The sequence below is a fragment of the Peromyscus maniculatus genome, chromosome 18 (assembly GCF_049852395.1).
Source record: "Peromyscus maniculatus bairdii isolate BWxNUB_F1_BW_parent chromosome 18, HU_Pman_BW_mat_3.1, whole genome shotgun sequence".
Lineage (NCBI taxonomy): Eukaryota > Metazoa > Chordata > Mammalia > Rodentia > Cricetidae > Peromyscus > Peromyscus maniculatus.
This window is the reverse complement of record NC_134869.1, coordinates 10,417,987-10,562,165: the sequence shown is the minus strand read 5'-3', so window position 1 is coordinate 10,562,165 and position 144,179 is coordinate 10,417,987. Positions and strand designations below refer to the sequence as shown.

At 39.9% G+C, this 144,179-nt stretch overlaps 2 protein-coding genes and 1 non-coding gene across 4 annotated transcripts; 2 read left to right on the top strand and 1 right to left on the bottom strand.

Moving 5' to 3' along the window:
* Window positions 1–33,271: 33,271 nt before the first annotated feature.
* On the top strand, window positions 33,272–71,808 carry LOC143269390 (uncharacterized). Its single transcript, XM_076554501.1, has 4 exons — window positions 33,272–33,366; window positions 64,410–64,536; window positions 64,740–64,797; window positions 65,931–71,808. The coding sequence occupies exons 1-4, from the start codon at window positions 33,364–33,366 to the stop codon at window positions 66,721–66,723; spliced, it is 981 nt and encodes a 326-aa protein (XP_076410616.1). The 5' UTR covers window positions 33,272–33,363; the 3' UTR covers window positions 66,724–71,808.
* LOC143269443 (U6 spliceosomal RNA) lies at window positions 57,560–57,666 on the top strand. The gene has a single exon (XR_013045866.1). It is a non-coding gene; the product is annotated as a U6 spliceosomal RNA (small nuclear RNA).
* A 2,360-nt stretch (window positions 71,809–74,168) lies between the features above and the next one.
* LOC143269396 (disks large homolog 5-like) lies at window positions 74,169–91,811 on the bottom strand. Of its 2 annotated transcripts, XR_013045791.1 has the most exons (5): window positions 91,628–91,811; window positions 82,438–82,600; window positions 79,603–79,786; window positions 74,918–75,061; window positions 74,169–74,801 (listed from the first exon to the last, which is right to left on the bottom strand). XR_013045791.1 is itself a non-coding variant. In XM_076554511.1 (4 exons), exons 1-4 carry the CDS (start codon window positions 91,758–91,760, stop codon window positions 74,688–74,690), a joined length of 594 nt encoding a protein of 197 aa, XP_076410626.1. In that variant the 5' UTR covers window positions 91,761–91,811; the 3' UTR covers window positions 74,169–74,687. The 2 variants fall into 2 exon arrangements, 1 of the variants encoding a protein (XP_076410626.1); XM_076554511.1 differs by lacking the exon at window positions 74,918–75,061.
* Window positions 91,812–144,179: the final 52,368 nt, after the last annotated feature.

The following is a 144,179-nucleotide window of genomic DNA, read 5'->3' as shown; positions in this document are numbered from 1 at the left end:
CCTGTTGAGACTTTAGGCACAAGTGAGATGTTGGTGTCAAAGGCTTTGTTCTTGTCTTTCACACTTGGAAGCCTGACTAGGGGTGGCATAGACCAGAGAATGAGACCTGTTCAAAGACAGTGCTTTGCTCACTCAATGGCTGGGCATCAATACTATGTGCTTTTATATTTAATTAATTTGATAATGATTAAGTGAAGTCAAAATGTTGCTATTAATGTACATTTAAAGTACCTGACTCTTTCAATTGTAAATTAGAATATTTACTTAATATTATGTGAAAATATGCACATTTAAAGATTACTTCTTAAGCACAGGATATTCTATGTAATGACAATTCTGGATGAAAGCAATCTTGAAAAAATTATCACATGTCTGAGCAATTTTTGGTTTTTTTCTTCTAGCTTAGGAAGACTTGTGCTGTGAAAGTTTGCACTAGGTAAGTGAATATGCTTTTCTTTTGGTAATCTCTGTTTTGTTGTGGAGTCCCTAACAAGGAACTAAGATGGGTAGAAACAAATGATAAGACTCTCCTCTTTTTAAAAAAAAGTACTCTCCTCTCAAAAACATCTTCTATTAGCCCCACCATAATGTGTTTTATTATGCCTTCTCAGTATATCTTGGAGGTTTGTTAATTTCAAAGTAAGAAGCCTCCATAATCTCATAGGGATTGGCACTATTAGGGGGTGTGACTTTGTTGGAGGGAGTGTGGCCTTGTTGGAGGATTATGTTACAGTGGGGGAGGGTTGAGATCTCTTATGCTCATGCCATGCCTAGTGTCTCAGAGCACTTTTTGCTGCCTGTGGATCAAGATGTAGCTTCATCTCCACATTTTTCTCCTTCTCCAGCACCATGTCTGCCTGCATGCCTCCTTGTCCTGCCATGATCATAATGAACTAAACCTCTGAAACTGTAAGCCACCTGATTAAATGTTTTCCTTTGTAATTGTTGCTATGGTCATGGTGTCCCTTCACAGCAATGAAACCCTAACTAAGACAGTAGGTATCCAACATAATCACAGAGAACAATGGACTCAGGAAAGAATTCTACTTCTGGACGACCCTTTGAGCATGGACTTTGGTATAAACCAGCTCTGATGCAGAATACCTTGTAAGGGTTTGTACATTTAGGTGTATTTGTTACAAATGCTTTTAGACCTGTATCATCTTTATAGACACCACTGTAGAGCAAGCCAAGGACAATCATTTCACCATGCTAAGTAGAAATCTGGGACAGCCATGTGTCATGCAGTGGGTAAGAGCTGATCTGTTGTTCTACACTGAGTAGCAGCGTGCAGTCAGAAATACCTTTCTCTTTTTTTTTTCAAGGGATCTTATTGTCAGTTTATTTACTTATTGGCACTTTGGTCTTCTGAGCCCTTGAGAGAACCGCCCATCAAGTTCTGCTTATTGTAATATGAATCTTTTTTTTAAATTGTATTTATTTTATTTTACAATACCATTCAGTTCTACATATCAGCCACGGGACCCCTCTTCTCCCCCCTCCCACCCCTTACCCTTACCCCCAGCCCAACCCCCATTCCCACCTCCTCCAGGGCAAATCCTCTCCCGAGGACTGTGATCAACCTGGTAGACTCAGTCCAGGCAGGTCCAGTCCCTTCCTCCCAGCCTGAGCCAAGTGTCCCTGCATAAGCTCCAGGTTTCAAACAGCCAACTCATGCAATGAAAACAGGACTTGGTCACACTGTCTAGTTGCCTCCCAAACTGATCAAGCCTATTCAGAGGGCCTGATCCAGCTGGGGGCCCCTCAGCCTTTGGTTCATAGTTCATGTGTTTCCATTCATTTGGCTATTTTTTCAATAATTGAGTAAAACCAAAATTTATTATAAGGCACAGTCGTCCTAGGGACCTCCTTGCTATATATATATATGTATATATATATATATATATATATATATACATATATATATATAGCCTTCATAGTTCTATGGGTTGTGGTCTGATTGTTATTTATTTTATATCTAGAATCCACTTATGAGTGAGCACATACCATGACTGTCTTTCTGGGTTTGGGTTACCTCACTCAGGATGATTTTTTTCTAGTTCCATCCATTTGCCTGCAAATTTCATGCTTTCATTGTTTTTCTCTGCTGAGTAGTACTCCATTGTGTATATGTACCACATTTTTTTCATCCATTCTTCCGTTGATGGGCATCTAGGTTGTTTCCAGGTTCTGGCTATTACAAATAGTGCTGCTATGAACATAGCTGAGCATGTATCTTTATGGTATGAATCAGCATTCCTTGGGTATATGCCCAAGAGTGGGATGGCTGGGTCTTGAGGTAGTTCGATTCCTAATTTTCTGAGAAACCACCATACTGATTTCCACAGTGGTTGTACAAGTTTACATTCCCACCAACAGTGGAGGAGTGTTCCCTTTGCTCCACATCCTCTCCAACATTGACTGTCATTGGTGTTTTTGATCGTAGCCATTCTGACAGGTGTAAGGTCGTTTTGATATGCATTTCTCTGATGATTAAGGATGTTGAGCATTTCTTTAAATGTCTTTCAGCCATTTGTATTTCTTGTTTTGTGAATTCTCTGTTTAGCTCTTTAGCCCATTTTTTTAATTGGACTGCTCAGTATTTTGATTCTTGAGTTCTTTATATACTGTAGAGATCAATCCTCTGTCAGATGTGGGGTTGGTGAAGATCTTTTCCCATCCTGTTGGCTGTCTTTTTGTCTTATTGACTGTGTCTTTTGCCCTGCAAAAGCTTCTCAGTTTCGAGAGGTCCCATTTATTAATTGTTGTGCTCAGGGTCTGTGCTGTTGGTGTTTTATTTAGGAAATGGTCTCCGGTGCCAATGCATTCAAGAGTGCTTCCCACTTTCTTTTCTATTAAGTTTAGTGTACCTGGATTTATGTTCAGGTCTTTGATCCACTTGGACTTGAGTTTTGTGCATGGTGACAGATAAGGATCTATTTGTAATCTTTTACATATTGAGATCGAGTTATGCCAGCACTATTTGTTGAAGATACTTTCTTTTGTCCATTGTATAGTTTTGGCTCCTTCCTCAAAAACCAGGTGTTCATATGTGCATGGGTTAATGTCAGGGTCTTCAATTCGATTCCATTAGTCCGTGTGTCGGTTTTTATACCAGTACCAAGCTGTTTTTATTACTACAGCTCTATAGTAGAGTTTGAGGTCAGGGATGGTGATGCCTCCAAAGGTTGCTTTATCGTATAGGATTCTTTTAGCTATCCTGGGTCTTTTGTTTTTCCACATGAAGTTGAGTATTTTTCTTTCCAAGTCTGTGAAGAATTGTGTTGGGATTTTGATGGGGATCGATTGAATCTGTAGATTGCTTTTGGTAAGATTGCCATTTTTCTATGTTAATCCTGCCTATCCATGAGCATGGGAGATCCTTCCATTTTCTGATATCTTCTTCAATTTCTTTCTTTAGAGATTTAAAGTTCTTGTCAAAAAGGTCCTTCACTTGTTTAGTTAGTGTTATTCCAAGGTATTTTATATTATTTGTGGTTATTGTAAAGGGTGATGTTTCTCTGACTTCTTTCTCAGCCCTTTTATCATTTGTGTATAGGAGGGCTACTGATTTTTTTGAGTTGATCTTGTATCCTGCTACTTTACTGAAGGAGTTTATCAGCTGTAGGAGTTCCCTGGTAGAGTTTTTGGGGTCACTTATGTATACTATCATATCATCTGCAAATAGTGAAAGTTTGACTTCTTCCTTGCCAATTTGTATCCCTTTGATCTCCTTTTGCTGTCTTATTGCTCTAGCTAGAATTTCTAGTACTATATTGAATAAATATGGGGAGAGTGGACAGCCTTGTCTTGTTCTTGAATTTAGTGGTATCGCTTTGAGTTTCTCTCCGTTTATTTGATGTTTGCTGTTGGCTTGTTATAAATTGCTTTTATTATGTTTAGAAATGTTCCTTGTATTCCTGATCTTTCTAAGACCTTTATTATGAAGGGGTGTTGGATTTTGTCAAAGGCTTTTTCAGCATCCAAGGAGATGATTATGTGGTTTTTTTCTTTCAGTTTGTTTATATGGTGTATTACATTGACTGATTTTCGTATGTTGAACCATCCTTGCATCCCTGGGATGAATCCTACTTGGTCGTGATGGATAATTGTTTTGATGTATTCTTGGATTCGGTTTGCCAATATTTTGTTGAGTATTTTTGCTTCAATGTTCATGAGAGAGATTGGTCTGAAGTTCTCTTTCTTTGTTGCATCTTTGTGTGGTTTGGGTATCAGGGCAATTGTAGCCTCATAAAAAGAGTTTTGTAGTGTTCCTTCTGTTTCTATTGTGTGGAACACTTTGAAGAGTATGGTATTAGTTCTTCTTTGAAAGTCTGGTAGAATTCTGCACTGAAACAATCTGGTCCTGGGCTTTTTTTTGGTTGGGAGAATTTTCATGACTGTTTCTATTTCGTTAGGGGTTATTGGTCTATTTAAATGGTTTATCTGGTCTTGATTTAATTTTGGTATGTGGTATTTATCCAGAAAATTGTCCATTTCTTCCTGGTTTTTCATTTTTGTGGAGTACAGGTTTTTGAAGTATGATTTGATGATTCTCTGGATTTCCTCGTTGTCTGTTGTTATGTCTCCCTTTTCATTTCTGATTTTGTTAATTTGGGTGCTCTCTCTTTGCCTTTTGGCTAATTTGGCTAGGAGTTTGTCTATCTTGTTGATTTTTTCAAAGAACCAACTCCTTGTTTCATTGATTTTTTGTATTGTTCTCTTGTTTTCTATTTCGTTGATTTCAGCCCTCAATTTGATTATTTCCTGGTGTCTATTTCTCCTGGGTGAGTTTGTTTCTTTTTGTTCTAGAGCTTCCAGTTGTGCTGTTAATTCATTGGTATGGGATTGCTCCATCTTCTTTATGTGTGCATTTAGAGCTATGAATTTTCCTCTTAGCACTGCTTTCATAGTGTCCCATAAGCTTGGGTATGTTGTACTTTCATTTTCATTGAATTCTGGGAAATCTTTAATTTCTTTCTTTATTTCTTCCTTGACCCATTGATGTTTCAGGTGGGAATTATTCAGTTTCCATGAGTTTGTGGGTTTTCTATAATTTTTGTTATTGTTGAGGTCTAACTTTAAGGCATGGTGGTCTGATAAGATACAGGAGGTTATTCCATTTTTTTTGTATCTGTTGAGATTTGTTTTGTGGCCAAGCATGTGGTCAATTTGTGAGAAGGTTCCATGGGGTGCTGAGAAGAAGGTATATTCCTTTGTGTTAGGATGGAATAATCTGTAATTATCTATTAAGTCCATTTGAGTCATAACATCTGTTAGGTCCTTTATTTGTTTGTTATGTTCAGTCTGGTAGATCTGTCTTTTGGTGAGAGTGGTGTGTTAAAATCTCCCACTACTAATGGGTGGGGTTTGATGTGCGTTTTAAACTTTAGTAGTGTTTCTTTTATGAATGTGGGTGCTTTTGTATTTGGAGCATAAATGTTTAGAATCGAGACTTCATCTTGGTGGATTTTTCCCGTGATAAATATGTAATGGCCATCCTGATCTCTTTTGATTGATTTTAGTTTGAAGTCTATTTTTTAGATATTAGGATAGCTACACCAGCTTGTTTCTTAGGTCCATTTGCTTGGAAAGCCTTTTCCCAGCCCTTTACTCGGAGGTAGTGTCTGTCTTTGAAGTTAAGATGTGTTTCTTGTATGCAGCAGATGGATGGGTCCTGTTTTCTTATCCATTCTGTTAGCCTGTGTCTTTTTATAGGTGAGTTAAAACCATTGATATTGATGGATATTAATGACCAGTGATTGTTAATTCCTGTTATTTTTTGTGGTTGTGTTGTGTTGTCCTTCTTTGGTGTATGTTGCTGTGGGATTATCTATTGCTTGATTTATCATGGATGTATTTAGCTTCTTTGGGTTGGATTTTCCCTTCTAATGCTTTCTGTAGGGCTGGGTTTGTGGACAGGTATTGATTAAATCTGATCTTATCCTGGAATATTTTCTTTACTCCGCCTTTGGTGATTGAGAGTTTTGCTGGGTATAATAGTCTGGGTTGGCATCTGTGGTCTCTTAGTGTCATGCGCATAAGATTTGTCCATGATCTTCTAGCTTTCATAGTCTCCATTGAGAAGTCTGGTGTTATTCTTATGGGTTTGCCTTTATATGTTACTTGGTCTTTTTCCTTTGCGGCTCTTAATATTTTTTATTTGTTCTGTGTGTTTAGTGTTTTGATTACTATGTGGCGAGGGGAGTTTTTTTTTTTTTTTTTTTAAATTTGGATCCAGCCTATTCAGTGTTCTGTAAGCTTCTTGTATCTTCATAGGTATTTTTTTCTTTAGGTTAGGAAAGTTTTCTTCTATGATTTTGTTGAATATATTTTCTGTGCCTTTGAGTTGGTATTCTTCTCCTTCTTCTATCCGTATTATTCTTAGGTTTGGTCTTTTCATGGTGTCCCAAATTTCTTGGACGTTTTGTGTTACGACTTTTTTGTCTTTAGTGTTTTCTTTGACTGACGAATCTATTTTCTATATTGTGTCTTCAGTGTCAGAGATTCTCTGTTCCATCTCTTGCAATCAGTTGGTTATGCTTGTTTCTCTAGTTCCTGTTCGTTTAGTCAGGATTTCTATTTCCAGCATTCCCTCTGCATGTGCTTTCTTTATTGTCTCAAATTCATTTTTCAGATCTTGGAATGTTTCTTTCATCTGTTTAATTGCTTTTTCTTGGCTTTCTTTGATTTCTTCCTATTTTTTGTTCGTTTTTTCTTCCATTTCTTTAAGGGAGTTTTTTATTTCCTCTTTAATGGAGTTTTTCATTACCTCTTTAAGGGAATTTTTTATTTCCTCTTTAAGGGAATGTTTTATTTCTTCTTTAAGGGCCTCTATCATCTTCTTAAAGTCGTTTTTAGGGTTGATTTCTTCTGTTTCTTCTGTCTTGGTATGTGCAGGTCTTGCAGGTGTAGAATCACTAGGTTCTGATTTTGCCATATAGGTCTTTATGTTGTTGCCTGTATTTTTGCACTGGCGTCTACTCATCTCTTCCTCTACTTGGTGCAGGTGGTGTCTGTGTCTGAGAGTGCCTCCCTTGTTCTAATTTTTAGTCTTGGTTCAGTAGCAGTTCTTGTTAAATTGGTGCTATTGGGCTGTTTCTTCAGGGGCAGCTAATCTCAGTCGGTGAAGTATATACTTATGATTCTGTTGATCTGGTTTGGTGACTGGGCAGCGCCTTCTTCTGTGTTCTGAGGTCACGTTTTGTTCATTTGTCAACTCCTCAGCTGATCTTGTTTCTTCACACTTCAAACATTAGGGATCTGAATACTCTCCCGGGTGGATTTCAGCTGAACGGGGTAGTCTCACCAACACCTCCAAGTTGTTGGGTTTTGCAGGATCAGCTGCTGGGCCCTGGGTTGTCCTCAGACGGAGCGTTCAGATTCGTTCTGGTTCCATCCCACAGAGATAGCTTCTTCCCCAGGTGTTGGCATTAGAGGCGTCCCTACCTCTGCTTGTCGCTGCTGCTGGGCTCCTCTACCTCTGTGGGCTGTCGCCGGGCCTGTATGTCAATACCTTTCTCTTGTGTTCTGCCTTTTTTCCTCCTATTACTTCAGATATGACCTTTCACCCATTGAACTAGAACTTTCCCAACACATGCAGTCAGCCCACCCAAGCCATCTCCTTCCCATGCTACTCACCCTAGTTACCTCCATGTCTTCAAAGCCTAGTGTAATAAATGTTTCCTAAGTCTACACAGAAACATAAACTAGTCCATGCAGGAATTAACAACTCGACTTCTAGGCAACTAGAAGATGTTTTAGATAGAGACAGTAGTGGCCGCTACCATCATGGAGAATGATACCTCATGACTTATATATATTGAAGACTGCATTATTCAAGTGAGAAAAAAAAATTAAAAAATAAAATTAATATTAAAGTATTGAAATGATATACAGTTATAGAAAAAAGTGTTGAAGGAAGTTTTGATATTCATTTCTAGATACTGAAAGCAAAGATTATTTCTCATGTTTCTGTTTTTTGAAAGTTACATTTTACATATTTTCTAGTAAGGCAAAACAGTGTCTCTGTTGTGAATTAAAAAGTTATGCCTTTCAAACAAACATAACAGGTACTCAGAGTTGAAGGTACAAAACAGCTAACACAGCAAGGTGGCCACTCGCAAAGTCCTGCTGCCTCCTTGGCTGGTGTCTGGGAGTTGAGATTTCAGTTTATCTTTATATTTATATACACAAGTATATGCAATTAGATATGGTTGTACATATTATGTATACCATATAGATATTTATAAAAACATGCACATAACTATACCCATAGTTCTGCATACAACATGCATACCATACACATGCGTACCAATACCACAAAGGTTGTTTGTTTCTTTTTACTTTTTGTTATGCCAAATTATTATACATCTAATTAATTTAATGAATATTTCTATGTGTCTGCATATGGGTGTGCGTGGGTGTGTATGGATGTGCATGCAAAGTTGTAGACAAATACATGATTCTAAATGTATGAATGTGGGCATATATATGTGAGTATAGTGTGTGAAAAAGCATGTGTGTATTGTGGCACAACAATGATGGTGCCCTGATCCTTTATGATGGGCTAATGGCACTATTACTTTTGGGTGGGGCATGCTTGATCATGCTGCATTCTGTGCATGGAAATTCCATGCTTCTAGAATTCTGATGTTGTCTAAGATGTTGATAACAATGTGTAGATGTTTCAGGATCTTTCTTAGATGGATATCTACAATCTATGTCACATGTTAAGCCCTTCAGATAACATTTGACACCAAGTAGATGTAAGATTTCAGTTTCTCCTTCCTCCTCTACTGTACTTTCAGATTATAGTAAATCATCACCATCAAGTAAAACTAAAAACACTTACTGGCTATCCAGAACTAGGTGAAGACCAGGAAATTGTGGGTTCTCAGGATACAATGATGTTGACTGGAAGACTTCCAGATGGGGCATTCCTACTGTAACTGTTACCAGAGGCATCCACGCTGAGACAGCAAAGAGGCATCCCTGCTGGGCAACCATGTAAGTTCTCTTCTTCCGGATTTGGCTGCTACAGACAGGAAAAGCATTTCAAGATCTGTGATTAGATAGCTGGTTTTATTGAAGCTACCCTCCCTAAATCCTGTTTGGCTTTGAAGATAGCATAATGCTTACACAGCATCTAGAGATAACAGGAAGAAATTCCCAAGAGATTTTCTTTTATAACTGAGATTTTATTGGTTGAGGACCAGTAGAAAAACATGTTAATTCAATTTTGTTTTCTTTCTTTTTGCATGCCACAATTCTTAAGTGTAGGTTTCCATCCTCATAAGATAGAGGAATTGAACACTGTGATACCTTGACTAACTTTTGAGATCTCTAAGATGCCTACTTCCCACTACCCTTAAAAATTATATTAGGGCAAGAAAAAAGCATGTATGGTAATAAATAAATAAATAAATAAATAAATAAATAAATAAATAAATAAAAAGGAAACCCAGCACTAAGGAGACTGTGTTAGAAGTATTGCACGAAATCTGAGACCAGCCTTGAGAGATAAACTGTCAGGGAAGGAGAGAGGCATGAAGGCAAAGGACAATGGTAGATTGGGAAGGGTTTTCTCAAAGTGGGTTATGTCCATTGTTTTCTACTACTAATCTCCACTCACATTTGTTAGAAAAGGTGACAACAGCTGAGACAGAGTCAGCACCTGTTCCAGGACTCCACTTTCCAAAATGGGACAGCATGAACAGCTGTGACACTGCTACCCAGTGAGTGACAGCCTCAGAAGTCATCAACTACCATGATGAGAGGAGGCAGGGAAAGCCTCATGGCTTTCTGCTTTCTGGTCAGTACCACTCAAGTTGTGTTTAATGTTGGTGAAGGGACAGACTAGAGGGCAAATTAAAAAACAGCTGTTTTCCCCAAGCTCCAGGTACTGCAGATGGCACAATACCAGCCTCATGATCAGAGAATCTTGAAGATAAACTGAGGATCAGAAATGATAGACCAGGGGCTGGAGAGATGGCTCAGAGGTTAAGAACACTGCTTGTTCTTCCAAAGGTCCTGAGTTCAATTCCCAGCAACCACATGGTGGCTCACAACCATCTGTAGTGAGATCTGGTGCCCTCTTCTGGCCTGCAGGGGTGTGTGCAGATAGAACACTGTATACATAATAAATAAATAAATCTTTAAAAAAAAAAGAAAGAAATGATAGACCAGTATTTGAACTGTGTACATATGGCCTGAGTCTGCCCCATTAACAGTTTAAGGAAAGGGTGAAGTGTTGTATAACAATTTTCCTTATTATGACATGATATTCTTTTCTTTTATAGTTGAGATTATAATCACATTATTTTCTCTTCTCATTCATCCTTCTAAACCTTCCCTATAGTCTTCCTTGCCCTCTTTCTAATTTATGACCTGCCTTTTCATTAATTGCTGTTATAAGCTTATACATGTATGTGTGTGTGTGTGTGTGTGTGTGTGTGTGTGTGTGTATGCATGTAGTTATATATTCCTAAATGTAAACAAATCATTCTGTATAGCTAGAATATATGTTTTCAGGACTTATCATTTAATATTGAGTATCCAACTGGTGTGCTCTTCCCTGGGTAGGGCTATTTCCTTAAGTCTCAGAAAGTTCTATGGAGGTTCATAATACCCAGCAATTAAACTATGGCTGGGAAAGCTGAAACTTACAGGATTAACAAGGTCCTTCCATTCCCAAGGTTAAATAGGTGGTAACTAAGGAGAACTGAAGAAATGAGACCCTCTGTCTCATTCAGCTGCAAACAAGTCATGCAGACACATTCAGAATTCTAGTCTTCATGAGTCACCCATTCTAATGTGAGACTTTGTGATGCCACACATTACAGATATTCATATTCTTATAATTAATTCCATACCTATTCTCCTGTATTAACCTCAATAAACTCATTAATTTGAGGGAATAGGAATTACACAGTCTCCCCTGGGAGGCAGACAGATAAAGGGGAAATGATAAGTAATACAAAAAGCCAACTTCTGGCTTCCTTTTTATTTTCCATACTGAGACAAAGGCTTAGTAAGCTTTGTCTTCCACCTGCAGGCTGCCTCTTCCAGCTGTCTGGTTCAGGACAGATAGGTATGTTCACAGTCAGTCCCGAACATGGTCACCTGATGCTGTAGGTGAGCACATTCTTGTGAGTGAGCAATGGCTTTTGTCATGTCCAAAAGACAGCATGTCACAGCATTTCCCCTCATGCTCAGACAAGACACTCAGGGCCCATTTCCATGATGTTTCCTATTTCTAACAGAAGTGGTTAATCTACAGATTCCATTTAGCAATGAGCATTCATGGTCACTTCAACATTCTAATGTTATGAGGCTGTGCATTCACTGATGCCTGCTACCAAAAGAAGGACCTCTGACCAAGACTGAGAGCTGAAGAGATCTAGATGTAGAAACAGAAATATTTACAAAGCAGTTGCTATTACACAAAGTAACAATAGTAGCATCATCTTAAAGGTTATGACCTGTGAAGCCAGTGACTTTTGACCAGGTACACAGTACTAGGTATTAATTCCTTCCTATAGTGCAGGCCTCACAAGATCAGAAGGAAGTTAATTAAACAGTGACTCCCATGTCACTATTGCACCAGTGATTTTCTCATATTCTGTAGGCCACTACTTCAATTATATTTGCTTATGCTGAAATAAAAAGTCATAATTTCATAAGATCCTATTTGTGGATTTTTGGTCTCATTTACTATAGGATGAGAGTCCTACTCAGAAATCCCTTCCCTGTTCTTGGAAGTGAGAGTATTTTCTCTACTGTGACCTTTGACAATTTCAGGGTATCAGGTCTCATTTTGACTTCTATGATGCCTTTAGTGCAGAGCTTGGGTATGGTAGAAGATAATGAGCAGAGTTTTATTTTCTGCATGCTGAAAACAATTTTTCATAATGACCACATCTGAGACAGTATCTCAAATGCCAACATATATGTGAGATACAAATATGTGTGCAAAGTTATACTAGGTACTCACAAGTGCATTCTGCTTACCAAATGGACCACTTTGAGGGAACCAGCCATGCAGTAATATGAGGTCCAGCTCTGACCACTCAGAGTAAGAAAGGCATGGCAATCACTTGAATTATAATAACTTTGCAGCAGGACTTATAGCCTGGCTCAAACACTACAGATTATGTGCTCATTTTCTTGGGTCCCCAGACCCTTTCTCACACTAGTAAAATAAAAACAACGTAAACACAGAAGAGGACAAATGATGCCTTGGTGATGAATAATATTTAGATTGCCCCATAATTCCAGCTTTAAGTGTCTTTTTAATGATTAAAATTTTCACCAAATCTAATTGTTTAATGCTGCATAGGAAGTGTAAAAAGAGCATATATGCTATGTTTATTGTAAAATAAAACATCCTGGGTACTGTGGATGCTATAATGATGGTTATGAATGAAAATATAACATAGACATACCAGCTGTGTCACTCATGGGTATGCCTACTTCTAAAAGTGAACTCACTATTCTGATCATGTATATGTGTGTATGTGAGTTTGTGTGTAATTTTTATAATTGTGCTACCTACAACACAGATGATTTATGGAATGAACTTAGATGACCACCAATACACTAATGGATAAAGAAAGCATGAAACACATAAATAATCCAAGATAATTCAATAAAGAAAAACTATAGAAAAAATTAATTATATAATTCTCAAGAAAATTGCTGCAACTATGTATCATCAAACTTAAGAAATAGACAATTCTCCAAAATACAAATATCCCATATCTTCTCTCATAAATGGAATCTACAAAAAATATCAAAGTAGGAGGAAAATTTTTGAGGAAGCGTGAGGGCACATATTTTAGATGGAGGGAGTATAACAGGGTAGTGAGGGGATGTATATGAGCAAATTAGTGACTTTGTATAATTAATATGTACAGAATAATAAGATTAATTTCAAAAGTAAAAAAACAGAAAAAGAATTACTTATATGCATAAGGGCTTATAGATTTTAATAAAACTAAACATAATGACTACATTTTTACTATCTTCTAAACTTCTCTTAAAATGTTTGCATGATGGGGCTAGAGTTGGCCTCACAGAAAAACACACACTGTACTCTTTCAAAGAACCTGAGTTCAGTTTCCATCACCCATCGCAGTGATTCATAATCAAACACCAATATCTCTAGTTCCAGGAAATCTGGAGCCTGTCCTTATCTCTGTGGGAACTGCTCTCCTGTGCACATACCTCCCCCTATAAACTCATATGTGGAATTTTAAAAGTGTTCTCTCCAAATTTCCTTATTGAGTTTTCTGGAACCAGAGAGGCAGAGAGGGTTGCATGGATGCTGTACATGACGTCAGTTCATTCTCACACTCTCAGTTGTAAGAATAAAGGAGTGTAATTAATAAATTATGAGTACTATAAGGTCATTCTGGAACCCAGAATCACAAAAGATTAACACCAGTATATAAAATAATTAGACCACATAAGAAATCTGAGTTGTATAAAGTTGATGCAAATAAATCTGCATAAAGTTTAAACATGATAAGGGCTTTCTTAGCATTTCATTAGTTTTAGTCACTGAAAGTTACAGTGTGCCTAAATTCCATTACCATATTGTCATTCATCATGTATATTTAATTAAGAAGGATTACAAAAGCTTTGAAGTCCACCATAACAAAAGACAGAAATTTTGGCATGAATAATCTGTAAACTATAAACTATTATTTGGTCTGGCTGACACAACACACAATGGATGAGCTCCAGAGGTCTAGCAGCTTCTGACATAAGTCACCAAGGAAGGAGCTCTGAGTTTAGTAGCCCATGGGCCTCCAGTGCCTAAAAAAAGCTATTAATTTTTTAAAAAGATGTCTAAATAACAAGATAGGTGAGGGGATAAATAGAATAAAAACCCAAAAGCAGACACAGAAAGACATTCTGGACAGAACCTGTGAAGTTAAAACTATCAAGATAGAAGACTCAAACTAACCATGTAATAGCATTAAACATAAAGGTCTAGATGAGAGAGAAATTGCCAGACTAGATAAACAACCACAAAAGATTTCACTCTATGATGAATAGAAAACAAATGTATGGGCAGAGTATCAGAGTAAGGAGGCAGGAAAAGGCAGAGTTCTTTAAAATGTCCTAGTACCCATGTTACCACCAAAGTAAACTGCTGAACAATAACTTTTACTAGGTAAAGTATCTATTATGAATAACACAAATATTATAATATACATGTGTGTGGTGAAAAGGGATCAATTTTCCAGGCAGACAGAACACTCCACTTGAAAAGTATTTAACTACGAATCCCCCAACCTGGATGAGAAAGTGGATGGAAACTGACAAATCCACAATTAAAGTTGGTGATGGGAGTTGACAGAACAAAAGGAGGGAAAGTCCAACAGCTTCAATCGCAAATGTTCGTGGTGTAACGAGATGTTGGTCAGGTTTAAGGCCCCTGGCTTCAGTACACCATCAATGCTAGACCTGCATGAGACACAGCAGCTCCTAATGCCACTAAGATGATGGAGAGATGATGGACAGGTGGGAAAGATAGAGGTCGGGGAGTGAAGTGCTTTACTTTTTCTTCTTTTTAATTATTGTTTATTTTGTCTCATTTATATTCCCCATTTCTTTCCTTTGTGGGGGGACTCTAAAAGAGTGAGGGGCAGATATGGAGGCACTGGAAGATGGGTGGGATTGGGGTACATGGTATAAAATTCCCAAAGAATCAATAAAAAAAGAAAAAATGCATAGGTTAAAAAAAATCAAATTTCACTTTCTACCATTTGTTAACATGAACCAAACAATAAGAATTCAAATGAATGAGGTTTTTGACTTTTAAAAAATATGAACATATGGAGTAATTCAGTGCAATTTTGACATAGGAACAAAAGTTCCTATATAACAAGGGTTAAAGATGATGCATTTGGAACAGAAAATTCCATTTTACTCTTGATATATCCACAGGATAAGATTGGGTAATAAGAAAAAATTAAAATTATAATTAAGTTCTTGTACTATAAAAAGAGAAAATAAGAAAGAAGCAGACAAGGAGAACATGAACACTGCTGTCAATCAATTTCACCTAACAGACATTTACAGAACACCTCCTCAAATGACAGCTTAAGACAACATTTCCAGAACACACAAGTCACTTTTCAACATACTCCGTGTTACAAGATACTAAACAGGTTTAAATAAACATAAAAGAGCCGATATAAAGTGATGTGTGCAATGTGACTACAGGGAAATTAAAATATAAGTTAATAGCAGAAGAGTATCTTATAATCCCCAATAAATGAAAATTAAACATTTCATTCTTAAAATAATCAATAGATTAAAAGAGAAAGTCATAGTGAGAGTAAAAGTATCGAAGTGGAAATAAAAGATAACAAAATTTATGGAATAAAGCTAAACCATAATTAGAAAAAAACTAAAACATTAAATGATTTTATATGAATGTGAATACATTTGGATTTTGCGTGTATGTTCTACAATAAGATCTCACTCGGCAGCATAGCCCAGTGTGCCAGAGCTCTGTGTGGAGCCCAGTCTGTTCTCAAACTAATGGAATCTGGCTTCCCAAGGGCTTGGATTATAGGTATGAAATACTTAACTCCTGACTTATGTAATTTGTAATCTGTGACATAAATTTTATATAAATACTAAAAAGAAAGTGAATAAGAAGCCCGTAATCAATTTTTAAAATTCAGTAAATTGAAAATAAATATGACAAGAAGTAAGAGAAAGACACCTATCTATATAACACTGATAAATCTCTAGGCACACTAGCGACGAAAAATGAAAGAATACTAAAGTTACTCACATAAGGAATGAGAAAAGGGATATTGCAGATCCCACAGGCACTAAGATACAGTAAAGAAATACAGAAAAGTTTAATCCTATAACAATTTGGATGAAAGCCTATAATCATTCTTTCAGAACTGCATCCTGCCATCCTGGATCTTCACAGCAGGCATCGCGGCCTCAGGAGAACTGGGCTGTGAGGAGTCTCCAGGCTCTGAGAAGACTGCCCCAGCCCTCACTAGACCTGGCCTAAGAGGAGACTGCTGCCAAAAAGGCCTTTGCCTTCACCTCAGCCTCACCAGAACCGGGGCTGTGAGGAAGTCCAGACTCTGAGATGGCGGTCTCCCACCCGTGTGATCCACCCCTCAGAGACCCTGAGCCTGACTACGCTGGCCTGGGAACAGAATAAACTCCACAGACCTCCTCCACAAAGCCTCAGCAGCTCCTCAGCAGTCAAGTCTGAGCATGCTCAATGTAGCAGGCCGGAAGAACATGGTGGAATGGGGGAGGTTTAGAGTCTCTGTCCGGATGTTCATTGGGCCAGAGTGCTTCAGGGGCGGGCTTAAGCCTCACATGCCATTTATGATTGGATGTGTTGCATGTGGCTCTATTTGGAGGCTGGCCTTTTCTGGTGGGATGTGGCTTTGGTGGGAATGGTCTGCAGTGTCTCAAGGGGGACAAAGGTTGTGGAGCCTCTCAACACTAGGGGTCTGCACATCGCAGGCTTCCAGCTCAGCACAGGACAAATGGGTGCTCAGGCCTCCATGGTCTGCTCATAAGTTACAGAGAGAGGCCTTGTGGCCAGAGCTGCACACATACCATCCCATAGTTCTTGTTCTGTCTCACCTTGCCTCATCTTATCTGACCTAGCCTCACATGCTCTTACCTGGAGCAGAAAACCCATTTGGCCATCCGGGAGGCCACCAGATAGCGCTGCTTTATTGGAAAGAGGAGAAAATTAAAATGACAACCAGAGAGTCGCTTTCTCAAAATCTCACAGCTGCTTGTGTGTGACAGGAACCCTAGTCAAGTCAATTCCACAGATGGCTAGATTAGAGTTGACTTCTATTCTGCAGAACTGGCTGTGTTTAGTCCCCGTGAGGAAGTGGTATCTAACAATGTTGACATTGTATCAGGTCATCAGCTTGGCGTTCCTGTGACTCAGCATGGACAGGGAGCTTGCATCAGTTGGACTGCGCTCTTATCATTCACCTCTCCAAGTGATTTGGTAAATATTCGGCATGTCAAATGACTTAGTGGCTCATGGCTGAGAAATGTCAAAAGCATACGTTTGAGTGATTTCATGATCTTTAAGATAAGAGCTGTCATGCAGAAGGGAAAGGAGGAAAACAGTTTGTGTCCAAGGAAACAGATTTTGTTTTAGTGTCACTGTGGGGCTTCTCAAGTTGTGCCTCCTCTGTCTTCCATCAGGGTCCCTTTGGGGAATGCAAGAGTTGTTGAATCAGTTGGCAAGATAGAGAAATATTTTGGGTCTGGGGATAATGTTGAAAGGAGGCAGAAATTTCCACCTTCATCAAAGTATCTCATCCAGAGCTTTGTTCTTGCCAACTTCCACTCAATATCATTAGAACCGTATGAAAGACACAAGTGCAAGGTTTGAGACAGGAAACTGGAAAATAGACCTATGTTACATTTTGAGCTCTGCAGATGCTTCCAGAGAGAGCAACCTGGCAGTAGCTATATAAACTCCAATTTCATATGCCTTATACAAGCAAATATATAGATCTCACCTCCCAGTTTGAGAAATACATTTTATCGGGGAATAGTGGTGCATGTTTCTAAACCTAGCAACTTGGGAAGGTGAGGCAGGAGGATCATGAATCTGAGACTGGCCCTAGAGAGTGCCCTTCAGCTTTAAAAAATATAAAATTATTATATTCAACATAAATGGTCTTTTTCTATTTGTTAATAAAATAAGTATGCATACATTAAAGAGACTTTATTGTTTTCTTATTTCTATTTATAATTTAATCCAATATTGAATGAGATACTATTATCAGTCAAATGTTATGAATCCATATTATCAAAGATAAGTTATGAGACACTAAAACAATTATTCTCCAAAGAAATTTGCTAGCCAGTCTATTTCTGAGTTCATAATATTACATTCCAAATTCATTAGAACACCAGGTATTGAGTTTTTTTTCTGCTGGATGTCTTGTAGCTTGGTTTGATTGCCTATTTGTAATGGCATTTATTTTTTCAGGATTGGAATTAATAGACACTATTAACATAATGTGCTAGATGTATGTACACAGTTTCTTTATTGCTGCAAGCCACAAAAATATACAAAGTAGGATTTCACCTGATTATGACAAAGTTAACACCTGCAAGAAGCCAAAGGCCTTCAGAGGTCAAGCTTAGGCTCAGGAAACCTTGGTGATATTTGGCTTTTGATTATCAGTTGTTTTCTGCTATGAGTTTCTTGTGTGCTATTGCAGATTTTCTATAATTTGTGGACACCATTTCCCCTCTACTAAAGGAATAGTTAGATAACCTTCTGTGCTGACAGCTATGCACAGCCAGAACCCTAGCTCAAGCCTCCCTGTAATTATCGTAATTGGCAGCATCTGGCCAGGTCCATCCCCAGATGGAGGAAAGTAGCTTATCAGAGATACCTCTGTATTCTCTAAGAACAGACTTAAGTGTCCAGACTACCTGTTTGAGAAAACCTGGTGGATGTGCCAATTAAGCTTAACTACCTCCTTTCCCATATCTTACCTATCTCCCTTTTACTATCACCAGAGGCATCTAGCTGTACACAGGTTGCCTAGTGACCGAGCACACTTTCCCTTACCCTCCAGAAAAACACGGCAGTTAACTTGAATAGATAAGAACCACAGGAAAAAAGAAGACAGTTTTATTTTCTCCCATTGACCTAGCAACTTATAGAGTCTTAACACTTTCCACCAATCACGTTTAAGACTATAGTGGAGCACATAAAATTTCTCTTCTTAGATACTACCCGAATTTAGCCTTTAGTTAATTCATTTCCCCATTAGTCACTTCCCTTTTGGGTTGCAAATGATAACTAAGTACTACTGCCTCTCTATGTGATTCTTATCACCCCTCCATTTGACCCTGGAAGCCTGGCTTTGCTCTGGTAAGGGATTACTGCTTGTAAGTGTATATTTACTGGGACTTCCAGGGCACAGGGGGATGGAGAAGAGAAAAGAGAATGGAAGAACTAGATGGGTAAGAGCTTGAGAGGAACAAACTAAGATGGGGAAGAACTAGATTGAAGGGCTAGAAGACAGCACTAGATGAACAAGATGGAAGAGCCAGATGGAAAAGAACAAGATGAGGAAAAACAGATGAAAGAAGAGGAGATGGGAGAGGAGATGGTATGGGAAAGAACCAGATAGATGAGAACCTAGAAGGGGTAGAACTAAGATGAAGGAATTAAGATAGAACCTAGAGTGTATGGCAGATAAATGTAGAGAGAAATCAGGCAAGAAAGGAGCTAAAATGAGAGCAGAGTATAAGCTGTGTAGAGAGAGAACTGACACAGAATAATAAAGTGTATGGACTAAGGAGTTTCATGTACATAGATTCATTTCTCTTAATCAAAGATTAATTATCAGCTGATTGTAGATTCTTCCCAAACCCTGGGAGGGGACTATCGAGGGGCTGAACCCCCATAGTCCCTGATACTTTATATGAGAGTTTTAAAGGATTTGGATTTGGATTTTTAGGATATTGGAATATAGGACATTTAAAAGAGGATTGTATTATACTGTGAACTAAATATGAGGCTTGAGGGACAAAAGATTATATTGTATTTACAATTTAATTTGAATGTCAGATTCTGAATATATTCTTTTTTCTTACTTTTTTTTTGTTTCCTTGCTGTGATGTGTGTATGTTTATGTCTGCATAAGCATATGGATTTTAAGGTGGCCAGTGAGCAATGGTGGAATGTGAAGATTGGTTTTAATGTCAATTTGCCACAAATTAGAATTGCCTCAGTAGGGAACCAAACTAAAAACTTGTCCTGATTGCCTTAATTTATGTGGAAAGAACCCACCCCATAAGTGTGGGTGAAACCTTCTGTTAGCAGCCTAGATTAAAAAGGGCAGAGTAGGATGCAGGCTGTTAACCTTGTGCCTGCCTGGCCGTTCCTCTTGCCCATGAATTGATTTAACCTGCTGCTGCTGCAGAGGATTGCTCTGCTGATACCAGAAACCTCTTTGCAGTATCTCTCCATTGACTAGAGACTATCACCTCTCCAGGAAACTTCTAAAGTTCTAGTACCACATTCAGACTGCTCAGGTAGCCAGATTCATGCTCTGAGCAACCACTGGGTTGTGGGTCTCTCCAATGTGAGACAGCCACTGTGGGACTACTCTATCTGCTGAGGTGCCCAGCCTCAACTTACCAGAATCTCAGGCTTTCAGATAACTATTGTTACTATTCTAACATAACCTGATTTGATACATTCTTTTAAAGGAGTAAGCTATGCTCGATAGTCATATTCAGAATCCAGAAAACATCTAACATTACTAAACCCTTCAGGAGACTGCAAACTGGTTTCATAATGAAAACAATCTGTATTTTCAGATGTGAACTGCTGTTTTCAACTGCTTCTTTCCCAGAAACAGTTTGGAGCACGGTACTTCACAGAAAGATAAAGCTGTTAAAACCAATCCTTTCATCAACAAATACTTAGTGAGAGCATAGTATATTTTTAAGGTTTGTAAATTTTACATATCTTATGGGTGATGGGAGAGTAGGAGAGTTCAGAAACTATACGGAAGAATAATGATTCTAGGCACAAATATAAATCTAGCACAATAGCAATATTGGCTTTAATTAGGAACTTTTTTCATTCTACATACCAATCAAAGATCCTCCTCTTCCCTTCTCCTTCCCCTCCCAACCCTAGAAATATTCTTATCTACATGTATGTACTTGTATAAAACACAGTTTGAGTGGACAGGACCTACATGAGTGGCACTGCCTCTTTCTTTGTGGATAGATTTCCACAACCTATCAAATGAAAGGGCCAGTGAAAGGCATGGCTTACTTCTTTTTGAGTGTGTGCTTCCCACTGAATTGCCCCATAGGCTCATTCATTTGACTGCTTTTCTCTTAGGAGGTGGTCTCTTTAGGAAAGAATTAGAAGTTTTGCCTTCATAAAGGACGTTGTTCAACTTGGATGAGTTTTGAGCTATGAAGGACTCATTTCAGGCATGAGTAAGCAACACAAATGTAAAGGCATAGAACTTAGGCCTGTTTCAGCATCTCTGCCTTTAACAGCTAGAGTGCATGTACAGAATGTTGGAACATTCCTCCTGTGTCACAGGGAGTAAAGATGATACCTGAAGAGAAACTTCAGTTTCTACATTAATTCTGATTAAATTTTCACATTTCTCTGTAAATTTCCTCAGAGCTGTTCCTAGTGCTAAAGAGAAGACAGTGAAGTCTAAGTGATGAAGGCAAGTGTGACTCTGCTCAGCCAGGGCAAGAAAATCAGCCTCAGCCCCTATGGGAAAGATTGGTAGCAGGTGTCAGCACAACTGAAGGGGAGTGCAGGTTGACAAGGAGGTGAGTAGCTAACAAAGAGAAACGATGGAATAGATTCTTTAAATCTAGTCAAAAAACAGAAAAGTAAAGAGAACAAAAGACTCTTGGTAGGATAATTCCCCACCACCTTTTGACTGACAAATTCCATTTGGAAGTTTGTATCACATTTAAATACTTCATCTTACTATATGATACAGTATGTCTTTTATAGCAATTCTACTTTAAACGTTAATTTCTTCAGGGCATACATTCCTTCCTGTTTCTTTGTGCTTCTTTCTTTGATTTTTATATAATGAGCAATTGATTCCTGGGCAGAAGGGTCATATAACATGTCTCCTTTCTAACTGATTGAAATGACCCAATTACATTTAAGTAGGAAGTGAGTATCCATGTTTGAGTGTAATATAAAAATATACATTATCTATTAATTGAGAGAATTTATCTAGAACATCTAAAATGGTGAGAGAACTGTGAACAGTGGAGAAACACATATAGGTGACATGTGTTCAAAAGTGTTTACTTTCACAGCCACTTGAGAAAAAGAAAAAGAAAGTCATGTCAAAACTAAGGGGGAAATTAAACATTCGGAGCTACTGCAAATGAAGCATTTCTGTAACAACAGTCAACACATCTCATCTCCATTTATATGTTTACCTGAGACTATGTCATCTCTCTTTCCCTTATATGTGGATCCTCTCAGGAAACTTTATTTTATAATTTCATCTTCCTGATAATATTTCAGATTCCAAAACACCAACAACCCCCTATGGTTGCTACCGCACACAGAGACTGGATGCCAAGGATCACAAACTGCATTCCCTGTTGTATAGCAGAACCAAGATAAAGAGCACTATTGGCTCTCAGAGGCAGAACAAACTGAAGGTTCTCTTCTCATGCATTCAGACCAGCATCATGAAGGACTTTAGTGTAGATATGGGTATGTGATTGAATTAACCTGCTACACCCAGCAGAGCCAGCTGGGTATTTCAAATGGAGGTTCACTACAGGGGTTATTCAGAAGCCTTAAGGACCCTTAATGACCCTCACATTCTCTTTCTCTTTGGTGGTTGACTAAAACAACATAGATGCTTCCATGGAGAATGACAAATTCTGTGGAGTAGATGCAGATGAAAGTATTTCAACAGAGAGAAAAACCTAGGTGTTTGGGGCCAAGAAGCATGAGGGCAAGCCATGCCTCTCTAAGGTCTTCAGTGATTTTTTCCCCATGGTCTCCCATGACCTAGTTTATTATAATTACTTAAGTAGTATAATTAATATTATTTTTTTCTTTTAGTTTTTAGAGACAGGGTTTTTCTGTGTGATCAACTTGGCTGTCCTGGAACTCACTGTATACAACATAGTGTTCTCAAACTCACAGAGGGTGTACCACAAGGTCTTAGATGAAAATTGCAGAAAAGACACTATGGAATTAGATTGCTTTGGAGCCTATGATATCTGTTAATCTTGATGTTTGAACTCAAAGATATCTGTACCTGTGAAACCTCAGTAAAAAACCCCCACTCTATGCCCTACAAAGAGAAGCTTAAATCAGGATTCCTAAGCGTGGATAAGAACTTAGATCCCTTTCACGTTCCCAGGTGGTGAGATCAGCTACAGGGACTTAAAAACACAGAGTCAGGATATTTGGCCAACTTGTAGGGGCTAATTGGCCATAAATTTCCCAAACTTTTCAAACCCCGGAGACAGCTCGGAAAACTCCTAACACGGTTGCTGAACAAACAAAAGATAAAGATAACATGAAAGACTGAAAAAAGGAAACTGATACTAACCAAGGAGAGGGAGGTGGGTTGTGGGGAATGAATTACGTGGTCTGTGCCTTTAAGAACTAGCCTCACAAAGAAAGGGCAAGCTCCTCCAGGCCTCACTGCTATGAGTGAGTGCATTGGAATGAGCTTCCCTGCCACAGCTTGTAAACTTAAACAGAATAAACCTTGCTTTTGCATTCTGGTATGCTTGTCCTCCGTGGTCTCTCTTGGGGTCACGATCTGGGCACAACATACCATGTAACAATTCTCACAGATAGAAAAGACAGAGAACACAAAAACAGAAAACTTCAAGGAAAAGTCACCTATCAGCACTGTGGTCACTGCTCTTAATTGGATGGCTCTGCTGAGCTATTTTCAGCTCAGAACAAGGCTGCTTTTGCTTTGTGGAGGCTGGCTCTGAAGAAGACCACGACTCCTTCCATTCAGGACAAAAAGGAATTCATTCTAACTATCTCTGTCTGCTGTCTGTCTCGGGACTTTGAAACTACTGAAAAGAAATTTATTTTTATTTTATGTTTTTAACATTTTTTTTTTTTTTTTAGTTTTTCAAAACAAGGTTTCTCTGTGTAGCTTTGTGCCTGTCCTGGAACTCACTCTGTAGCCTGGGCTGGCCTCGAACTCACAGAGATCTGCCTGGCTCTGCCTCCCAAGTGCTGGGATTAAAGGTGTACACCACCACCACCTGGCTTTTAACTGTAGTTATGCGAAAGTTTTGCCTACATGTGTCTGTGAACAGTATCTACAGAGTCCAGAAAAAAAAAAACAAAAAAAAAAACCAGGAGATGCCCAGGATTGGAGTTACAGCAAATGGTTAGCTACCATGTGGGTTCTGGGAATAGAACTTTGGTCTTCTGTAACAACCCCCAATACCACTAATTGCTGAACCATCTCTCTAGCCCCACTTTTTATTTAAAATATATTGCTATACATTTTATTTAAAAGATATTACACCACTTTCCTCTCTTTTCTCTTCATTCCATCACTTCTCAAATATTTCCATTCCAACTTCTTCCTTGTAAACTAAGTATGAATCAGTATGCTGATATATATAAAGACAATCTACTAAGTCCCCTTTTTGGAGATTTTATGTACATGGGTACAGGGATGAAAGCATTAAGGAATTATACATTAGTGACACAGAAAAAGGCTCAAAGTTGTGTCTCATAGATCACGATTAAAAATGTATTTCAAGTTAAAGGTCTGGTAGATGTCCATGAATTGACAATCTGGGTTCTTTTCATTTTGAGCAGCAAACAGTGTGGTGGAGTAGTCTCTTTTCTGTTAAGTGGATAAAATAACCTGACCCAAAGTAACTGAGGGAAATTATTCATTTGACTCATAATTTTACAATACATCCCTATCAAACAAAATGTTTCCATCCATGTTCCCCAGAGTCTCATGTTAATCATAACATAAACAACTTTCAAATTCTTAAATCCCATAGCCTTTAAAAATTCCAACATTTAAAAAGTCTACAGTCTCTTAAATGTATATTCTATGAAAAAAATAAGTAACATCCCACTGTTTTCAAAAAGGGAAGAACAGGACCATAGCAAATAATCAATCACATTTAAGGAAAACAAATCAGGAAGCAATACTTCTTTCCATTTTGAACAGTTTCCTGTATCACATTGTGTAAATTCTGAGCCTGTTAATGATATTCTGGGATCTCATGGACTAGGGAAGCTCCGTGTTTTAGACTTTGCCATCCTTAGTACACACAACTTTCTTACAGTGCCAATACTATTCCACACTGGCAACTCTCCTTATTTATCCTACGGTTCTAGAATCTACCACAGCTTCGGGTCTCTGCTGTAAGCAGTGTCCTCTCAGGCCCTTTCTGCAGGTGTTTTGAATCTCTGACATGGTCATCAGCTCTCCATGAGCCCCTCAATCTTGGATTGGCAGTCAAGAAACCAAGGCAGAAAAATCTCAGCAAAATTCCAAATATCTGGGCTCTAGCCAGATAGCAAGCAAGGGTAGTTTCTATTCCTTCAACCTATTGTATGTTAATTCTCCTATTAACCTGATCACCTTGTATCCACAGTCAGGAGTCAGAGAATGGTAAATGTTGGTTCTTATTACATAATCCAGTAACAAGTCAATGGGATGAAATGGTGCTATCACTCCTGGAAGGGACAAAAGATTTCTCATCTCAATGAATAGTTGTGCCATAAACCCTCTCCAAGGACTGAGGAATCTGTATGCAGACATCCATGGCTAGGCCCCTGGTGGAGCGCTGGGAGTCTATTTAGTGAGAAAGAGGAGGGTTTATATGAGCGAGAATTGTTGAAACCAAGGTTGGATAAAGCACAGGGACAAATAACCAAATGAATGGAAACACATGAACTATGAACCAAAGGCTGAGGGGCCCCCAACTTGATCAGGCCCTCTGAATAGGTGAGACAGTCGATTGGCTTGATCTGTGTGGGAGGCATCTAGGAGTTGTACCAGGTCCTGGACTCATTGCATGAGTTTGCTGTTTGAAACCTGGGACTTATGCAGGGACGCTTGGCTCAATCTGGGAGGAGGGGACTGGACCTGCCTGGACTGAGTCTATCAGGTCGATCCCAGTCCTCGGGGGAGACCTTGATCTGGAGGAGGTCGGAATGGGGGGTGGGCTGGGGGGAATGGTAGGGGGGCAGGAAGGGAGAGAACAAGGGAATCTGTGGCTATTATGTAGAACTGAATAGTATTGTAAAATAAATAAAAATAAAAAAATAAAGCAATTCTCAATTATATTGTGTGAGTTAAGCCTGAGCTACAGGACATGTTGACCTGAATCAACGGTTCACAACCTTCCTAATGCTGTGACTCTTTACTACAGTTTCTCATGATGTTGTGACACCCCAACTATAACATTGTTTTCACTCTTACTACTTAACTATATTTTTGTTTCTGTTATGAATTATAATATACATATCTGCACCTTCTTAGGCCAGTCTTGTGATAGGGTCATTTGATCCTCCAAAGGGAACCATGTCCTCCCAAACTGAAAAGCACTGCTATAAACTTATATAAATAAATATATAAACAAATAGCAGTTAAGAACAAAAAGGAATAAAATTCCTATACTGGGAAACATAGAAAAAATAGAAAAAGCTTTCAATAATGCATTAAAAGAACCTGAATGTTAATAAATGATACCAATATTTGATGTTTTAAAATGATAAAAATAATTGAAATTATATGTAGCTATACTGACTTTGAAATGGATACAGGACCTCCATGGTAGAGTGAATACCATTAATAAGAGACTGTATGACTTTGTCCCATGTAAAATATTAGCCAGTATAAGCTAACACATGGAGTTACAGCCAGTGGTTGGTATCTCAAACCGCTCAGCTGACTTCTCTGTATCAACCAGGATTGCACATATCTGCACAGGAGAGTTTGCTAATTGGAAACTGAATACTTAGTACTTCGAGCTATCCTTCCTAAACTGTACACCAGCCAATAGTGTCTGTCTTCATTCACATGGAAGGAATTAATACATGCAGAGAAATTACAGAGAAAGTCACTCACCATGCCCCATCAGTCCTTCTTTCTAATGGAGACCCCTACAGCTCATTAGCTTTAACTGCAGTCTGTGATCAAGATATTGCCTGGTCTAGTGCCCCCTGCAGTGTACACAGTGGCCCTGCCCCCTGTCTACAGGATCTGCTCCCATCTGCAGGCCCCTCCCCCTGGCTGCAAGCCCTGCCCTCTGTCTGCAGGCCCAACCCTACCAGGCTGAGGAGAGAGAAGGAAGGACACAGGTGGCCCCACCCCTTCCTGTAGGCCCTGTTCTCCCAGGTAGAAGGGAAAGATGGAAGGTCACAGGTGACCTCACCCCCTGTCTATTGGCCCTGCCCCTGCCTGCAGGCCAAGGGCACTCTTCCTCCTCCTTTGGTCTGCAGGAAGAAGCCATGCTCCACACACAAATCCTTTCCCTGTTGTGTAGTAGACAGTCCAATATGTGACTCAAACTGGTAATTTTAGAACTCTGTGGTGGTACAGATATGTAATCCAAAAATTTAGCGTGATTAGTCAGGGATAATAAAGGGAATGCTCTCTGGGGCTACAGACAGGGTTTAAGTCCACCTCAACATAGAAGTCCTTTACTCAAAACTGCTTTTCAAAAAGACTGGAGATGCCCCTGTTCTAGAATTAATATACCTCCATGGCATACCAGGACATAAAGTTGGTTGTGACCCTGTAATGGTCTCTTGAGCAGCATAGAAGAAGCCAGTTTTTTAATGGAAGGATGGGCCTTTCTACTGGTTTGTAAATCAGGGTTGTCTCCCATGTTATGGAATGTAGCTGGTTGTAGCTGGAGTTTTCCTGGTCCTGCCTGGCGTAAGGTCAGGACAAACAAGTAAACACACAGAGAATTGTATTGCTTACAAAATGTATGGCCGTGGCAGGCTTCTTGTTATCTAGTTCTTCTATCTTAAATTAACCCATTTCTTTTTTTTTTTTTTTTTTTTTTGGTTTTTCGAGACAGGGTTTCTCTGTATAGCTTTGCGCCTTTCCTGGAGCTCACTTGGTAGCCCAGGCTGGCCTCGAACTCACAGAGATCCGCCTGGCTCTGCCTCCCGAGTGCTGGGATTAAAGGCGTGTGCCACCACCGCCCGGCAAATTAACCCATTTCTATTAGTCTATACTTTTCACTTGGCTTGAGGCTTACCAGCACCTTACATCTCACATCTTATGGCGGCGGCTGGCAGCATCTCTCTGCCTCCGCCTTCCACTTCCCAGAATTCTCTTCTCTGCTTGTCCTGCCTATACATCCTGCCTGGCTACTGGCCAATCAGCATTTTATTTATACAAAGTGATATCCATAGATAGCACTTTCTGTGTTTTTTTTTAAAAGGAAGGTTTTGAATTTCACATAGTACAATTACAGATAACAAAACAATAATTATCAAGCAAGAATTACAGTTACAATATCTAGTCTGTTTATAATAACTAGTCTATTTGTATTTGGCAAAATTTAGAAGATATCTTATCTATATTATATTTGTGAGTTCAAGGATTTATATCTAACTTTTCTCTTCTCATAACTAATTAAATTATAACTATCTAGTCTTCAACTCCATCAAAGACCTCAGAAGGATATAAAATTACCTGAGAAATGGGAGAAGGATGCAAGCAACTTTCAAGAAGCTTACAGGGTAGACAGAGATAGCTGGCAGCCTGGACAGTCACCCAAAGTTCCCCTGTAAAGTTGGGGCATCTGTCTTCAGCCCACAGGCCTAGAGTCTCTCAGCCACTTCTCTTTGTGTCCTGTAAAATGTCTGGCAGTTTCCTCTGTGAAGCAGGAACCTGAAGGACTATTTTGCCAAGCAAAGTTCAGTGGTCACCTTCCTATGGGTCCTGCATGTCCAGTCAATCAAGCTGTCCAGGTACAACAGTTTCTTTCCCAAATGGCTATTTTTGCCAAGGTGGAGATAAACTCCATATAGAGTGTCTTTGATGCCCATCCTCCTCTCTGAAGTAAATTGGTGCTGCCAGGAGCCGACATGTCTCATTGTCCAGAAAGTCTAAATTTTTAAAAACATTTTAAATGCCATATTCTGAAGGTCTTTGAAATATTTGAAGACTATCTATCTATCTGAAATATATCTATGTATACCTAGAAAACTTAACATGACTATAAGTTTGACTATCAAAGAAGATTAATTATTAATCTATTTCTTAATTATCCATTACAGTTTTAAATGAGCTGTACAAACATACCTTAAACAAGAGTAAAAATATACACACAGTATAACAATATTAACTTTAAATTTGTATAAATAAACTAAAATTCATAGCACTGTAAATCATTTTTAACAAGTTGTTGCTCTTTAAAAGGAGGTTCAACAAGCTAACTTTTTATCCTATCATATCTATATCCTATATATGTGAATCAGCTGGTTAACCCTGGGGAACAAACATTTATATCTTATCATACTAATTTCTAACTGGCATGGTGAGTATATTACTTATCTTTTGGGTATTTGTGATGCAGCCCTCTCTTACCTAAATTCTACTTTGTGAATTAATGTCTCCTAAGGAGTGTAAAGACCTTGTACCATGAATTCTGTTACCATTGATTCTACTCTTCTACATCACAGTTTAACATTGGAGTGCAACTCTACAAAGAAAATACTGTATACAAGCTGCTAGAAGTAATTCCAGTTGGATCCTAAACTTAATGTTAAATGTTCAAAGTGTAGAACTTCTGGAAGATAAGGGAGGGACCAGGCCTCTTTGAGTTTGGCAAATCTGTGTTCCATAGAAACAACACAAGCGTGGTGGTGCCAGTACTTCACAGTGATATCACCGAGGACATTTCAAAGCACAGTCCCACTCCCAATGCTCTGCAGCAGCAGACTGAAGTTATTCAGAAGCTGCCAGCCAGCCCCAAGACTTGCAAAGACTATGCAGGACCATGCAGGACCACAAAGATCCACTCTGGAGCATGCAGGATGAGTGGGATCATGCTGTACAATGCAGAATCATGCAGGAACATGTGGCACTCTGCATCTGACCACTTGCTTCCACCCAGCAAGGGGATGACCCACCACACTGTCTCCCATGACTCAACAGCATGCCCCTCACTCACCATATCTTGCTTTTCCAGCTCAGCCATGCCCTCTGCTCAGCTCCCTGCAGCAACACTCCAGGACAGCAAACAAAACTACTGGAGTCAGATTCTCTCAAAGACAGTTCTGAAGCTGGCAGATGGAAGGACCCTGCACACCTTCTGACTAGCAGGGCACCTGGAGGCCTGATTGGCTAGTGAGACCTGAGTGACAAGAGCACCCCATATGGTTAAACTGTGCTTAAAGACACAGCACAATGATTCCTGATCCTACTTTCCATTGCAGACCCAGAACTTTTCTGAACCAGCAGAGATTTGCATTTCAATAGCATGTGCCCCTGGTTCTAATAACAGACCATGTGATCTTCCTGATCTCCATAGGCACTTCCCCTTCATCCTCCTGGACACAATGTGGCTAGCATGTACAGCCCACTATACTATGTGGGACTGAGTGAGTCCCTGTCACACAGGTAGAATGGTGCCCAGTATATTAACAACTAAAGAGAGATTTAAAGACACACAAGGAGAGTGTTTGTTAAGGGACTTAACACTGACATCAGGTGAACTGAAGGTACTTTTCACCTGGTTGTCACAGGGACTTCAGACAACCAGCAAAGAAAAGCAGAAGACAGATCACAACCCAGATAATAGGTTCATTGCTTTAGGAATATTATTCCTAAAATTCAGAGCAAAGTGTTGGCAAATGAATAATAATAAAGAGTAGTCTTCATGGATAGCTAAATATTTAGAGAATAATGGAGATAGGAAGAATGTGTTTATGGACACTATTCTTAGTCAGCACATATTATTCAAGGTTCTTTACATTATCAGAACTGGTAGAATGAATCTCTCCCTGTAGGAAGAAAGTGGAAGTATTAGAATATTGTACAAGCTGTGCCCATCTTTAATCTGGAGTGCTCTTAACTAGTAAGAGTTTTTTATTCTTGATCATGTTTCCTGTCCTAGGCAGCCTAGTCAGGGCCATAAACCTGGTGCTGATTAAAAAGTAGAATTTTCTTCCATTTGAGAGAATAGGGCAGAGATGAGCTCCCTAATTATTTGTCCAATACAACATGACCAGCCCATTATCTATATAGGTACAACCAACAAAACTGGATGCAACAGGTTGTGTTCATGTATTTCAGCATACTTATTCACCCATAATTGAAAAGGAAGAATTTAGAAGGGATTTGGGAAGGGATGGAATGAAGAGATAAAAGGGATGTAATATCTTTTAGTTAACAATTTAGGAAAATAAACTTTAAATAAAAAGAGGGCCTGGAGAGATGGCTCAGCAATTAAGAGCACAGGGTGTTGTTACAGAGGACCTATGCTCCATTTCTTGGACCCACGTGGTAGCTAACCCTTTTCTGTAACTCCAGTTCCAGGCATCTCTTGCCTTCTTCTGACCTCTGTAAGCACTGTGCAATGATGCATGCATGGGAAACACTCACATAATTTAATTTTTTTTAATGTGAGAAAAAGGGAAGAATGAAATTTTCTACAGTGATGTCACAGCCCTGAGACAGCAGCCAGGGCTAGTTAAAAGGATATCCCTATGTTCTTGCATAGAAGGAACTTTTCACTTCCACTGAGTCAGCCTGTTAAGAGGCAAAAGCTGCTTCATTCTGAGGTTAATATAGTTCATGGTAACCACTCATCTAAGAGCAGAGTGTACAGTGATGTAAAATGTCTTTTCCTTGAAGTCCTCTGTATTTTTGTTCTCTCTCTTTTCCATCTGTGGCAATGGCATTGGTACAGTTATCCTTTAGACTGAACATCAAGATTGACAGGTTGCATAGTTTCCAAAGCAATATTTTTTTCCACTGTGTCATTTATTATTTTTCAGCTAAGACCTTGTGGTACAAGATGAACCTGCCAAGGGATTTCTTTCCATCAATTTTATCATTTACATAAGTTTCTGCATGACATTGCACCAAGAATATCCCTAAATATCTCTGCTTTTACATTCTGATTATGATCAGAAGTGATTTTCTTTACTCGCCTATTTAGGAATAGGGAGAATTTTACATGAACATGTTCAGACTTCCTAAGTAAAATCCACATACTTCCTTTGTTTAGGAAAAGCATGCTTTCCTGCCTCCTGCATATAAGAAATTTTTCTCATTTCTTCTTTGTTGTCTGTTGTGATGGCTATTCTCGGTAGTCAAACTGACTACTTCTGGAATTAACTAAAACTCAAAGAGTTGATACACCTGTGAGAAATTTTTTTTAATGTTTTGAAATTAATGACCCATCTTTAATTAGGATCATTTGAGGTGAAATCCATAATTAGCTGCTTGGTGTTTGTGTATACTTTTAACTCAAGCACTCAGGAGGCAGAAACAGTTGGACTTTCCTGAGTTTGCTGCTCTCCTGGTCTACAGAATGAGTTCCAGGGCCACACAGATAAACCATGTCTTGAAAACACACACACAAAAATCAAAGGTTAAGATCCACCTTTAATCTGGATTGTACCTCTGCAGGCAGCCTACATATATAAAGTATATTGAAGGAGGAAGCTCTGTCTCTCTCTTTGCCTCCTTGCCCTAGCACCAAGTTCATTCCTTTACTAGCATTAGAGCCTACTTCCTTGGTATTTTGGTGTATAGTTAAGACCAGCTAAAATATTTAGCCTCATGAACTGAACAAGTACTGTACTCTTCAAATTTCCATTGGTAGGCAGCCATTGTTAGATTACCTGGAGCACAGCTTGTAAGACATTCTATGAAATCAACTTTCTACATACATGAAGAGATTCATTTTCCCAGTCCTGATCATGTAGAGAACCTTGAATAATACAGTTGCATTTTTTTTTCACCTGCCCACTGAGTGAGATGTTCTGGTTAACAATGGTGTTCATAACCACATTCTTCCTAGCTCCATTATTCTCTAAGTATTCAACTTTCCATGAAGACGACTCTTTATTATTATTTAATTTGCCTACAGTTTGTTCTGAATTTCAGAAATTAAACTCCTGAAGCAATAGAGCCCTCATTCAGTTTTCTGATGGGAGAAAGATCTATTATAATGTTTGTGGTCTAGCTCCTGCTTTTCTTTCCTGATTGTCTGAAGTCCCTGTGAAAAGCAGGTAAAAAGTCCATTCAATTCACCTGACCTCAGTGTGAAGCCACCTAACAAAAAATCTCTTTTTGTGTGCTTAAATATCTCTTTAGTTGTTAATATTCTGGGCATTCTTCTACCTGTGTGACAAGGAATCACTCCACCCTACATAGTTATAGTGCGCTGTACAAGGTAGCTAGCCACATTGTGTCCAGGAAGAGGAAGGAGAAGTGCCTATGGAGTGGTACAGGAAGCTAGCAGGATCTGCTTTTAGAGCCAGGGACAGGTGCTATTGAAATGTAAATCTCTCCCAGTTCTGAAAAGGTCTTTGTCTGAGGTGGAAGGCAAGGTAGCAACCATTGTGCTGTGTCTTTAAGCACAGTGTAACCCTGTAGGAGGTGCTCTTGTCACTCAGCCTCACTAGCCAATCAGGCCCTCCAGGCAACCAGTCAGTCAGAAGAGGTGCAGGGTCCTTCCTGTCACAAGCTTCAGGCTTGGTTTTGAAGAGGAGCTGGGGCCAGTAGTTTTGTGTGCTGTGCTGTGTGTGCTCCTGCAGGAAGCTGAGCAGAGAGGTTGGGCAATCTGGAAAACCACAACATGGTGAGTGAAGGGCTGCTGTCCCCAGACTGGGAGGAGTGGTGATTTCAGTCATGGGAGCCAGTTTGGTGGGTCCTACCCTGACTGGGTGGGAGCCAGTGTCCGGATGTAGAGTTCCACATGTTCTTGCATGGTACTTCATGGTCCAGCGTGGTTCTGCTCGTCCTGCCTGCTCCAGTGTGTTTCTGTGGTCCTGCGCTCTCTTTGCAATTCCTGGGCTGGCTGGCAGCCTGTGTCACTTCACTCTCTAGGCTGCTTGTGTCCAGATCATTGGCAGCGGGACTGAGCTTTGAAAGAACCTTGTTGACATCACTGTGCAATGCCGGCACCCTTAGTGCATAAGCATTTTCGCTATGGAGCACAAATTTGCTGAACTCAGAAAGACCTGGTCCTGTATCTAATATATGTTCCAGAAGTACTGCACTTTGAACTTTTAACATTTAGGCTTGGGATCCATCTGGAGTTATTTCTGTGGACCTTGTAAACAGTATCTCATGTGCAAAGTAGCACTCCTCTGCCATACTGTGGTGGAGAAAAGTAGAAGTGACAGTATTAAAATTGATAGTATAAGGGCTTACCAATTCTTAAGAGACATTAATTTACAAAGTAGAATTTAGGAAAGGAAGGGCTGCGTCACAAATATCCCAAAGATAAGTATATGCTAACCATGCCAGTTAGAGGTTAGTATGATAAGATGTAAATATTTGTTTTGCAAGGTTAACCAGCTACATTTCCATAACAAAGGTGACAATCCTGATTTACAACAAGCAGAAAGGCCCATCCTATCATTAAAATACCAGCCTCTAAATGCTGCTCAAGGAACCATCACAGGGTCAGAACCAACATTAAGTAATGGTGTGCCATGAAGTTATACTAATTCTAGAATTGGGGCATCTCAAGTCTTTTTGAAATTTGTTTTTGAGTCAAGAACTTCTATGTTGATTGAGGTGGACTTGAACACTATCTGTAATCCCACAGGGTATTGCACTTGTTATCCTCCTGATTAACCACCCTAAATTCCTGGATGACACATCTGTAGCATCGCAGAGTTCTAAAATTACCGGTTTGAGTCGCATAGTGGACTGTGCATTGCAGAACAGGGAAAGGATTTGTGTGTGGAACATGGCTTCTCCCTTCAGACCAAAAGAGGAGGAACAGTCTACTGTGTACACTGTAGGGGGAAACACACAACTATGTCATGATTGATATAGAGTGTTCAGACAAGGACTGTTTATCTGTCATTTCTTATGGAATTTAGATGAAATTTAGAGCCAGACTATGGTTCTGTTGGTCCATATGCTGACTGTGGAAGTTGTCCTTGTCCTCTGAGCTTCTCTGTGGATGGATTTCCTTGGGAGGGGAAATCTCTGCAGCCCTGGCATTGGAGAATATGATGCTGTGGCATCATTGTTCAGTGTGCACACACAGGCAAGCTTTTGGTGTGCAGTGAGAAGACAGATTGGAAAACTGAAGGTCTGGTTTCTAGAAGTTCTGAACATTGCACTCCTCTTTCACGTTTATCTTATAAATGCTACAAATAATTTAGAAACTGGTAGAATGATGGTGGTGTGGATCATCTTTGAGCAATACATGATTAGACTCTCCTGCCTATCTGCTACCACCAGCTGAAATGGTGTTTTCTAGTGAAATTTCATCCCAGGACACAAAAGGACTTTCTGAGCTGCAGAGGTTTATCAGGTGTGCATGGTGCTGGGTGGGTGGATAGGGCAGAATCAACATCTTGTGTCATAATCCATGTGACAGTAAGCATTCGAAATGGCTAAGACATCTTTGTTTCATGATTTGGGAGCTGATTGGTGGCCCAAAAGAAAGCCTGCTATATGCCCTCAAATACTCTGTCTCAAAATGATTGTTTCACTTTTCTTTTCTTTTTTTTTTTTTTTTTTTTTTTTTCTTCCGAGACAGGGTTTCTCTGTGTAGCTTTGCGCCTTTTTCCTGGAACTCACTTGGTAGCCCAGGCTGGCCTCGAACTCACAGAGATCCGCCTGGCTCTGCCTCCCGAGTGCCACCACCGCCCGGCTCACTTTTCTCATTTATATATCTATGCCCAGAAATAAATAGGAGCTGCTGAGTCCATGGTATTTCTTCTATTTATTTGATTTCAGTGCAGGCCACTTCATTTTGGATAACTCACAATTTTCCCTCTCAGTAGTCCTTAGTTTCCTATACCACTTTTCCTAAGGAGAGGGTCTCTCACTAGATCCTTCCCCTGAACCTTGTAAGTTAGTATGTGTACTGGCCATATTTTCTCCTTCACCTGAGATCTTCTTGCAGGGCTCAGGGTCATTCTACCTTGCCAGCTGTGACTCTGGGTTCCCGGCTTCTGTATGATTCCAGCTCTGGAGGTCCAATTCTTCTCTTCCAGGTCCCTGTGGGTACAGTGGATGGACTGCCCTGTTGTCTTCACTGTTCCTGATCTTAAAGCAGCTCTCCAATTTAGCTGCCAAGCTCTCCCTATTCTGACACTTTTCCCCAAACTGAGGTCCTCACAGAATTCCAAGGTCCTCTTAGTCAGGCTAAAAATGTCTGGAAGGGTATTTCCAAGGAGGGAGAATGTCTTTGATCTTGTTGTGTGGGTGTGTCTGTGAAGTTCTTGCCTGGGGGTGCATCTGGAGAGTGCTGTGTTTGTGAGGAGAGGACTGGAGGAATTTCTGTTGAGTTTGCCTCAGGGAGAGGGTGTGTTTAGTAGGTGATTTGCAGGCTTCGCCCAGGGAGGCAGGTAGGTGGGACTGCCAAAGCTCACAGGCCCTGTGCACTTGTCTTGCCTATCTCTAATACCTGTGGAGCTGGAGGAGCTGTTCCTGGAGTCACCTGGTGTGATCATTTGTAGCCCAGGAACTAGTTCCTGGAAACTCCCAGGACCTGGATCTAGCTGGACAAGGAGTCATTTTAGTCTAATGATTTAACCAGATACTTGGAAGTCATAGTGCTGCTGTTGTAGTTGTTACGAGTAAGTAGCAGGATGCTGGGAACAGTGCAGGGAAGACCTTGCTATGGTCATATACATGGGAACCTGATACAGGGAAAGTGAGACAACAATCTACCTACCCCTTTTAAGGACTTTCTTGCCACCAGGTTGCCTTCTGATTCCTTAGTCTTTGTGCCACTTTCCAGATCCTTTGAGTCCAGATGCCTTCCTTATTCATCCTGGTGCCCAGCTGCTTTACCGAGCATTCTATGGGTGCCCCAATGCCTTTTGAGACTTCAGATACTGCTAGAGTCTTGAATGTTTCTGAGACAGCATGGGTGATCCTCATAGGTAAGCTCCTTGTTAAAACTGGAAGTGTTATAAGGCAAACAAAGTCATAACTGTTGTTTTGAGGCATTTGTTATTTTGTATTTAAAAATCGTGTTATATTTTCTAATATCAGAATTTTGGAGCTTATTGAAATTATAAATTACTGCTTTTCCTATAGATTTTGAATGTTCTGTAGTGTGTTATGTTCATGTGATTTATAAAATCCATTAGCTCCAATATTTCTCCATTTGGTTTCTGTCTGGGTGACCTGTCCATTGTTGAGGGTGGGGTATTGAAATCTACCCCTACCAAACACTGTGTGAGAGTCAGTGTGTCATTTAACCTGTAGAGGTATTTCTTTTACAAAAGTGTGTGACCTTGTGTTTGGGGCATAGATATTAATAATTGAAATGTCATATTGGAGTTTTCCTTTGATGACTAAGGAGTATTCTTCCCCATTACTTTTGATTAATTTTTGTTTGAAGTCTATTTTGGTAGATAATAAAACAGCTACACAAGTTTGCTTTTTAGTTTCAGTTGCTTTAAATATGTTTTTCCCAGCATTCACCTTTTGGTAATCTCTATCCTTGATATTGATGTGTTTCTTGTATGCAGTGGAAGGATGGATATTTTTTCTGAATCCATACTGTTAATTTGTGTCTTCATTGGGGAATTGAGGCCATTGATATTGAGAGATATTAGGAATAATGATTATTAATACCTGTTATTTTGTTGTTATTGGTGGTGATGATGGTATGTGTATGAGAGTATGTTAGTTTGTGTTTGTGTGTGTGTGTGTGTGTGTGTGTGTGTGTGTGTGTGTGTGTTTCTCTTCTTTTGGTTTTGCTGATGTTATATTATTCATTTATTGTGTTTTCATGTTTGTAGTTAGCTTCCTTGGATTGGATTTTTTCTTCTAGTACCTTATGGAGGACTGGATTTGTACATAGATATTGTATAAATTGTATCTTATTTTCTCCATTTATAGTGATGAAAATTTTCTGAATGTAATAATCTGGGATGGCATCTGTGGTTTCTTAGAGCCTGTGTCACATGTGCCCAAGCCCTTATGGCTTTTAGAATCTCCATTGAGAAGTGAGGTATAATTCTCATAGGTCTGCCTTCAAATGTTACTTGGTCTTTCCCCTTTGCAGCTTTTACTATTCTTTCCTTGTTTTGTATAGTTACTCATTTGGTTATTGTGTGACAAGGGGACTTTCTTTATTCTGTATGTTTACTGATTTGGTTATTATGTGACAAGGGGACTTTCTTTTCTGACCCAATTTCATTGGTGTTTTTGCATGCTTCTTTGTACCTTTATCAGCACCTACATTAACTAAGGAAAATTTGTTATATGATTTTATTGAAAATATTTTCTGGATATTTGAGCTTTTTTTTCTTTTTCTTTATTCTATTTTGTCATTCATAGGTTTGGTCTTTGCATAATGTCCAAGAATTCCTGGTTGTTTTGCATCAAGAATTTTTTTTTATTTTTTATTTTTATTTCTCCTTATAGAGTGTTCTACAAAAATTGAATGATTTGAATTCTTAACCAGGAAGTGAATTTCTTTTTTAACATTTTAATTAAAACTTCATTACAACGAACTTAAAAAAAAAATCTGTCACCAAAACTGACCAGACCTAAAATGTCTCTTTTTTTTTTCTATTTTTCTTTATTAAGAAATTTTCTACTCACTCCACATACTATCTACAGATCTCCCCTCCTCCCTCCTCCCATCCTCCAGCCCTCTTTCCCAAGCCACCCCACATCCCCACATCCCCCAAATTGAGGTCTCCCATAGGGAGTCAGCAGAGCCCAGCACACTGAGTCTAGGCAGGTCCAAGCACCTTCCCACTGCACCAAGGCTGTGCAAAGTGTCACACCACAGGCAACGGATTCCAGAAGCCTGCCCATGCACCAGGGACAGATCCCAACCCCCCCTGTCTGGGTGCCCCCCAAACAGTTCCAGCCAAACAATCATCTTCCATATCCAGAGGGCCTCTTCCAGTCTCATGGGGGCTCCACAGCCACCAGTCCACAGTTCATGGGCTTCCACTAGTGTGATGGGTTATCTCTGCACATCCTCCCATTATGATCTCGATGTGCCTCACCTGCAGTATCTCTCCTCTTTCTCATCAATTGGATTCCTGGAGCTCAGCCTGGTGCCTGGCCATGGATCTCTGTATCTGCCTCCATCAGTCACTAGACCAAGGGTTATGATGCCAGCTAGGTTATTTGCTAGGTTGGTCACCAGAGTAGACTGGTCCAGGTACCTCTGGACCACTGCCAGCAGACCAAGGCAGGGTCAACCCTGTGGATTCCTGAGAGCCTCCCAAGCATCCATCTCTTCCTATTTCTATGATGTATCATGTATCATGGTATCTTCCTCCCTGCCCTCCCACTCTATCCCTGTTCCAGCTTGACCCTCCCATTTCCCTATATTCTTATCCCCCACTCCTCACCCTCTGCCACCCCCTCCACCCAGTCCACTCATGTAGATTTCATCCACTTCTCCTTCAAAGGGCCATCCATGTGTCCCTCCTAGGGTCTTTCCCTGTTAGCTAGCCTCTCTGGAGCTGTGGGTTGCAGTCGGGCCATCCCTTACTTCACATTTAGTATCCACTTATAAGTGAGTACATACTATGTTTATCCTTCTGAGTCTGGGTTACCTCACTCAAGACGATATTTTCTAGTTCCATCCATTTCCTGCAAATTTCATGATATCATTTTTTTAATGCTGATTAGTACTCCATTGTGTATATGTGCCATATTTTCTTTACCCATTCTTCAGTTGAGAGGCATCTAGGTTGTTTTTAGGTTCTTGCTATTATGAATAATGCTGATATGAACATAGTTGGGCATGTGTCCTTGTGGTAAGATTGAGCATTCCTTGGGCATATGCCCAGAATGGTATAACTGGGTCTTGAGGAAGACTTATTCCCAATTTTCTGAGAAACTACCATACTGATTTCCAGAGTGGCTGTACAGGTTTGCATTCCCACCAACAATGGGAGAATGTTCCACTTTCTCCACATCCTCTCCAACATAAGCTGTCTTCAGTGGTTTTGATCTTAGCCATTCTGACAGTGTAAGATGGTATCTCTGAGTTGTTTTGATTTGCATTTCCCTGATGACTAAGGATGTTGAGCAATTTCTTTTTTATTTATTTATTTTATTTTACAATACCATTCAGTTCTACATATCAGCCATGGGTTCCCCTATTCTCCCCCCTCCCATCTCCTTTCCTTATCCCCAGCCCACCCCCCATTCCCACCTCCTTCAGGGCAAATCCTCCCCCAAGGACTGTGATCAACCTGGTAGACTCAGTCCAGGCAGGTCCAGTCCCTTCCTCCCAGGCTGAGCCAAGTGTCCCTGCATAAGCTCGAGGTTTCAAACAGCCAACTCATGCAGTGAGCACAGGACTTGGTCCCACTGCCTAGTTGCCTCCCAAACTGATCAAGCCAATCAACTGTCACACCTATTCAGAGGGCCTGATCCAGCTGGGGGGGCCCCTCAGCCTTTGGTTCATAGTTCATGTGTGTGGGGCGTTTACCCACCACCCCCACAGCTTCCCAGAGTTTTCTTGAGTGGATCAGCAGGAAATATTAGATAGAAGGATTTACAGCGGAGAATGTTGCAGAGATAAACAGATAGAAAATAAAGGATAGCCTCGAGATGGCCTGGAACCTATTCCAACGGGCCCCGACTGTCTCTGGCCCAGGGTTTTTATAGAGACGCCAAGGGGTGGAGCAAAAGACCTCCTCCCCCAGCACAGCCAAGTGCAGACCATCTCAAACACCTGCACTCAGGCCGGTGGTCCTGATCATCCTCTATTCGGACCTGCTGGGCAAAGCCATGAGGAACCCAAGAATGGGCTCCCACAGGTCCCCCCTTCTTAATATAAATAAAAAATAACTATTAATGGCTTACAGCAATCTCCATAGCTGTTACACCTCCCAGTATGGGAGTAGAGGATGATATAGATGGCATTTCTCTTTTGAATTAGGTCCAAGGTGACCACAGCAGTCTTAGCTGCCTCAAGCCCTTTCTCAACCAAAAACTCTTAAGCGACTACAAACTTAAAGAATCCCTTAGCTTCATCATTACCATTAACAGGTTAACATAAATATTGCTATACATAGTTACAATTCTCTCAATCTTACAACTCAAAGCAAACTCTTTTTTTTTTTTTACACCATTCAGTTCCACATAATAGCCACAGATTCCCCTGTTCTCCCCCTCTCGCCCCCCTCCCCTTTTCCCCAGCCCACCCCCCATTCCCAGACGGAGCCAAGCGTCCCAGGATTCAAACAGCTGACTCATGCAACGAGCCCAGGACCCGGCACCACTGCACAGCTGCCTCCCAAACAGATCAAGCCAATCGACTGTCTCACCCATTCAGAGGGCCTGACCCAGTTGGGGGCCCCTCAACCTTTGGTTCATAGTTCATGTGCTTCCATTCATTTGGTTATTTGTCCCTGTACTTTATCCAACCTTGGCTTCAACAATTCTCGCTCATATAAACCCTCCTCTTTCTCACTAATTAGACTCCCAGTGCTCCACCAGGGGCCCAGCCGTGGATGTCTGCATCCAGATTCCTCAGTCCTTGGATGGGGTTTATGGCACAACTATCAGGGTGTTTGGCCATCCCATCACCAGAGTAGGTCAGTTCCTGCCATCTCTCAACCATTGCCAGCAGTCTTTTGCGGGGGTATCTTTGTGGTTCTCCATGGGCCTCCCTAGCTCTCTGCTTCCTCCCCTTCTCATGTGGTCTTCATTTACCATGGTCTCCTATTCCTTGTTCTCCCTCTCTTTTCTTGATCCAGCTAGGATCTCCCACTCTCTTTCCCTCGACCGTCTCCCTTCATTGCTCCCACTCATGACCAGGCTGTTCATGTTGATCTCATCCATTTCTCCGTGTCTTTTTTGGGGTCCCATTTTCCAGGTAGCCTCACTGGTGATGTGAGTAGCAGTCCAGTCATCCTTGTTCCACATCTAGCATCTTCCTATGAGTGAGTACATACCATATTTGTCTTTCTGAGTCTGGGTTGCCTCACTCAGGATGATTTTTTCTAGATCCATCCATTTGCCTGCAAACCACATGATGTCATTGTTTTTCTCTGCTGAGTAGTATTCCATTGTGTATATGTGCCACAATTTATTTATCCATTCTTCAGTTGAAAGGCATCTAGGTTGTTTCCAGGTTTTGGCTATTACAAACAATGCTGATATGAACATAGTTGATCAAGTGCTCTTGTGGTATGATTGAGCATTTCTTGGGTATATGCCCAGGAGTGGTATAGCTGGATCTTGGGGGAGATTGATTCCCAATTTTCTAAGAAAGCGCCATATTGATTTCCAAAGTGGTTGTACAAGCTTGCATTCCCACCAGCAGTGGAGGAGAGTTCCCCTAGTTCCACATCCTCTCCAGCATAAAGTGTCTTCAGTGTTTTTGATCTTGGCCACTCTGACAGGCGTAAGGTATTGGCATAAAAACCGACATGTGGACCAATGGAATCGAATTGAAGACCCTGACATTAACCTGCTGTGGGATGTTCTGTATGTCCTGTGGGAGCCCTTCTTGGGTTCTTTGTGGCATTATCCAGCAGGTCCGCATAGAGGATGATTAGGACCATGGGCCTGAGTGCAGGTGTCTGAGATGGTCTGCACTTGGCTGTGCTGGGGGATGGTCTGTATGTCAAGTTGTTCTGATTGATCAATAAATAAAACCTGATCGGCTGTGGCTAGGCAGGAAGGATAGGCGGGACTAACAGAGAGGAGAAATAAAAGGACAGGAAGGCAGAAGGACTGACTGCCAGATGCCGCCATGACCAGCAGCATGTGAAGATGCCGGTGGGCCACCAGCCACGTGGCAAGGTATAGATTTATGGAAATGGACTAATTTAAGCTATAAGCACAGTTAGCAAGAAGCCTGCCACGGCCATACAGTTTGTAAGCAATATAAGTCTCTGTGTTTACTTGGTTGGGTCTGAGCGGCTGTGGGACTGGCGGGTGACAGAGATTTGTCCTGACTGTGGGCAAGGCAGGAAAACTCTAGCTACATTAACCCACACACCTATGGACATATAATTTTTGACAAAGAAGCCAAAAGTGTACAATGGAAAAAAGAAAGCATCTTCCACAAATGGTGCTGGCATAACTGGATATCAATGTGTAGAAGGCTGCAAATAGATCCATATCTGTCACCGTGCACAAAACTTAAGTCCAAGTGGATCAAAGACCTCAACATAAATCCAGCTACTCTGAACCTGCTAGAAGAGAAAGTAGGAAGTAGTCTTGAATGCATTGGCATAGGAGATCACTTCCTAAATATAACACCAGTAGCGCAGACACTGAGACAAACAATCAATCAATGGGACCTCTTGAAACTGAGAAGCTTTTGTAGAGCAAAGGATACGGTCAACAAGGCAAAGTGACAGCCTACAGAATGGGAAAAGATCTTCACCAACCCCACCTCTGACAGAGGACTGATATCCAGAATATATAAGGAACTCAAGAAATTAGACATCAAAACAACCAACAGTCCAATTGAGAAATGGGCTTTAGAACTAAACAGAGAATTCTCAACAGAGGAAACTCAAATGGCTGAAAGACATTTAAGGAATTGCTCAACATCCCTAATCATCAGGGAAATGCAAATCAAAACAACTCTGAGATACCACTTTACACCTGTCAAAGCAAACTCTTAATAGAACCATTTGAATTATCATATATGGTGCTATATATAGTTAACTATTTTCTCCGTCTTACAACTTTAACTCAACCATTTAAATTTTCTTGTTAACAGAACATAGGAAAAACTTCGATGTATTCACATCAAACTTAAACATTCCCTTAACTCCATAAACCCAGGGTGCATTAATATCAATAGGTTTAGCATAATTTCTGCAAACATAATTCAACCTCATAACTCCTTTTTTTCTTTATAATTTTTTTTTCGAGACAGGGTTTCTCTGTGTAGCTTTGCGCCTTTCCTGGAACTCACTTGGTAGCCCAGGCTGGCTTCGAACTCACAGAGATCCGCCTGGCTCTGCTTCCCGAGTGCTGGGATTAAAAGTGTGCGCCACCACCGCCCGGCCTCTTTATAATTTTTTAAACAAAATCTCAAACCTAGTTAGAGGAACCCAAACTTATACAATTCCTACAAACCCATATTGAAAAGCAATATTTTCAATCTAACCATTAACACTTTGAAAACTTAGCAAAACATCCAAAAGGAGTTTCTTAATAAAACTCTTTACACACTTTAAAAGTAGTCTCTTAGTATACCCGATTTGCATTTCTTCCTAACAAAACATGACATTAATCCTCTCAAACAACAATTTAAATTAAATAGACTAAGGATTATTAACTCTCCCTTTTCTTTATAATTTTTTAAGCAAAGTCTCAAGCCTAGTTAGAAAACCCAAACTTTTCCATTTAAACAGTTCCATTTGTAACACAAAACCAGTTCCATAAGTAATTCCATTTTTACATAAACAGTTCCACAAAACAATTCATAAATCACCAGTTAATAAAGCATATATGCATACACAAAATTGCATCTTTATTCTAAGTAGAAATACATTTCTTCATTTAAACAGTTCATTTTTTAACTCAATTCCAGAAAACCGTTCCTAGGTCATTACTATAAGTAAGCTCAAAATTGTCCCATTGCAATGAAATCTCTATTGTTCATTTCATTTAAGTACCAAAATTTAAATGATAAATATTGGTACTAGCCTTCCAAATTTGAAGAAATCCATCACCAAAATCTTTTTGTAATTTTATCTCATTTTAAGTTCAAAAAGTTCAAACAAGAAATAAATTCTGGTATCAGGCTTTCACTTCCAAATATGAAGAGACATTTTACAACCAAAACTTTTTGCAGTTAACAATTTTAGTTCAAACAAGCGTCTCTGCAACTTTTGTTCTCACAGACAAAACTGCACCGTTTTTGCTGTTAGCTCAGGTTTTTCTGTGTCGCGTCGATTTTCCACGGATCTCAGCTGCGGATGCCTTGTGCTGGTTCTGGCGTCCGCCATTCTTAGCTTCTTAGCGGCTTCTGGAGCTTTTGGAACCATTCAGACTGCCTACTTTGTAGTCTACTGGGACACTATCTCCTGTGTCTCAGGTGTTTTCACCATATACATTAAGAATAGAATCACACTTAACATTTACACTTTTTCACAAACTCACATATAACATTTTTTGCCTTGTAAAGCATTTAAACTCATATTCAACATTTAAACGTTTTTACAAACTCACATACAACATATTAACATCTACTTATTTATACTTTAAGGAAACTATAGAACTACTTTAGCAAATATATTTCTTATTAATTCTTATATACTTATATTCATTCCATCTTATTTCTTATTTAAACTTACATTTACAACTAGTATCTTACAAGCTTACTACATGTCTTAAGACTACCTTAGATACTTCTTGCAAGCCTATATTCTTAAAGGAACTCTATAGATCCATTTTACAAACTTATATAGGCTACCATTAGCATATATCTAACTTAGCAAACACCCAAAGATTTCTTAACACAGATATAACAAGACAGAATTTTTACAAACTCACATATCTTATTTTCGTCTTTCTACTTCTTACTCTTAATTATTATCACCATCTCTATTAGAAAGATTCTCTTAACTAGACAGGAAGTACGTACATCATTTCTAAAGTTTAGAGTTTATAGTCAGCTTTTTTATAAAGCACTGGGATTTAGTGAGTGTTGTCATTATAGAGTTGTGATACTTGTTGCTAGGGGATTGTAACATTCTCCAGACAAAGCCACACCCCAAAGTTGCCGAGTTCTCTTGGCCTTTCCGAACTGGCAGCGATGTACTGTCAGCAGTAAACATTTTTTAACTAGAGGCTGTCCCTTTACCCAAATTCATAATAGCTCCCCTAAGAACTTCAATTCAAACAAACGTTTCTATCACAGCAGTACTTTTGGTTTGCTCTACTGAAAAACTTCTTGCTGAGGGTGAAATTACCGTATTTAGCTGCTGTAAAGCTCTTTGCCAATACTGCACAGCTATTAGGTGATATAAAGTATTTTTCTAAAGGAGCTAGTAAAGCCAAAAGCGGCACAGTTCAGAACTCTTATTTCCTCACTGTTTGCATTAAATCAGTGACAAAATCTCAGAAATACTAATCAAGCCACTTTCATTCTGGTTCCTTCATAGGAACCTCATTGGAGCTGACCTTCCTTAGTTCCACACTCCTTACCAAATGCTCTTGTAACCACCGAGCTTCATTCTCCTCTTGTGAAAAAACACAAACATGTCCTCGACCCTATATTAAAACAGGATCGGGACCTTTCCATAATCCCGAGCAGGGATCTTTCCATTTCATTTGAGTTTCAGGATTTGGTATTTTCACTTCATTAGCTTTAACTCCTGATGTTATTAGCAGCGGTGATATTTAGCATTGATTTCTTATAAGGAACTTTCAGGTAAAGCAACTCTTTTGTAAGACAGCTAGATTTTCTGAAGTTTGTTTCCCATCTATAAAGCAGTCATTTCTTTTCTGAATGCCTGTTTCCTTGTCTCCTTATTAAATTTGCAAAGGAATTACTCATTGCAGGCAGTTTGTTCAAAATACAAAGAACTTTTAAAATTTCAACATAAGTTTCTTCATATCTAAGACAATGTTCAGTGTATAAACTGTTTTCCCTTGTTTTAAGGATTTTTTTTTTTTTTTGGTTTTTCGAGACAGGGTTTCTCTGTGTAGCTTTGCGTCTTTCCTGGAACTCACTTGGTAGCCCAGGCTGGCCTCGAACTCACAGAGATCCTCCTGGCTCTGCCTCCCGAGTGCTGGGACTAAAGGCGTGCGCCACCACCGCCCGGCCTTATTTTAAGGATTTTAAAGTGGCTTGTTTGCTCTTATAGGTAGCTTTCTGTCATCCAGCTACCGTAAAAACATTGCACAGCTATTAGGGTAAATAAGGCATTTTACCAATGGAGCCCCAAACCGTGAATCACCTAGTTCCATATCCTTTCAATTTTTCCAATGGAACTGACACTTAAACTCTTAGACAATTTTCCTCCTTATTCTTTTAAAAGCTGTATTTTAATTTTACCATGAACGTATTTTCAAGCTGACAAAAGTGTTTCAGAGCAATGTTGCCATCTTTAGCGGAAAAACTACCTTTCCCAGAATGCATTTCCCTTATATCAGTCCATAATAATATCAGTCCCATATCAGTCCCTTATATCAGTCCCTTATATCATTTCCCATAGTTCTTTTTGGGTCTGAGAGTCAACTGGTTCTCTTTTACCAGACTTGCTTACAAATTCTTGCCCGGGAGGTTTGAACAAAGTTTTTTGCTTTTGCAATGGGAGATTTGAACAAGCATTTTACATTTTCAGCTATGGAACATTGGGAGGTTTCTGGTCTCTCAGCTGGCTTTAACAGGTTTTTCTCCATCAGACACTGGCCCTGGATCAGAACCGCACCTGCCTCATCAGCCGGCATTGAGGCTGGCATTTCTGATAGCAACTTTCCTTGGGGCTTGTGTTTGTTTTAGCCAGAAAGTGAAAAACATTTTACAACAGCTTTTCCATAGCTCCTTCAGAGATTTTCTCTCACTGATCTTATTCTCATTTTACTTGTTCCTTCCCCCCAGATGCAGAGCTTCAGCTATCTGTCTGCGGCTCTGTTCCTCTGCTAGCTGCTTTTGGAGGTAGGGGCTTTTTTTCTCCCCCCGAATCTGCCTCAAAATCTAGCAGCTTTGTCAGGTCATACATTTTCTGGTGGGGGGGGGGGTGGTATCTGTCTCTTCTGTTTCTTCAGAGTCTTTCTCCCAGACAGTTCCCAGTTTGGTCTCAGTTTATCCCCTCTATCCCAGAAACAGTTTCCGACACTAGAGTGGCGGCTTTCCCTGCTACTGAAGGTAGGGGCTTTTTGTCCGTTTTTGTTTTCGGGGTCTGTGGTTTGTGTACAGACTGAAAAATTTAACAAGGGAGGTTTTTGCCATTTCTAAACTCCCATTAGGACAGGTGCTTTGCCTCATCAGGCCTTCACCTGGCCCAGTCCCCCAGTGGGTTGCATTTGCTTGTCTGGGTGCTAAAGGACAGAGCTTATGCCAGAGGCCATCACTCCTCAGGGCTACACTCCCTCATCTCAGAGTCAGTTGAAACAAAGCTTTTCTCAAAGAGGTGCTTTCTCTGACAGAAAAGAAAGCTTTACCCCTGGATAGTTCTGTTCTGCCCTGGCTGGGCTCTTTCCCCAGACAGTGTTCTGACTCAGCAGCACAACTGCTTCAGACACAGTTCAGCTTTACTGTTTTCCCAGAAAGGTCCTTACTCTGATAGGAAAGCTTTTTCTCAGATTTCTTTTTGTAGCTGTGGACCTATAAACCCGGGACTTGTAGGAAAGTGGACAACTGTGCCGTTCCCACCGGCTTTAGCTTTGTTTGTTCATTAGCAATCTTCCCCTGGGTCCTGCACCTTCCTGCCTCAGCTCTGTGCTCCAGGAAGTTTACAACTGCAGGAACCCTAGTATCCCCGAAAAGCACTCCAACTCAGAGACGCTGGCCAGTCGCCTCTGGGTTTTTGGTCAGAAGCAAGGATACAATGCTAACAGAGTTTGCATTGCTCCAGGGGATCTTTGCGTTAGGAAGATTAGGAGCACCTTTCCATTCTGAAACGCTCACTCAGACAAAACCCTTGATGCCTCAGCTCGGCTGTAACTGAAAAGCTTGGCTTTTTTGCTTTTCTCAGGTAAAGTTTCCTGCCCTTTTGGGCTCTCTGTAGCTCTTTACCCACACTCTCCCAAGCGTTTCCCTCAGGGTACTCTGACCCACTGTCTTTTACTAGCTTGAAGAGACAGAGCTTAGAAGAGTTTTTTAGGAACTTGTCCTTGCCTTTTGCATTGCAGGGAGGGTTGTTAAAGCTTGAAAGAACTTAGAGAGGTATTGCTGTCTTAAGAGGTTTGTTGTTTTCCCTTAGAGCTAATCACAGATGGTCCCCATACTAATATCTTCAGGTGATTCTAATTTTTGTCCTTCTGAGAGAGAGAGAGTTCTGAAAGGCTTTAGTTTTTAAGTTTAAGAGCTTTTGAGAAAGATTAAGGCTTTTTAGAGAGATTCCCCCCCCCCCCCCCAAATTTTCCAAGAAAAGCTTTATAGTTTAAGAGAAAGATTTTTTTCCCAAGGAGAAAGACCAACTTTCCCCAAAACTTGCCAACTTTAAACTTTGACTTCTTACACCCCCATTTTTGCCTCAGGGAGAAATTACTTTCTCCTGCCACTTGGACTTATCATTTCAGCTGTCTCCAGGTCAAAAGCTTCCATAGGAAACTTTTTCTTCCCTATAAGCTCAAAGGAGAGCTTTTTTACTACCCAAAAAGCCCAAAGAAAGATTTTCCCCCCAGTTTGTGTTTATAGCTCCCAAAGTGAGAAAACTGAAGTTTTTCTGTCTAGTTGCCTTACTTATTTTTCCTACACAATCTTACACTTCTAAGTTTTTTCTACACTATATTACTACCCTATACCTTACTTATTTTTCACAGATAGAAATTGAGAAAGGGATAGAAGATAGAAAATTTTGACAGAAGAGAATTTCGCTGCAGCATAGGACATCCTTCCAGTCCGCTTTCCTTTTCTCTCTAGGATAAAACCCCTGCCTCCCCAAAAATATATATAAAATATATTTTTTTCATAACACTGGCATGCCTTTCCACTGGCAGGGCTGACTCAGCACTTTCACCAAAAACTCTGTAGTAAAATTATTATTTTCCTTTATCTTTAGTCCCTTTTACTTTGTCTTTAGTCCCTGTTCATTTGTCTTTAGTCCCCCCTTTTTTGTCTCCCCCTTTTTTTCTTTAGTCCCTTTTTTCTTTAGTTCCTGTTCAGGTGCCATTCTGTGGGGTGTTTACCCACCACCCCCACAGCTTCCCAGAGTTTTCTTGAGTGCGATCAGCAGGAAATATTAGATAGAAGGATTTATAGCGGAGAATGTTGTGGAGATAAACAGATAGAAAATAAAGGATAGCCTCGAGAGGGCCTGGAACCTATTCCAATGGGCCCCGACTGTCTCTGGTCCAGGGTTTTTATAGAGATGCCAAGGGGTGGAGCAAAAGACCTCCTCCCCCAGCACAGCCAAGTGCAGACCATCTCAAACACCTGCACTCAGGCCCGTGGTCCTGATCATCCTCTATTCGGACCTGCTGGGCAAAGCCATGAGGAACCCGAGAACGAGCTCCCACACATGTGTTTCCATTCATTTGGCTATTTTTTCAATAATTTAGTAAAACCAAAATTTATTATAAGCCACAGTCGTCCTAGGGACCTCCATGCTATATATATAGCCTCCATGGATCTATGGGTTGTGGTCTGATTATTCTTTATTTTATATCTAGAATCCACTTATGAGTGAGTACATACCATGACTGTCTTTCTGGGTTTGGGTTACCTCACTCAGGATGATTTTTTCTAGTTCCATCCATTTGCCTGCAAATTTCATGCTTTCATTGTTTTTCTCTGCTGAGTAGTACTCCATTGTGTATATGTACCACATTTTTTTTCATCCATTTTTCAGTTGATGGGTATCTAGGTTGTTTCCAGGTTCTGGCTATTACAAATAGTGCTGCTATGAACATAAATGAGCATGTATCTTTATGGTATGAATCAGCATTCCTTGGGTATATGCCCAAGATTGGGATGGCTGGGTCTTGAGGTAGTTCAATTCCTAATTTTCTGAGAAACCACCATACTGATTTCCACAGTGGTTGTACAAGTTTACATTCCCACCAACAGTGGAGGAGTGTTCCCTTTGCTCCACATCCTCTCCAATATTGACTGTCATTGGTGTTTTTGATTGTAGCCATTCTGGTGGTATCTCAGAGTCGTTTTGATTTGCATTTCTCTGATGATTAAGGATGTTGAGCATTTCTTTAAATGTCTTTCAGTCATTTGTGTTTCTTGTTTTGTGAATTCTCTGTTTAGCTCTTTAGCCCATTTTTTAATTGGACTGTTCAGTATTTTGATGTCGTTTCTTGAGTTCTTTATATACTGTGGAGATCAATCCTCTGTCAGATGTGGGGTTGGTGAAGATCTTTTCCCATTCTGTTGGCTGTCTATTTGTCTTATTGACTGTGTCTTTTGCCCTGCAAAAGTTTCTCAGTTTCGAGAGGTCCCATTTATTAATTGTTGTGCTCAGGGTCTGTGCTGTTGGTGTTTTATTTAGGAAATGGTGCCAATGCGTTCAAGAGTGCTTCCTACTTTCTTTCCTATTAAGTTTAGTGTAACTGGATTTATGTTCAGGTCTTTGATCCACTTGGACTTGAGTTTTGTGCATGGTGACAGATATGGATCTATTTGTAATCTTTTACATATTGACATCCAGTTATGCCAGCACCATGTGCTGAAGATACTTTCTTTTTTTCATTGTATAGTTTTGGCTCCTTTGTCAAAAACCAGGTGTTCATATGTGCATGGATTAATGTCAGGGTCTTCAATTCGATTCCATTGGTCCGTATGTCAGATTTCATACCAGTAGCAAGCTGTTTTTATTACTATAGCTCTATAGTAGAGTTTGAGGGCAGTCCGGATGGTGATGCCTCCAAAGGTTAATTTATCGTATAGGATTCTTTTAGCTATTCTGGGTCTTTTGTTTTTCCATATGAAGTTGAGTATTTTTCTTTCCAAGTCTGTGAAGAATTGTATTGGGATTTTGATGGGGATTGCATTGAATCTGTAGATTGCTTTTGGTAAGACTGCCATTTTTCTATGTTAATCCTACCTATCCATGAGCATGGGACATCCTTCCATTTTCTGATATCTTCTTCAATTTCTTTCTTTAGAGATTTAAAGTTCTTGTCAAAAAGGCCCTTCACTTGTTTAGTTAGTGTTATCCCAAGGTATTTTATATTGTTTGTGGCTATTGTAAAGGGTGATGTTTCTCTGACTTCTTTCTCAGCCCTTTTATCATTTGTGGATAGGAGGGCTACTGATTTTTTTGAGTTGATCTTGTATCCTGCCACTTTACTGAAGGAGTTTATCAGCTGTAGGAGTTCCCTGGTAGAGTTTTTGGGGTCACTTATGTATACTATCATATCATCTGCAAATAGTGAAAGTTTGACTTCTTCCTTGCCAATTTGTATCCCTTTGATCTCCTTTTGTTGTCTTATTGCTCTAGCTAGAACTTTTAGTACTATATTGAATAAATATGGGGAGAGTGGACAGCCTTGTCTTGTTCCTGAATTTAGTGGTATCACTTTGAGTTTCTTTCCATTTAATTTGATGTTTGCTGTTGGCTTGCTATAAATTGCTTTTATTATGTTTAGAAATGTTCCTTGTATTCCTGATCTTTCTAAGACCTTTATCATGAAGGGGTGTTGGATTTTGTCAAAGGCTTTTTCAGCATCTAAGGAGATGATCATGTGGTTTTTTTCTTTCAGTTTGTTTATATGGTGTATACCATTGACTGATTTTTGTATGTTGAACCATCCTTGCTTCCCTGGGATGAATCCTACTTAGTTGTGATGGATAATTGTTTTGATGTATTCTTGGATTCGGTTTGCCAAAGTTTTGTTGAGTATTTTTGCACCAATGTTCATGAGGGAGATTGGTCTGTAGTTCTCTTTCTTTGTTGCATTTTTGTGTGGTTTGGGTATCAGGGTAATTGTAGCCTTATAAAAAGAGTTTGGTAGTGTTCCTTCTGTTTGTATTTTGTGGAACACTTTGAAGAGTATTGGTATTAGTTCTTCTTTGAAAGTCTGGTAGAATTCTGCACTGAAACAATCTGGTCCTGGGCTTTTTTTGGTTGGGAGAATTTTGATGACTGTTTCTATTTCTTTAGGGGTTATTGGTCTATTTAAATGGTTTATCTGGTCTTGATTTAATTTTGGTATGTGGTATTTATCCAGAAAATTGTCCATTTCTTCCTGGTTTTCCATTTTTGTGGAGTACAGGTTTTTGAAGTATGATCTGATGATTCTCTGGATTTCCTCGTTGTCTGTTGTTATGTCTCCCTTTTCATTTCTGATTTTGTTAATTTGGGTGCTCTCTCTTTGCCTTTTGGTTAATTTGGCTAGGGGTTTGTCTATCTTGTTGATTTTTTTTCAAAGAACCAACTCTTTGTTTCATTGATTTTTTTTGTATTGTTCTCTTGCTTTCTATTTCATTGATTTCAGCCCTCAATTTGATTATTTCCTGGTGTCTATTTCTCCTGGGTGAGTTTGTTTCTTTTTGTTCTAGAGCTTTCAGTTGTGCTGTTAATTCATTGGTATGGGATTGCTCCATCTTCTTTATGTGTGCATTTCGAGCTATGAATTTTCCTCTTAGCACTGCTTTCATAGTGTCCCATAAGTTTGGGTATATTGTACTTTCATTTTCATTGAATTCTAGGAAATCTTTAATTTCTTTCTTTATTTCTTCCTTGACCCATTGATGTTTCAGGTGGGCCTTATTCAGTTTCCATGAGTTTGTGGGTTTTCTATAATTTTTGTTATTGTTGAGGTCTAACTTTAAGGCATGGGGGTCTGATAAGATACAGGAGGTTATTCCAATTTCTTTTTCTATCTGTTGAGATTTGTTTTGTGGCCAAGCATGTGGACAATTTTTGAGAAGGTTCCATGGGGTGCTGAGAAGAAGGTATATTCTTTTGTGTTAGGATGGAATGTTCTGTAAATATCTATTAAGTTCATTTGAGTCATAACATCTGTTAGGTCCTTTATTTGTTTGTTATGTTCAGTCTGGTAGATCTGTCTTTTGGTGAGAGTGGTGTATTAAAATCTTCCACTACTAATGGGTGGGGTTTGATGTGCGTTTTAAACTTTAGTAGTGTTTCTTTTATGAATGTGGGTGCTTTTGTATTTGGAGCATAAATGTTTAGAATCAAGACTTCATTTGGTGGATTTTTCCCGTGATAAATATATAATGTCCATCCTGATCTCTTTTGATTGATTTTAGTTTGAAGTCTATTTTATTAGATATTGGGATAGCTACACCAGCTTGTTTCTTAGGTCCATTTGCTTGGAAAGCCTTTTCCCAGCCCTTTACTCGGAGGTAGTGTCTGTCTTTGAAGTTAAGATGTGTTTCTTGTATGCAGCAGATGGATGGGTCCTGTTTTCTTATCCATTCTGTTAGCCTGTGTCTTTTTATAGGTGAGTTAAGACCATTGATACTGATGAATATTAATGACCAGTGATTGTTAATTCCTGTTATTTTTTGTGGTTGTGTTGTGTTGTCCTTCTTTGGTGTATGTTGCTGTGGGATTATCTATTGCTTGATTTTTCGTGGATGTGTTTAGCTTCTTTGGGTTGGATTTTCCCTTCTAGTGCTTTTTGTAGGGCTGGGTTTGTGGACAGGTATTGATTAAATCTGGTTTTATCCTGGAATATTTTCTTTACTCCGCCTATGGTGATTAAGAGTTTTGCTGGGTATAATAGTCTGGGTTGGCATCCGTGGTCTCTTAGTGTTTGCATAAGATTTGTCCATGATCTTCTAGCTTTCATAGTCTCTATTGAGAAGTCTGATGTTATTCTGATGGGTTTGTCTTTATATGTTACTTGGTCTTTTTCCTTTGTGGCTCTTAATATTTTTTCTTTGTTCTGTGTGTTTAGTGTTTTGATTATTACGTGGTGAGGGGATTTTTTTTTTTGGATCCAGCCTATTCGGTGTTCTGTAAGCTTCTTGTATCTTCATAGGTATTTCTTTCTTTAGGTTAGGAAAGTTTTCTTCTATGATTTTGTTGAATATATTTTCTGTGCCTTTGAGTTGGTATTCTTCTCCTTCTTCTATCCATATTATTCTTAGGTTTGGTCTTTTCATGGTGTCCCAAATTTCTTGGACGTTTTGTGTTATGACTTTTTTGTCTTTAGTGTTTTCTTTGACTGGCGAATCTATTTTCTCTATTGTGTGTGTCTTCAGTGGCAGAGATTCTCTGTTTCATCTCTTGCAATCGGTTGGTTATTCTTGTTTCTGTAGTTCCTGTTCGTTTAGTCAGGATTTCTATTTCCAGCATTCCCTCTGCATGTGCTTTCTTTATTGTCTCAAATTCATTTTTCAGATCTTGGAATGTTTCTTTGATCTGTTTAATTGCTTTTTCTTGGCTTTCTTCCCATTTTTTGTTCGTTTTTTTCTTCCATTTCTTTAAGGGAGTTTTTTATTTCCTCTTTAATGGAGTTTTTCATTACCTCTTTAAGAAAATTTTTTATTTTCTCTTTAAGGGAATGTTTTATTTCTTCTTTAAGGGCCTCTATCATCTTCTTAAAGTCATTTTTAGGGTTGATTTATTTTGTTTCTTCTGTCTTGGTATGTTCAGGTCTTGCAGGTGTAGAATCACTAGGTTCTGATTTTGCCATATAGGTCTTTATGTTGTTGCCTGTATTTTTGCACTGGCGTCTACTCATCTCTTCCTCTACTTGGTGCAGGTGGTGTCTGTGTCTGAGAGTGCCTCCCTTGTTCTAATTTTTAGTCTTGGTTCAGTAGGAGTTCTTGGTTAAATTGGTGCTATTGGGCTGTTTCTTCAAGGGCAGCTGATCTCAGTTCGTGAAGTATATACTTATGATTCTGTTGATCTGGTTTGGTGGCTGGGCAGCGCCTTCTTCTGTGTTCCCAGGTCACATTTTGTTCATTCGTCAACTCCTCAGTTGATCTTGTTTCTTCAGACTTCAAACTGTAAGGATCTGAATCCTCTCCCGGGTGGATTTCAGCTGAACGAGGTAGTCTCACCAACACCTCTAAGCTGTTGGGTTTTGCAGGATCAGCAGCTGGGCCCTGGGTTGTCCTCAGATGGAGTGTTCAGATTCGTTCTGGTTCCGTCCCACGGAGATAGCTTCTTCCCCAGGTGTTGGGGTTCGAAGAGTCCCTGCCTCTGCTTGTTGCTGCTGCCGGGCTCATCTACTTCTGCAGGCCGTTGCTGGGCCTGTATGTCCCTGTTGGCCACTGCTGCCGGGCCCGTCTACCTCTGGGGGCCACCGCCGGGCCTGTACATCCCTGTTGGCTGCTGCTGCCTGGGTGTCTACCTCTGCGGGCTGTCGCCAGGCCGAGCAATTTCTTTTAGCCATTTGAGATTCTTTTGTTGAGAATTCTGTTAAGCTCTGTAGCCCATTTTTTAATTAGATTGTTCAGTATTTTGAAGTCTAGCTTTTTGAGTTCTTTATATATTTTGGAGATCAGCCCTCTGGCAGATGTGGGGTTGGTGAAGAACTTTTCCCATTCTGTAGGCTGTTGTTTGGTCTTATTGACCATGTCCTTTGCTCTACAAAAGCTTCTCAGTTTCAGTAGGTCTCATTTAGTAATTGTTGCTCTCAGTGTCTGTGGTACTGGTGTTATATTTAGGAAGTGGTCTCCTCTGCCAATTTGTTCCAGACTACTTCCTACTTTGTCTTCTATCAAGTTCAGTGTAACTGGATTTAAGCTGAGGTCTTTGATCCATTTAGACTTAAGCTTTTTGCATGGTGACAGATATGGATCTATTTGCAACCTTCTGCATGTTGACATGCCAGCACCATTTGTTGAAGATTTCTTATTTCCATGGTACGGTTTTGGCTTCTTTATAAAAAATCATATGTTCATAGCTGTGTGGATTAGGGTCAGGGTCTTCAATTCAATTCCATTGTTCCACATGTCAGATTTTATGCCAGGACCAAGCTATTTTTATTATTATAGCTCTATAATAGAGCTTAAGATCAGGGATCATGATGCTTCCAGGGGTTGCTTTATTATACAGGATTCTTTTAGCTGTTCTAGGTTTTTTGTTTTTCCGTATAAAATTAAGTATTGTTCTTTCCAAGTCTGTGAAGAATTGTGTTGGGATTTTGATAAGGATTGCTTTAAATCTTCATATTGCTTTTGGTAAGATTGCCATTTTTATTATGTTGATTCTACTTATCCATGAGCATGGCAGATCTTTCCATTTTCTGATATCTTCTTCAATTTCTATCTTCAGAGACTTAAAGTTCTTATCATACAGGTCTTTCACTTGCTTAGGTAGAGTTACCCCAAGGTATTTTATATTCTTTGTGGCTATTGTAAAGGGTGATGTTTCTATGATTTCTTTATCAGCCCCTTTTTAATTTCTATATGTTTTGATGAACCATAATAATTCTTGAAATTCTATAATAATAATTTAAACTAGAAAATCATTTCATATGTCCTCAGTAATTAGATTAACTTCTTTGCTTTTTGATTTCATCAATTTAAAAATGTTTGAACTGTGTTTATGTGTTCATCCTTTTTTCCATGATGTGCAAGCAGCAGTGAGAGGGCAGCTTATACATGTCTGTTATCTGCTTATCCTATAGTTCTGGAGATGAAATCCAGGGAATCATTTGGAATCCAGTGACATCAATGGCAATTGATTGGGTATTAAAATTATTTATGTATGTGCTGTTATGTGAGTGTGCATATGCCATACCACTAGTGTAGAAATAGGAGAAAAATTTGTAGTAGTGACATGGGTTTCCTACAGATTGAACTCAGGACATCAGGATTAGCAGCAACCATGTTTACTCACAAAAACTATTCTCTGACATTCATTTGTTGTTCTGAGAAAGTGTTATGAACAGATGTTTAGTCCTGATAATAAACTAACTCATTTCACCTGCAATAAAAACAAAAACAAAGACAGCACTATATCATTTTCATTTGCAAATAAGATTTATTACTAAATTTCTCCTATATTCCACTATATTTAAATGAAAACCTATTTACAACCTGAAAAGACAATATTTTACTGATTTTGTGTATCAACTAATCTTATTTAAGCATCAATGAGACTGCTCTGTTATAAATGTCCGTATTGTGCAAATCTGTGACCTAATCTTGATCATCATATGAGGATGGACAAAAACAGACCCCATAAAATTTTCTTCTATTCTCCACATTTCCCTCATGACTTACATTACACACACACACACACACACACACACACACACACACACACACACACCAGAAAAAATTTAATGTAGTGCTCACTTCGGCAGTATGTGTACTAAAATTGAAACAATACAGAGAAGATTAGCATGGTCCCTGTGCAAAGATAACATGCAAATTCATGAAGCATTCCATATTTTTACAGATGTTATGCATACACTAAGAGACCATGGATGCCAACCCAGGCTATTATACCCAGCAAAACCCCCAATCAACACAGATGGAGTAATCAAAATATTCCATGATAAAACCAAATTTAAACAATATTTCTCCACAAATCCAGCCCTACAGGAAGCACTTGAAGAAAAAATTCAACCTATGGAAGTTAGACACACCCATGAAAACACAGGCAATAGATATTCCCATACTAACAAATAACAAAGAAGGGAACCTACAACACTTCCACCAAAAAATAACAGGAATTAACAATAACTGGTCATTAATATTCAACAATATCAATGGTCTCAATTCACCTATAAAAAGACACAGGCTAACAGAATGGATACAAAAACAAGATCCATCCATTTGCTGCATACAAGAAACACATGTCAACTTCAAAGTCAGACACCACCTCAGAATAAAAGGCTGGAAAAAGACTTTCCAATCAAATGGATTTAAGAAGCAAGCTGGTATAGCTATCCTAATATCTAATAAAATAGACTTCAAACTAAAATCAATTGAAAGAGATCAGAAAGGACACTACATATTTATCACAGGAAAAATCTGACAGGATGAAGTTTCAATTCTGAATATTTATGCACCAAATACAAGGGCACCCACATTCATAAAAGAAACATTACTAAAGCTTAAATCACACATTAATCCCCATACACTAGTAGTTGGAGACTTCAACACCCCGCTCTCACTAATGGACAGGTCTACCAGACAGAAACTTAACAGAGAAATAAGGGAACTAACAGACATTATGACTCAAATAGACTTAATAGATATCTACAAAATATTCCACCCTAACACAAAAGAATATGCCTTCTTTTTAGCACCGCATGGAACCTTCTCCCAAATCGACCACATGCTTGGACACAAAGCATATCTCAACAGATACAAAAAAATTGAAATAACCTACTGTGTTCTATCAGACCACCATAGTTTAAATTTAGATTTCAACAACAACAAAAATTACAGAAAGCCTACAATCTCATGGAAACTGAATAATGTCCAATTGAATCACCAATGGGTCAAAGAAGAAATAAAGAAAGAAATTAAAGATTTCCTAGAATTCAATGAAAACCAATGTACAACATACCCAAAGTGATGGGACACTGTAGCTAGAATTTCCTGCCTGGCCCACAGTCAGGACAAATCTGTCACTTGCCAGTCCCACAGCCACTGAGACCCAACCAAGTAAACACAGAGACTTGTATTGCTTACAAACTGTATGGCTGTGGTAGGCTTCTTGATAACTGTTCTTATATCTTAAATTAATCAATTTCTATAAATCTATACCTTGCCATGTGGCTCGTGGCTTACCGGCATCTTCACATGCTGCTTGTCATGGCAGCAGCTGGCAGTGTCTTTGACTCAGCCTTCCACTTCCCAGAATTCTTCTCCTCCTTGTCCCAACTATACTTCCTCCTGCCTGACTACTGGCCAATCAGTGTTTCATTTACTAACCAATAAAAGCAACACATTTGCCATACAAAACACGCCACAGCAGGACACCATGAAAGAAGTGCTAAGAGGAGAAAATTCATAGCTCTAAAAGCCCATATAAAGAAGTTGGAGAAATCTCACACTAGTGACTTAACAGCACAACTGAAAGCTCTAGAACAAGAAGAAGCAAACTCACCCATGAGAAATAGACACCAGGAAATAATCAAATTAGGGGCTTAAATCAACAAAAGAGAAACAAAGAGCATAATACAAAGAATCAAAGAAACAAAGAATTCGTTCTTTGAGAAAATCAACAAAATAGATAAGCCCTTATCCAAATTAACCAAAAAGCAGAGAGAGAGAGAGAGAGAGAGAGAGAGAGAGAGAGAGAGAGAGAGAGAGAGAGAGAGAGAATCCAAATTAATGAAATCAGAAATTAAAAGGGGGACATAACAACATACAATGAGGAAATCCAGAGAATCATCAGGTCATACTTCAAAAATCTGTACTCCACAAAATTCGAAAATCTGAAAGAAATGGATGATTTTCTGGATAGAAACCCCATACCAAAGTTAAATCAAGACCAGACAAACTGTTTAAATAGACCAATAATTACTAAGGAAATAGAAATAATCACCAAAAGTCTCCCTCCCCCCCAAAAGAAGCCCAGGACCAGATGGTTTCAGCACAGAATTCTATCATATTTTCAAAGAAGAGCTAATACCAATACTCTTCAAATTGTTCCACACCACAAAAACAGAAGGAACATTTCCAAATTCTTTTTATGAGGCTACAGTTTCCCTGATACCCAAACCACACAAAGATGCAACAAAAAAAGAGAATTACAGACCAATCTCCCTCATGAACATTGATGCAAAAATACTCAATAAAATACTGGCTAACCGAATCCAGGAACATACTAAAAAAGTTATCCACCATGACCAAGTAGGCTTCATCCTAGGGATGCAAGGATGGTTCAACATACAAAAAAATCTGTCAATGCAATATACCATATAAATAACCTGAAAGAAAAAAAAAACCACATGATCATCTCAATGGATGCTGAAAAAGCCTTTGACAAAATCCAACACCCCTTCATGATAAAGGTTCTAGAGAGATCAGGGATATAAGGAACATACCTAAACATAATAAAGGCAGTTTACAACAAGCTGACAGCCAACATCAAAGTAAATGGAGAGAAACTCAAAATAATTCCACTAAAATCAGGAACAAGACAAGGCTGTCCACTCTTCCCATAGTTATTCAATATGGTACTTGAAGTTCTAGCTAGAGCAATAAGACAACAAAAGGAGATCAAGGGGATACAAATTGGAAAGGAAGAAGTCAAACTTTCATTATTTGCAGACAATATGATAGTATACATAAGTGACCCCAAAAATTCTACCAGGGAACTCCTACAGCTGATAAACTCCTTCAGTAAGGTGGCAGGATATAAGATTAACTCAAAACGATCAGTAGCCCTCCTATATACAAGAAAATTTTATATTTGACTTTTACTTTGACTGATGTATCCATTTCTTCTATTATATCCCCAGTGCCTGAGATCCTCTCTTCCAACTCTCTATTATATTGGTGAACCTTGGCTGTGTACTTCCCATTTGTTGTCCTAAATTTTTTATTTCTGGAATTTCCTCAGTTTGTGTTTTCCTTATTGTTTCAGTTTTCATTTTTCAGGTCTTAAAAATTTTGTTTCCTTTAATGATTAATTTGTCTTATCTTGGTATAATTTACATTGTTTATTGGTTTACTGCAATTATTTGTGTTTTCCTAGCTTTTTTGGAGGAATTTATTGATTTCCTTCAGTTGTTTGATTGTTTATCCTTTCATGAATTTTCTTAAGGTATTCATTCATTTTCTTTTTAAGGGCCTCTATCATCTCCATATATTTGGTTTTAAGGTTTTTTTCCCCTGTATTTCAACTATGTTAGATTCTTCAGGGCCTGCTGTGGTAGAATAGCTGGGCTGTGGTGGTAACATATTGCCCTGGCTGTTATTAATTATGTCCTTATGTTAGGCATCAGGTTTGGGGTGATTATAGGTCAAGGTGCTGGTTTCTGACTTTATCTTGGTTAGATGGGAGTTTTGTTCCTGGGTTTCTGTTTCTTCTCTTGAGTTTCAGAGTATATGTTTGCTGAGTGTTTCCTTTTTTCCTGGACTTATTGAATTGTGTGTTCAAGGGAGAATGCTTGCTGCTGTTGAAAACTAGGGGAAGGGGAGATGAAGGGTAGATGATCTTTGGGATCTACAGGAGACATGGAGAGTGGAGAGGGGAAGCTGCCTCTGGTGGTCTACTGAAGTAATGGGGTAACTGTTAAATCAGGTCTGGGATGAGAGATAATGTGGTAGATCTGTGGACAGCCTTCTGGAAAATATGACCATTAGTAGATCAAGGGTGCTGCCCGAGTTAGGTCTTTTGACATAGATATGAGGTGGGAAGGGCAGGGCAGGTGGAAATAGTCTTTGGATTTCACAGGAGTTATGAACAGGTGGAGGAGAAGCTGCAGCTGAAGTTCTGTTGCAGCCCTAGGGACAGCCCTAAGTATTGGATATTGGGAAATAGAGATTGGGGAAGGTCTGTAGGTACCCTACCTGGTCTCATACCCAACATCTTAATACTGATTCATCAAGTTCCTGGGGTCCATTAATTTACTTCTTTCTTTATTTTTGTTTCTGTTGTTATTTAATCTGTAAAAGACTTAGCATGGGCTGGAGAGATGGCTCAGAGGTTAAGAGCACTGGCTGCTCTTCCAAAGGTCCTGAGTTCAATTCCCATTAACCATGTGGTGGCACACAACCATCTATCATGAGATCTGGTGCCCTCTTCTGGCCTGCAGGGATACATGCAAACAGAGCACTGTATACATAATTAATAAATAAATCTTTTTAAAAAAAGACTTAGCTTATTGGATAAAAAGTACTCTGTGGGCTGTGCATGATACTCAGCAAATATTCTTCTTGGGGCTGACCTTAGTTCAGAAACCAACACTCAAGTTGAGGGGCTCATAACCACCTGATATTACAGATCCAGGGATCCCACACACTCTTTGGTGTGTCACTTGTACACACATAGAAAACCTCTGTCACACATAAAACATATAGATGAAAATGAGGATATACTTTTTTCAAAAATGCATATGACTTATAAAACAATTAGAGGAAAAGAGGTTGCTTTAGGTATATAATACAAATCATACAACATTGATTTAAAAGTCTCTTATCCAGCACTTGATTTGAAAATTTTGCATTTTCACACTCTGATGCAGACTTACATCCAGTCATCAATCATAGGAAATAAAAGGATTTTGAAATGATCCTAACAGACATTCTTTCCTTTATTAAAAGATAATGAGATAATTTTAGTAGTCAAAACCTTTTTCTACAATGTAGAACTGTCAGACCTCAAGTGAACCCATCCAATGTTGCTAGAACAGTCCTCACTCAACCTATTTTCTATTATTGGCTAAGGAGAGAACTGGGATGCAGAAAGTAAGTGGTGGTCAGTGATTTTTTATTTTGATTTTCATTATAATCTTAACAGTTCTTGTTCAAGAGACCATGTTAACTACGTAGGTCTCTCTTTGTGTCTCCTTTATTCAATTGTACCATCTAGGTTTTGTCAATTTTTTATTAGTTATAATTTGGTTATATTTTCTTCTGCAAAATGATGGACCTCCCCCTATTTTTATTTTCTGAAAAATTACTATATTATCTTATGAGTTCCTTGAGTTTATTGGTTTGGAGACTTTCTGAGGAGAAACAGCATTAGTTTACTCTTTTTGATCTTAGAAGCTTGTTTCTCCTCACTTCTTGACATACATGTGTTTTCCAGTTGTTACTATCATCAATGTTTGCATTGTTGCTATTTAAGTTATTGACATTGTTGATAAATTGGCTTTTGGTTTTTAAAACCTTCTCATATATTATTGTGTCTGTGTCCTAGTTACTTCCAGCTGTCAACATACAGAGCCTATAGTCATCTGTGGGAACCTCAGTTTAGGGTGTGACCCATCAGAATGGCTGGGTGCTATGTCTTTGAGAGATTTTGTTGATTGCTGATTGATGTATGAAGGCCCTTCCAGTGATGGTACAATATCTGTAAGAAAGTTGGCTTGGGCTGGATAAGAGAGCTAGCTGAGCATGACACAATGACCAAGTAACAGAGAAATCTACTAAACAATAGTTTAGTTAAATGATTTTTGTCTTGATTTGCTAGCTTGAACTTCTAAGTTCCCACAATGATGGATTGTGACCTGGCAGAATCAGCCAAATAAACCCATTCATTACCTGTGGTGCTTTTGGGTAGATAACTCAATCACAATAAGAAACAAGATAGAACATAATGTGGTACACCAAAAGTGATTTTGTTCTTGCAAAGGACAAGGGAATGATGACTTTTGGCAAAAGGTTAAATATATCCATCCAGATTTAAATGCCTCAGACGCTCCCGTGTAAGTACTGGCAATTGGACCCACTTATATGCAAGATCAACAAGAACTCTTAACGTCTGAGCTGTCTCTCTTGTACTGTGTTGATTATTTATGATCAATATTTATGTTGCTAATGGTTTCATCTCTCTATTTGTAGCTGGTTAAATGCATAGTTCCTTTTGGTAAGATTTACTAAGGTTATCATTTAAACTGAAGCAATTCAGGTATCTGGAAAATGAATGCATAACTCAAGTGATTATGTATCTCTTTGTAGAAACTTCATTAAAAAAAAAAACCTCTGAGTTCTTCCTATCATTATTGTTTGTTTGATTGATTTTCACAGAGGAGCCAGGTTCTTAATTTTTACTTCTTGCTCTCCTAGATCTGATTGCATAGTATAGGCTAGCTTTCAACTCAGATGCTGATATACCTGCCTCTTTTATCTTCATGCTGGTATTAAACGTATGAGTCAATACACCCAGCTTGCTCATCTTTTTTGTAGATAGTAACTATTCATACAGTTTCTCTAACATGTAATCAGTACTGATGATGGGTTATCTTGTCAATCTATCTGGTAATATGTATTCTCTTACAAGGTGATATCCCATTCAAATCATTCAGAAATGATAGAGGTAAATTCCCTATTCAGTTTCCTTCTAAAGTGGCTAAATGATAATATTATTATATTTGTATTATAGAATAAGTGTTTGAAACACCAGAATTACATGACTATATTGTTAAAGAAGCCTGCATTTACAATGATGTCAGTATCATATGTCTTGTTGTGTGCATGGGCATGACACATTTATGTATGGCAAATTTTAGGATGCAGTAACCTATAATGATGTGCATGTCAACTTCACTCATGAAGAGTGGGCTTTGCTGGATCCTTCCCAGAAGAATCTCTACAAAGATGTGATGGTGGAAACTTACAGAAACCTCACTGCTATAGGTAGTACTATAAATTTTCCTCCATATTTTAAAATAAGGGGACAACTAGTTCCTGGTTATAGATACTCTTCTGTAATTTGATTGAGTCTGAGGAATAATGAGGTGAAGATATTAAGCATGGTCTTAAGGATAATTGAAGGGAGTTACTTTAATTTTGCACAATTTCCAATAATATTTCATATATTCCCTGGTATAATATTCTAGGGTACAAGTGGGAAGATAATATTGAAGAGCACTGTCAAAGTTTTCGAAGACATGGAAGGTAATTTTCATGTGCAACCTGATACAAATGTTCCTCTGGAGATATTTTAATGTATCTGTAACTTTTAAATAATAGCATCAGTATAAATAATTACAGTTTAAAGTACACTGATGATCATTAAATGATTTCAATACCATATACATCAATGGCAAGTGAATTGTGTTTTCATGTCATTCTTTCAAGAATGAAGACAAGAGTCAGTGTCTTAACAGTTACCACCATTTGAATAATAGCTGCATCAGACCTATGATGTAGATGTGACTATCCATTTAGTTTCTTACTATTTATATTACAAAAGTTATGCTCATTAAATATGTAATAAGATTATATTCAAAACCTTCTAATAAGCAAACAATTCATAGTAAAATATTGTTACTCGTATATTTGTTCTGACTTTGCTAAATTTAGGGAGAAGAGTAGTTAGAGTAAAGCGTTAAAAGGTGGTTGTTGTGGAGAAAACTTAATCCCCATACCACATGTTGATGAAGAACAGAAAGTCCAACTCTAAATGAAATGTGGAAATCTTTTAGTTCTTATTCTTCCCTTAATAGGTATATCATATGTCACTTTAAAAATATGAACATAGGGACATAGAAAGAAGCAATATACATTTCTTCATCTTAGAACAATCAGAATATATGTAATAATCCCCATGTGGAGTAGACTTGTTGAATGTGATGCAATTTTACAAAAAATGATTTTTCAGCTTCATTGGTAATCCAGCAACAACCACACTGCAGTGAGTGCCAGGATTGTGTAAATGCTTTTGTTTGTCCTGGTTCACTTTGGAAATATAGCAGGACTCACAGTTTAGGAAAATTTGTTAATGGAAGAAGTGAGATAAAGGTCTGAATTAATCCAGTTCTCTTCAATGATGTGAAATCTCATAGAGAAAACAGATGTCATCAATATGAGCCAGGTAATAAAGCATCTTACCATCACAAGAATCTTCAAATATGCAAAACAATCCTTAACGAAGGGGAAACACCTAAGTGTAAATAATGGGCTAAAATATTAAGATCTTATTCCTCTTTACATTTAGACCAAATTGAAAAATAAATACTTATAGATATACAAATTCAACATTGTAGTGAATGTGGTAAATCTTTTACATACACTAATTTTCCATGCAGGTATGAAAGAAGTCATACTACAGAGAAACCTTCTGAATGTACTCAATGTGTTAAAGCCCTTGAATGTCAGAGTCTTCTCCTAAAGCATGAAAGAACACATACTGGACATACACCATATGAATATAATCAATATGTTAAAGCCTTTGAATGTCCCAGTCATCCACAAAGGTACAAAAGAACACATACTGGAGAGAAACTCTATGATTGTAAACAGTGTGGTAAAGCCTTTTCATGTCAGAGTTATCTTCAAAGTCATAAAAGAACACATACTGGAGAGAAACCCTATGAATGTAATTATTGTGGTAAAGCCTTTTCATGTCAGAGATATCTTCAAATTCATAAAAGAACACATACTGGAGAGAAACCCTATGAATGTAATCAGTGTGGTAAAGTGTTTGCACAATACAGTCATCTTCAAAGGCACAAAAGAACACATACTGGAGAGAAACCTTATGAATGTAATCAGTGTGGTAAAGCCTTTTCATGTCACAGTCATCTTCAAAGGCATAAAAGAACACATACTGGAGAGAAACCCTATGAATGTAATCAGTGTGGTAAAGCCTTTGCACAATACAGTCATCTTCAAAGTCATGAAAGAACACATACTGGAGAGAAACCCTATGAATGTAATCAGTGTGGTAAAGTGTTTGCACAATACAGTCATCTTCAAAGTCATGAAAGAACACATACTGGAGAGAAACCCTATGAATGTAATCAGTGTGGTAAAGTGTTTGCACAGTACAGTCATCTTCAAAGTCATGAAAGAACACATACTGGAGAGAAATCCTATTAATGTAACCAGTGTGGATAAGCCTTTTCATGTCATCGTTATCTTCAAAGTAAAAGAACACATACTGAGGCGAAACCATATGAATGTAATGAGTCTTGTAAAGCTTTTTTTTATATCACAATTATCTTCAAAGTCATAAAAGAACACATACTGGAGGAAAACGCTGTGAATGTAATCATTGTGGTAAAGCCTTTTTATGTCATAGTTATCTTCAAAGGCATAAAAGAACATATACTGGAGAAAAACCCTATGAATGTAATCAGTGTGGGAAAACCTTTGCTGAAGACATTTATCTTCAAGTACATGGAAGAACACATACTGGAGAGAAACTCTATGAATGCAATGTGGTAAAGTCTTTGTATGACACAGTCAACTTCATAGGCATGCAATTATACAAACAGATAGAAACCCATGAAGACACAGGCAATAGATAACACCACAGCAGTAAACCCCAAAGAAATGAAGCACACACACTACCACCAAAAATAACATGAATGAACAAGCACTGGTCATTAATATTTCTTAATATCAATGGACTTAATTCACCTATAAAAAGACATAGGCTAACAGAATGGATACAAAAACAGGACCCATCTTTCTGCTGCATACAAGAAACACCTCAAATTCAAAGATAGACACTATCTAAGAAGAAAAGGCTGGGAAAAGTCTTTCCAATCAAATGGTCTTAAGAAGCAAGTGGGTGTAGCCATCCTAATATCCAGCAAAATAGAAATCAAACTAAAATCAATCAAAAGAGGTCAAGAAGGGCATTACATACTAATTACAGGAAAGATCCACCAACATGAAGTTTCAATTCTGAACATTTATGTCCCAAACACAAGGGCACCCACAAATGTAAAAGAAACATTACTAAAGCTTAAATCACATATAAAACCCCACACATTAATAGTGGGAGACATCAACACCCCACTTTCAACACTGGACAGGTCTGCCAAATCAAAACTTAACTGAGAAATATCGAACTTAACTGATGTTATGACTCAAGTGGACTTAATCAATATCCAAAGAATATTTCATCCTAACAAAAAAGAATATACTTTCTCAGCACCCCATGAAACCTTCTCTAAAATTGATCACATACTTGGCCACAAAGCACATCTCAACAGATACAAAAAAAATTGGAATAACTTCCTGTGTTCTATCAGTCTACCACAGTTTAAAGTTAGATTTCAACAACAATAAAAACTACAGTAAGCCTACAATCTCATGGAAACTGAATAATGCTCAACTTAATCACCAATGGGTCAAGGAAGAAATAAAGAAAGAAATTAAAGACTTCCTAGAGATCAATGAAAATGAATAAACCACATACCCAAACTTATGGGACACTATTAAAACAGTGCTAGGAGGGAAGTTTATAGCACTAAATGCCCACATAAAAAAGTTGGAGAAATCTCACACTAGTGACTTAACAGCACACCTGAAAGCTCTAGAACAAGAAGATGCAAAGTCACTGAAGAAGAATAGATGACAGAAAATAATCATATTGAGAGCTGAAATCAATAAAATAGAAACAAAGGGAACCATACAAAGAATTAATGAAAAAAAGAGTTGGTTCTTTGAGAAAATAAACAAAATAGACAAGCCCTTATCTAAACTAACCAAAAAGCACAGAGAGAGCATCCAAATTAACAAAATCAGAAATGAAAAGGTAGACATAACAACTAACACTAAGGACATCCAGAAAATCATCAGGTCATACTTCCAAAACCTCTACTCCACAAAAGTGGGCCATCTAAAAAAATGGATAATTGTCTAAGTGGATACATACCACATACCTAAGTTAAATCAAGACCAGATACATTATTTAAATAGTCCAATAATCCCAAGGGAAATAGAATCAGTCATGAAAACTCTCCCAACCAAAACCATCCCAGGACCAGATGGTTTCAGAGCAGAATTCCACCAGATCTTCAAAGAAGAATTAATACCAATACACTTTAAATTGTTCCACACAATAGAAGCAGAGGAACATTACCAAACTCTTTCTATGAGGCTACAATTACCCTGATTCCCAAGCCAAACAAAGATGCAACAAAGAAAGAGAACTACAGATCAATCTCCCTCATGAACATTGATGGTAAGATACTCAATAGAATACTGGCAAACAGACTCCAAGAAAACATCAAAACAATTATCCACCATGATCAAGTAGGCTTCATCCCAGGGATGCAACATATGAAAGTCTGTCAAAGTAGTACACCATATAAACAGACTGAAAGAAAAAAAAACACATGGTCATCTCAATGGATGCAGAAAAGGCATTTGACAAAATCCAACACCCTTCATGATAAAGGTCTTGGAGATATCAGGAATACAGGAAACATACCTAAACATAATAAAGGCAATTTTCAGCAAGCCAATATCAACATCAAATTAAATGGAAAGAAACTCAAAGTGATTCCACTAAAATCAGGAACAATGCAAGGCTGTCCATTCTCCCCATACTTATTCAATATAGTACTTGAAGTTCTAGCCAGAGCAATAAGACAACATAAGGAGTTCAAGGGGATACAAATTGGAAAGGAATAAGTCAAGCTTTCCCTATTTGCAGATGACATGATAGTATACACTAGTGACCCCAAAAATTCAACCAAGGAACTCATATAGCTTATAAACACCTTCATCAATGTAGCAGGATACAAGATTAACTAAAAAAAAAATCAGTAGTCCTCCTATATACAATTGACAAACAGACTGAGAAAGAAATCAGAGATACACCACCCTTTACAATAGCCACAAATGATATAAAATACCTTGGGGTAACTAAAGAAGTAAGTGAAGGACCTATATGACAAGAACTTGAAAAAAAAGTCCCTGAAAAAAGAAATAAGATGTCAGAAAATGGAAAGGTCTCCCATGCTCATGGATAGGCAGGATTAACATAGTAAAAATGGCAATCTTACAAAAGGCAATCTACAGATTCAATGCAATCCCCATCAAAATACAACACAATTCTACACAGACATGGAAAGAACAATATTCAACTTCATATGGAAAAACAAAATCCCAGAATAGCCAAAAGAAACCTGTACAATAAAACAACCTCTGGAGGCATCACGATTCCTGACCTCATGCTCTGCTATAGAGCTACAGTAATAAAAACCAGTTTGGTACTGGTATAAAAAAAAGACATGTGGATCAATGGAATTGAATTAAAGACCCTGACATTAACCCATACAATTATGAACATATTATTTTTGATAAAGAATCCCAAACTGTACAATGATAAAAAGAAAGCATCTTCAACAAATGGTGATGGCATAACTGGATGTCAACATGTAGAAGGCTGCAAATAGATCCATATCTGTCACCATGTACAAAAGTTAAGTCTAAATGGATCTAAGACCTCAACATAAATCCAGTTACTCTGAACCTGATCGAAGAGAAAGTAGGAAGTAGTTTTGAACGCATTGGCACAAGAGATCTGTTCTTAAATATAACACCAGTAGCATAGACACTGTGAGAAACAATAAATGGGACCTCTTGAAACTGAGAAGCTTTTGTAGAGCCAAGGATATGGTCAACAAGACAAAGCAACTGCCTACAGAATGGGAAAAGTCCTTCACCAGCTCCACATCTCATAGAGGGCTGATATCCAGAATATATAAAGAACTCAAGAAATTAGACATTAAAATGCCCAACAGTCCAATTAAGAAATGGGCTACAGAGCTAAACAGAGAATTCTCAACAGAAGAAGCTCAAATGGTTGAAAGACATTTAAGGAATTGCTCAATATCCCTAATCATGAGGGAAATGCAAATAAAAATGACTCTGAGATACCATGTTACACCTGTCAGAATGGCTACGATGATCAAAAACACTAAAGACACCTTATCCTGGAGAGGATGTGGGGCTTGGGGACTCTCCTCCACTGATGGTGAGAATGCAAGCTTGAACAGCCACTTTAGAAATCAATATGGTGCTGTTTTAGAAAATTGGGAATCAATCTCTCCAAAGACCCAGCTATACCACTCTTGGGTATATACCTAAGGAATGCTCAATTGTACCACCTGCTCAGCTATGATCATAGCAGCATTATTTGTCATAGCCAGAAACTGAAAACAACCTAGATGCCCTTCTACTGAAGAATGTATAGTTATACATATATGCAATGGTGTACTACTCAACAGAAAAAAAATGACATCATGAGGTTTGCAGGCAAATGGATGGATCTAGAAAATATCATCCTGAGTGATGTAACCCAGACTCAGAAAGACAAACATGGTATGTAATCACTCATAGGTGGATACTAGATGTAAAGCAAAGGATGACTAGACTGCTACTTACAACTCCAGGGAGGCTACCTAGTAAAGAGGACACTAAGAAAGACACAGAGATCACCCAATGACAGAGAAATGGATGAGATCTACATGAGCAAACTGGACATGAGGGAGGGAAATGAAGGCCAAGGGTTGGGAGAATGAAAACTTGGGGAATGGGAGATCCCAGCTGGATCAAAAACAGAGAGGGAGAATAAGGAGAGACTGTGATAGATGAAGACCCCATGGGAATAGGAAAAAGCAAAGTGCTAGGGAGGTCCCCAGAAATCCACAAAGATTCCTCTACAATAGACTACTGGCAATGGTCGAGAGAAAGCCCAAAGTGACCTACTCTGGTTCTTGGATGGCCAAACATCCTATCTGTTTTGGTAGAACTATCATCCACTGAATGATGGTAGCATGGCCAGGCCCCAGGGAGAGCTTCAGGAGTCCAATTGGCAAGAAAGAAGAAGGACTGTATGAGCGAGAGATGTTGAGGTCATGATTGGAAAAAGCACAGGGACAAACAGCCAAACTAGTGGAAACACATGAACTATGAATTAATAGCTGAGGAGTCCCCAATTGGATCAGGCCCTCTGGATAAGTGAGACAGTCGATTGTTTGGGACACCCCCAGACAATGGGACCAGAATCTGCCTTAGTGCATGATCTGGCTTTTTGTAGCCTGGGGCCTATACAGGGACACTTTGCTCAGCCAGAGTGAAGGGATGAGGGGACTGGACCTGCCTCAACTGAATCTACCAAGCTGAATGGAATCCCTAGGGGAGTCCTTGTCCTGTAAGAGATGGGAATGGGGGGTTAGTTGGGGGGAGTGCGGGGTGGGGTGGGAGAAGGGAGAAGAGGGGAATCCGTGACTGATGTGTAAAATTAAATTCAATTACAAAATTAAAATAACAATAAAAAGATACAATTGTTTATCAAGTTGACAGTGGGTACAGTTGTGATAGCTATTTTTGGTAGCCAAATTTAATACATCTGGAATTAACTAAAACTCAAAATTTGTGGGGCATGCCTGTGAGGTATTTTTGCTTAATTTTGAGAGAAGATCCATGAGTAATCCTGATGTTTGCGTTAGTAAGACATTCTTTAATCTGGATATTAATTAGGGAAAAAACACCTTTAACTCAAGTATCTTGAGCCCCAAAACCTCACCTGTAATCTCAGCCAGGCCTTGTGCTGGAACCCCATATACAGAGATGGAAGAAGGGAGCTTTTGATCTTTAGCTGCTTACTCTCACCTTGCTAGGAAGTCCATTCCTTCACTGGCATTGGAACCAAGTACTTTGGGATTCCAGACTATACTACTGATGGGCTGAGACATGAAGGGTAATGGACTGAGCAACTACTGGATTCTTGGACTTTGTCATCAAAGCCAGCCAAGGTTCAATTAGCTGGACTACAGCCTGTAAGCCATTCTAAAAAGTAGCCTCTAATATATGTAGAAATTCATTCTATAAATTGTTACCCCAAAGAACCCTAACAAATGCACCAAAGAGGTATATGACTTTTAGAGAAGTTTGGGCCTCACAACAGCCATATCTCAGTTAACCTGGTTTTTTAGGTGATGCTTTGATGCTGGCCTACAAGGTTTCTATAGCTTCTGAACAAGAAAGTAAAATAACACAAGTCTGAAATTTCTCAAATGGAACATACGGTTACTAATTAAATGAGTAATTATATGAGATAGAGAGGTTCTAGCTTAAGTGAGGAATGAAAAACAAGATGTCTTAGCTTCTGTGGGCCAGGACCTCACACATACACACACACACACACCCTACCATCCACAGGAAGATCAGAGAGTAGGTTCTTTTTATGCCTGATGTGACAGCTCGAGTCTGGAGACCCACAGGATAACTTCCTTTACACATCAAATCTCTGCCTCACTCTCAAGTCTCAGAAGTCAGATCTATTATTCCAGAGGAGCTTCACCAGAGTAAATCAGTCTCTGGAAGAACTTTCTCAATATAATCTGAGATCTGCTGTGGTAACAGAGCAGCTTCAACCACTTCTCTCCTTTTTTAGTTTTGCACAGAATCACTCTGCACCACAGACATGTGGCCCCTGAATAAGCCTCCATCCACTCCATCTAGTCATGAGGTTCCTCCCAACATTGCTTATCTGGACCATCATGAGGGATTCCTCATCCTACCTCCACCCCCAGGAGGGTTGTCTCAATCCTGCATTTCTTCAGACAGGCTTAATAGGTGTTGTCACCTAGAAGAGATCTAGCAAATCTGTTCCATTCTGACAGTCAGTGAGACTTGGGCAGGATCCTGAACCTATGAGAATCCTGAATGGATGTGTGGCAGTCTAAGACAATTAGCATGCCTGTCCGTACAGGTTCCAAGAAACTTCAGTTGGAAGTTCAGATTGGAGTGATCCAATCCACCTAAGACAGCACACAGAGCTGGGAGGACAAGGGTCAATTGCAGGGACTGGGGAGATGGCTCATCCATTAAGAGCATTTATTGCTGTCTCAGAAGACCCACAGGAGAGTTAACAAACCTTTTTAACTTAAATTCCAGGTGGAATCTGTCCTCACCTGGCTTCTATGGGGATTGCATGTACATGGTGGCAAAACACCATAAGTATAAAGAAAAGCACCACAAAATTATCCTAAATTCTCTTGCAGGAGATCAACTCTCCTGTTCAGTTATCACTCATGTTGTATTTCAAAAAAACCAGAGGCAGATTACTTTTTACTTCCTGATTTCCTGTATATGAGTTTAATGAATGTTCTCATTTCCTGAGAGGCCTGGAGCAATATACTTGTGTTTCCTTTCAATTTGGTGTACATGATGATTTTGTGAACATGTGTATACAGTGTACCACATTTTACTGGTAGCTAAATATATGACATCAAGGATACAATATATCTAATTATTCTATTATGTAGTGGGTATCCATGAGGTAGGCTATACCACCAACATCCAAGTTGCCATCCCACTGTGTAGCCCTGAGGCCCATGGCTGGGAAATCCTTGTGTAGCCTGAGCTTCCTGTAACTTACTGAGATACATCCAAGCCTGTGAGTTCTGGGTTTACAGCAGTGTGAAACCTCATGTACTAAAGAAGAGTCTTAGAGTGAAAAGTTGAAATTTATTTTATTCATAAAAATATATTCATTTTACTCAATGGGAGTTTTCAAAATAGCATTCATTATATACAGTGTATAGCCTTAGCAAACTATTAAAACAATGACAAGAAAAGTATAACATAAATTAACCCAACCTTAAACAAAAATGAAGGAAACCAAAAACCAAAGAATAAATATCCCAATATATAAAACAAAAAAATGAAGGAAATTTCAGTTTCCTTTGGAATTTCATTATGGAAGAGCAAAAGAAGTAAGGAACTGGCTTATTCTCTGTAGTAAATTATCTTCAGCAACACTTGCCCATGACATGGCATCAGCTTCTGCACTGCACTAGAGAGAATCTTATGCTTTTGGTGTGGTCTGTCTGGATGGCAGTGTGAACACAGTCTTCCTTGTCAGATTTCCCATCACATATGGAGTCAGGATTCTTAGTAATTTGTGTTGTGTTCTCTGTATATTAAACTTGTTTCTGACACAAACTTTTCTCCAAGGATAGTGAGCCAACAGATGTAAATCAGATTGTGCTGGATCACCTGATGGTAGGTTGATATTTGCATCACTAGTGAGTTCACAGCTGAAAAGAGGTGGCATTTTTTGAGGAGGCCTTGAACCTGGAGTGTAGAATGTCATGCCTTAAGGTGTCTCTGGCTTCTTCCAGCCTTCTCAGTTTTCTTAACAGGTGCTGTCAGGTAAAATAAGCAAAGAAAATATAATTCAGAAACAGTTTTGCTGTGCATATGGCCAGAAAAGCAGGGCCTATTCAACCCTAATAAACAAAAGTTAAGGAAGGAAACATACTCCATGATCCCTGACTGCTGTAGATGGGGCTCAATGGTGGATTTCATGCCTGAGACATAGTATTTCTGCTTCAGCAGCTCCATCTGCAGGAGGCTCTCATTCTGGGCTGTGGTCTGCTCCAGTTCCTGCTGGAGGTTTTCAAACCTAGGGGAGAAAGGCAGCTGGGGCACAAGCCTGGTGGGGACCTGCCATGTCAGCTTTTGAGCCCTCACCAGATCTACTCAGCTAGACAATTGAGCATTACCTTTCAGCTGAGTTCATTCCCTGCTTTACCAAGGGAAAAGGGTCAGAGAGCTACTAGACAAGATTTTTTTCCTCAACTTTTAAAAACTACTAGACATTGAACTGGAAAATACACACTGTGCTGGATTAGAAAAAACAGCATATTTCTCCAACAGTCCCAAGACATCATTTTGGAGAAATATCAGTATGAGAAGGTCTGCGGTACAGGTCAAGAATGATGTAGCTTTCCCTATACCAGGTGAATGTGAACCCCCTGGAAAACTCTATGCCTGCCCTCTAGTGGAGCCTACACAGCAATGCAGAGAAAGCTGTGATTATTTCTACATCTCAGAACCCTGCATGGGCTTAACTTGTCAACTCCTACTGTTTATGACCCGAGTAAGTCTTCTCATGAGAAACTGATAAACAGTGCAGAGAGCCTGCAATCAGCACTGGGCTGCTGTATGCAAATCGGACAAAGGGTAGACACTTATCTCTAAACATAATGTTCATGAAGGAAAATAAAGCTGCAGGAGATCACACTTTCCTTCATGATTGATGATCCCCTCTAGGTTTCTGGCTACTATGGGCATATTTGTGGGGAGATCTAATCTAAGAGATGAGATACTCAGAGCATATTAGAGGACTCAGAATGGAAGAAGAGGACACAATCTCCATAAGACCAAGGAGAAAGCATATTGCTTCCCAGACAGAAGTTCCTATTGACTGAGTCAGCAATGAAACTCTGAGGTGTTCTCTTCCTGACTGTGGCTGGAAGCTTTGACAATTGAACAGAAACTCAAAGAGGACAGATATCCACCTACAGCTGACCCACTTGGATCCACCTGCTTCTGGAAGCCTGGGCTCCTACCTCATCTGGGACACAGTGAAGTGATGCTACAGCTTTACTGCCAAGTCCCTTTGCCGGGTGAGCAGCTCCTGCTTCAGCAGCGACTGAAGATTTTCAAGTTTTTGATGTTCTTGTTCATTAGAAGATTGTGTTTTTAGCAGAGGGTTTCCTCCACTCCTGTACATATAGCCACACACACACACACACACACTTGAACCCACACATGTACATGTATGCACACATGCAAGCACACACATTGCATTCATGTTTGGTTTCCCAGATAATACTATTGTAAGACAAGATCACCTGGGATACTATGGAGAAGAAAGTGTCCTTTCATTAACACACACCTTCTCTACCCTTATTCTAGCCCAGAGGCAGGAAAACACAGGATGCTCTGAACACAGGGATGTGGAGAAGGTTGTGTACTTTTACTCTGTTTTGATAATTTTTCCTTTAATTTTTACTTGATATGTGCAGTTGTTCTGTCTGCCTGTGTGTCTGTATAACACATGCATGCCTGGTGACCTGGAAGAAGAACTCAGTGGGCAGATCAGTCAGTGTAGTGCTTGCCCTGTAAACCTGTACACAGACAGGTGAACCCCAGGGTTCCTGACCAGTAATCTAAGCTCCCCTAGCAAGTTCTCCATTCTGATCATTGAAGGCTTAGTTCCCTAGCACAGGACCACTGTATGGCAGTGGACCAGCTCCTTGGTCTCTCTCAATTCTTCTCAATTCCTCCAAGGAGGGCAGCTTCCTCCTAAAGAAGCTCTCTAAACCACAGGTTGCCTCAATTTAGGCCTAAAGCAACATGCTCAGAAAACTAGAAAATCTCTAAAATCAGGAGTGTATGTTAACCTTTCCTCCAAGTAAGATAATTGTGTTAGGGTTTACTTTGAGTGACAGAAGGTTGACTAACTCACAGCCAAATAATTGCATATGATATTCCATGCTTCACAATATTCCATGGACCACATTGTACATTTTCCCTCATCAATTAAAGGCATCTGAATAGTTTCTACCTGGGGGTGTTCTGATTAGTCCTGCTGTAACCCTGTTGTCCCCAACATTCTCTGTGGACACCTAATTTACATTCTGAATCAATGGTCCACCTGGAGTCTGCAGTTCAACTTTCTGAATAATTGTACATAGCTTCTCACAGGGATGCACCATTTTACACTACTGGCAATGTCTGAGAATTCTCATTTCTGCCAACCCTCCATCAGGACGAATTTTAACTCAGTATGAAGAAGTTTGGAATAAAAGCAGTTTCTATGTGCTGCAGACACAACATGGAGTGGGTGCTTTAGAGTATGAGGAGCCTAAGGGGTGCACTGAGACAGCCTCTTCTCACACCTCAGCACAGCTGTGGGACTTCTGCTGGGCTGAGATACATCCACAAGCACCTCTGCAGTTCAGAATTTCTCAGGGAATAAAATCCAGGCCAAGCTCCAAGGACAAGGTTAGCTGAACCAAGGTTAGGCAAAGTTGAAAGGAAAATGGCAGAAGATGATGATGAGAAAAACAAAACAGAATGCAGGGAAGTCATTAGTGGTCAGCCACCATTCACCCAGAACAGAGAAGGACACACACCCTCAGGCAGCCCTTCCTGCCTCTCAGTAACCTCTTTCTCACCTTCATGTACCCCATTAGTTTTTTTTCCAAGTATTTCTTTGCAGATAAATAATTCTGCCTCTACAAATACCTGAAAAATATTTGGCTTGCATCAATTACTTGTGTTTTGTTGTAGTTAGCTGTGTGGACATGCAGAGTGATGGGCAGCTTCATCTGTTCTTTGACTGATGCAAAGTGGTACTAACCAGATTAGGCACAGTACCTTCTCATTTATATATGTCTGCATCATTCTTAAAGATCACCCCAAACAAAGAAGTTTTTAGCACCCAACTCATTGATTATACAGATAAGTAACAACCTCTGCACACCTGAGCTTGACCACACAAGACCAAGTGCCCATGGAAGAGGGCTGGACCTAAAGCCCAAGTTGATCCAAGTTGACACATCATAGTCTCCTCACTAAACCAACCCAGACTCCTCCACATGAGACATTGATAGCACCAGAGAATGGTATTCACCCATTGTCATTACCCAATAACTTTTTACCAGATTACAGGGCATACTATATGAAAACCACCCAGGTCTGTCACTAGGAGGCAACTTAGGTCACCCACAGCACCTTCCTGAAATGCAGAACTCCATACAAGTATGAGGAGGAATCTGTCCTAAGATTGTTGTGAAGCCAGTAAGACAAACCAGACATTTCCTGGGAAGTTACCTCTATGCTGTGAAAGAAAAGAAATGTACTTTTTATTTCTAAATGCTCCATTGTTTGACTTTTCTTATTTATTACAAAACTCATTAATTCCAAAGTAATCAAAATGTGCAAAAATTAAGGGAATCCAACAAGTCAATTTTCTTTCTGACCAAATGAGTCACATAGCAATGAGATGAGACAGAAAAAGACAGGAAACTCTAGTGTGAAGAGACAGGAGATCCAAAGATCTGTGACTGTCCAGCTTAGACAGAACAAAAATTGTCAGGTCCGTGAGAGACTCGGGCTGAAGGGAATAAGGGAGAAAGCAACAAAGGACACTTGATGCCATCATCTGGCCTTCCAAAAACACACAAATGTATGCATCCTCAGGCATGCATACACCACCGTGCACACTCGCATGCGTGCACGCGCACACACACACACACACACACACACACACACACCAATGAAATCTTATGAGAACAGAACGCAATGAAGTGGACATCACACTGAATGAGGATGACATTACCAGTTGAATTTAGACTTCTCACAATAGCTGTTTCAAGTGAGACCCACAATTCTGCTTTCCATCAATTTGAGACCAAACATGCCTGGGAAGCATGCTGTGCTTCTGCAGGCTATGTTGATGCAGTTGGAAGAAATTATTCTCTTAAAATCTCTAATCTGCCACCTGACAATCTCCTGTCATAAGCTCATGAAAGTGAGCTTCGGAGTGTAAGATCCAGGATGGGTGACCTGGCCATTGTCACTCAGAGCCAACAATATTGACAAGCTATTACTTAGGGTTCTGTCAATGCTAAACAAGAGCTTGGCCAGGTAAAGACAACACCATGGCAGTCTGGGAACAAGAGGGTAAAATGCCACATGACACGTATAAAGATATCCATGAGACCCTGTCATTTGGTTTTTACAAGGGGCATTCCTCCTTCCATGTTGTTTCTGTCTCTGATCTCATATGACCTCTGCCAAGCAAATGAGGCCCAAACCCTTGGCCCCACTCACTCAGATCTCTGTGCTACTCCCTATATGGCTCACATCATAACACCGGTCCTTCCGAAATAACATATCGGTGAGTGACATGTGATTTACTCATCTCCCTCGATGGACTGTTGCTTCTAGCAGAGCAGTAGGGTTTCCTTGGCAGTCATGCAGTGCCTTCCAAGAGGCTAACTCCTCAGAAAGACTTGTGAATGATCACAGAAATGAACTATTGCATGGGATGGGTCAGAAGGATAAGTGAGTAGATGGTTACATGGGTGTGTGTATATGTGTGTGTATGGTTAGACAGATGGGCAGTTTGGCCCTGCTGCTTCAACCTACCTGCTGCTGTTTCTTCCAGAGGTCATAGATCTTCTCATGGGCCTCCTCACAGAGCCTCTTTGCCTCCTCCGAGGACTCTTGTAGTAAAATCTGCTCCCCCTGAAACTTTCTGTTGTCCTCTTTCAACATGCTCACATTTTCCTTCAGCTGAGTCCATTCACTCAGTAACTGACTGTAGAGGGTGCTGAAATATCACCAAAAATGATGAGCTCCACCTCCATCTGCCACTCCTACCTCCTAATACTACCATTCCTGCAAGGTCCCATGTCCCCATCATGAAGAGCCCTGGGGTGAAACCCACATTTGCCATGCCTGCATCAATCAGGTGCAGGCTAAAACCAGAGAATAGCCAAATTACAGAAAGATTTAAACTATTTCTGAATACCCTGACAGCAAACAGGATCCATGTACCTCTGAAAACTGTATCCCCTACATCGCCAACACAAACCCTGGTGCTTAACTGCTCACAGAATTGGGAAAACATGGGCAGGTAGAAGGAAATCATACTCTGAGGGGGACAGAACACCCAATGAGAATCCATTCCGTCTATGTGTCCCATAGAAACCAGCTCTGTAAGATTCTGCCAGAGCTACAGAAAACATTCATGGTGCAAACTATGTTTTCTCTCTAGAAGCTCCAGAATTTCACAGGAAAATGTTCAGAAGGGCTCTCAGACTCTTCACTCTTAGGAGAACCCAGTTTAGGAGGCACAAGTCCAAGAGATATAAGGCAGGCTGCTTGCTAAGAGGTAAACAGTCTGGAACCACAGCCCAACTTTGTTCAAAGGTGAAGAAGGGGAGAAGCTGCTGTGGGATGTCTTCTGTATGCTGTGAATATGTGTTGCTCCCATTTGTTAATAAATAAGCTGCTTTGGTCTATGGCAAGTCAGGATGGAGCCAGACAGAAAAATCCAGGAGAGACAGAGAAGAAAGTCAGATGTGGAGGAGATGCCAGCTACCACCCATGGAGCAACATGCCAGCAACATGGTAATGCAGCATCCATGTGGCAAAATATAGATTTATTAGAAATGGGTTAATTTAAGGTGATAGAGCTGACTATGAAGAAATTTAACCCATTGGCCCTACAGTTTGTAAGTAAAATAAGCCTCTGTGTGTGTCTTTGGGACCATTTGGCTGCAGGAGGTGGATGGGACAGATCCTCTTGATGGCTGGGTCAGGCAGGACTGGAGAAACTTTAGAGTACCAGAAGCATTCCTTACCAATTTCTGGGGTCCCATCTAAATTAGGCACTCACCAATAGGAGTGGGTATCCTCACTCAGCTCCTTGCACTTGTAGGAGATCTCACTAATCTCCTTGGGGAATTTCTTCACATCTGACATCTCCTTTTTATGCTGTGTTTTTAACACCTCAAGCTCAGAATTCAGCTTGTGGTAGGGCATGGCCCCAGGAGCAAAGAACCCCATGAACACAGGCCTCAGGGATCACATGAATTAAGATTCTGTTTTGTACTACACTAGCCCACTGGATGTCACACCATGAATTCTATGTACTGGAACTTTTGATGTGTTTTAGACTTGCCTCGCTGCCCCAGGACCAGGAAAGGCTGGGTGTCAATAGGGAGGAAGACAGAACTACATAATCTCCCTCAGTATGCCTGGACAGGTAGACTAGTTGTCTAAGGAGGTCCCAAGAGTCTGTGCCACAGATTGGGTTCTATCTGAAATCTTCAATGACATTTCCACTGTCTTGAGAACAGAGATTCTTTCTCCTTACAAGGGTACCCAGGACTCAGTATTTCTATGGATAAGGCACCACATGAGGATGGCTTTATAAACTCCCAAGAGGTTTCCAATGAGGGACCAGGGTGAGCAAAACGGTGAGAGCAGTAATGCCAAATGTCAGGATCCCTGGCCTCAGCACTTAAAATCTTTGAGAAGGGCAATTCTCGTGCCTACTATTAATCTCTGACTCACAGGATCTGGATACACACACACACACACACACACACACACACAAACCCACTGTGTAATGGAGCCTCTCAGAGACAGTACAGAACACACTCAGACACCCAATCCTTAGCACAAAGAGATTTATTACCCCACAGGGCAAGCATGGCATAGGGAGCCTGTTTCTGGATCAGGCAAAGCCAGACAGCAAGCAGCAAGCTTTTTTTCAGCAGTGGGTTTTTATGTAGAAAGGTTAAGTCTGTGCAAGGGTGAGTTGTTGAGATCTGATTGGACAGGTTAGCCAGTGTAGCCAAGTAATGAATTCTGATTGTTGGACTTTGGTGTTTAGTTTCAAGAATGAGTCAGTATCCACAAAAGGGAATGAATTTTGGTGACTAAATTTAGGAATGTAATCTAATGGTTTATCACGGGAGAAGGAAGTGAAAAGGGCAAAACCTGCCACTGCCATGTTTGCAATGTTTGGGCCCCTTAGAGAGCACTTCACACACATAAGCCCACACACAGTTAGGATGTCAAAGAAATGCAGGTAGGTGGCATTTTCTCACTATATAAGGAACAAGACCAGAGAGGAACATGGATGAACTCCAGGCATTCCAGGCACACAGATGCTCCCAAAGCAACAAGCAAAGTAAATACTTAGTCAAATATAAACACTCAACTATGAACACCAAGTATCTCATAAAAGCCGATGCCTGTCAATGCCTCTTGAAATGCATGTTGTTATCTTACACCCTACTGCCCCTCTCTTTAGATTGTGATTCAGGCCACAGGCTCTGCTTTTCATTTGGTAGAAATCAGAACAGCCTGTGTCCTATCTCACTCCTACAGGCTTCAGTTCTGCTTCTCAGATGCACTCAGGACACAGTGGGCCAAGTCAGTCACCAGAGAAAAGGGCATGATGAGTACCTGTTGTTCAACTCATTGTTGTTATAAAGGGCCAGGAATTCAAGCAGTTCATTCCTCTCCTTGGTCATCATCTGTAGCTGAAGAGTAAGTTTTTCTACCTGGTTCAGCTGCTGTTCCTGCTCAGTGACGAAGAAGGGTGTGGATGATGCCTTCCTAGTAGTCCCTGTAGGTACATAAACACAGTGAATTTGTACAGATGAATGGCATAGGGCCAAGAGATCATGTGGAGTCCCTAGAGGAGTCCTGAGGAAGAGGAAATGCATGGCACCCAGTGAAGCCCTCAAAAATCAGAGCATCTATCTTTAAACTGGGGTCCCCTACGTCATGTGTCTGTCTCCAATCACTATGACTAGATATACACCTCAGACCCTACTGCAGCCCACTGTCACTGAAAGGCATAAGCAAGGCCACCCACATTTGTTTGGAATTTTCAGCAGATACCTGATGTGATGTAAGAAAGTTCTGGACTGCCTGGTGCTTTGCACTTCCCAGCCCTGATAACCTGTATGCAGGACTAAAAGCAATTGAATGTCTCAGACCTGAGTACATGAATGGAAAGTTTTCTTCCCTGGTATTTATATTCAGATATCCATGAAACCTACAGAAATCCATTGAGAATGAAGTGCAGCAATATCCTACTCTGATACCTTATTAGTGATTCTGTGCCCCCTTTGGCATTTTTTGCCACTCAGAGTGAACTGATCAAGGTCCCAGCACAGCAACTTCATCTTTGACCATTCATGCCCCTCTGCCAACTACCCATCAGAAATCCACCACTTTGGATCTGCTCTTTAGAAACCCAGATAAGCAGCATAGGCTCATTGCTTCAGATGATTACAGCTACTGAACCCTATTACTGGAAGGTCAAGTTCTAGACTCAATTCCTTTTTAGAAAACCTGGGCTTCCTCTGCCAATCAATGTGCTCAGTCTTGCCAACATGTTGATTGGTGAACCCTATATGCACTTAATGAATGCCTCAAGGGCATTTGCATTGCTACAACACTGGTGATTTCACAAAAGATGCCAAGGACTCTCCAGGATACAATAGAATTTCCAGAGAAGGGACTGTTAGGGTCACTGCCAAAAGCCTTCACCTATCTGATAACAAACTCTTCCCCAATTCATCAAAAGCCAAGCTGCCCTTTCCAGGAGCCTTCCCTGAGACACAGGGGAAGGCCTTCAGCACCTCGTTATTCCAATTCAGGTATCTCTCTGATTCATTAGAATCTAGTTCATTCTAATTCAGTAGTTAACCATGTGTTGGGGGCAAGTCTCATTTTTCAAACACTGCCCCAAAATGGCTCTTCTCCTGAAGATGGCTAACTAACAAGTTAAGAAATATAGGATTCTAAGAAATTGGCTCAGGATAATGGGGATGGAAGATCAGTTCCACAAGGTGAACAAGCACATTAGAGAAGTAATACATTAGAGAAGATCCACAAGGCAGTTACAATGTATGGGGATGGTGGAGGATTATGTCGGTCCTGTCAGAGCAATGATAAGTCACATAGGCAATGAGGAAACTTTTGCTAAAGGTTTCAGCAGAATATATTCTATCTATTATGATTTTAGCAAAGGTGTTATCAACTATTGAAAGGTATCACTGAAAATACCTAAGGACAGGACATCTACAGTTGAGCCCTCAGACACGAAGAACAAATACAGGAAGAGTGATATTCCAATCCTGTAATCAAGGTAGAGTAAAAATGACTGGCTAGTGAGAGGACAGAAAATCAGAAACCTTAGGGGTCACTGACATGTAGCAATACTTGGTAGCACCTGCCTGCTAGTGGTTGTTATTTAAAATGTGAGAACCTCTAGCTCTGGCCAGGGGACTTTACTCTCTCTGTCATTAGTGACACACACCAAAAGACATCCAGTGTGGGTGAAGTGCATGGTTGGTACTGAAACCTCTTTTGTCCCTCTGTGCTTCCTTCTTACTCAGAGTGAAAGCAGAGGTATGCTGTGGGATGTTCTGTATGTTATGTGTGTTGCTTGATTGGGTAATAAATAAAATGCTGATTGGCCAGTAGCCAGGAAGGAAGTATAGGTGGGACAAAGGGAAGAGAATTGGGGGAAGTGGAGGGCTGAGGGTAGAGACCTGCCAGCCACCGCCATCACAAGTGAGATGTAAGGTACTGGTAAGCACAAGCCATTTGACAAAGTATAGACTAATAGTAATTTAGTAATTTAAGATATAAGAACAGCTGGCAAGAAGCCTGAGCCATTAGGCCAAACAGTTTAAGTAATATAAGCGTCTGTGTGTTTATTTTATAAGTGGGATGTCAGATTGCCGAGTTGGCGGTACCAGGAAGGAAAAACTCTCTAGCTACAAATGGCACCCAATGGCAAGAGTTTCCACCTAAAACCTGAGAAAAAAGGTTCTAAAACGGAGCTAAAAACAGTTCCTGGTTGTTTCTCTCAAGTTAGTGGCAGCCTGCGTGTTTGAGCTACTATCTACTATGGTGAGTTCTGGCGGGCATGCTGGTCCTGAAGTATGGTGGGAATGAGGCATCTATAAGTGGCACATTATGCTGCCTGGTGAATTTAGTCTTTCTATACAAATCAAAAAAAGAGCTTTCTGGGCTACATGCTGCTTTGATAGAATAATAGACTTACTATTTCTGAGAGTTGATGGCTCTCAGAGCTGGCAGAAAACGTACCACCACAATGTTGGAAAGCTAAAGTGCGCAGAGCCGGCAGCCACAGTGCCATTTCAGTCTTAGAATGCTACAGTTTAAAGTAATAGGTTCACAATAAGACTGATTGAGATGAAAAAGTTTACAATGTATGTAAAAATGTACATAGGCTTGAAAGAGAGAGAAAAAGGAATATATACAGTTATATAAACAGTTTTTTAAAAATAAAGTCTTTAAAAAGACATTAAAGGTAATATAAAAAATAAGCCAGGTAAAAATGGCTATCACACAAAGAATCTGGATTATGTTCTTTTTGATATTCATAACTGCTGTGGATATTGCTCTATATATAAATAAAACACTGGTTGGCAAGTGGCCAGGCAGGAAGTAGGTGGGACAAGGAGAGAGGAGAATTCTGGGAAGCGGAAGGCTGAGGAGAGAGACACTGCAGCCACCGCCAGGAGAAGAGCATGTAAAGACGCTGAGAAGCCACCAGCCACGTGGCAAGGTATAGATTTATAAAAATGGGTTAATTTAAGATAAAAGAACAGTTAGCAAGAAGCCTGCCACGGCCATACAGTTTATAAGTGATATAAGCGTCTGAGTGATTATTTTATAAGTGGATTGTGGGACTGCAGGGCTTGGGGAACCTGGAGAGAAGCCCTCCAGCTACAAATGGCGCCCAACGGCTCGAGTTTCCACCTTAAACCTGAGAATATTTAATAACCAATTCTGAACAGAGCCAAAAACAGGTTCCTGCTTCTTGTCTCATACGGGCAGCTAGACAGCGCAAGACGCAGGTTTGAACACTGGCGGGTTCCTGGCGGGTGCGTTTGACCGGCACTATGGCGGGAATGAGGCATCTGCCAGGGGCACATTATGCTATGTGGTAGATTTAGTCTTTACTAGTATTTAAAAAAAAAAAAAAAAGGTTTCTGGGCTACACGCTGCTTTGATAAAAGCTTAGACCCACTATTTCTGAGACTTGATGACTCCCAGAGCTGGCGGAAAACGTACCACTGCCATGCTGGGAAGCTGAACTGGGCGGAGCCAGCAGCCACAGCGCTGTTTCAGGCTCAGAAGGATGCAGTTTAAAGCAATAGGCTCGAGGTAATATAAAACATAAGCCACGTAAAGATGGCTACCACACAGAGAATCTGGATTATGTTCTCTTTGATATTCGTAACTAAAAAAAAACATTTGATTACAAAAGCTGTTGAGTTATGCCAAAATGTATATTTTAAAGGTACCTTCACTTCAAAATTTGGATTTAAGGATATGTTGCTTTGGAAAAGAGATTCTGCTTTTGTTTCCACAGAAAGCCAGAGGCTGTGGATTTGTTCCAGATTAAGATACATCAGGTTTCACCAGCCAAGACCCCCTGAAAGGCCTCCGGTGACACCATGGCCCAGATGATCCAACATCCAGAGCGGTTTCAAGGCAACTGGTTCACACAATACAGCCTCACGGACTACCCCATAGGCCTAAAAATTTTCTTTGCATCCCCATAAGATACAGCGCCCCCCTCCAGCAGGAAGTAGTAAGAGATGCTACGCCCAAATTCCCAAATATACCAAGCTGGCTTTAGAGGTGGAATTGGCTCACTCCCCCTCTAAACCCAGACATATTGCTTAAAAAAAAAAATTGGTTAAGAGATTCTTGTGTCCCAAATCAGAAGAGCCCTCTGGTGTGGGACAGAGAAAAACCAATATTTTTATTTAAAACAGGTTGATTATAAATGTGATCTCTTTCTAAAAAAGAAAAGGGGATATGATATAGATATATAGGAGAATGTGGAGATGATGAGATAAAAGGGTAGATTAATGAACCTGCTTTTAAAGAAAACTTGTTTGAAATGTCTTACATTGGTATAGATTTTAGTTCATGTTTAAAATGTTTTACATTGGTATAAATTTTAGTTTATTGATACAAACTTTAAGTTAATTTTGTTATACTATATATATGTTTCTATTCTTGTTTGAGGTATTATGTTTATGTAACTCATTTAAAATTGTAATGGATAATTAAAAATAGATTAATAATTAGTCATCTATGATAATCATATTTGTAGCCATGTTAGTTAAGTCTTCTAGGTATACATAGATATATTTCAGATAGATAGGTAATCTTCAAACACTTCATAGACCTGGAGAATATGGCATTTAAATAACTTAGAATTCTGTTGACGTGAGACACAATTGCTCCTGGCTGCACCAATTTGATCCCGAGAGAATGTTGGGCTTCTAAGACATTTCCATTGGGAAGTTTGTCTTCTTGGCACAAAATGGCCTACTGGGCAAAGAACTGCCCTTGCCTTGATGGCTGACAGTACAAATGCAATGCTGTCCTTTCTGGACAAGCGGGACACAAGGAGAGCGACCACTGTACTCTGCCAAGACAGGGTAAGATGGTCTTTCAGAAATCCTGCTTCTGAAAATGGTCTGTCAGATACTCTAGGCCTATAACCAATTTGAATGCACCAACAATGCTGAGAAACATTAGGTGACTGTCCAGGCTGCCAGCTGTCTTGGTCTACTCTTGCAAGATTCCCGAAAGTTGCTTGCATCCATCTACCATTTCTCAGGGACCATTATGTTCCTTCTCAGGTCTTTGATGTGGTTGAAAACTAGATAGTTGTAATTTCCTCAGTTATGATAAAAGATAAGTTAGATATAAAACCTTAAACTCACAAATATAAGATAGATAGGACATCTTCTTTAATATTGTAACTATAATTCTTGCTCGGTAATTGTCTTGTTATATGTAATTTTACCATGTTAAAGTTAAAACCTTCCTTTTTAAAAAAAGAAGAAAAGGGGAAGTGCTGTGGATATTGCTCTATATATAAATAAAACACTGGTTGGCAAGTGGCCAGGCAGGAAGTAGGTGGGACAAGGAGAGAGGAGAATTCTGGGAAGCGGAAGGCTGAGGAGAGAGACACTGCAGCCACCGCCAGGAGAAGAGCATGTAAAGACGCTGAGAAGCCACCAGCCACGTGGCAAGGTATAGATTTATAAAAATGGGTTAATTTAAGATAAAAGAACAGTTAGCAAGAAGCCTGCCACGGCCATACAGTTTATAAGTGATATAAGCGTCTGAGTGATTATTTTATAAGTGGATTGTGGGACTGCAGGGCTTGGGGAACCTGGAGAGAAGCCCTCCAGCTACACATAACTGAATATTTGATTGTAAAGGCTGTTGAGTTACGCCAAAATGTATATTTTAAAGGTAGCTTGACTTCAAAATATGGATGGACCTTGAGAGCTTGTTTGGAGGTTCTAGCAGGGGAGCGCAGCTACTCGTATACCCTTGACCAAAGACCGGTCCTCCTCTATTTGGGGAAGGTTGTCCTCTTCGACTGAGTGCACAGCTTCGGGAGGGACACACAGGGAGTGGTGAGGGAGGAAGGAGACACCTGCCTAGCCAGCCAGATCAGTTGAATCAACCCTGGCAATCAATGAGGTGACAGATGTCACAGCCAGACTGCTACTCACATCACCAGTAAGGCTACCTGGAAAACAGGACCCCAAGAAAGACTTGAGGATCGCCCAATGATGGAGAAATGGCTGAGATCTTCATAAACAACCTGGACATGAGTAGGAGCAATGAAGGGCGAGGGTTGAGGGAAAGAGAGTGGGAGATCCCAGCTGAATCAAGAACAGAGAGGGAGAACAAGGAACAGGAGACCATAGTAAATGAAGACCACACCAGAAAAGGAAGAAACAAAGTGCTAAAGAGGCCCACAGAAATCCACAAAGATACCCCCTCAAAAGATTGCTGGCAATGGCTGAGTGACAGCCGGAACTGACCTACTCTGGTGATGGGATGGCCAAACACCCTAATAGTTGTGCCAGAAACCCCATCCAAGGACTGAGGAATCTGGATGCAGTGATCCACTGCTAGGCCCCAGGTGGAGCACTGAGAGTCTAATTAGAGAGAAAGAGGAGGGTTTATATGAACGAGAATTGTTGAAACCAAGGTTGGATCAAGCACAGGGACAAATAGCCAAATGAATGGAAACACATGAACTATGAACCAAAGGCTGAGGGGCCCCCAACTGGATCAGGCCCTCTGAATATGTAAGACAGTTGATTGGCTTGATCTGTTTGGGAGGCATCTAGGCAGTGGTACCAGGTCCTGGGCTCATTGCATGAGTTAGCTGTTTGAAACCTGGGACTTATGCAGGGACACTTGGCTCAATCTGGGAGGAGGGGACTGGACCTGCCTGGACTGAGTCTATCAGGTTGATCTCAGTCCTCAGGGGAGGCCTTGCTCTGGAGGAGGTGGGAATGGGGGGTGGTCTGGGGGGAAGGGGAGGGGGGAAGAAAGGGGGAGAACAAGGGAATCTGTGGCTGTTATGTAGAACTGAAAAAAAAATTTAAAAAAAATTGGATGTAAGGATATGTTGCTTTGGAAAGGAGGCTCTGCTTTTGTTTCCACAGAAAGCCAGAGGCTATGGATGTGTTCCACATTAAGATATATCAGGTGTGACTAGCCAAGACCCCCTGAAAGGTCTCCAATGACACCATGGCCCAGATGATCCAACATCCATTATGGTTTCAAGGCAACTGGCTCAGACAATACAGCCTCCCGGACTACTCCATAATTAAAACATTTTCTTTGTGTTCCCATATGATACAGTGCCCCCCTCCAACAGGAAGTAGTAAGAGAAGCTATGCCCAAATTCCCAAATATACCAAGCTGACTTTGTAGATGGAATCACTTCATTCCTTCTCTAAACTCAGACATATTCCTAAAATAAAAGGTTAAAAGAGTCTTTTGTCCCATAGAAAAGCCCTCTGGTTTGGGACAAAGAAAAACCAATATTTTTATTTAAAACAGGTTGATTATAAATGCTTCATTATAAATCTCTTTATAAAAAAGAAAAGGAGATATGATCTAGATATATAGGATATAGAGATGATAGGATAAAAGGGTAGATTAATGAACTTACTTTTAAAGAGCAACAACTTGCTTAAAATGTTTTACATTTGTATAGATTTTTGTCTATTGATATGAGTTTAAACTTAATTTTGTTATACTGTATATATATTTGTATTCTCATTTGAGATATTATGTTTATGTAACTCATTTAGATTGTAATGGATAATTAACAAATACAGATTAATAATTAGTCTTCTATGATAGTCAAACTCATAGCATGATAGTTAAGTTTCTTGGTATATATAGATATATTTCAGATAGACAGGCAATCTTCAAACACTTCAAAGACCTACAGAATATGGCATTTAAAATATTTTTTAAAATTTAGACTTTCTGGATATTGAGACATGACGGCAACTGGCAGTACCAATTTACTTCAGAGAGGAGGGTGGGCATTGAAGACACTCCATATGAAGTTTATCTTCACCTTGGCAAAAATAGCCATTTGGAAAAGAAACTGTTGTACCTGGACTGCTTGATTGACTGGACATGCAGGACCCATAGGAAGGTGACCACTGAACTTTGCTTGGCAAAACGGTCCTTCAGGTTCCTGCTTCACAGAGGAAATGCCAGACATTCTACAGGACACTGAAAAAAATGAACGAGAGACTCTATCCCTGTGGATTGAAGACAGATGGCCCAACTTTACAAAGGAACATTAGGTGACTGTCCAGGCTGCCAGCTGTCTCTGTCTACCCTGCAAGACTCCTGGAAGTTGCTTGCATCCTTCTCCTGTTTCTCAGGTAATATTATATCCTTCTGAGGTCTTTGATGTAGTTGAAGGTAGATAGTTATAATTTTCCTTAGTTATGATAAAAGATAAATTAGATATAAACCTTAGACTCACAAATATAAGATAGATAGGATATCTTCTTTAATTTTTCCAAATAAACTACTTATTATAAATAGACTAGATATTATAACTATAATTCTTGCTTGATAATTGTTTTGATATCTGTAATTTTACTATGCAAAAGTTAAAACCTTTTTTTTTAGAAAAAAAGAAAAGGGGAAGTGCTGTGGGATTCTCTGTATGTGTGTTGATTGATTGGGTAATAAATAAAACACTGATTGGCCAGTATCCAGTCAGGAAGTATAGATGGGACAAAGGGAAGAGAATTGGTTGAAGCTGAGAGCTGAGGAGAGAGACCTGCCAGCCACCACCATGACAAGTGAGATGTAAGGTATTGGTAAGCCACGAGCCACATGGCAAAGTATAGACTAATAGAAATAGGTTAATTTAAGATAAAAGAAGTAGATAGCATGAAGCCTGAGCCATTAGGCCAAACAGTTTAAATAATATAAGCATTTGTGTGTTTATTTTATAAGTGGGCTGTCGGACTGCCGAGGCTTGGCGGGACCCAGAGAGAAAACTCTCTAGCTACAGAGGCACCTCAACAGAGCAGCTGCAGCTTTGACCATCCCTAGCTTCCTGTCAAACTAAACCATGTAATATCCTCAGCCCTGTTCTGCTCTTGAAGAACTCGGAGGACATGGATAGGCCCATTGCTTCTCAGAAGCTCTTACCTCCTGAAACCCACTTCTGAAAGCACCAGCTGAAGCCTTCCCCCTTTAGGAACCTCCCCATCCCTTTCCCAGGACTCACTGTGCTTTCTCCAGGACCATTTATTTCTTGGTGTGTGACATGGAGACTGAAAGCCATCTTCCTTCTGCTTGCCTTTGGTCTCCCTGTGCTCTCCATCCTGTCTCCCAAGAATCCTGTTCAGTCTAGTCAGCATGTCTGTAAGTGAAACATGAGACACTGCACAAATGCTCCAATGACAGTTGGTGTTGCCACAACACTGGTGACATCACATAGAATGCTAGTGCTCTCCAGGATACAGGAGAATGTTCATGTGCTGAAGTCACATGGTATAGCAATTACATCCTTGCTACATACCTCACCCATAAGTGTCTTGAAACCAAGTTGACATTTCCAGGAGCCTCTGGGGTCACAATGGAAGCCTTTAGGTGTAGGTAAAATTCTCCTGGTTCTACCAGGTTCCCACAGTCTGGAGGTTCAGCAGCTGCTCAAACCCAAGTAAACACAGAGAGGCTTATATTAATTAAAATTGCCTGGCCATTAGGTCAGGCTTATTACTGACTAGCTATTACACTTAAATCAACACATAATTTTATTTATCTTTAGCCACTTGTCTTGGTACCTTTTCTCTTTTCTACATCTTCCTTCTTCTGTGTGTCTGGTGATTCCTGACCTTTCCCAGAATTCCTTTAGTTTGCTAGCATCACCTATAATTTCTGCCTAACTACTGGCCAATCAGTGTTTTATTAAACCAGTGTACAAAAGCATTATCCTACAGCTTTCCCCCTTTTCTGTTTAAATAAAAGTAAGTTTTTAACTTTAACATAGTAAAATTACATATAATAGAACAATTATCAAGCAAGAATAACAGTTGCAATATCTAGTCTATATTTGGTAAATTCAAAGAAAATATTCCATTTATCCTATATTTGTGATTCTAAGGTTTCATATCTAATTTATCTTTTATTATAACCAAGAAAAATTAAAACTATAACTATGTAGTCTTCAACTACATTAAAGACCTCAGAAGGATACAATATTATTTAAGTAAATAGGAAATACACTGCAAGCAACTTCCAAAAATCTACAATACAGGGACAGCTGGCTGCCTGGGGAGTCTCCCAAAGTTCCTCTGTAAAATGTCAAGAATATGGATGTAGGCTCATTTCAGTTTCCAGTGGTCTTTTTTTTACATTCAGCTTCTTGCTCTGCATTTTAGAAATTATGTAGAGAGAAGAAATTACCTCGAACATCTTCAAGTATACAAACAACAGTCAAATTCATGGTACAGTACTTCCTTGATTCATTTAATTATAACTCATTTGTGACTATAATGAGTCAAATTAAAAACATTAACAATTCAGAATTCCTCTTAACACAATCATATTCTATGTCAAGTTTAATATTTCTGAAATGCTTGTAGCATAGTACAAAGCTTGAAATAAAACAGTATCTTCTGGGCATGATAGGCCTACTGCACTCATGAATTCTGAGGTCAAGCCATCAATATTCTAGTATGGAAGAGAAAGGTGCTCACTGACCAAAACCCCTAACTGAGAAGCTGGTGGAAGTTGGTGGCTTTTGAAGGAGGAAGAGCCAGTTTACTTTAGAGTGCTGATGCCAGGTCGTTTGAGCAAAATTAGTGATGGCTCTAACACATGAGCATATGGGCATGCAATGTTACCCTAGATAGATGATTTAAAACAAAAAAAAAGGCATGGATTTACTATTGTTGGAATTAAGAGAGTTGATCAGGAACCATCTGGGAGAAATGAAGGGGAATATGATCAAAATACACTATGTATGTATAAAAATCTCAAAGAATTTAAAAACTGTATTACTTAAAAGTTTGCAGTTCAATGGCATTAAAAATTTAAAGAAACAAATTTTTAGCTTTGTAAAAAATAGAGTGAGATAGTCTTGGACATGTTTTTATCCCTGTTAATATTCTAAAGCTTTTTTAAAATATCGTATTTATATCAGGAAATAGGAAGGAGATCATACAAAAGAAAAACCCTATTTATATAAACAATTTGGTTAACACTTTATTCATCACAGTTGTTTTCAGTTTCAAGGAAAAATTGATTCAAAAAATTTTTATTGTAGCCTTGAAGTAAGTAAATTATTAAATTTGTTCACTAAAGACTAATATGAAGACCACATTGTGGCTTTTAATTGGCAACATTTGAGGTAGATATTGAAGTGTGGGTATGTGTGGCAAATCCAATTTGTGATGCTTATTTTGTGGTCCTTATATTCCTTCTGTGGCATTTGTTCATCTTCTTTTGTGCTTTCACTTAATGAGAGGTATTTATCTGCTGCAATGTATACAATGGAATGGCCATCTTCTAAACGATCCATTTTCATTTAACTCTCAGGCAGTATGTGATTATACTTTTCAAGTAAGTGAGTCTGTGAAAGGGTGGTGGATTTTTGTTCCTGTTTTTATTTTTCATATATTTTTTTTCAAAAATGCCCTTGGAATGTTGTTTGTTATCCAGCCTGCTTGAGTGTCAATAATTAATCATGGATACATTTGAATTCATGATCCCTGTATGTAAATCTCCTGAGTACAAGTCCCAGGGTATATGATATACTTCCAATGATGACGTTTTTGTGAAAACATTTTAATGACAACGTTAAAATACTTAATAGAGAGTATAAAAAACATTAAATACTTCATGTACATATCCAAAGAAACATTTTCATAATTCTGAAACAGATGTAATAATTTAAGTTAATCAGTAATCAACTGTATATTTCACAATATAATTTGATGTATTTTGAATATATATACATTATTTGAAGTTGCATGCATCTTCATGTCCTCATCTTTTATCCATTTGGCACTTCATCTTGAAGTATTGTTTTCTAAGGTAATTATCCAGTGATGCCACATAATGTAAGAGCAGTGAGATTTACATTAAAATTTTTTCTGTGTTCATGCTTGTGCATGTGTGTGTGTGTGTGTGTGTGTGTGTGTGTGTGTGTTTGTGTGTGTGTGTGTAAGCCATCATTGAAATGTGGAGAATTGAAGACAATTCTTTTTTTTTCTGGGTTCTATGGTTTTATGGGTTCTACTTTTGTCAATCTTCATATGGTGATCAAGATTAAATCAAAGCTTTGTACAACACAGACATTTCTAACAGAGCAGTCTCATTGATGCTCAAATAAGATCAGTTGATACATTAAATCAGTAAAATATTGTCTTTTCATGTTGTAAATATGTTTTCATTGAAATATAATAGAATATAGTAGAAATTGAATAATAAATCTTATATACATATGAAAATGATATAGTGCTGTCTTTGTTTTTGTTTTTATTGCAGGTGAAATGAGTTAGTTTATTATCAGGACTAAACATTTGTTCATAACACTTTCTCAGAACAACAAATGAATGTCAGAGAATAGTTTTTGTGAGTAAACATGGTTGCTGCTAATCCTGATGTCCTGAGTTCAATCTGTAGGAAACCCATGTCACTATTACAAAATTTTCTCCTATTTCTACATTAGTGGTATGGCATGTGCACACTCACATACCAGCACATACATAAATAATTTTAATACCCAATCAATTGCCATTGATGTCACTGGATTCCAAATGATTCCCTGGATTTCATCTCCAGAACTATAGGATAAGTAGATAACAGACATGTATAAGCTGCCCTCTCACTGCTGCTTGCACATCATGGAAAAAAGGATGAACACATAAACACAGTTCAAACATTTTTAAATTGATGAAATCAAAAAGCAAAGAAGTTAATCTAATTACTGAGGACATATGAAATGATTTTCTAGTTTAAATTATTATTATAGAATTTCGAGAATTATTATTGTTCATCAAAACATTACTGATTCCATTTTTAATCTTATTTAAGATTTAATTCTCTGATTCAAAGACAGGTCATTTTAAAAACAAATCTCAGTTGGGCTTAGAGTTGCATGCCTGTAATCCCAGCACTTGGAAGATACTAGCATGCTACTCTCTTATTTTGAGGTCAGCTTTGTCCACATAGTGAATTCCAGGACAACCGTGGATGTGTAGACATATAACATCTCCAGAAAATTCCACAAACAAAAAGTAATCTCAAGTTATGGAACTTATCCTAATATAATCTGACTGGACTGTGATTGGTTTCAACCAACACTTTTGTTACCTTTTTACTCACATTAAGGGAACTTTGTTGACATTGAAAATATGTCACAATGTGGAAAGTGCCTTTACAAAAATATAGAAAGCCATTGAATCCTTTGAAAACATCTAGTGGGGACTTTCATCACCTTCAAGTGACAAAAGACAGAAGAAATAATGGTGCATTTTCATCATTGGCATTTTAATGACATATTTGGGAGCTGGAGAGGTTGCTCAGTATTACTGTACTTAGCTCTCCAAGTATGGTTCCTAACATCTATATGAGATGACTCAGAACTACTTGTATTTCCAGCTCCAGCAGATCTAATGCAATCTTCTGGCCTTCTAGATAACCAGATATGTAAATGTTGAAAAGACAGATATATATGTGAGTCCATATTTTCAAAAAATGTTTTCTTCATGCATTTGTTATCCTTAAAATGGATTAAATTTAATGATGTTTTGCCAATATATATATATGTATATATATGTATATGTATATGTATATATATATGTATATATCAGTTGCATGTCAAGTACTAGTAGTGGTCACAAGAGTATTAGTTTCCTAGTGCCTGTAGTTACAGTCAGTTGTGAGCTGTCTCTTGGTTGTTGGTAATCAAAGTCAGGCTCCTATGAATGAGCAGCCAATGCTCATTGGTGTTGAGTGATCTATTCAGCCACATGAACATTTCATTACAGCAGTAAGATGTGAATGGATGATCCTGAATTCATCCTTACCTCAGCTCTAATGATCCAGATGAGACATAAGCTGATAGCATCATTAATTCCCTTATACTGCATGCTTAAATAACTTTCTAAGCCTAAATATCCACAAAATAAGGGAAGATACAAAATGATCATGAGTAGAACTGACAATACAAGTCTTTTAAAAGTGGATGAACACTTGTTCAAACCCACAAGACTGAGTTTATTGCCAGTGCCATAAATGAGCAGCAATGCAAGCTGACAAGGGTATATGTCATGTGTACTCATGATGGAGTTTATACCTCCTGTAAGTAGACAAAAAGAACTTGCAGGCATGAAAACTGATCTGTCTGAATGATATCATAATCTGCTTCCCTGATGCCCACAAAACCTTGAGTTAGGAACCTTTTTTTGTTGTGACTTCAGATGACATTCAGGTTGTCAGGAGATCCTGAGACTTAAATAGAAGTCACTCTAAGAGTGGGGCACTCAGGCATTTATAAAGAGCTGTGAAGTATAGAGAGATTGTTAGGGAGGGACCTTTGGGTATAAAAGCCAAAAGATCAAATGCTCAGAGGGCAATGCAGTGTAACTGAGGACAAGTTGGGTCCTACTGTGCTGTCTTTATCCACACATCTGTAGTAGGTTAGCCACCTCCACATCTTCTATTGTTTCCTTTCCTTTTCTTTCTTTCTTTTTTTTACAACTACATGTACCTGTCATTGACAATACCCTGGAGCCCCCACTTTACATCACTTCTTGGAACTTAATGGGCCTCAGTCCCCACCCTGACATCCCTGTAATCTGTGTGCATGGCAGGAATAAGCACATTCTTAAGAGTCATTTGTATCACTTTCTTTGACTAACAACTAGTATAACAGTGGACCCCATGAACTTGTAATTTCCATGGGAATCTCATTGTGGGAAAAGACTGAATCCTCAGGATGAAAATGTCTCTACTGAAGAAACATTTACTCCCTATCTGACCACATGGCTGCAGAGACAAGAGCTGAAAATAAGGGAAGGTTTTAGAGATGGGAAAATTCATTATATGACTTCATTAGATTATTCCTTTTTTGTTTATTTTTTGTCTTCTATCTAAACCACTTAAGACCTCAAGCATGGATTTGTTACCTAAATCTTCATTGCCAAATCAGTGAAACTGAATAACTATCATGTTATCATTGTTCATTAATAATGTGTTCTTTCTTTTTGATTCTTTATTCTTCCTTCCTTCCTTCCTTCCTTCCTTCCTTCCTTCCTTCCTTCCTTCCTTCCTTCCTTTCTTTCTTTCTTTCTTTCTTTCTTTCTTTCTTTCTTTCTTTCTTTCTTTCTTTCTTTCTCTTTCTTCATTTCCCCTTTCTGTCTTAAAGAATAGTATTAGCATAAACCCTTGTCTCCTCTGGGACTCATTGTACAGATTTAACTGTCCTAGGACATCAGAGAGATCTGCCCACCTTGCTTCCAGAGTGCCTACATTATATGTGGGCATATCACAATTGTATTACTTGGTTTCCTTATATGGCTTAATAAAGATGAGTGGCTGAGCCTGGCTGGTTACCATAGCAAGGGTGCAGGCCCTAGCCCTAACTTCAGTAGCAGAAGAAGACTCCCATCAAATTCGGCCCTCCTGCTTTAAAGTCCACTGTCCTCCAACTATGAACAATATTGTGTTAATTTATCATTCATTCTGTTATAACTAATCAAGAGAGTAGGATAGACTGCTGTCCTTACTCCTCAGATGATGAAACCCAGGTTCAAAGAAATATTTGATTTTGAATATGGTTGAGTATAACTGCTCATCTCACTCCCCCTGTCATTCTAATGACTTGTGAAATGAAGTTGAAGCTGCCTGGGTCAGGTTTTGTGGCATAGACCTGTAATTATGGTATTTAGAAATTGGAGGCAGAAATTTCAAGATTTCAAAGTCATCTAAGGTGAACATGGTCAGTTGGGTGTGGGGAAAGGCCCTTAGTACCAAAGGAGTCTGTGACTGGTTCATGGCCATGTCCATAATTTTCCCTGCAGCTCCAGAGCTACAGGGCCATAGCTCCAGCAAGTGTTAGCTGAGGTATTGATAACCCAGGTTTTCTATTCTTGGTAAAGTTTCCTGACTAAGGCAGCCTGGGTCACTTTGGGGCAGATTTCTGATGCTCATTAAAAAAGAGAATATTCCTGCAGGTGAGAGAATTGACCTCAGGTAAGGATAAGCTCCCTAACTGCTTGTCCAATGCTGTGTGTTCAGCTCTGAAACCATATACACACAACCAGCAGAAATGGACTCAGCAGGTTTTCTCATATATTTGTGTTTACTTAATCACACATGCTTAACAAGGAAGAAATTAGAAAGGAAGAATTTGTGAAGTAGTAAACAGAGGACAAAGGAAGTGGGAAAATGATGTAATACACTTCAATTAAAATGTATGAAAATATATTTTTTAAAAAGCAGCTAGAGTGATGGCTTAGAAGTTGAGAGTGCTGGGTTCTTTTACAGAGGACAAAGGTTCCATTCCAAGAAACTACCCAGCAGCTAACTATCTCTTGTAACACCACTTCCAATGATCCTGGTGCCCTCTTTTGGCCTCAGAAGGTATTGCACACAGACTCGCAGTCAAACAGCCATTTTTATAAAATTAAAATTAAAGAATTATCTACAGTGATATCACAGCCTGGAGATAGACAGCAGTCAAGGCTAGTTAAAATGAGTGTCTTCTGCTCGTGCATGGAAGCAACTCTGTGCTTCCTCTTAGGCAGCATATTCAGAGCAAAAAGTCTTATTCTTTGATTTGAATATCTCACTAGTAAAGGTCATCTAAAAAGAGCATCCACAGTACTGATAGTTTATTTTTCCTTGATTTTTTTTGTATTTGTGTTCTCTGCCCTTTGTATGTGTGAGAATTAAATACAATGATACATCTTTTTAATATATTGATACATATTTTAAATGTAAATTATAATTTATGATCTAAAAGACAGATATTTCTCTATATATCTTCATCTGCCTAAGTAGCTACACTTGCAGTCTTCTGACCCTATTTAATTGTTCAAAGTATCACTTGGGATATGATCCTAAAAGAGATATAAGGATGATATCATATATAGAATGCAAAATGTGTTCTAGTCTGCCTTCTCTTATAGCATTATCCTGAGATGGATGCACACTGTTAGTAAATAGATTTTTGTTTATTAACTAATTAACTATATGGAGTGATTTATTACTAGAAAGACATTAATTGTAGAACAGCTGTACATCCAGCCATTAAAAAAATGTTTCTAAGACAAGTCCTCTTATGTTAATTATGGTAACCTTGATCCCAGTCTGTTGCTTCTCAGGGCAATGTCTTTAGGGTCCTCCTGATTAAACAAACTAAATTCTTTTTTTTTCTTTATTTATTTTACAATAATATTCAGTTCTACATAATAGCCACAGATTCCCTTGTTCTCTCCCTCCTGCCTCCCTCCCCTTCCCCCCAGCCCACCCCCCATTGCCACCTCCTCCAGATCAAGGTCTCCCCCCGAGGACCGGGATCGACCTGATAGACTCAGTCCAGGCAGGTCCAGTCCCCTCCTCCCAGATTGAGCCAAGAGTCCCTGCATAAGTCCCAGGTTTCAAACAGCTAACTCATGCAATGAGCCCAGGACCTGGTACCACTGCCTAGATGCCTCCCAAACAGATCAAGCCAATCGACTGTCTCACCTATTCAGAGGGCCTGATCCAGTTGGGGGCCCCTCAGCCTTTGGTTCATAGTTCATGTGTTTCTATTTATTTGGTTATTTGTCCCTGTGCTTTATCCAACCTTGGTTTCAACAATTCTCGCTCATATAAACCCTCCTCTTTCTCACTAATTAGACTCCCAGCGCTCCACCAGGGGCCTAGCCGTGGATGTCTGCATCCAGATTCCTCAGTCCTTGGATGGGGTTTAGAAACAAACTAAATTCTTAAAAGGTTCTACCACCAGCGAGTTTTAAAATTATCCATTTGAGTCATGTATTCAACTGTCTATTCCAGTAGCTGGTAAAAGATTTATATGTGAAGCATGGCTTCTGCCTTTAGAACAGAATAGGAAGAATAGTTTCTTATGCACACTGCAGGGGCAAAGAAGACAGGTAATTAACTGCTGGATTTATCCTTATAAAATAGGACCTGATTGTGGCAGGGTTAGTGATTTGTAATTTCCCATCATATACTATTTTATATCATGTGTACGAAGGCAGGCCTGATTAGTGAACATACAATTTGGGAAGGTTCTTTTGATCCAATGAATACTGAATTTCCAACTAGTGGGCTCTCCTTTGTAGATATATTCAATCCTGTTTCGCACTGTTAAGTCAGCACAAAAAGATCAGACACAGGTCATTGACTGTAGTTGTTAGTATCAGGTTACAAAGCTCAGCAGCTAACATATGACACAGTGGCAAGGTCTAACAGTTGTTTTTAATGCCAGTCCTCCACCAGCAATTGGTGTGCTCCTTTTGAAAGTCAGGATAGCTATGTGTTTTTCAATTACATTTATATTTATATTTTTAAATGTGTTATTATTTTTACTTTATAATTTGATTTTCTTAGTTGTATGACTGCTCTAACCTCATTTGTTTTATTCCAAGTATTTACCAGTAATTAAGGATTTCTTTGCATTTTTCTCATATGTTGGTTATTTTTTTTCTATTTAGAGAATATCCTTCTATAGCTCAGGCTTTCTTCACACAAAGTAATTGAGAATTGCTTTGATCATTTAATCCTAACTCTGCTGTTGAGGCCTGGAAGGACACTCTGCTACTCCTAATCTGGGTCTGAACTGGTCAGTGATAAAGAAAAATAGATCAGTGAATGAGTAACCTCCAAATTTTCTGGCATTTATTGGGAACTTACAAGTGAAAAGGGACCTGTGCAATAATCATGTTAAAAGACCAACTTTAATCAGGTTTAGACATAGTAAAGAAAGAGATGATCAAGAAAGTTGGGGAAACCTTTCTTTCTGTGACAGATGATATTACCAATGAATACTGAAGTAATCAGTGTTAAATGATCAATAAGCATACTGACTGCCCAAGACCAAACAATCAAGAATCTAGTTAAAAAACTGAACTTTTGAAACCAAATCACAGTAGTTAACTCTAGTTGAACCAAAATAGAAGATCTGGAAATAATGGTGTGATCCTGACTAAAAAGACTGTTATTTCCAAGTTTAAGATGTTTAGCCTGAGAGAAAAGCTGTGAGCAGTCCTTGTGCTCTAATACAAATTTCTAGTCTCTGGAGCACATGGCCAAAAAGGTTATTTTAATTTCTTAATGTAATTTTGGGGACTATCATTACATCATCTCCACCATCTCTTTCCTGTCTCTAAGCACAAGTGTGTCAGGCATTCCAGGCTGGACCTTGCCTGATCAGTGAGAAGGCAAAAGAAACAGGGCAATGAATGTTCTAGTTCAGCCCGGGTTTTTAATGTGGAGTGGCATTGCAGAGGGTACTTGTATAAGAATGCAAATTCATTGTCCACCTATTACAACCAGCAATGTTCACAGTACAGAAAGTGGTGGGAAGGAGCCATAAAATTTTCCAGTTTTCTCTGCAGTTTGGGTTGCCAATGTGTAATCAATTAATCAATTATAGGTGATCATTAAATGTCCTGAGTGGCCATTTCTTGGGCTCCACAGACTAGGATTCTTGGCCAAGTGATTGACCTATCCCTATTCAAACTTAAGTCTACACCCAAAACAGAGATTCTATTCTCCTGTCCATGGGCCCTTTTAACAGGCCTTCATAACTACTTTTAACTTTCCTCCTTCCTAAGGCACCAAGAATTACTCATCATCAGAGATGAGAACTCCCAAAATGCTTTTGGCATATTAGGCTTCTGTCAAGGATGAAACTTCTCAGAGTCCCAGGGACACTTCTGGCTGTTAGTTAAGAAAGCAACTGCTTACTTTTCTTTGTGGTTTCTTTTTACCCTAAATTTTCTGGATGATTTCTACCTCCAGTTCTTATCCCTCCTCCATCTGAAGGTTTAACCCTAACTGCCATTATGGGATGGGGGGCAGTGACAGATCTGTCTTCTTCCAATTGAACTTGAGTTATCAGTTGGAAGTGTTAGGATACCCTTCCAGAGGGCCACTTGTCAAGACAAAACTCTCCATTGCAGACAGGAAAGGAATTGCTTTACTAGTGTCTGGGAAGGACTAAAATGTCCACGGTGTATAAGACATGCTAGATGGGCTTGCAATAGCCTCCATCTATTAGACATTTCCTTTTATACTCTATAGTTTTGTTTCCAGAGTCATGAACTCACAACCAGCTTTCACATCCTTTCATAGCTGTTTCATCAGCCAAAAGTCACAATGAAGCCCTCCCCAGTTGCTTATGAATAGAGAGAGAAACTGTATTTAGCATCAATTAATTAGGAGGTTAAAACAATAATTAGCCTGTCTTCCTTGATATGAGCCAGTGCCTGGGAGCCAAGGTCTGAAGTGTCACATCTTGGCAACACCATTTATCAAGAAGAAAATATAAGTGAGGTTTGTTTTCTAAATAATATTTCATATGGACTTAAATCTAATAGCTGTGGTGTGTGATCTCTTGGGTTGTTATTAATTTTTTTAAGCTTTGGTTAAACTCTCTTTCTAGTGCTGAAGACCATGTGGGTGGCCAAAATTAGTCTTTCTTTATGTCCTATCAAGGCCAGTTAAGCAACTAGTCCTCAGGGGTCACTTGGGTGTGAAAGTATCCTCAGAGTCTTCTAGTCTGTCTTTTACCGGTTGTCCATCAATGTGAGGATAAATCAAAGTGTTTTCTTTATGTATTGTGGCTTCCTTTGAAGCCTTGAGGAACTCCTTCCCACATTGACCCTCTGTAGACTTGATAAGGTTTCAAATTCATGCAGTGGTGTCTCCATGGACTCCACGAACAATACAACAAATAATCAATGGCTTTTTCACCCCTATGGAACTTGCTGAGCTTGTATGGAAAGAGGAGAAATATTCTCCCTTTCTGTCCACCTAACCACATTAGAATAGCCTCCAAGAATGATTAATAAACACCCAGAATATCAGTTTTATACCAGTTTGTTACTTTTAACTACTGTATGATATTTTAATAACCAGACATAACACAATAAAGTTTGTTTTCATGTTTAGCCAGTCCTTGAAATAGTTGATATATAATCTTGCCAACTTTAATAAATACATGATCTCTAAATCTCATCCTTTATGTACCTTAAACAACATACTCAAACTGTCATAACTTGCAAAACCTCTCCAGGCTTCTTTATGATGGAGCCTTCCATGAATCATAATCTTCATATAACTAAGCCCTTCTTTACTAAGGTCATTTATATTCCTCTAACATTTTCTTTTATGTATTGTTTCCTTTTTAATAATACCATGAGACCTAGGAACATTAAAAGGTGTGTTTATAATATGTTGTGATTTTTCTCCCAGGTGAAAGGGGAAGAAGCAATGTCTATCCCATTTGTGTAAGTCCCAATGATGATGCAAAGTACAATGTCACCAAAGTCCATCCTAGGGAATCAATGAATTTATTGAGCTTACTTACTGAACATGAATGAAAAGATACTTAGAAAGGTTATGATACTGTGGTGGTTTTAATCAAAATGACCCACAGTGTCCCATAGGTATTGGCATTAAGAGGTGAGGCCTTATTGGAGTAGTTGTGGCCTTGTTGGAGGGAAGTATGTCACAGTCATTTCTTCTGCCTCCTGGTCTGCATGTAGAACTCTCAGCTCTTCCTCTAGCACCATGTTTCCTGAATTCCACGATGCTTTTTTGCCATGATGATAATGGACTAAATCCTCTTGAACCAAAAGCAAGCCCCAATGAAATGCCTTCCTTTATAAGTGTTGCTGTAGTCATGGTGTCTCTTCACAGCAATAGAAACTCTAAGATAGCCCAAAGCAGCCACCCAAGAATGTCTCCAGCAGTGTGTACAATGATTCTCCCATAGCTGCAAATGCAGAGCTCACCTTCTCTCTACACTTCCACTGCCCATATTCTCTCCATTACATTATGTTTCTTAGTGGACATGGGAAGTAAGCTTGATAGCACTCAAAGTTAATTCTCAATTTTAAATGTGGATTTCGCATAGGTGCTTACATAGAATCTACCTCTTCACAAATCTTTCCCAGGTTATGCACTCTAGCTCCAACCTAAAACCAGAACGTCACGTGTCAGTAGGGCTGATTTGCATAGAGTTGCCCAAAAAAGAGGCCCTATAAATCAGATGGAGGGGCTGCTTCCTTCCATGGTGGAATATCAACAGTCAGCAAACCTGGTGGCCGTCATGCTTTGTAAGCAGGCACAGATGATCATGGCAAGGTCACATTGTTTATCTTAAGATAGTGCTGAGCAACAACAATTAAATAAAAGTGTGCTGAATAGAAATGGTGTATAAAATAATGTAATAAATTAATATTCTTAGGCACAATATGTTAAACTCAATCTTAGAGAAAACACAAGACAATCTTCATGTTTTTGGATTTTAATTCAAGTATGTAGTTGATACCAAGAAACTGCAAATATATACAAATCCTCATGGAATTGATGTTTGCAGCATCCAGTACAACACAACTAAGATATCCCTCATATATATATATCATTAAAGCATGATTCCCCAGCTTACTATAGATAGATTTTTACACAGAGGGTCTCTTTATCCTCTCTGTGGATGAGCATCCCATTCACTGTTTTTACTACAGACATGTGACCACTAGTATACATTAAAGGTGAATAAACATTTACACCCTAGTATCTGAATCTTTAACAACCCTGGTTAACATACTATTCATCTCTGGGGAATTTTAGAGGCAGTCCTCTTATAGCTAAATTGTACCTTGTGTAAATTACTATTTCTTAAGCATTGGTAAATCCTTTATATCACCAATTATATTTTTCAGCATTGCAGCTACTAAGTGGAATGCTACCCAGTACATGACATGCCATTTACAACCTCCTCAAATTAATTTCAAATGGATGTTACACCTAAATGTCAAAAGCAATATACAGAACTTTGAATGTACTTGAAACTAGGCCTCTCTGAGTTTGGCAACCTGCATAGGTTAGTCTAAGAACCTGGTGTATAGAGCAAAAACATCTCCACCTCTAATACTCGGAATAGGCTTTGGAGACTGATAGAGATTCACAACATGCCCCCATGGTTGGGCATAATTGAGCAAGCCGGGCAGACCTAGAAACTTCCATCTAGGCATTCCCGGGTAAAAATAGCCATTTCTGGGTCAAAACGTCTGGCATGACCAGGTCCGTGGCTTTGCATGGTAGCATAAAGTGCGCAGCGCAACACAACCATGTGTTCTACATGCATGCATGGAGTAGACACATGGGCCTGTGTATGCAGTTGTGGCCCAGCCTTTATAAGCCAGCGCCATATTCCCGACTTCTCTCTTTATGCACATATCCATCTCTCTCTTATCTTAATAAAACTCTTGTTAGTGGATTCTGTCATGTTTTGTGACATTTCCTCACAGGGTAAGAGCACCACCAAATAACTAACAGAGACCTGGTAAAAATCTGGGGCCTGGGACTTTGGAAAGGGTTTCTTCAGATCCTCAGAACCCAACACTTTCCACACAAGGGGCTGTGGTTATCAGTCCCAACACCACCGTGGACTTTCTTTATAACATTCTAGAGTTACCCTGTGTTCCTTTTGTGAAACATTGTCTGATTAGCCTCCTTTTGAATTTGTTTACTTCATTTTAAAACTGAACCCATTGATTTTCATTAACAAGAGACTTGTTGTCAAATTTGGCACAAATCCCAGGCAATTGAAAAATGTCTGTCCTTAGATTCGAAGGCTGTTCTGGGAATCACTGTGCTGTCTCCCTTCTGCTTACCTGGTCCTGTCACTCAGTCCTCACTAGCCAATCAGAGCTTCCAGCAGACCTGCCAGTCAGATGGGTGTGTTCTTCCAGGAGCCAAGCATCTGGTTCAGCTAATTTCCTTAGGAAGTCAGAAGTTGTCACATGTGCTGAGTCTTGGGCTCTATTATGGAGTGAGTCAGCTCAACAGCAGAACCATGGTGAGTGAGGGGCTGCTCTCCACAGATGGGGAGGAGCAATGGGCCAAGATGAGTGAGGGGCCACTGTCCCCAGGTGGGAAAGAATGGCCAGCCATGGTGAGTGAGGGGCTGCTGTCCCAATGCAGTGAGGAGTACCTAGTATTGTTGGGTGCAGTGCTGCTGTCCCCAGACTAGGTGGAGCAGCCAACTGAGGCTGGGGAACTGGTTTGGTGGATCCTTCCCTGGCTAGGATGGAGCAAACTTCCAGACACAGAGTTCAGCATGTTCCTGCCTGGTTCTGCCTAGTCCAGCATGGTCCTATGTTGTTCTGGTAAGTAAGTGGGTGGGGTTGTCAGCTTCTGAATAACTTCACTTCCTGGGCTGTATCTGCACAGAGCATTGGGAGCGGATCTATACTGAGAACTATCCTTGATGTTAATGTCACTGTGAAATTCCAGTGCCTGTAGTGCTTATATTGTCAAATGTGGAGAAATATCACCAGATTTGCCAAACTTGGAGGGTGCTATGCCTTGGAAGAGGAATCAGAAGTGCTCTGAGAGATTGGTGGATTTTAGGACACTACCAAATCCCCAGATCAGGGTCCGGTCTGACCATAGTGTGGAAGGACAAACCTGAGAAGGATTTGCTCTCTAAGTCATTTGATCTCTTTTCACCCAGTAGGGTAACTTCGAATGTTCTGAAATGCAACTGAGTAGTCCTAGCTAATGAGGGATTCTGGGAAGGCTTAGCAATCAGGAACACAATTAAGAGGTAGCTTACACTTTCTTTCCAGGATTCCCCTCTTGTTTTGTTGTAGCTTATGGTAAGGAAGTTCACAAGTCATGACATGGTGAGTGTGAGGGCCACTGTCCCCAGACTAGAAAGAGCAGGTTCGCTGAGCTGTCAGAGATGGACCATGAGTCAGAAAGAAGTCTGTTGCTCCTGTGGTAACCTGGGTAGTGGCCCTTGTCCTCTGAGCTTTGTTGAGTGTGGGTTCCCTGGGGAGGGGAGGCTCTGCCATCCTGGCACGGGAGGATATGATGCTTGTAATATCACTGTTCAGTGTGCACACATAGGCATGCTTTTGGTGTGCTGTGAGAAGACAGATTGGAAAACTGCAGGTCTGGTATCTAGAAGTTCTGAACATTGCATTTCTCTTTCATGTTTGTCTTATAAATGCTATCAATAATGTAGAACTTGGTAGAAAGATCGAGATGTGGACCTTCTTTCTGCAATATGTGTATTATGCCCAGATCACTTCCTCAAAGAGATCACTGAAGACTGAGGATGTCCAGAATGCAACAGCAAGGTTTATTCTATAGATAAAATCCTAGGCAGGGAACTCGTTCCTACACCAATATAGTGAGGCAGGGAGGAGTTGCTCTTTCGTTGTGAGGCTAGCTTTTAAAGGCAAAAACCATATAATTTATTTCCCCACAACCCCCTCCCCCCTCTGGTTAGTATCAGTTCCTTTTTTTCTAGTCTTTGATCTTTTGTCTGTTCAGCAACTGCGTCAGGAGTTTTATAAGCTGTCTCCAGAGTTGAGATAATTTATGGGCCAATTAATCCCACCAGGTGCCCGAACATCCTGACTTTGTAGTTGCTATCATCATCTGGGAACCTGAAACTGGCCTGAGTTTTATCTACACTAAGACATCCTGGTTTAAGCTTCTCTTTGTCTGTAGGGAATAGAGTGGGGGTCTGACTGAGGTTTTACAACATGATTAAAATGCTTCTGAGATCACCAGCCACAATGGTGTTTTTCAGTAAAATATCATTCTAGGAGATAAAAGGGATTTCTGAGTTGCAGAGGTTTATTGTGTGTGCATGGTGCTGGGTGAGTGGGTAGGGCAGAATCAACATCTCAGGCCATAATCCATGTGACAGAAAGCATTCATAAGTAATAAGAAGCCTTTTTTTTCATGATTTGGGAGCTGATTGGTGGCCCAAAAGAAAGCCAGCCAAATGCCCCCACTTACTCTGTCAAACTGGTTGTTTCACTTTTCTTATTTATTTGTCCATGCACAGAAATAAATATGAGCTGCTGAGCCCGTTTGGTATTTCTTATAGTTATATGATTTCAGTGCAGGTGATGTTGTTTTATGTAATCAACTAGGAGGCTCATCCTTGGGAAAAACAACTTTCCCTCTCAATAGTCATTAGTTTCCTGTAGTACTTTGTCTATGGAGAGGGTCTCATTAGATCCTCCCCACACCCCAAACCTTGTATGTTAGTATGTGTATTTGGCCATATTTTCTTCTTCATCTGGGATCTACTTGCAGGGCTCAGCTGTGACTCTGGGTTCCCAGCTCCTATATGATTCCAGCTCTGGAGGTCCAGGTCTCCTCTTTCAGAGCCATGTGAGTGCAGTGGATTGGCAGTCCTGCTGTCTCCACTGGCCTTGATCTTAGAGCATCTCTCCAATTTAGCTGCCAAGCACTTGCCATTCTTTGTTTTCACTCAAAACTGAGGTCACCATAGGAGTGCCAGGTCCTCTGAGTCAGGCTAAAAATAATGTCTGGTAGGGCATTTCCAGGGAGGGGGAATGTCTGTGAGCATGTTGTGTGGGTGTGTCTATGAGGGTCTTCCCTGGTGGTGCATCGGTAGATTGCTGTGCTTGTGAAGAGAGGAGTGAAGGAATTCCTGCCTGGTTTGCCTCAGGGAGAGGGTGTGTTTAGTGTCTGTTTTGCAGGATTGGCTCAGGGAGGCAGGAAGGCAGGAAGGCAGGGCTGCACAAGCTCATGGGCCCTGTGCATTAATCCAGCTCTTGTCTTACCTATCTCAAATATCCATGGAACTGAAGGGGGTGTTCATGGAGTGTCACCTGCCCTGATCATTTGCAGTTTTGGAACTGCTCTCTGGAAACCCCCAGGACCTGAGTTTAGCTACACAAGGAGTTAACAAAGAAAGGCTGGTGATAAAACCCAGAGAGGTGTAGGTGATAGTGCTGCTGCTGTAGTTGTTAGGAGTGGCAGGATGCAGGGAATAACCAAGGAACAGCTTGCCATGGTCATATAGATGAGAACCTGATGCAGGAAAAGGAAGGAAGCTTCCACCTACCCCCCTTTTTTTTCCTTTAGTCTTTATTGATTATCATTTTTTTATTTTTTAAATTACACTCATGATATTCATTAATTACACTCATGATATTAATCACATTTGTGGTATTCATAGATTACATTCGCAGTATTCATTCAAATATATATATATATATATATATATATATATATATATATATATATATATATATATATTTTAAATGCCAAATGTCATTTATTGAAGGGGGGAGGAGGTCTTAAATACAGGCTTACAGCACAAAGGGAGAACCCCAGAGGGCAGAAGTTCGCTACTGATGTTTTACAATCTCGCATCTAAGCTGTTAACGCCCATTATTCAGGATACACAGACAAGGAACTTCCCTTAAGCAATCAGGAGGGTGGAACCTGACAGGGAATTAGCATAGGGAGGATATCAAGGTCAAGGTCCGAAAGCAAGGCAACAGTTACCCAAAACTGGGGCCAGGGACCTACAGGTCTCCCTTTTATTAAAAAATGAGCTTCTGACTTGGGTTGCATGGGACATCAGCACCACCTACCCCTTTTAAGGTCATTTGAGTCCAGGTGCCTTCTAAATAATTCCTGGTCCCCAGCTGCAATACAGAGCTTTCCATGGCGCCACCATTGCCTCTGAGACTTTAGAAATTGCTAGAGACTTGGAATGTTCTTGGGACAGCATGGGTGATACTCATAGGTGAGCTCTTTGGTAAAACTGGAAAAGTTACAAGGTGAATAAACTCATAACTGTTGTTTTGAGGCATTTTCTCTTTTGTATTTAAAAATCTAGTTATATTGGCTATTATCAGAATTATGAAGCTTGTTGATGTTATAAATTGTTGCTGTTCCTATAGATTGTGGTTACATGACTCAGGGTTAGACAATTGTTTGGAAGCTCCCTCTTGTATAGAAAACATGTTTTGAATAATGAGCCAATGGTATAGAATGAAATGTTTACTGGAATTTGTTTTACATATTCAATGTAAATTATTTTATATTTGTTTCATGTATTCCATATAGTCAACATATATTATTCATTAAACTATACAGTGTGAGTTTTAGGATAGCTGGAGCTTTTTAATGAGATCTTGTCTCAAACAACAGAACAAAATTATATCCAATTGTGTTTATGTGTGTGTGTGTGTGTGTGTGTGTGTGTGTGTATTATTGAAAAAGGTCTTTCTATAATGTTCACTAGGTAGACCAAATTCAAGCAGATCTACTTGGCTCTGCTACCATACTCATCTATATTCATTTCTGAGAATGATTTTACAGGGCCCAGTGGTCTTGTATATTATTAAAGTGACCAGCCTTAATAATATACTTCCCAGGGCCTCAGAAGAGAAACTACAAACAGTGAGATTTATTTTCAGGAAAAGAATCACAACACACCAAGCTCTTTAGTCCATTTGCTTTTCTTTCTCAGTCTCTAGCTTTACAGTTATATACCCAAACAACTGCAATCCTCCCCCTCCAGCCAGGTCACCAGGCCTCAATTCCTGCAAGATCATAAAGGCAGGTAAGAATTTTCCTGAGGCAGTGACCATCAGGCTTTCTTTTACAACCCAAAATGGGAGTAGTAAAGGAGGAGATCAACTGAGTTCTAATGACTGGTTAGTATATCAAAAAGGGATATATGTGCTCAGTCTACATTCCTAGAAATGGTTAGGTAAGAAGTTAGGGGTCTATTAGTAAGATTGTATAAGAAAAGTGGGTCTCACCTTGAATTGCACAAAAATAAAGCTATCCGCCTGACCTAGGAGAGAGGTGTGGTTTCCTTTGGCCTTGGATGCTTAAGTCTGTTCTTACAGAGTACAGGGGTATCTCTGTTATGATCCCTCCAGGGATGCTCCTGGCCAGATGCTGCTAATGACAGTAACTGCAGAAAGACCTGCAAATAGGGATCCTGGCTGCGTTACTGCTCAGGAGGTTATCCAAATACTCCTTTAGTAGAAGGGAAATTGTGCCCAAAGAATGATGGAAAAGCTATAATAGCACATGAGAAATTCATAGTAGGAATAATCAAAAGCCAAATATCACCAAGATTCCTTGAGCCTCAGCTTGTCCTCTGGAAGGCCCTTGGTTTCTTCCAGGGATAGCTTTGTCATGATCAGCTAAAATGCTACTTTATATATTTTTGTGGTTTGCAGCATAGTGGTTGACACCTGAAATGACTTTCAGATATTGTCCCTAACCTGAGGACCTCTGTGGAGGTTAAGCTGGAACACTTCAGTGCATTTTGGTAAACATTTCCAGGATGAGTCAATACAAATCAGAGTTGTAATTTTATTTTGAGACATAGATTCTCTATATATCTCTAGCTGTCCTTGAACTCAGAATGTAGGTGAGATTGCCCCCAAACTCCCAGAACTCTATCTGCCTCTGCTATCCAAATATTGAAATAAATGGTGTGTGCCATATCATCCAATTGTAATTTCATTATTTATTTACTTATGAATGTTTGTATGTATGTGCTCATTTATTTGTGGAAAGGTGTGCATATGTGTCATGGTTTGGGTGCAAAAGTCAGAGACCAATTTTGGGTGCTGGTCCTTTCCCTTCAGCATGTTTGAGATAGAGTTTCTTGTCTGCTATCACATGTAAATAGGCTTGCAGCATTTCTCTTGTCTGCCTTTTCTCTTGCCTTAAAAACACTGGATTATAGGCATGCACTCTTGTAACTGATTTTATAATGCACAAGTAAAGGGATGGTTGCAAGGTGAGTACTTTATCTGTTAAACCATTTTCAAAGTTTATGAAACAGAATTTTGGAGTGAGTCTGTTTTGAGACACAGTCCCACATTCTAACTTTGTCTGGCCTGGAACTCACTATGTAGTAGATAGGCTAGGCCTGGAACTTGAAGAGGTCCACCTGCCTCCACCTCATGTGATGACACTTTGGTAAAAAGAAATTTTTATTATGGATTTAGCACAGATATTAGTAGAAATAAGTTTGGGAAAGTGTAGTCTTGTGAGGGAGAGCAACACTTAATTGATAGAAAGCCATGTGACAGTGTGTGCCTTTCTAAGATCCATTTCAATGGGTTCTTAGGGAGTTTCTCTCTCTTCTCAGTCTCTCTCTCTTCTCAGTCTCTCTCTCTCTCTCTCTCTCTCTCTCTCTCTCTCTCTCTCTCTCTCTCTCTCTCTCTCTCTCCTCCTTCTCTTTGGTAACAAGACCATAGGTCAGTTCCTGAGTATGCTTGTGTGGGATTCTGTTTTAATGAGGTAAAAGCATGGGTCAGAAAAATTTTGCACTGTGCCTTACTCTACATGAGGTTCATAATTCTGCCCTGCAATCCTCAGACAATTGTTGCTTACACCTGGGAAAGAAGTAAGTCCATACTGAAAAGATTTTACATATTTTGGTATTTTATTACATATTTTGGTAAAATATTTTGACTCATTTGTATTTGAGATATCACAAAAAAGGAATGTTTTTTTTTTGCCTACACAGCAAATTTTATTAATTTTGTATGATGGTTAATATTGATTTCAACCTGATAACATGTAGAATCAGCCAAGGGACACTCCCCCAGGCACACCTGTGAGGGCTTATCTGGATCATGTCATTCTGTAGGGTGTGCTTATGATTAGTTTGTATATGAAGTTCATTGAGAAAAGAAGACTCTTCTCTCTTCTATAAATTACAGGGACCAATGCCTACTCCAATAAGCATTGGAGGCACCAGGTGGAACAGCATCAATCTTCTTTCACCATCCGGCCCATTATGATCTTGCTTCCTGACTTCAGCACCAGTGGCTCTGTCACAAGCTTGCCATCAGTTCCTTCACCACGCTGTAATGTGACCATCACTTCTCCATCAGGCTGAGGGATGCTTCAGAAGAGACAGTGTCGCCCCGGATGAACTATCCAGTCAACTTGATGTCCACATCTACCTGGCCAACCCTGGTGACAGCATCTTTGATGTGGTAGAGAAGACACTCAGACATCAAGGGGTCCTCATTTAGATTAACCAGATTAACTCTTTTTTTTTTTTTGGAGAGAAGACACCCACAGTACCACCATCCTCTTAGACAGCCATGCCCATCTCAGTCAACAATGCTTCTCTCTCCATTATCAGGGCTTTTGTCTTACAAAGCTTCTACTTTCAAGTCTCATTCAGCTCGGCAATAATCTTCTCTGTCTCCTGCAGCCTCTCCATGGTCTCCTCAGACCCAATATGGGGCTCAGCACTTGGGGAGAAGGAACACTCCAGCTCCCCATTGTGTGAAGGAGGAGATGAAGGTGAAGCTGGGGTGGGAGGAGATGATGCAGCCGACACAGCATCTCCAGAACTGCCCTCTTTTACCTTTAGACCTCGTAGGGCAGATGCTGAGAGTCCCTGAGCCATCAGCAGCTCCCGCAAATGTGCCACCTCCTTCTGTAGCTCTCAGGTAAGCCAGGCATTGAGACATCTTGCCCTGTGGTCAGTATAGCCATAATCCAGGCAGAGACATTGTGGTGCTTCATACGTAATCTTCTCTGGAGACCTTGAATCACTGCTAGGATCTGAAAGCCTGTCTGATATAATAAGCTTTTAGATCAACATTAAATGCCATATTCTGCAGATTTCTGAAGTATGAGGGCTGTCCAGGTATATCTGAATAGACAAACTTTGTTTCTAGTTACTTGTTTCAAGCTCAACCCTGAAAACATATGCAAGGGACTGAGTAAATGAGTAAGCTTATAGCTGTAATATTACATCAGTACTTACTTACCTGCCACAGACTGGCCCATCGAGGGTACCACAACCATAGGATGTGGTGGTATTTTATTTGTACTGAAATGTGATTTTAATTGTATATTAATAAATAAAGTTGCCCAGGGATCAGAGCTATTAGAGCCATAGCAAGAGTGTGGCAGTGGTGGCACATGCCTTTAATCCCAGCACTTGGTAGACAGAGCTAGGAAAATCTCTGTGTGTTCAGGGATATAGCCAGCATTGGAGACATACGCCTTTAAGACCTGGAGGGCTGTACTTACAGGCAGTGTCGAGGCAGTCATGTATTTGGGTTTACAACCAATGAGAAGGCAGAACAGAAAGACTATATTAAAGACAAACACACAGGAAGTAGGTCTCGTTCGGAGAGGTAGGAGCACTGCAGGAGGAAGGGTAAGTAAGGCTTTAGCTCTGAGCTCTGACCTCTTGGCTTTCCCTTTTACATTGGTTCTGTGTTACTTATTTAATAAGATGGTTGGCTACATCTACAGTAGGGGGACCAAAGCTTGGGTATTCAGGAAGGCAAGGATTCGGTGAATGACAGACAGACGACACACTCAGAAGTGGTTTGAATCTGCTGCAATTTTACTTCTGCAAATCCGTAGTTTATATACAGAAAAGAAAACTATCAAGTCATACAAGGAGCAACAAGAGCTTGGCAATAATTCAATTACATCATCCTTAAAAACAGTAAGCATACAATTATTAATCGGTGCTAGACATATCCCTTCACCCATAAGAACTTTATGACCCAAAAGAGCAGTCTGTGATTTTTTTTTTTTTTGAGACAGGGTTTCTCTTGTGTAGCTTTGCGCCTTTCCTGGAACTCACTTGGTAGCCCAGGCTGGCCACGAACTCACAGAGATCTGCCTGCCTCTGCCTCCCGAGTGCTGGGATTAAAGGTGTGCGCCACTACCGCCCAGCCAGTCTGTGATTTTTAAACTTAGTACGGTCCCTAGACTTGTGTGGGCTTCTTGTAGCTGTGTCCATCTTTATCTCAGCCACTTGATAGTTTATAATTCATTTTTACTTTTCTGGTTCTCATGACCCATTTAGCCAATTTGGATACTGCAGATCCTCCCTAAGTCTTTCTTTAGTTCTTTACCATATATCTCTTCTAATATAAAACCTTTTTACCTGCTGGAATATGGACTCTTGTACTTTTATGCCTGTAAGGGGAAGGGGTTCTGCTGTAGTCCTTAAGTTTTCCATGCTGAACTTCCTCAACAGAGGGGCCCACCATCTGCCTCCTATGAGATAATGTTTTCTGCCATAAATTACTTTAGTTGGGATTCCTAAAGGATTCCTAGTGGGTGAGTGTTCATTCCCTAGAAGTGCCTGAACTATTTATTATACTTTTTATTATCTAGCAGCTTGAGGTCTTTAAGGAATAGCTCATCCTGCTACATCTAAATAAGGTCCATGTCCAGCTTCCCCTTCCCTCCATATTTCACAACCCAAGCATTCATTAATTTTGGCTGTGTTTTATAGATTACTTAGAACATTATCAGAAAAGCAGTTATACAGAACCCATAGCCCAGAGAGCTCATGATCTGTGAAGCACGTCTCCTTCAAGAAGGAGGCATAACATGGGCACTCTGCAAGGGACCTCCAGGGAGCTTAGTCCTGTGGGATACGTATCTCCCATCCTCTATTATTGACATAATTGTTCATGTTACACAGACGACACTGGAGTTGGTGTGGCACTTACCCTGACTATAATTTAAAAAACTTGTTTACTTATAACTGACTATTTATGTTCTCTAACAGTCTACAATAAGTAGCCTAAAAGCAATGCTTTTAAGTTGAATCTCTTCTAGCATCAAATATGGGTTCAGTAAAGAAACCAAAACAAAATATCAATATAAAACATATATGTTGCTGTGGGATGGTCTGTATGTCAAATTGTTCTGATTGGTCAATAAATAAAACACTGATTGACCAGTGGCCAGGCAGGAAGTAGGTGGGACAAGGAGAGAGGAGAATTCTGGGAAGCAGAAGGCTGAGGCAGAGAGACACTGCCAGCCGCCGCTATGACCAGCAGCACGTGAAGATGCCGGTAAGCCACCAGCCATGTGGCAAGGTATAGATTTATGGAAATGGATTAATTTAAGCTATAAGAACAGTTAGTAAGAAGCCTGCCACGGCCATACAGTTTGTAAGCAATATAAGTCCCTGTGTTTACTTGGTTGGGTCTGAGCGGCTGTGGGACTGGCAGGTGACAGAGATTTGTCCTAACTGTGGGCAAGGCAGGAAAACTCAAGCTACAATATGTATCAGTTTATCCAAATAACTTAAGTTTAACAAACTTAGCAAATACAAGTAGGCTAGACAACATTCTTAAGCCTGAATGTACCTTGGGTAAGGAGAAACATTTTTTTTTTTTTTTTTTTTTTTGGTTTTTCGAGACAGGGTTTCTCTGTGTAGCTTTGCGCCTTTCCTGGGACTCCCTTGGTAGTCCAGGCTGGCCTCGAACTCACAGAGATCCGCCTGGCTCTGCCTCCCGAGTGCTGGGATTAAAGGCGTGCGCCACCACCGCCCGGCTAAGGAGAAACATTTTTAAGCCATTGGTTTTTAGCTATAAAACTTTTCCTAAAAGATTAAGATTCTCAAATATCTTCTATAATATCAACAATAAAGTATCTTCTTTTAATTTAAGGGGGAAAAAACATGGCATCATCATAATCTGTATAAAGTAAAAACAAACTCCAAAGTGCAAACAATACTAAAGTTCAATATCTGGAATTTATTTATAATCTTTTTGGTTCTTTTACTTAGAGGCTTGGATGATTTCTTTGACCCTACTTTTGGCAGCACGTACATAGCCTGCCTGCTCCATTTTATTATGGCTGGTGCTTCTGGTGATCATCACCTGGCACTAGCATTTTTTTAAAACTGATAAGGTCTGCCACTGCAACTAGACTCTTTTTGGAACTCTAGTCCTGCCATACATTTGCAAACCTCAGCTGTTTCCTATGATTCCTTTATGTTACAAACTTTCGCTGCCAGAGCAGGGTATATTCCTGTGTATAAAAGCATTGATGTGCAGCTTTAATATTTATTAAGTATCTTTTTTATTAAACATATGTTGCCATCTATTTAAATTCTCTAGTAACTTGCTGTTGTACACTTGGTAAAAACATAAGCACTTAGGTGTTAACCTCAGTAGATCTTTATAACCTTAGTAAAAGATGGCTGCCAGCCAGATGGCTGCCCACGAGGTCACTAGCCAAGATGGAAGAAGCCATGTGGTTGCTGTTTAAAGCTTGTTTTTCTAAACAATAATTACTTGCACACATACCCACAGTTGGATCCAAGTTACACACATACATACATACAGTTAAAGCTTGCTTACATTTTCAAGTCACATACCTGTACACATACACACATAAGCAGTTTGCAGAATCATTAGCCATTCTTAAGATGAAAACCAATAAGAATTAACTTTCAAATTCAGTATTTGCAGTTATAAGAAACCATAACAAACAGTTTACATCACATCCCCTCTGACCTTCTACAACCTTCCATGTACCCTCAGTCCGTTCCTTTGATCCTTCAAACATTTACTTTAGACAAAATCTGCTTTTTCTTTTCTTTTAAAACAGAAACTCTTAGCCGGGCGTGGTGGCGCACGCCTTTAATCCCAGCACTTGGGAGGCAGAGGCAGGCGGATCTTTGTGAGTTCGAGGCCAGCCTGGGCTACCAAGTGAGCTCCAGGAAAAAAGGCGCAAAGCTACACAGAGAAACCCTGTCTCGAAAAAACCAAAACAACAACAACAACAACAACAACAAAAAAAACAGAAACTCTTACCAAAGTCTTTCTTGTGATTTCCCTCAATAATCTAGAATATATTGTAAAGTTACAAAATTTTAAACAAGAACAGAAATACATGCATATACCATAACAAGAATAACTCGCAGTTTGCATCAGCACTGTACCATAGACAAGAAACTGTTGGTTAACCTCATATAGGCAGTGACATTCCATTCTTGGAGCCAGACCTTGACCAGGTTTTAGCCCCAGAGCAAGTCTTGGGACTCCCATCCAACAGCAAGGGAGATGAAGAGGACGGGAAGGTGTGCATCATGGGGACAAAAGATTGCTGTTAACCTCAGATTTTCAAGTACATGAGAAAGGCAGACTGAAGTGACTCTATGTCCTGGCTGGGCCCACAGACTTGTAGGCTACTCCTCAGCTGTGATCCTGGAGGGGCAGTTAGTTCTCCACTAGCCCCCACACTGAGCTCCTGGAGGCTCCTGCTGGCTCCTGCCAGCTCTGCTCCATGTCCACACGGGAGCCCAGCCAGAACCTGCTGGCCATATCTGGGCCCCCACAGTGCTTATAACCTGTCCTAGCACACAGCCATGCCTAGTTCCCATGCAGCCTCTGGGCCAATCTGGCTGCCACCCACATCATGCTGTAAAGTCTCTACTCCAAAGCTCTCTGAGTGAGCTGGGGCCCTGAACCTGCTGCGTCTAGGCCCTGTGATGCTCATGGGCCACCTACCTCTCTCAACGGCACCCTGGGTCTCCGAAGTTCTGCTGCCTGCTGCCTGCACTCTAGTCAGAGAGAGAGAGAGCAAGGAAGTAATGGGGGAGTTCAGTTAGTCTGTGCCAATTCAACCACCGAAGGGGTCTCCATCCTTTCCATTGACAATCCGGCCCACAAGTCCCGATGCATACACAAGCTCAGGCATAAAACACTCATACATGTGGCCATAGTTCTCACACATTTATACATTTATATAGGTATAACAAATCGCACTGACAAACAAGATAGGCAGACAAAAAGGAAGAACAAGGGCCCTACAGATGGTTCAGGCAGATGAGAGTCCAGAGAGGGAGCCTCGATTATGCCAAAGACCTTACCGATGGGACAGGGACACTTCAAAAGAGTCTCCCGATCCCCAGAGTTCACAAAAAAAGGCAGACCCCTCACAGGTGTCCGAACAGATGGACCCCTCACAGGTATCCAAAGAGATGGACCCCTCACAGGCATCCAAACAGGCTGACCCCTGACAGGCATCCTATGATGGGGGGACCAGTGGGGACCCCGCATCCTGATGAGGGGTTGGGACATCTCCCAACTCCTCTAGGGTCACCTTACAGGCATGTCTGCTAAGGTGAGAGCTTGTCAGATTCAACCACCGGCTTTGGATAAGAAAATGAAAGTAAAAGGAAAGCAAAGACAAGAAAATGGAGCGCTCTTACCGATCAGTGCAGATGGACCTCTGGAGCTTTTAGGGGTCCCAGCGGGGGGTCTCTGGGGATCGTGGAGAGCCCCCAAATGTTGTGCCCAGATCATAACCCCAGAGAGACCACCAAGGATGAGCATGCCGGAATGCAAAAGCAAGGTTTAATTCTGGATATACAAGCCTAGGCAGGGACTTTGTCCAATACATCCAACACAGTGGAGGCTGGAGGAAGTGCTGACCTGTCTGCAAGCTCAGTTTTTAAAGGAAAAAAAATCACAAGGTTACATCATTTAGGGGTGCTAGCACAGGTACAATTCTGATTGGCTCACTTCTAGGGGCTTTCTAGAAATCATGGCTTAATCTTACTTCTAAGGGAGCGGTTACCTGCCACCATTTCTCATTGGCTGCCCTCAGGTGGGGACACTTTTATGGTCAGTTACCCTGGAAACCAGGGTTGGAATATTCTATAGTCCTGCAGTCATTGCCTCATGACTACCTTGTGACTCTGTACTTTTACACTTCCTGGTTTCTGGAATCTGGACTGACTTGTTTCAGTAACTAATGGCCTATTCCCAAAAGGAGAAATTAGGCCTTAATTTTAGGGTGAAAGCATTTTGGTCTTATTTCTAAGATGGCTCATTTTGGTCTTACACTCTGGTTCTGGTTGGGAGCCTGCAGCCAGATTCATTGTTCTGTGCAGCCCCATGTAGTTCTTGAAACTCCCTAAACCCAGGTGCCTGCCTCTGAATAACTTTGCTTCATAAGCTGCCTCTGTGCACAGCATTGGGAGTAGGGATCCGTGTGTGGAAACATCTTTGTAGTTCAGGTCAACATGCTTTTGGTACACCCATTGAAGCAGGCTGCCAAATTCAGAGAGGCCTAGTTTTTCTAGTATCTTCTAAAACTTCTGCACTTAAGCAGGGAGGAGGATCATCTTTTGGGGAACTAGTAACTGTTGTGCCCAGATCGTGACCCCCCGAGAGACCACCAAAGACGAGCATGCCAGAATGCAAAAGCAAGGTTTAATTTTGGATATCCAATACAAGCCTAGACAGGGACTTTGTCCAATACATCCAAAGCAGTGAAGGCTGGAGGAAGTGCCTGCCTGTCTGCAAGTTCAGTTTTTAAAGGCAAAAGCCACAAGGTTACACCATTTAGGTGTGCTAGTACGGGTACAATTCTGATTGGCTCACTTCTAGGGGCTTTCTAGAAATCATGGCTTAATCTTACTTCTAAGGGGGTAGTTGCCTGCCACCATTGCTCATTGGGTGCCCTCAGGTGGAGACATTTTTATGGTCAGTTACCCTGGAAACCAGGGTTGGAACATTCTATAGTCTGGCAGTCATTATCTCGTGGCTACCTCGTGACTCTGTACTTTTACACTTCCTGGTTTCTGGAATCTGGACTGACTGGTTTCAGTAACTGGTGGCCTATTCTAGGAACTCATGGCCTGTACCTGAAAGGAGAAATCTTAGGCCTTAGTATTAGGGTGAAAGCATTTTGGTCTTATTTCTAAGATGGCTCATTTTGGTCTCACAGTAACAGCCTGTGGCCTAGGCATTGGGAGCTTCCACTAAGGGCCTGATGTATAGACAATAAAACAGAGCTCAGTCCCTAAAATCAGGAATATGCTCGGAAGAGCTGGAAATAGTCTGGGACCAGGGCCTTTGTGGAGAGGGGTTGCTTCAGGAGTTTCTGAGAACCTAACTCTTCCTATGACATGGAGCTATGGTTATCAATCCCAAGGTCACCAGGAACTTACTAATGTTCATGAGATACCCTGTGATCCTTTTGTGCAGCATTGTTTGATTAGCCTCCTCCAGAGTTAGTCCCATTGTATGATAGTTTCTGCTGACTTCATAGAAATCCTCCATGTCCTTCCATTCTTTCCCCTAGCAACTCCCCCCACCTCATTGAATGTCGTATACCAGATGCTGTTCTTCTAAAGAAGCTTACTTGGTATGTGACATAGTTTGTGCAAGATCTCTCCAAATGAGCTTTTGTCTTTTCTCCATTCTATTTTTCCTATCTTTCTCATCCCCTGGCACCCTCACCTCAGGACCCTGTTACTGAAGAATGACCTGTTGTATCAGGTCACTGGTATACTTAAATAATTCTGGGAATGTATTTGCTGTTTAAGTCTCCCATCTGCCTAAGTGGCTAGACTTGTAGTCTCCTCTCCATATTTAAATTGTTCAAAGTGTAACCTTGAGAGTGAACCTAAAAGAACATTAAGGATAACAGCATATATGAAATGAAATATCTGTCTAGGCTGTCTTCTCTTTGAGCTTTAGCCATACATAGTATCATTAAAGTGATTTTTTAAATAATCTCATAAGTGTGTGGAGTGATTTCTCCCTGGGGCATATTAATTCTAGAACAGCTGCATTTCCAGTCTTTTAGAAAAATGTTTCTGAGATAAACTCTCCTGTGTTGATTCAGATAGCCTTGATTTCAGTCTGTTTCTCTCCAGGGCAATGACCTTATGATCCTGTATATTACACCTTCAACATTATTAAATTAAATGACTGTACAACCTCAGAGGTTTTTTGTTTGTTTGCTTGTTTGTTTGTTTTTGTTTTGTTTTGTTTTTCAAGACAGGGTTTCTCTGTGTAGTTTTGGTGCCTGTCCTAGATCTCACTCTGTAGACCAGGCTGGCCTCAAACTCACAGAGATCCACCTGCCTCTGCCTCCCAGGTGCTGGCATTAAAGGAGTGTGCCACCACTGCCCAACCAACCTTAGAGTTTTAAAATTATCCATTTGAGTCATGTAGTCAACTCTCCACCACAGTCACAGGAAAATGATTTGCATGTGGAGCTCAGCTCGACTTCTGCCTTTAGATCAGACTAGTAGGAATAGTTTATTTTGTACACTGCAGGGGAAACAGGGCAGACAATCAACTGCTGCAGTCTCCATTATGAAAAAGGACCTGATTGTGGGAGAAGGAGTGATTTTATAATTTCCCAGCATCTTTTAATCAATGTCACATGAATGAATACAAACCAGAATGGTGGGTGTACAGTCTATGATTGTTAACTTGAGCCAAAGAATATTGAACTTCCAATTAGGAAACAGTCCAAATGCAGATGTGCTTAATCCTGCTTGACACTATTAAGTCAACACAGAGGATTGAGAAAGAGGCCATTTGACTGTAACTTTTCCTGTGTGTCTGGTTACTGATCTCAGCAGCCAACATGTGCTTATGGGAAAGGTCAATCCATCTCTTGTTAATGACATTTCCTCTATTATAGTAGAGACAAGTCATTTCCAATGTCAATATACTTAAGATTTTTATATTAAGAATAAATTATGTTTATCATTTTATAAAGTCAATTATTGGTATCATTTTTTATAATTTTATTTTCTATAAATGCATTGCTTCTCTATTTTCTATTTGTTTCTGTTCTCCAATGTTTCTCAGTCATTAATAATATCATTGCATTTTCTCAAGTTCTGTTGATTATTTATATCTGTGTAACGTCTCCTGTAGCTTAGGCTTGCCTTGTGCTTTGTAATTGAGCACCTAACACTGCCTGTGCTGCCCACTGCTGGGAAGACAGTCCTGCAACTCCTTCCAGATTGGGCCTTGACCAGCAGTGAGAAGGAAAAATGGACAAGTTAATGGATGACCCTCATCCTCTCTAGCTTTTACTGGGGACATACAAAAGAAGAGGGACCTTTGCAGAAATAGAGTTCATTAAACAACCTTGAATCTGGTGTAGTGTGACAGTGCAGAAATGGAGCAGCAGACACAAGCATGAAAGACAGCTTTACTGCTGGTCATTGACTAGTCAGTGAGAAGGAAACTTTGACCAGTGAATGAGTGTTCTCCAATATCTCTGTCTTTTATTGAGCACTTACAAATGAAGAAGGACCTGTGCAAGGATTGAGTTCCCTGATCAACACTAAAGCTGGTGCACAGACAGTGCAGAAAAGAGTGACAGGCAGTAGGCTGAGGGCTTTCCTGATGTGACAGCAGTTGAGATTAGCAATGTGGAATCAGGTAATCAATTTTAGGTGATCCATAAATGTTTTGACTGGTCATGTGTTGGGATCCACAGACGAGGGCATTAAAAAATCTGAATAAAGGACTGACTTCATTGTGAAGCCAAATTACTTTCATTACATTAGTTCAACCAAAATGGGAGATCTGGGGAAAACCTTGTGGTGCTGACTAACAGGACTGATTTTCCTGGTTTAAGATGTCCAGCCTGAGAGAAAAGGTGTGAGGAACCCTTGGTGTGCTCTCATATAAATCCCTAGTCTCTGGAGCACATGGTTATGAATCCTGTTTCAACTTTTCAAAATAATCCTTTGAGATTATAACTACATCATGTCCACAGTTGCTTTCCTGCCTGCAAGCCATTTCTTATTGCACATTGCTTTCTAATCCATGGCCTCTTTTTGCATTAACAACAGTTATTGTTTGAATGTGACCTTTGTTTGACTACAGGACTTCCCAGCTATGAGGCATTGTTTGGCTGCACTTGACATTGAGTGTGTAATGGGGTGTTCAAGCAAAGACCCTTTTCCTTGGGAGAGAAAGAGAAAGTCCTCTGGGAGACTGGAAGAATTTCTACTAAAATGCAAATTCCCCAGATTAGGGCCCTGACTGCCCTAGAATAGAAGAGCAGAGCTAGGAAGATCTGTGCTATCTGGGTCTTTGATCACCCAGTAGGGGAGCTGTTAATGTCCTGAGGCCCAGCTGGGTGAGTTTAGTTAATGTGGGTCTCTGGGAATTCTTTGCAATTAGGAGTAGCAGTGGGATAAAATTTGCAGGTTCTTTCCAGGATTCTCCTCTGGTTCTAATGTAGGGAGCTCTGAGGGAGACCACAAGCCATGCCATGGGGAATGTGGGAGCCACTGACCACAAACATGGAGAAGCATTTCTGTTGAGCTGTCAGAGCTGCTGGGACTGAGAGGGACCATGAGGCAGAATGTGGTTCTCTTGATCCATTTGGTGACCAGCGACTCTTCTCCTCTGAGCCTCAACTAATGTGGATTCCCTGGCATGGGGGGGGGGGCTCTGTCACATTGGCTATGGAAGGGCATAATGCTTGTAACATATATCACTGTCCACTGTGCACCCACAGGCATTTGTATTGTGTGGAATGGGAAGACATATTTGAAAACTGAAAGTCTCATTGCTAGAAATTCTGAACATTGCTTTCCACTTTCAGGTTTTTCTTATAAATGCTATAGATAATTGAGAGACTGGTAGAAAGGAAGTGATGGGGTGTAAAATTATCAAGTACCTTTACTTGAAACAATATGCCTACCTTTTTTGGTTTGGGGGCATGTAGTAGCATGTTTTAGCCAGCAGGTGGAAATGGTACAGCTCCAAAGCAGGGCCTGCTGGCAATCTTGGCTGGAGTTGAGATGGCAGAAACCAGAGCCAGCACTCAGGGAACAGGCCATGGAGTAGGGGAGTGCCTCTTTCGCTGGTCTCAGGGCTAAGCTAGGGAACTGAGACTGGACAAGCGGCTCCCTTTTTTGGGAATGGAACTGTGTAGACATTCCCTGCTTATATGGAATTTTGCAGGCGGGTTTAGGTACCTGCCAGCCAGGGAGGAGAGGGTGGGAACTACCCAGGCCTTTGGAATTTGCCCCACGTGAGCGCCAGATATTAGTGAAGTTATTAAGGCCATTCCATGTAGTTAAAAGGATATTTATTTAATGGCATAACTTACAAATTAAGGGATAGGTAGGTCATGGGGTCTGGGGAAGGTGTATCTTAGTCCAGTGGTGTTCTCTGGAGCTCTGCTCAGTCCACCTCCACCATTCAAGGTCCCAGCACAGACAGAGCACTGGCCCATCCAAATCTCGGGTCTCCAGGTGCCTCCCTTGGCCCCACCTTGTAGGTGTGACAGTTGCCAGAGTCTCAGTGGGGGTTGGAACTTCCAGATCAAAGCTGGAATGGCTACCCACTACAGTTTTCCTTCCTGGTTCCTGCTCCTAATTAATTAACTACTTGGCTATTGTTATAGGACCACCATAGAGCCAGAGTCCAAGGACCATCAAGTATACCCAGGTGAGCCAGCATGAATCCACCTGGACAGGTCAGCAAACTCCAGAGCCAGCTTGGATCCACCTGAACAGCACCTTTTCAGACCCAAGCAGCCACAGAGACTTAAGCAGTAGAAGGTGTTGGACAATTCCCAAAGCAGCAGATGACCATCTGCTATACCAGGATGTCTGGCTTCCCAAAAGCTCCCTTTCCCAAACCATTAAGAGTTAACCAATGCCCATTGAACCAGCTGGAAGCAGTTTCAGGAGACACAGTGGCCCTATTCCTGTTCACCCAATATTTCTTTTTTTAATAAGCAAAGAATCTGGAATGTTGCTACATGAATGCACATTTGCTGTTTAGTAGCCAAGGGGCCTAACATTTTGTGTATTCTGTGCACTACATGATCATGCAATCTATGCACATGGGTGGTGTAGTTCCTTAAGCCTATATACACATGTGTGGGGGAATCCATAAAAAGCAGGTAACAGACTCCTCCACCCTTTTTCAATTTATGGAATGTGTAAGCAAAATGATCCCTAGTCCCAGGAATAAACTTCATGCAGAACCTGCTACAACTCTTGTCTAAAGGTGGTAAGGTCCATCACAACTTATAACTTAGAATCTAAATTGGGGGATTCACCCATATTGTACTGGTTCTGGAAATAAGAAAAGTGTTAAATATGAAAGTCATAGATTCTTCCTCTGTGGTTTCAGTTCAGCAATATTATTTGGCATGGGTCAGAAGCCCAATGTGGAGACTCCAAGAGCTCATTCCATGAAGCTGTGAAGATGAAGACTGTGTTGTTTGAGATCATTTGATAATGAGTGACACAAGCTATGCGATATCTGCCACAGGCAACTGGATACAGGGAGTGGAAGTAACAAGGGAGAGACATGTATGAAAAATTTCAGGAATGTAGCTGTCTAAGCCCTTTGAGAATGAAACCCCATGTGTATAAGACAGAGCTATAGGATTTGGTGTCTGTCCTCCTGAGTTTTCTTCTTGCCTTGATCCACTCTTCCCTCACTGTGTCCACATTCCTCTCTTTTCCTTTTTAAAAATTTATTAGTTTTTCATATAATATATCCCCTTATATAGTAAAATTTCCCCTCCCTCTACACCCCTGAGTCCGCTGCTCTGCTCCCCTCTCCACCAGACCCACTCTTCTTCCATTTCCCTTCAGAAAAGTGTAGATCTTTCAGGAATATCAACCAAACATGACATAACAGCCAACAAAAAGACTAGGCCCAGACCCTCATAATCAAGGCGGCATGAGACAACACAGTAGAAGTGTCTCGAGATCATGCAAAAGACTCAGAAATACCTCCCTCCCATACCCACTGTTAGGAGTCCTACAAAACATCAAGCTACATAACCGTAATATATATGCAGAGGACATGGCATGGCACAGACCCGTGGAGGCTACATGATTCCTGCTTCAGGCTCTGGGAGCCCCTATAAGCCCTGCTTATTTTATTTCTTGGGTTGTGTTCTTCTGGTGTCCTTCTTTCTGTTTGGGAAATTTCAACTATGATAGTTTTGCAAATATTTTCTGGGCCTAAGGGATGGAGTTGCTCATTGCTTGAATTTCTAAAAGTCTTATTATTAAAAGCCCAGAACCAGTTATTGTGGTAAATGAGAGATCAGAGAGACAAAGGAACAAACTCCTGCTAAGTCTCACTTAGACAACTCAAAGAATCCTCTGAGTCTTCAGACAAAAGGGGTTCAGTGGAAAAGGGCTTCAGCCTAGTTCCTACCTCCTCACACTTTATATACCTTTCTCCACCCAGCTGTATTACTGCCTTCCTGGTGCTGGTTTGAAAGGCATGTGATTCCCAAGTACTGGGATATAAGGGTGTGCCTGGCATTGTTTCTCACCCAAACTCAGTCATTTCATGTAATACTGCGTGGCTTTGAACTCACAGAGATCAAGATGGATATTTGCCTTCTAACAGCTAGGATTATAGTGTGTGCCAACACTGTCTAGCCTCTATGTTTAATCTAGTGGTACAACAAAATATCACCACAATTCCTTTTCCTTCTAGTCATATTATTCCTAGGTTTAGTCTTTTCATAGTGTTGCAAATTTCATGAATTTTATGATTTAGGAATTTTTAGATTTAACATTATCTTTGACTAGTACATCCATTTCTTCTAACGTATATTCAATGCCTGAGATTCTCTCTTGCACCTCTTCTATTTTTTTTGTTGAAGCTTGCCTCAGTAGTTCCTGTTGGCTAGCCTAACTTTCATTTCCAGAATTCCTTCAACTTGTGCTTTTCAATTGCTTCCATTTCCATTATCAGATCATTTAAATAACACATCTCAGCTGGGCTTAGAGGAATATGCTGTGATTTTAGGAATTTTGAGACAACAGGAGTTCAATCTCTCTGAGTTTGAAGTCTGAGGTCAGCTTGGTTCAAATAGTGAGTTCCAAGACAGCCATGTCTATGCAGAGGAATCCTGTCTCAAAAAAATTCCAAAAAGAAAAGGCACATCTACAATTATAGAACTTTTCCTTTATAATCTGACTGGACACTGACTGGTTTTTAACAAATCAGGTTTGTTATCTTTTGTTATCTGTACTCACATGAAGAGAACTATATTAGTAATGCAAATAAGAAGCAAAGTAGAGAGTATATTTACAATGGGTTAGAAAGCCATTGAATCCTTTGACAAGGACTTTTATCACCTTCATGTGATAGGAGCAAGAAGGAGTAATCTGGCAGCTTCACCTACATTTTAATGTCATATTTGCAAGCTGGAGAGTAGTACATTGAATAGTCCTGCTCCTCTTGAGTACCCAAGTTTGGTTTCTTGCACCCACATCAGATTGCTCAGAACTATCTGTATTTCCAGGTCCAGGAAATCTGATAAATTCTATGGGCCTGCTAGGGTACTAGATATACAAATGGTGAAAAGACATATATATTCCATATTTTAGAAAAGACTTCTTCATGTATATGTTATTTTCAAAGGGAATGAAGTTTAATTTAGATGTGTAAGTTTTGCCAGTGTGTATATCAAGAGGTTGTCAGGTACCAATGGAGTTCATAAGAGAGGGTCTGATTCCCAGTGCCTGTAGTTAGAGATTGTTGTGAGCTGTCTTCTGGGTGCTGGGGATCAAATTCAGGCCCTGTGAATACATAGTCAGTACTCTAGGTATTGATCCATCTATTCAGCCCCATGAATATGTCATTATATGTGAATGGATGATCCTGATTTCATCTTTACCTGTGCTTTGAACAACCACAAGAAATACAAGGTTAATGGCTTCTAAAACTATCTTAGACATGGTTCTTAAAGAAGTTTCCAAGCCCAAATCTCCAGAAAATGAGGGAAGAATACAAAAAATGATCAGGAGTGCAATTGACGATACAAGTCTAAAAAGTGTTTGATTGCTGGACCAAAGCCACAAAACTTGAGTTTGGCTTCAATGCCAAAAATGAGGAGCAATGTGAGCCCACAAGGACAATTGTCAGATGTACCCATGCTGAAGTTTATACCTCCTCTAAGGAGAGGAGAGGAAATCACAGGCATTGAAACTGACTTGTCTGAATGGGATGGTATTCTGTTTTCTTGATGCTTGTAAAACTTTTAGTTAGGATCCCTGAATGGTGATGATTCCAGATGGCATCTGGCTTGTCAGGAGATCCTGAGACGTAAACAGAAGTCACTGGAAGGTAGGGCAATCAGGCATTTATAAAGGGCTGTAGAGTATGGAGGAAGTGTTAGGGAGGGAGCTTCCATCATGAAAGCTCAGGATCAAATGACAAGAGAGGAATGCTTGGGGTGTACCTGAGGACCAGCTGGCTTCTATTGTGCTTTCTGTATCTACTCAGCTGGGGTGAATCAGTGCACTCCAGGTCTTCCAATCTCTCCTGTTTTTGACAATCACATGTAGCTGTCAGTGACAATTTCCTTCGGTCCCCAACCTTGTGGCCCTCAATTGGGCCTTAAAGCTCCTCAGTCCCCACCCTGTCAATCCCTGTAACCTCCATTCCTGGTAGGAATAAGGATATTATAAAGAGACACTTACATTTCTCCCTTTGGCTAACAACTAGAGAAACTGCAGACCCCAAGAAATTCTAATTTCACTGGGCATCTCATTGTGGGAAAAGACTTGAATCCTCCAGATGAGAATGCAGGAGGGTTTTAAAGATGGGCAAAATTAATGACATGGCTTCATTAGATTACTTAGTTTTGCATATCTTTTACCTTCTATCTAAACCTCTTAAGACACCAAGGATGAATTAGTTTTCTTATATTTACTTTATTGTTCCAAATTAGTCAATTTGAATAAATACCATGTTTTAAATTTTCATTAATTATTTGCTTTTTTCCCTTTTCTTTTTTGTGAAGAATAGTATTACTATGATTGGCTGGGTTGGAACTCCCACTATAGACTAGGCTGTCCTAGGAAATCAGAGAGATCTGTTCTCCTTGCCTTCAGAGTGCATGCAATATAAATGGGCATGTCACTCACTGGATAACATGGGTCATTTAATTGGCTTACTGAGGATAAATGGTTGAGCCTGCCCAGTTAGAGTAGTCAGAGCACAGGTTCTGGGATCTCCAGAAATTGAAGAAGATTCCTATAAAATGTAGCCTTCCTGCCTAAATGTCCCCTGTGTTCCAACTGTGAGAAATTTTATTTTTCTTTATTATTGAGTCTGTTATAACTCATCAATGACTTAGGAAGAGTTCTTTCCTTATTTTGCAGATGGTGAAACTCAGGCTCACAGAGATAAGTAGTTTTTGAATATAGTTAAATGTAACTGCTCTGGTTACTCATCCGTCATTCTAATTCCTCACTAAATGCAGTTGAAGCCACCTAACCCAGGCATGGTAGCACAGACCTGTAATCATGGTACTTAGAATGTGGAGGTAGGAATTTCTGGATTTCAAAATCATGTAAGATAAGAATGGTTATTGTGGTGTAGGAAGAGGACCACAGAACCAAGGGAGACTGTAATTGACTCAGGACAATGTCCATTGTCTTCTCTGCAGCTCCAGAAATTCAGGGCCATGGCACAAGCAATTGTTACCTGAGGTATTTAGCACCTTAAGTTTACTATTTTTGGTAATATTTTATATTCTTGATAATGTTTCCTGTCCAAGGCACCTAGATCACTTGGGGATAAGACTCTTATTGCTCATTAAATAGTGGAATTCTCCTGCAGGTAGGAGAATAAGCCTCAGGCAGGGATGAGCTCCCTATTTGCATATCCAATACAATGTGTTTATCCTTGAATCCCTATAAACACAACCAACAGAAATGGACTCAGCAGGTTTTATTCATATTATTTGTGCATACATATTCTGACATGCTTAACAAGAAAGAAATTAAAAAGGAAGACTATGAGGAGGGATAGAGGACAAGGAAGGGGGACATTGATTTACTACATATTAATTAAAATGTATAAAAATAAATTTTAAATAAATAAGTGGCCTAGGTAGAAAGCTTAACAGTTAAAAGTAGCACACAGGTTCCATTATACCTAACCATCTCCTGTAACTCTCTTCTGGCCTCTGCAAGTACTCTGCAAAGACTCCTGAAGACAAAACCCATATACATAAAATAAAATAAAGCTTAAAAATGAAATTCTCTGCAATGATGTCACAGCCTTGAGACAGACAGCAGGGAGGGCTAGTTAAAATGACCTCCTTCCCATCCTGCATGCTTGTGAGATATTCTAGGAAATCCACTTTCTACATACAAGGAGAGAGTCATTCTACCAATCCTGATCATGTAGAGAACCTTGAATAATACAATTGTTTTTTTTTTTCCATGCCTAAAGAGAAAGATGTGCTGGCTAACAGTGGTACTCATAAATGCAGTCTTCCTAGCTCCATTATTCTCTAAGTATTCGACTTTCCATGAAGACTACTCTTTTATTATTTAATTTGCCAACAGTTTGCTCTGAATTTCAGGAATAAAACACCTTAAGCATTGGAGCCATCATCCAGCTGTCTGATTGGAGAAAGGTCAATTATCTTGTTTGTGATCTAGTTCCTGCTTTTCTTTGCTGGTTGTCTGAAGTCCCTGTGACAACCAGGTAAAAAACACCTTCAGTTCACTTGATGTCAGTGTTAAGTCACACAAGAAACACTCTCCTTGTGTGTCTTTGATATATCTCTTTAGTTGTTAATATTTTGGGCACCCTTCTACCTCTGTGGCAGAGAATCACTCCACCCAACATAATACAGTGGTTGTATGAGCTATCTATCCACATTGTGTCCTGGAGGAAGAAAGGGAAGGGCCTATGGAGAGTAGGAAGAGAGCAGGGTCTGCTTTTACAGCCAAGGGCAAGTGCTATTGATATGCATATTTTTGCTGATCTACAAAACGTCTTTGTCTGGGGTGGAAAGGAGGGACAGGAACATTGTGCTGTGTTTATAAGTACATTGTAACCCCATGATAGGTGCTCTTGTCACTCAGGTCTCACTAGCCAATCAGGTCCTCCAGGTGACCTGCCAGTCACAAGTGGTGCAGGGTCCTTCCTGTTGTAACCCTCTTCAGACTTAGCTTTCAACAGGAGCTGGTGCTATTGGTTTTGTGTGCTGTGCTGTGAGTACTGCTTCAGGGAGCTGAGCAGAGATCATGGCAGAGCTGGAAAACCCTGATATGGTGAGTGATGGGCTGCTGTTTCCAGTGGGGTGGAGCAGATGGTGAGGTGTAGGATCCAGTGTGGTGGGTCCTCTCTGGATCTGGGTGAGAACCTGCCGGCAGAATCTGGGTCCTATGAGGTCCCATGTGATACTTGAAGCTTTCTGGACCCTGGGGCAAGCCTCTGAATAACTTTGCTCTGTGGGCTGAATCTGCTTGCAGAATTGGAAGTAGGAAATTGTGCTTAAAAACATCTTGAAGCCAGGCAGTGGTGGCGCATACCTTTAATCCCAGCACTTGGGAGGCAGAGCCATGTGGATCTCTGTGAGTTCGAGGCCAGCCTGGTCTACAGAGCAAGATCCAGGGCAGGCACCAAAACTGCACAGAGAAATCCTGTCTCAAACAACAACAAAAACAAAAACCCAAAACCAAAAAAATAAATAAATAACAATTTATGAATTTCAACATGCTTTTTGAGCACCCAAGGAAATCAGGTTTCTAAACTTGGAGAGTAACTTCTAGTACCATATAGAAGTTTAGTATTTTGCATTTAATTTTTACATGTAAGACCGTTGATAGTTAATTTTGTGAGGAGTTATAAAAGGCATCTCATGCATTGGGTAGCACTCCACTACTAAGGTGTGATGTAGATGAGTAGAGTTGGTGATTTAAATGATTTATTAATGCTCAGGAGATAGTAAGTCTCAAAAAATAGAACTTATTGGAGGGAAGAGTCCCTCTAAAACACCCCGAAGATAAATATACACTAGACAGGTCTATTAGAGAGTAGGACAGTAGGATACACATTTGTTCATCAGAATTATCCAGACATTTGGCTCCAAAACATCACAAAGGGTCTACTGCTGATACATAACCAGTCACTAGGCCCAAACCTTTATCAAAGAATGAGATTATAAAAAGCTGCTTATTGAGGCATGACAGTGTCACAAACAACTTTAAGGCTTGGTGTGCCATCAAGTTCCAGTTTTCTTCTAGAGAAAAGCATAGTTCTGCCAGATGGGCAATATGACAACAGGTGACAATTATTTGAAAAGAAAAACACTGTTGTGTTAAGGACTGGCCTGATCAAGCAAGGCTTTCATTTAGGCCCTCAGTCAAGGAGGAGGAACATTCTTGGGAGAGCTAGTTATGACATGGGGCCTAGGCCTTGGGAGCTTTCCCTAAGTGCCTGATTTATTGACAAAAAACAGAACTCTATCCCTAAAATCAGGAATATGGTAGGGTGAACCAAAGCTTTTATGGTGGGGTTGCTTCAGATCCCACAGGGAACTATGGTTATCAGTCCCAAGAGCATTTGTTGGCTTACTCAGCAATGTTCTTGAGATTCCTTGTGTTCCCTTTTATGGCATTGTTTGATTAACCTCTTCCTGAGTCTATCCCATTGTATGATAGTTTCTGCTGACTTCATAGAAGTCATCCATTCCCTTACATTCTCTCCTTAGAAGTCGTATACAAGATTATATTTTTCTAAGAAGCTTACATGACATGCAACATAGCTCGTTTAATACCTCCCCAACCTAGCCCTTATCTTTTCTACCTTCCACTTTTCCCATCTATCTCATTCCCTGTCAGGTTCACCACGGCACAATGTCACTAAAGAATCACCTGCTGTCTCAGGTATCCGGTATATTGAAGAAATAATTCTGGGAATATTTTTGCTGTCTAACTTACCCATTTGCCCAAATGTCTAGACTTGCAAGTTGCCTGTCTCTATTTAAATTGTTCAAAGTACAATCTGGAGCATGAAGCTAAAAGATACAAGGATAACAGCATATTATGAATGCAAAATGTGTCAGGGCTGTCTTGTCTTTGAGCATTTGCCAGAGATACTATTATTAAAGGTATTTTTCTTTATTAATATCCAAAGTGTGATTTCTTTCTTGAAAATAATTGTAGGACAGCTGCATTTTCATTCTGTTAGACAAATGTTTCTGAGAGAAGCTCTCTTACCCTGACTCCAGTGGTCTTTTTTTTTCTAGTCTGTTGCTCTCCAGGCAAGAACTAGCTGGCCTCTATACTATACCTTCAAATTTCTAAATTAAATGACTGTACCACCTCAGAGTTTATAATCATCCATTTGAGTCATGTAGTTGAATATTCAGTGCAGTCACAGGGAAAGGTTTCATATGTGGAGCATTGCTTTTGACTTCAGACCAAATAGAAGCAATTGTGTACACTGCAGGGGGAATCAGGGTAGGCAATCAGCTACTGGGGTTACTCTTATGAAAAAGGACCTGACTGTGGGAGCAGGAGTTATTTTGTAATTTCCAAGCATGTTTTAATTCATGTCACAAGAATGATCACAGACCAAATTGCATGGGTGTAGAGTTTGGGAAGGTTATCTTGAGCCACTGAATATTGAATTTGCAATTAGGCAAGTCTCCTATGCAGATATATTCAATCTTGCTTGACATAGTTATATCAGCTCAAGGTTTGAAAAATGGGCCATTGACTGTAACTCTTTGTGTCAAGTTATAGATCTCAGCAGCCAACATATGCATATGGGTAACATCAATCTATTGCATATTAATGACATCCCCTCTACTGGGAAGGGCCTATTGTTTTTCAAAATCAATATAGCAGAAATTTTTATCTTAAAAATACATTATTTTTATCAATTTAAAAATCACTTATTGGTATCATTGTTAATACTTTTTTTTAGTACATTACTGTTCTTATTTCTATTTGTTTCTATTCTCCAATGTTGCTAGGTAATCAAAAGTTTCATTCCTTTTCTCTCAAGTGATGTTGATTATTGATTTCTGTGTAGAGCAATATCTCCTTTAGTTTAGGTTTACCTCATTCTATGTAAGTGAGAATTGCATTGAATACCTAGTCCTGCTGCCCAGTGTTTAGAAAAAAGTCCTGCAACTCCTTCCATTCTGGGCCTTGACTTCAGTGAGAAGGAAAAATATACCAGTTAATACCAGTTAATAAGGGAACTCCAATCTCTCTGGCTTTTAGTGGAGACTTACAAATGAAGGGGACCTGTGTAAGAATTGAGTTCATTGACCAACTTTGAAGCTGTTGGAGTCACGGTGCAGAAAGGGAGAGGCAGTATGGGGATTGACAGATTTCCTACTTCAGCAGTACTTGAGATTAGCAGTGTGGAATTAGGTAATCAATTTTAGATGTTCCATAAAAGTCCTGATTGGCCATTTCTTGGGATCCACAGACAAGGGCAATCAAGAATCTGGATAAAGGACTCACCTTATCATTAAACCAAATTAGTATAGTTATAATAGTTCAGTCAAAATAGATGTGGGTAAAATGTTGTGGCCATGCCTAATGGGACTATTTTTTTTTCTCAGGTTTTATATGTACACCCAGAGATAAAAGGTTTGAGAAATCTATCATGTGCTCTAATATAAATACCTAGGCTGTGGAGCTCATGGCCAAAAAAAATCTGTTTCAACTTTTCAAAAATAATTTAGAGATCATAATTGCATCATATCCATATTCTCTTTCCAGCCTCCAAACCATACCATGACCACTCATTGTTTTCTAATTCATGGCACATTTTTTGCCTGGCTTTTTAAAAACAGTTATGCAATAACAACAGTTACTATGTGAATATGACCTTTGTTTGGCTACATGATTTCTCAGCTATGAGGCAATGGGGTGGCTGCACTGAACATTGAGTGTATAATGGATTGTGCACACACAGGAACCTGTGCTTTAGGTGAGGAACAGGATATATTCTAGGAGAGTAGAAGAATGTCTACAAAAGACAGAAACTCTCTAGACTAGGTTCCTGTCTGCTGGGCTGAAAGGGTAGATCTTGAAGGACTGTGTTCTCTCTCTGAGTCATTTGATCTCTGATTACGCAGGAAGTGAGCTGCTAACATTCTGAAGTCCAGCTGGGTGGCCCTAGACAGTGAGGACCTCTAAGAATGCTTTGCAATCAGTAGTAAGAATGGAAGATAGCTTGCAGATTCTTTCCTGGATTATCCTCTTCTTCTCCTGTAATGAGTTGTAAGGAAGACCACAAGCTATGCCATGGTGAATATAGGATATTCATAGAAGTTGTGTTGAGCTGTTATTTCTGATGGTATTTGGATGGACTATGAGCCAGACTGTGGTTCTGTTGGTACATGTAATGACCTGGGAAGTGGTCCTTGTACTTAAAGCCTCAAAGTGAATGAATTTTATGGGTAGGGAGGACTACAGTCCTGGCAGGGAGGATATGATGCACACATGGGCACTGCTTTTGGAGTGCAGTCGGAAGACAGATTGGAAAACTGAAGGTCTGATTTCTAGAAGTTTTGAATATTGCATTCCACTTTCAGGTTTGTCTTATAAATATTTCCAATAGTTTAGAAAATGATAGAAAGATAGTGATGTGAACTGTCTCTCAGCAATAAGTGATTAGAATGCTTTTAACTTTCTGCTACCACCAGCTGCAATACTGGATTTAGTAAAGTTTAGTTTGAAGGGATAAAGGGAGTTTCTGAGCTGCAGAAGTCTCTCCAGCGAGCATGGTGTTGGCCAGGTAGATAGGGTAGAATCCACATCTTGTGTCATAATTCATGTGACAGAAAGCAGATTTGAAATTATTGTTATAGTTTTTTTTTGGAATTGAGCATCAGCGGGGCTGGGTTTACCTGAAACCACAAGGAGGCAGCAAGAGATCACCTCCTTCTGCATGGAGAGCTCTAGAGCATTGGGCTTCTGTCTTTGTAAGAAATATCAGGAGCTTGAGGGTCAAAAACAACTGTTCAAAGGTTATTTTGAGTTAATATTTTGTTGTAGTTCTAAAATCTGTGCTTATTTAATTTCTATACACATAGAATCATGATTAGCTGGGTAAGATTGGTCAAGATCACACTTGTTGGAAAAGTTTTCTTTGGTCTTTTGATTAATAGTTGACTATATTTTCCTTCCTTTCTCCTTGGAATTTTCTCTCTATCCTGTTTATTATTGTACAAATATTGAAACCCATTATTGATTGTTATAGCATTGTAGTAAGTATTGAAGTATTGAAGTGTGTGTACTATTTTTCATAACTCCACTGATCATTCTGAGTTTTCCATTGTGAATATAGCTTTGTAATCAGCTTTCCTGCTATAAATTGTTGGGCACTGTTATTGGATTGTGTTCATTTTATGCTGCAGATTTAGCATAAATAACATCTTAGTTTTGATTCATCATGTTCCCAAGGATCATTTAGTTGCCTCTTTATTGAATTAGGGTTTGTTGTTCTTGTTGCTAATCTGTGAAAGACTTTTGGTTTATGGGATAAAGTCTTATGTGTCTTGACAGGTGGCTCAGTGAGTATTCTTCTTGGGGATGACCTGAGTTCAGATACCTACACTCAAGTTGGGAGGCTTATAACTCTACTATTCCACATCCAGGGGATCTGATACCCTCTTACTTTGTATGTTACCTGTATACATATGGAAGACATTATCTCTGATGCACAAATATATACAAAAAATAGTGACAAACAACTTGTTTTCAGAAGTGCTTGTGACTTATAAAGCAAGTAGCGAAAAACAAGTTGCTGTAGGTATACACTGAATCTTTGAAAATCTGTTATCTTGCATTTGGCTTGGAAAAGATTTAATTTTCTCAATCTGATGCAGGCTTACCACCAATCATCAGTCATAGGAAACAAATTTTGTCCAACTGGTCATAACAATTATCCTTTTCTTTATTATAAGAGAATGAGATCCTTTTAATAATCAGAACTATTTTCTACAAAGTTAAAACATCAGAAAACTTTAAGCAAATTGCTCTAATTTGGTGGAACAACTCTTAAAGCCCTATTCATTTTCTATTATTGTCAAAGTACAGAACTGGAGTGTGGGGGGTGAATGCTGGCCAGTGAGTTCTTGTGGTTTAATTTTGATTAGAATGTTGTCGTCCTTGTTTAAGGGACTATAATATATATTTGTAGGTCTGTCTTTGTGTCTTGTTTTGTCAGTGATTCCATCTATGTTATTGATATTATTAATTGTAATTATTCCAATTATATTGTTATTTCCTGGAAAATGATGGAGCTCTACCAATTTTATATTTAGTACACTTAGTATGTTATGAGTTCCTTGAGTTTTGTTGGTTTGGGAAGTTTTTGAGGAGATACAGTTTTAGTTTTCTCTTCTTGATCTGAGATGCTTGCCTTTCCTCATTTCCAGGCATATCTGTGTTTTCCAGTTGTTGTTGTATTCATGGTTTGTGTTTTTGCTGCTTAAGTGACTGACATGATTCATACCTTGGCTTTGGATCTTTAAAACCTTCTTGTATATTATTATGTCTTTTTCCTAATTAACCTCAGGCGTCAGCATGACATAGCCTAGAGCCATCTGAGGGAACATCAATTGAGGGTGTGCCTAGATCAGACTATCTGATGGCTGTGTCTGAGAGAGATTGAGTTGATTATGATTGATGTCTGAAATCTCTTCCACTGAGTTGTCAGTATCTCTAAGCATGTGGGCCTGGGCTGGATAAGAGAGTGAGCTGTGCAGGGGACAGTGACAAAGCAAGAGAGAAAACCAGGAAACACTGTTTCTCTGTGTTTTCCCTTTAGGTATTAGTGTGAGTTTCTATCTTAAGCTCCCACAAGGCGTCAATGTGACCTATGGGTATCAACCAGATACTCCTGTTCATTACCCGAGTTACATTTGGTTAGAGAATTTAATCACAGCAACAGAGAAGAAAATTGGCACAAAAATAGTACCTTAAATGTAATTTTCTTGCTTCAAAGGATTTGAAATTCTTAGGCCAACCCTCACTACCCTGAATGAAATTGTTTTGTCATTTTTTTATCTAGCCTTTGGAGGTCAATGACTCATGGCAGTTTACTCCCAGTTTCCAAGTGCTGTGGATATATGCCATTTACTCCTACAAATCATAAAACATTAGTGTTAGATCAGAAGAGCTAGGTTTACTGCTTCTTGTAGAGTTAGAAATGGAAGTGAGTCAGCCAATGAGAACTACATAGTAGAATCTGCAGAGACTGAAGGCATTTGTTCACATCCATTGATCCATTCACAGAATTGAGGGTGGATGACATGTGGGATTTAAATACTCAACAAGTGTGGAGTAATGGTAATCAAGATTGGCTGCTTGTCAGGATTGCAAGAAGAGCTTATTCCAGCTTACTCAACACCATCTGAGTTACTCTGAGTCATAGTAGTTAGGAGATTAGTCCTAGAAAATGGAATTTTAATAAAAATGCTATAATGTAGATATTTGTAATTTGCAGCTCTAGAGAGTTGCACAAAAGGAGGAACTTTCAACATGGCACCATGTGAAATCTCCACATAGTGATCATTTGCTAGTGCATGCATTCTGTGTATTTTAAAATATAAGGACTTCCCTGTCACCTGCCTATACTAATGGATGGTATTATAATTTTTATCCATTTTCAATTGCCTACTTTGTCCTGTGGCAAAGGCATTTAGCTAATGTTTAGTACTTGGTAAGTTTCAAATTGGTGTTAGCAGCTGCATAGACCAGCAGATATAGTGTATTTGGGTAATCATAGCCACTACTGTTTTAGACACATTTATTTTAAGTGATAAATTCTATCTCCCTACTCATTAAGTTGACCTAAGATGGTTCAGTTGTAAACCTGAGTTAGTTCCTGTATGTTTGAAAAACAATCACACAACACAGTATATTTGCACTGACTTTAGGTGCCAGCAATGATTTGATTTAATTTTATTACTTTTTTGCTTTGTGTTTTTTCTTTATTTAGTAATTTTTTAAAATAAATTTTACACACCAACCTCAGATGCCCCTCTTATCCCTCCTCCTGCCACCTCTTGCCTTTTCCCCAACTGACCCTTCATTCCCTCCAAAAAAGTAAGGCCTCTCATGAGGAGTCACTACAGCTTGGTATATTCAGTTGAGGTAGTCCCAAGCCACTCTCCCTTTTATCAAGTCTGTGCAAGCTGTCCCTCCATAGGTAGTAAGCTCCAAACATGCACTTCATGCACCGGGGATAGTTCATGATCCCACAGACTGCAGCCCCTTAAACAGATCAAGTTACCCAACTGTCACACTTATGCAGAGGGACTAATCCAGTGCCATGCAGGCTCCACAGCTGTTGGTCTAAAGTTCATGAGTTCCCACTAGTTTTCTTTGGTTGTCTTTGTAGATTTCTCCATCGTGATCTCGATGGCCCTAGATCATAGAATCCCTCCTCTCTCCCTTCAAATGGACTTCTGGGGCTTTGCCTGGTCCTTGGTTGTGGATCTCTCCATGTACTTCCATCAGATACTGGATGAATGTTCTATGATGACAGTTAGGGTATTCACCATTCCTCTTACTAGTGTAGGCCAGTTCAGGCACCTTCTCCACTATTGTTAGTAGTCTAATCTGGGGTGATCCTTTTGGGCTCCTGGGAATATCTCTAGCAAAATGATCATCCCTTATCCCATAATGTCTCCCTTTATTAAGATATCTCTTTTATTGCTTTCCCACTTTGTCCTTACACTAGCTCAACCATCCATTTTCTCATGTTCTCATCTACCATTCCCTGCCCTCTATTTCCCCATTCTCAGTTTATTCATGTCGCTCTCCTTTGTTTTTGTTCCCAAGGTGATCCATATATCCCTCTTAGTAATATAGCACTATTAAAGAGAAGGCCCTTCTCAGCATTTGAAGCCTACAAAGGTACTGTAAGGGTAAGACTCCATCCATCTAAGTTTTCTATTTTTGGAAGGAATAGGCAGCATGATTTCTAACCCCCAAAAGCAACTTTATACAGAACCTCTTGTAACTGTTGTCCAAGTATTGTAGCATCCATCACAACTTAGAAGCCAACTTTGGGGAGTTTACCAGTGTTGAACTGGTTCTGGAAACCAGAAAGATACAATATTTATAGGTCATAGATTCTTCCTCTGTGGTTTCAGTTCAGCACTGTTGTACCCAAATATGTTTGGCAGATTCAGAAACCCAGTGAAGAGAATGAGAGAGTTCATGCATGAAGCTAGGAAAATGAAACAAGTGTTGTATTTTTAAATGATAGGATGCTGCAATACCCAAGCTATGAGATATCTGCCTTGGGGAGCTGCATACAGGGAGTGAAAGTAGCAAAAGAGAGACAAGCTTGCAAATTTTCAGGGATCTAGACATCTCAGCCCTTTGAGAATGAAGCCCCATCTGTCAGAGACAGAGATACAGGATTTGCTTTTTCCCTGCTGAGTTTTAGCAGTCCTAGTTTTAGTCCAACCTTCCCTCACTGTGTCCACATCCCATTCCTTCTTATTTTTTTTAAAAAATTATTCTTCTCTTATAAAATACATCCCAGCTGCAGTTTCCTGAAACTGCCCCAGAGGTCCAACCTTTATAACAGCACTCAGTACTCAAAGGGAAACAAACAGCATTGTGAAGCTATGACTTTCCTGTCTGAGGGTTATTAGGGAAAGTAAGAACACTCTCATACTCTCTTGATGGTTTCTTTTCTTTATTCTCTCATGTTGTTCTCTCTTATTCATCTGTCCTATCATGTCTTTTTACAATTTGCATATCCAAACAAACTCTTTCAGGCACTAAAAGTCATAAAAAAGTTGCATTCATAGGTAAAACATGACTGAAAACAGAGACATCCTGACATCTCTCATGTAATATATCTAAGTAGCCTTTTATGAGCAAGAAAGGGGCTGTGTGCAAGCTTCTCATTATCCAAGAAGACCTGTAGCTTCTCAAAACTAGGGTTTCAAGTCAGAGCAATCTTTGGTTGGACACTAAAGAACTCTGATCCACCTTGTACCCCATATCTCGCAGGCACAACAAGTGTGGTTCTAAAGTTTTGTGTCTTGCTTGTTGTCCAAGTCCCACCACTGGGAGCCTTATGTGGTTATAGAAGATGGTTGATTCAGCCTCTGTATTCTTTATTACAAGGAATCCTCACTGAGGTCACCCTTATAGGTTCTAGGAAGTTTGCAGTGTACTGTTTCCATATCCCCTGCAGAAAGCTCCCCTATTCCAGTCAACTCTCCCTGTCTTTCCCCCCATCCCTTCCTTACTCACCTGACTCCTCCTGTCATCATCCCCACCTGCCTCCAGTGCACCCACTAAATCTATTCTATTTCCTCTTCTCAGGAAGACCCATGCATTTTTCCAAGAGCCATTCTTCTTACTTAGCCTGTCTGCACCTATGAATTCTACTGTATTTACTGTGACTGTACTTTACTTAATTACTAATACCCACTTATAAGTGAGTATATACCATGTTTGTCTATGTGATTCCGGGTTTCCTTACTCAGAATAATAAAGAAGTCAAGAAATTAGACAATAACAAACCAAGCAATCCAATTATCATGGGGTGAACCTCTAAACAGAATTCTCAGTAGAGATATCTACAGTGGCTGAGAAACACTTGAAGAAATGTTCATTATCCTTAGTCATCAAGGAAATGCTTACCAAAACTACTTTGAGATTTCACCTTACAGCCATTAGAATGGTTAAGATCATTAACACAAGTGACAGTTATTGCTGGCAAGCATCTGGAACAAGGAGATACATTGCTGTTCCAAGTGCAAACCTATACAGCCACTGTGGAAATCAAAATGCAATCCTGAGAAAATTTGGTATCAATCTACCTCAACACCCAGCTATACCACTCTTGGGCATATACTTAAAAGGTGCTCCTCCCTTCTACCACAAAGACACTTGCTCAACTATGTTCACAATGGCTTTATTTGTTATAGCCAGAAATTCTTATGTCTGTGAGAGATTGTGTTGATTGATGACTGATATGGGAAGACACTACCATGTAGGGTGGCAATATCCCTAACAAAAGTGTCCTGGGCTAGAAAAGGGAGCTATGTGAGCATGAGACAGTGACTAGGCAAGAGAGAAAACTGGGAAACAATCTTTGCCCATGAGTTTTACCTTTAATTGTTAGCTTGAGTTTCTATCCTAAGCCCCCAAAATGATGGAGTATGAACTGACACCATCAGCCAGATAAACACATTCATTGCCTGAGATGTTTTTGGTTAGAGAATTTAATCTTAGCAGGATAAAGGAAAGTTAAAACAAAAAAAATGTAACAACAAAAGTGATTTTGTTGCTAGGCAGATCACAGGAATATTGCCTTTTGATGATATCAGGACTTTAGGTGGCAAAACCATAGAAAGTTGTACACAGTACTCAATTGTCTGGTCTTTAGGACCAGGACAATGGGAATGTAAAGATTAATGGCAGAAAATGGAGATTCAAATCATAGGATTTCAGTTATAAGTAGATAGACTCCATTAAAAAATAAGCTAATGGTCATTTATATGATATTTTGGCTCAAAAATTTTTCTTATTCTGCCTATGCCCTGGAAATTTAGCAAGACAGAATTAAAAAGTAATTTCTAATTCCTTACATGGAATCTGAATCTTTTGGATGGTTATTACTGATGACTCATTCAGGTATAAAATGAAAAGAAAACGTGGGGCAGAAATAAATGAAAATGAAAAGGTAGGTTCAAATGGCAGTCAAGTGCTGAAACAGGCAGGAAATTTCAAAGAGTTTATAACCATTATAGGGATTTTTGCTATAGAATGGAAGCCTAGCAAAGTGCCCTAAGGGTAAGACTCCATCCTGTTAAACCTTCAATTGTGAAGGAATAAGCAAAGTCATTCCTAGTCTCAGGAAGCATCTCCATGTAGCATGAATCTTAAAAGTTCTTATTAATAAAAACAAACCTGGGGCCAGGTATTGGTGTGAATACTGGAAGATCAGAGAAACAGAACAAGATATAGCTACCTCACCTTGCCAATTCCTCAGCTGATCCTGTTTCCTCAGACGTTAAGCCTCTCAGTCCTCATCCAGAATGGGTCTCACCTGAACTGTGCTGCTCAAAAGCCTAAATACTTAACCAACTCTAGTTCCTGGTCCTCATGCCTTAAATACCTTTCTGTTTTCTGCCATAATTTCATGGTATTGAAGGCTCACTTCTTGGGATTAAAGTTGTGAGTCACTATGCCTAGCTGTTTAAAGTGTGGCCTTGAACTCAGAGAGATCCAGATGGATTTTTTTGCCCCTGGAATGCTAGGATTAAAGGTGTGAGTGCCACCATTTTATGGTCTCTATGTCTGTCTAGTGGCTGTTCTCTTCTGTGACCCCAGACAAGTTTATTAGGATGCACAATATACTGGGGAACATATTATCACCACATCTCCATATGGTGCATCCATG

Bases quoted from the DNA above. Each gene is read 5' to 3' on its own strand.
- LOC143269396 (XM_076554511.1), bottom strand. From the start codon at position 91,760: ATGCTGACTAGACTGAACAGGATTCTTGGGAGACAGGATGGAGAGCAC. The intron at 79,787-82,437 runs GTACTCATCATG...GTGATATTTCAG, and splicing joins AACAATGAGTTGAACAACAG to CACCCTCTACAGTCAGTTAC. The intron at 74,802-79,602 runs GTAGGTTGAAGC...TTTACCTGACAG, and splicing joins TCTGGAAGAAACAGCAGCAG to CACCTGTTAAGAAAACTGAG.
- LOC143269390 (XM_076554501.1), top strand. The intron at 64,537-64,739 runs GTAGTACTATAA...ATAATATTCTAG, and splicing joins CAGAAACCTCACTGCTATAG to GGTACAAGTGGGAAGATAAT. The intron at 64,798-65,930 runs GTAATTTTCATG...TTTTCCATGCAG, and splicing joins AGTTTTCGAAGACATGGAAG to GTATGAAAGAAGTCATACTA.